The 144,179-nt window shown below is 45.8% G+C and overlaps 1 protein-coding gene across 1 annotated transcript; it reads left to right on the top strand.

The window, feature by feature from the left end:
* The first annotated feature begins 41,939 nt into the window (after nucleotides 1–41,939).
* On the top strand, nucleotides 41,940–107,338 carry TSPAN33 (tetraspanin 33). Its single transcript, XM_073652528.1, has 8 exons — nucleotides 41,940–42,251; nucleotides 70,717–70,774; nucleotides 74,424–74,551; nucleotides 87,861–87,935; nucleotides 94,082–94,177; nucleotides 95,384–95,512; nucleotides 104,391–104,552; nucleotides 105,852–107,338. The coding sequence occupies exons 1-8, from the start codon at nucleotides 42,153–42,155 to the stop codon at nucleotides 105,951–105,953; spliced, it is 849 nt and encodes a 282-aa protein (XP_073508629.1). The 5' UTR covers nucleotides 41,940–42,152; the 3' UTR covers nucleotides 105,954–107,338.
* The last annotated feature ends 36,841 nt before the right edge of the window (nucleotides 107,339–144,179 follow it).

Raw genomic sequence — 144,179 nt, 5'->3', positions numbered from 1 at the left:
TCATAAACATATAAAACATATAAAACATTATATATATAAAACTTTTCATATAAACATTCTCGTCGTCTCTTGTTTCAGGTTCCTCCTCCGGACACTGTGCAACGTGTGTCCGGGAAAAGTGCGACAGTCTCTTAGAAAAACTGGTTTTCCTATAAAACCAGTAGGGGGCGCTTTAGGAAGCGCAACTATATACAGGGGAAGTTGGCCGCTCTCAGTCCTCGGCCAGGTAGAGGGAAGGGAATGGCTGCTCACAGTCCTCAGCCTGTGGGATTAAGGGGTTAACGGGTAAACAGTTCACTCAGCTGGTCCCAACGGGGACTATATATAAGTATCAACAGTTTCTTTGGTACCCGATTGGGTAACTTATTTACAGCACCTGCTCTGCCGCACTCAACGGCGTCTTCCTCCTGCTCTTTGCTTATAGCTGGTGGTAACTTCAGACCCGTCCGGGTCCTCTTGCTCCTCCTCCTCGCACCGCAACTCCTCCTCCGTCAGGCGGTGTACGTGGAGGGCATAAGGTCCCTTGGCACACTTGTGCCGGGTAAAGGTGACCTCATCTCCGATGTAGAGGTCACGACCTCTGTGCCCCTCCGGCAGATGGGACTCCACGTCTCTGCGCGTGACAAAGACGTCGCCGGGGGTGTTGTTGTCTCGAATGAAGCCCCACCCATGCTGCTGGTTGAACTTGATTACAGTCCCGGTGGTACGGGGACTGTGCGCTGCACGGGGGTCCCTCCTGGTCCGGCTCTTTTGCTCGGCGCTCCTTATTTGGGCCTGTTGTTCCCGGACCCGCCTCTCTCTCCGCTCCCTCGCAAACTCCTCGAGCTGTTGGCGGCAGCACTCCGCACGCTCTGCTGCAGCTGCCCTAGTTTCCTGAGTGAACCCCATTAGATCTTCTCCGGTGGGGTCCCACTCAAACTGTGCTTCCGCTAGCGGGGGCGAGATCCTTATTACGGGCTTCGGAGCCGGAATCAGGGGTGCACACATGGCCCCAACCCTCCTCTGGTGCTCCAGTTCGTAATACTTCTGGGGCCAGCCGAAAGGCTGCCCGTCCGGCCACGTGTGCTGGGCAAACAAGTCCTCTCCCAGACGCGGCACCCTTGGTTTTACGGGTGCGGGCGCGGTGGTGGTGGCGCCCGGGTTGCCCAGGCCTTGCGGCCAGGCCTGGGGCACCTGGAAGGTGAAGGGCACCGTTAATACGGCGGCGCCCTGGGCTACCTGGCCTTGCGACCAGGCCGGAGGCTCCGCAGAGGTAGGGGGCGCTGTTGGTGTTGCGGCGCCCGGGAATTCTAGGCCCTGCGACCAGGCTGGTGGTACTTCCTGCTTGGTCACGCTCGGGGTCGAGGCGTGTGACGTCACAGGGGTCGCGGCGGCGGCTTCCGGTTGGGGCCTAGTCTGCGTCGGTGACATGGCGTTTTCGGGCACAGCAGGGGGACTTTCGGGCTCTGCGACGGGGAGCTGGGGCAGGTAAGCGGTGTCCCGGCTTGGGGTGTAGACGTCCCCTTTACCTGCCTCCATGCGTTCGGCTCCCTTCTCGGCGCCGTCTCCGGCCTTTGGTCCTCCCGCGCCATCCTCAGAGGCAGTCTGTTTCCTCATCTCGGCTGGCGTGCTCCGGGTCTTGGTTTCAGCTTGCGTCTTGGTTTCAGCTTGCTGGGCCATCTCCCGGCTCCATTCCGCCAATATCTCGCGCTGTACCCGGGCCATCCTCCGTGCGAGGCCCTCCAGGGCAGTCTGCGCACACTCCCGGTCTCGGGGGAGCTGTGCAAGGACCTCCACTAGGCCTAGTGGGGTCGTGGTGTCCAGCAGGCTCCTGACCAACGGGTCGGTGCTGCTCTGCTCTTCTTCCAGCAGGCTCCTGGCCAGCGGGCCGGTGCTGCTCTGCTCTCTGGACATCTCCGGGTGAGCTTCTCTGCTACTCCTCTCCAGACTTCTTGTCTCCGGGTGCGCTCGCTCCAGACTGCTCCAGGCGGCACCCATCTTTGTTCTCTCCTTTCGTCTCCTCCCACTTCGAGGGCGGTCCCGGGGCAACTCGGTGACTGTCAGCTCCAGGGGTAGTTCTTTCACGCTGACAGACACCTCCAGCATCACAGTCTCTGTTGGTGGGGGCGGTTTCCACTTTTGGCGCCATTTTCTGTCCTGGCCCACGATGGGAGGCGGCCTCCTGCCCTCCTTTGGCACGCCCATAATGGCGTCCGCTGCTCTTCCAAGGCGGGAAATCTGCGGTTTTGGCGGGAAGCGTCGCCCAGTGGCGGGAAACTCTGCAGATGGCGGGAACAAGTTGGAAATGGCGGACAATCGGCGGGAAACGACTGGTGATGGAGTCCGATGGCGTGGACCCTCCGGAACCGGCGGGAGACTTCTTTCTGAGGTAAACTTGCACTTTTCTTCAGGCACGCAGTACCCGGGTGTTGCGGGCACGTAATCCTGCCGACTACGCCAAAATTGACGCGCCCCCTGGGACATATTCCTTTTTGAGGGGAATACCCGACACCGGATCAGATGGGGGGGGTTTGTAGTCTCCGAGCGGCTGTGACCCGGCCCGTGCCCAGGGCGTCAAGCTCAGTGTTATGTGGCAGTCCTACAGATGTTATTAAGAGTTCTTTTGTGTCGACTACGCCACCCGTTGTGATGCGGTCACTGTGGCCGCCGCTGCAGCAGGGTCCGCTGAGGCTGATGGTGGGTGCGCAGCTTGGTGGGATAACCCCCAACGGGAGGGGTATAGCCTCAGAGGGGACAGGCGCAGAGGATGGGGGTTGTGGTGGTGTAGTGCAGACGGCAGTGAAGACAGAGTCGGGTTGTGCAGTTAAGGGTGTTTACTTACTGCAGATGTTGTACTGGTCACTCCAGCTGCTAGTGACCACCCGAGCCGTGCTGCGTCCACCAGGTCCTGGATCCAGCCAACCCCCAAACAAGTCCGGAGCGTGGCCCTGAGCTCTCTTTCTGTCCCGTTCTCTGGCCGTCCCCACCAGTAATCCACCTAGGTCCAGCTCCCTCGGGCCTTCTGTTGGGACACCCTTGGCCCTGGGTTCCCTGACCCTTCATGTGGTGTGCCTTCGGGGTGGATGTGATGGGTGACCGTGGCAGACGCTGCCCACGGTCTCCGGTCTCTGGCTGGGGAATGTTTTTACCCCCACCAGCTTGGGTTCCGGTACCCTGATGCCGACTCTTCACCCGGTGCTTTGAGTTGGGATCTCAGAGTCCTTCTCTTCTGTGCTCTGGGTCTCTCTCTTTTCTCCTCTCTCACTCTGGGTCTTTGTCTTTCTTCTCTCCTCTGCTCCTGACTTGTTCTCTGCAGCTGACTGACTCTCTGCATCTGATCCTCTGCATCTGACCCTGATCTTAGTTGGTGCCCACCTTATATACACCCTCTATGTGTGAGCTCAGGTGACCAGCACCCAATGAGCTCCTATCTTTACCCAGGCTGCTCCCCCTATCTGCCCCTACACTACTTGGGATGTACCACCCCCCTCCCACTCCAGCCAGGAACAGACTCGGTCGTACCTGCACATTTCTAAGTGGGAGTACCGTCGGCCTGTTCCCCGGAAATGGGATGTGTGTAGTGCATGCAGCCTACCGAGCTCAGTTCCACACTCCATCCTTACCCGGGAGTGGAATATCACACCTCTGGGTTGAGGTGCAATACTCCTGTAGCAGCCGAATCCTCAGGGTGCTACACCTGTGTGTACAGTGTGTGTGTATATGCCTGTGTGTGTACAGTGTGTGTGTATATGCCTGTGTGTACAGTGTGTGTGTATATGCCTGTGTGTGTACAGTGTGTGTGTATATGCCTGTGTGTACAGTGTGTGTGTATATGCCTGTGTGTGTACAGTGTGTGTGTATATGCCTGTGTGTACAGTGTGTGTGTATATGCCTGTGCGTGTACAGTGTGTGTGTATATGCCTGTGTGTACAGTGTGTGTGTATATGCCTGTGTGTGTACAGTGTGTGTGTATATGCCTGTGTGTGTACAGTGTGTGTGTATATGCCTGCGTGTATATGCCTGCGTGTGTGTATATGCCTGCGTGTATATGCCTGCGTGTGTGTATATGCCTGTGTGTGTACAGTGTGTGTGGATATGCCTGTGTGTGTACAGTGTGTGTGTATATGCCTTCGTGTGTGTATATGCCTGCGTGTATATGCCTGCGTGTGTGTATATGCCTGCATGTATATGCCTGCATGTGTGTGTATATGCCTGCGTGTGTACAGTGTGTGTGTGTATATGCCTGCATGCGTGTGTACAGTGTGTGTGTATATGCCTGCGCGTGTGTGTGTATATGCCTGCGTGTATATGCCTGTGTGTATATATCCGGAATGTGTGTGTATATGCCTGCTTGTGTGTGTATATGCCTGCGTGTGTACAGTGTGTGTGTATATGCCTGCATGCGTGTGTACAGTGTGTGTGTATATGCCTGCATGTGTTTGTTTGTATGTATTTGAGTGCCTGCATGTCTACATGTGTATGTGTCTTCACACGTGTGTGCGTGCTTCCCTGCGTGTCTGCATTTTTGTGTGTGATTGTCTGAGTGTGTCTGAGCATGACTGCGTGTGCATTTCTGTGTGTGCTTGCCTGTGTGTGTACGTGTCCCCATTTCTATGAGTATGTGTATCTGCGTGTGTATAATAGGGCTCTTTCACATGTCCTGATATTTACGGGACTGGAGATATCCGTGTCCACCTGTGTGTCATCCGTGTGACACGTACCGGCACTTGGGAATCAGTGTACAGTTAGCGCTGTTCCCAAGAGCCGGGTGCTGAGCGCTGCCCTCATCATAGATCCCTGCCGGTGCTGCGATCAGCAGCAGCAGAGTCAATGATGTGAGTTGTAGTCTACCACGCCGTGTCCAACTGTAAAAATAGGAATAAAATAAAAAAATCCTTATACTCACCTCTCCTAAGTGTCACCCGTTGTAATCCGTGCGAGCGCTCAAGCCGAGGAGAACAACTCCTGCAGCGAGTGGGCCCCGCAGCTGCGCTCAACAAGGGGTGCCCTGTCAATCACTGAGTGCAGCTGCGGGGCCCACTCGCTGCAGGAGTTGTTCTCCTCGGCGTGAGCGCTCGCACAGATTACAGCGGGTGACACTTAGGAGAGGTGAGTATAAGGATTTTTTTATTTTATTCCTATTTTTACAGTTGGACACGGCAGAAGTAGACTACAACTCTCATCACTTACCCTGCTGCTGCTGATCGCAGCGCCGGCAGGGATCTATGATGAGAGCAGCGTTCAGCACCCTGTGCTTGGGAAGAGGGCTGTCATCAGTGTGCGGGACGTTTTGCAGGAGGTGCAGCAGGTAAAAACATTCATTTGAATGGGTCTACGTGTACCAATGTCTCTGGTTCGTGTGGAAACTGTCACCCCACGTACTGACGTGTGAAAGAGCCCTTAGTATGTGTCTGTGTGCGCTTGTTTTCGTGTGTGTAAGCGCGCTTCTGCATGTCTGTGTGGTCTTCCGAAGATTTATTATATTTGGGGAGAGATGGGAGAGAAATTTTAGGATACAAAATGGGGAGATGTGTGAAGAAACAATATGGTGAACCAGAGGAGGGGTGGGAATGAGTGCAGGAACAGAATGGGGAAGGGGGATGTGTGAGGAAACAGTATGGAGGGAGAAAAGTGTGAGGTGACACAGCACAGAGACTAGGTAGTGTGGGGGAAGGTATGGAGATGCTTCAGTATGGGGGGAACAGTATGCTGAGGAGGGGGAGTGTGATGAAGGGGCACAGTATAGAGACTAGGCAGTATAGGGGGGACACAGTGTGAGAGGACAGTGTGACGAGGGGGCCCAGTATGGTAAGGAGAGGACAGTGTGGAGAGCAGGTACCATAAGAGTGGTAGAGTGTATGTCCTGTTTTGTGCAGGGAGCATTGTAAGAGTTAGGTTTATTCAGGGGCTCAATGTAGGTATTTTTATTCAGGAGCAATATAATGACACTGTATCTTTAAGGGCATCGTGTCGGGATGTGCTGCAGAAGACCGGAGAAGATGGAAGTCTGCAGAGACGAGCTGTGGATGAGAAAAGTCATCATGGAGTCTGGACAAGAGGAAGAAAAGTAAGAGAACAACTCTAATCAGAGAAGACGTCTCAGGTAAGATACCTGGATGTAAATGTTCATTTGTGATCCTGCCTGTGTCTCATCAGTACTTTGGTTCCTGTATGGTCCGCAGTCTGATGATGACTGATAACAACTCCCAGTATCTCTATTGTTAATTACATACTGGGAGTTGTAGGTTTATGCAAAGATATATGGGGCTGACCTGACATTACAATTGATGATGGTTCAGATGATGTATTCATGCACTGATGTGTTTGTGCGCTTCTGCGTGTTTGTGCGCGTCTGCGTATGTGGAATTATATGTATTTTTGTAAGATGCGTGTATGTAACTGAACATTGTGGTGTGTAATAACATTCATATGCTTGAGGCACCTTTACTAAATCAATTAGGTATCTTTCACATGTGTTAGGGAATTCCATTTGTCTTTCCACATTTAGGAACAGACAAGTGAAATTTGCTAACCTTGTTATAACTGTCACCATTGGGATGTGCTTGTATGGAGCGGGTTCAGTAGCTGAGCCTGCTCCATACTGGGCTGATGTCGGCTGTGTTACATAGCCGGTGTCTGTCTGTAACAGCAGTGATCAGAGCTCGCCTTGATTGCTGCTGTTTTGAGTATTTAAGTGCCCTTGTCAATCACTGACAGCGGCATTTAGATAGCACAATGGCCGGTGCATGCAGTCACCTGTTCCCTTCAGCCCCCTGTGACGCAGTTGCAGGTTGCTGATGGGGTGCCAGTAGTGCTGAGTGAGCGTGGTTGGATAAGAGACATTACAGTTACCGCGAACTACAAAGTGAGCGTGCTGCAATAGCGTCTGGCACCTTGATTGTGACACTTCCATGGAGCCCAACCTCAGGCTGAGCTTCATTGAATAACTAACATGGCAGCAGCACCTGGCAACTAGTGCTGAGCGAGCGTGGTCGGATAAGGTGTGATCCCAGCATGCTCGGGTGTTATCCGAGTATCTTGTAGTGCTCTGCTACTATGCTGGGATCACACCTTATCCTACCACGCTCGCTCAGCACTAGTTGCCAGGTGCTGCTGCCATGTTAGTCACTTTGTACTGTAGTTCGCGGTGACTGTAATGTCTCCCTCCTTGCACCGACCCTATGACAGGAAGCGAGTGGTGGCAGGGAGAATAAAATGTAATTTTCTCCGTGTAGCCAATGCTTTTCCAATAAGCCGTCTAACCAGGCTTTAAACCCTATTTACCTGCAGATTACCCCTATATCTGCAGATACAGTAAATAGCGTTTTTCAAGGTGACAAGTTACCATTAAAGGGACTCTGGCAGTACGGAATGACTGTTTGAATAAAGTCCTGCCGCTTGGTGCTCCACAGCGCGGCCAATCATGTAATTATAGTACATTATAGAAAAGCATAACAAGTAATAAAACCGTTTATGGTGGGCTGTAGTGTGGGCCCCTAGAGTCAGTTCCCCTGGTGGGCCCTAGGCACCCCAGTCCGACCCTGTCAACATGTACTAAATGTATATAAGTATTTTCTCTCATGTTCTTGCTGTCAACTTTCCACTCCACCTGTAAAATGTTAGTTTGGTTTTTGCGTGTTCACCACAGCTCAGAGAATTCCGGTGACATTTCTACGTTGGCCCCAGGACGAAGGGTGGTCAGGTGTTTCATCAACACAATTAGATTCACTAGATAGGCAGCTTTGCATCCTAAGGCCTTGGTAAAGCTGTCAGGCATTTGTGATGGAATACACAAGGAGATGATCGTTATCATTCACAAAACCAGTTCTTTTGAGCCCCTACACTTCACACCTTTGGTAGTAGCTTGGTGACAGCCATAAATGCCAGAATGCAATGATGGCAAATTACAACTTTCCATATTTGGAAATATACAAAAACATTCCATCAGAACAAGGTGACTTGACCAATCAGGAAAGGACACATTATAGTCAATGACTGAAATGTAGATAAAAAGATAGCTCAAGAGATAGGGACTTAGCTTGGGAGATGGACGGAACAACTAGGAAGCCAGGTAACCAACAGAGCTCAGGACACCGACAGAGAACAAACACATTGAGAAATAAGAGAATCCACCAGAACCACCTCCTAGACCACAAGCAGACTCCGATCCTCATGAGTATCAAACTCTACTCCACAGTCTTCCCCTATTTACACCCTTACCCTTTCTTATACCCCTAACCCTCTTTCTGTTATACCAATGTGTCCCCTTAGTAATAGGAACAGTTAATATTGTCATGGTGGGGGCAGGCTGCTTGTGTTGTATATTTGTGCGCCTTAATAAGTGATCGGTTGAAGGTATTTTGAAGGTGAAGGTGTTATATTGATTCATATATGTACTGACATGCTAAACTGATTTATTGTGATTTAAGCATAATCAAAACTGATTTATTATGATTTAAGCATAATCTTGTTATTCAATAAACTTGTTATATTTGACCATAACAAAGTGTCATCTAATCAGTGCACGCATGTGCAAAGTAACGAGAATAAAAAGAGAATACAGTATTAGAATATTAATATCTAATATCTGATATATTCTAGCCCTTCTTTTACAGAGAGGCAGTTGTATAGGAAGGGACAAGAGAACGGAGCAGGAAGGAGAGACCCAACAGAGAGGGTATTCAATGAGGAGTGGCCACTGATGCTATGCTGCTTTTGTGGGCAGGGGCAAGGACAGAGTGGGGAGTTTTCAGCCCCACAACATTATGGATCCTCCATTATGTTTCACTGTAGGTCGGGTGCACTGTTATTTATAGGCATTTTGTCATCTATAAAAATAACACTGGTATTCATTATAAAAGACTTTGAGTTTTATTTCATCTGTCCAACATTTTACCAAAGTATTGTGACCTGCCTATGTAACTTTAGTCGAAGTTCAGCTACTACTTTAGGCCGTTCTTTAAGCAGTGGGATCTTCCTTTTTCTTCACCCAAAGAAGCCCTGTTTTCTTAATTTTTTTCTGTCTCACTTGGCAAGCCATATGCTGGTCAGTACATCAGTGTCACGATTCTACCACTCACGGTGTTCTAGGGGCACAGTGAGCGACAGCTCAGCTGCTCTATAGAATCGGGCGTCCTGGGCAGTCAATATTGTGAGTGACAGGCCCAGCCGCCCAATCTGGCCGGGCTTGCTGGGTTTCCTGCAGATGTCCTGTTACCTGGCTATTTAGCTGGCTTCCAATGGTCAGACCATTGCCAGTTGTAGCCTTGCTCAGTGGTGTGTGTGCTTCGTGCTTAGAGTTCTGCTATTCTGATCTTTCTTGCCTTACCTCGAACTTTGCCTTTTGACTATTCTCTTGTATTGCCCAATTGCTTTTGACGCACTCTGACCTTTGCTGCCTGACCTCGAACTTTGCCTTCTGATAATTTTTTTGCATTACCACTTTGCCTTTGACTTCCTTATCTCACGGCTTGCCCATGAGTAGCGACTCAGCGTCACAATCAATCAGGATGCAAAAAAATAACAGGGGCTGGTGGTTCTGAAATGGCTATTAAGTCCAATGCTGTGGGATTGAAGCGCTTGGAGTATAGGTGGTGAGGTGCAGCACCAGACAGTGTACGTGGTACTCCAATGGAACTGGGAGAGATAAAAACATAAAGGTTATGTTGGTGCTGTCACGGGTTTACAGTGACAGAGAGGAGCCAGAACACCGCAGCGTCTGAATTTACGTACTCCGGGATTGAATAGAAGCACTTCTCCCTCTTATTAAATGGTGCTGGTTTGTTTCAGCAGTGCGGAAGTTAATCTGTTCAGCTTTGAGTCTCTATATCTTTCATCTTGTAAGTTCTCAGTTGTGTAGTATTAGCCACTCACCTCTCCTAAATAGTCTCTGCTCTAGCAATCTGTATTGCCAGTGTTAAAAGGGTTGTCCACTACTATTCAAAATAGCCCAATGTGTTTTTATGATGAAAAGAACCTTCTTTCTAATTACCTCCTGCTGCTGTTTCTGCCTGTGAGCGGCGCTATCACTGGCTACTCACAGGCAGCACATGACCCCCACGCTGACGTCATGTCAAGTAAGTCGTGACTCAGCGCTGGGGTCCCCGCCGCGGTGGCTGCTGGGTTGTGGGCGGCGTTACCCTCCGCGTCACACCCTGCATCCACAGCGCGCTTTCCCAATGAATGAGGATAGGGAGAGCGCGCGGTGGAAGAGTGCAGCGGACGCAGAAGAGGAGACCCCCATCAGGAATCATTATGTGACATCAGCAGATGTCAGAGCTGGCTTCAGCCGGGGGTCACGTGATGCGTGTGAGCGGCCAGTGATAGCGCCACTTACAAGCAGAAACAGCAGAGGGAGGTAATTAGAAAGAAGCTTCTTTTCATCTTAAAAATACATTGGGCTATTTTGAATAGTAGTGGACTACTCCTTTAAGTCTTGTACTGCCTGGTGAAGGAGTGGAAGATTTGGTGTTTGGTAGAGGCGTTTAAGGAGAGTTGTTCTGTTACTATTGCTTGGTGTTTTGGTTGTGTGCATAGTCCCATCCTTTTCTATTTTTGTTTACCTTCCTCATCCCTTCAGTGTTTCCTGCTGTTGTCTGTGAGTGAATATTTTGTGTATTTGGTATTTTGTTTTATCCCTGTATGTGCTTCCTCATCTGTCTGGTTGGTGTATTTACATATACTATTCCTCCCCACTTCCCTGGGTGGGGACAGATAAGGGCTGATTCAGGAGAACAGCAAGGTTCGTGGCCCCAGCATCTTCACCATGTGAAGTAAACTGGGGAAAAGGGATAGATAGGGTGCCCCTAATGTTAGGGACAGGGTAGGAGCTCCTGGTCCCGGGTTGTTAGACAACAGCATCGTGACAGGCGCGTTGCCAATGATGTTGGTGAGGATACGGTAGCTAAAAATAAATAACTTTTATTTAGGGTTCAAATTCACAAACTGGTTTTCGGCACAGAACTGGAGTCTTCTTCCAGTTGAGTGTGGTAGGTGTGCAAAAGCACTATTTAAAAACACATTTAGCCGACGACAGTTTGAAAAAATGTTAATGTTCAAAAAAAAAATTTCAAACTGTCATTCCTAAATGTGTATTTAAACAGCTCTTTTGACCACACCTGATGAAGGCTCCAAAAACCGGTTTGCGAATTTTAATCCTCAATAAAAGGTATTTATTTTTAACTATTATATCATCAACGTCATTGGCACAGCACCAACATAACCTTTATGTTTTTACAATCAGGATGCTTACAGATTGCATATGTGGCTGAGCGTCTGTCCATTCTATTACTTGTGAATAGTGGAAACAGCTGAGCAAGGGTGCAATAGCACCAATTTGAGCTATAAACATTTATTGGTTTTGGCCGGGGGGAGAGAAAAAACAGCAATTCCACTACTTACCACGTGGTATAAATCTATTTTTTTCTTCTAATCGTCATGATTACACGTATACCAAATAAGTATAGCTTTGTTTTCATTTTTAGTACTTTTGCACAATAATAATCATACCATATAATTTTTCCCACATACATATCTATATGAAGACTTCCTTTACTAACACAAATTTGGGTTTCATGAAACTTATTGATTGATTGTTCTAATAGTTATTACTATTGTTGTGATACCATATTTGGATTTTATGTGCTTTACAATTTTTTTCTAAATAAAATAATGTTTGTATATTACACTTTGTTTTAATTATTTTTAGTCCCAATGTTGGAATTGATCAGTAGCATTATTACTTGTTAAAATTATGCTGAGCACTATGATTTAATAAATATTTATCCATGGAAAACATGGCCACCATTGCATCATATATGCCGGTGACCTAACACTGGTGCCACCTTTCACTTTTAAACGCTTTAGGTTTTGTTAGGTTTTCACTTTCTACAGCATCTAAAGGGCTAAACATCAAGGATCAGGGTTACCTGTGATCGCTGCCATTAAGGCCAACTGTTATTATTATTATTATTATTTATTATTATAGCGCCATTTATTCCATGGCGCTTTACATGTGAAAAAGGGGTATAATACAAGAACAATTACAATAATCTTGAACCCAATGTGACAGCGACTGGTACAGGAGGAACGAGGACCCTGCCCGCGAGGGCTCACAATCTACGAGGGATGGGTGAGGATACAGTAGGTGAGGGTAGAGCTGGCCGTGCAGAGGTATGGTGGAGCGGTGGTTACTGCAGGTTGTAGGCTTGTCGGAAGAGGTGGGTCTTCAGGTTCCTTTTGAAGGTTTCCACGGTAGGCGAAAGTCTGATACGTTGGGGTAGAGCGTTCCAGAGTAGGGCGGAAGCACGGGAGAAATCTTGTATACGGTTGTGGGAGGAGGAGATAAGAGGGGAGTAGAGCAGGAGATCTTGTGAGGATCGGAGGTTGCGTGCAGGTATGCAACGGGAGACTAGGTCGGAGATATATGGAGGAGACAGGTTGTGAATGGCTTTATATGTCATGGTTAGGGTTTTGAACTGGAGTCTTTGAGCAATGGGAAGCCAGTGAAGAGATTGACAGAGAGGAGAGGCCGGGGAATAGCGTGGGGACAGGTTGATTAGTCAAGCAGCAGAGTTTAGGATAGATTGGAGGGGTGCGAGAGTGTTAGAGGGGAGGCCACAGAGCAGGAGGTTGCAGTAGTCAAGGCGGGAGATGATGAGGGCGTGCACTAGTGTTTTTGCAGATTCATGGTTTAGGAATGTGCGGATCCGGGAGATATTTTTGAGTTGGAGTCGGCAGGAAGTGGAAAGGGCTTGGATATGTGGTTTGAAGGAGAGTTCCGAGTCCAGGGTTACCCCAAGGCAGCGAGCTTGAGGGACTGGGGAGAGTGGGCAGCCATTGACGTTGATAGATAGGTCAGTTGGGAGGGTTGAATGAGATGGCGGAAAGATGATGAATTCTGTTTTGTCCATGTTAATTTTTAGAAATCTGGCAGAGAAGAAGGATGAAATAGCAGACAGACATTGTGGGATTTTGGTTAATAAGGAGGTGATATCGGGTCCAGAGAGGTAGATCTGTGTGTCATCAGCATAGAGGTGATACTGAAAGCCGTGAGACTCTATGAGCTGTCCCAGGCCTAAGGTGTAGATGGAGAAGAGCAGGGGTCCTAGAACTGAACCTTGGGGGACACCGACAGATAGGGGGCGAGATGAAGAGGTGGTGTGTGAGTGGGAGACACTGAATGTCCGGTCTGTTAGGTATGAGGAGATCCAGGATAGGGCCAAGTCTGTGATGCCGAGAGATGAGAGAGTCTGGAGTAAGAGGGAATGGTCCACTGTGTCAAAGGCAGATGACAGGTCTAGGAGGAGGAGGACAGAGTAGTGTCGCTTAGATTTGGCGGTTAGTAGGTCGTTTGTGACTTTAGTCAGTGCAGTTTCAGTAGAATGGTGCGGTCGGAAACCAGATTGTAGGCGGTCAAAGAGGGAGCAGGAGGAGAGGTGGGAGGACAGTTCAGAATGGACATGTTGTTCCAGTAGTTTTGAGGCATAGGGAAGAAGTGATATGGGGCGATAGCTAGACACGGAGGATGGGTCAAGGGAGAGCTTTTTGAGGATGGGTGTGATTGAGGCGTGTTTGAAGCATGAGGGGAAGACACCAGTTGTTATTGACAGGTTGAAGAGGTGGGCTAGGGCTGGGATGAAGATAGTGGTAAGGTTTGGGATGAGGTGGGACGGGATTGGGTCAAGTTTACAAGGTGGTGAGGTGTGATTTGGAGAGTAAGGAGGAAAGTTGATCTTCAGAAATGGTGGAGAATGTAGTTTTGGAGGAGGAGGGTTGAGTAGGTGTGGGGAGGGGCAGTGGGGACTTTAGGCAAAAGCTTTGTCTGATGGTGTCAATCTTCTGCTTGATGAATGAGGCAAAGTCTTCGGCTGAAATAAGAGGAGAGGGAGGAGGCACTGGGCGACGGAGGAGAGAATTGAAGGTGTTGAATAGTTGTTTAGGGTTGTGAGACAGGGAGGATATGAGAGACATATACTGTTATCTGTATGTGTGTAGTGTCTCAATGTACAGTATATCACAATATGGTTACATATATGATCATAAATCATATGCAAATTTAGAACATGAAAGATATGTCACATGATATATTATCGCCATATAACACTATTACATCACAGCTAACGATAGTAAATGTCAACGCTTTGCAATTCAGAAGTTGCCACAATCGCTGACAGACGGCAGAAATCCAACTCTGCTGGATTCCTATATAATCATATTCATTATTATTAGCTATCACAAGCCCATTTGATATAAAAAAAGATAGTTTTGACATCAAGAATATAAAGAGGCAAAATCGCCATAATTCTTCACTTATATGCAATATATGTTGTAACCAATGTATTTTTCTGATGTAATGATTGATTCAAATATTCCATGAATTAAAAATAATTTCCTTTCTTATTTGCAATTAAAAAAACAAGAAACAGGAAAATAATTGTTATTCCTCTGATTTATAATCTCTAGGGGACAGTATATTATTGCATCGATAAATTAATGTTAATTAAAACAAATGCAGTTTACTGACATCCTGCAGTCCATAATCAATATACAGGTCACAATACTCTAAACCACTAATTCCCTGTGATGTGTGACCTTTCGCTTGCTTTTAAATCACTTTTGTGTTCCTTTTTCGTCAGTATAGCAGGCAGGTTTTGTAAACTGTTCTTTGTCCTGTAGGAGCCCGAGTTCATCCTATCAGATGTTTGTTTCCTGCGGAGCAGAGCGGTGGACCATTTTCTTCCCTTGAGAATGGGAAACACAGACTAGGCTGTGACTAGATTTTAAATGATGTTCTATTAAAAGGTTCACAACACTTGTGGTTTTCATGAGCCTTTGAAAAAAAATCAAGGACAATTTCTCTTTTACAAAAACAAACCCAATTTATTATCACTCTACTTAATATACACTTAGGGCAGGAAAGCCGTTACAAATATTCCTCTGTAAGTACTGACCACTGTAGGTACAAACTGCTTTAAAGAGACATTTAATTTTAGACCAAAATTTCATAGATAATATAGATGACATAGATGACTATCAGGATAACATACTGTAGATGACTATGAGCTCAGACATTCACAGTTATGTGTGAAATGCTGAAAAACCTTCTAGGCAAATACTGTAAAATAGATTATTGTAGATCTCTGACCCAGCATTCTGCACAAAGGGCTGTTTGTAAGAACACTTACGTGGAGGGGGTTTTCTGTGATCATAACACTGATGGCCCATCCTTAGAATAGGCCATCAAATTGGCAGAGATCCAAGTATCTACACTTTTGGGCCACATGCACATGTTGCATTTTTGTGGCATTTTTTCAGTGCGAATTTCTCACAAAAACTTGAAGGGAATCCTGATGCCAGCAAAGTGAATGAAAGTCCTTAAGTCTCATGCACACGTTGCTTATTTGTGACTTGTTGCAGATTCAAATCTACAGCCTGTCAATGCTTTCAGCGTTTTTGCAGCATTTGTTCACCTACTGACTTCAATAAAGCTATAACGCTATAAAAAAGCAGGTCTAAATATTATTGCGGATTTGCTGCTACCTGTAAACAATGCAGGAGAATAGTCACCATATGAATGTGCCCCAGGGACGCCCAGGGGGCATTTGACACTCAGAGCTGATATTATCAGGCTTGGAAAGTCCATGGTTATAGGGCTCTTCCCAGCCTAAAAATACCAGGCCGTAGCCGCCCCAGAAGTGGCGCATCACATTACATGCGCCAATTCTGGCGCTTCGCCTTGGCTCTTTCCGATTGCCCTGGTGCAGTTGCAATCGGGGTAATGGAGCTTGGGGTTGATATCAGCTGTGAATAGTCCAAAAATACAGCTGACAGCAAACCCTGGTGCTAATAATGGATAGGATGCAATTATAAGTCTATATGTCTGTCTATATATATCTACAGTCCTGCTCATCGTTATTGGCGCCCATGAAGTTTAAGTACATAATGTGGAATATCTCCTAAAAAAAATGAATCAAGTGAAACTGTTTTTTGTATAGAGCCCTCGTGTTAAATACAAAAGAGCAAATGATCTAGCATAAATTAAAAAACAAAAACAATGGAAAATAGAAAATCCTAAAGCTTGCCGTGACACTGGTTTTGTCACCCTTTACATTAATTTAGTATGGAAACACATTTTGACTCCCCTATGGTAGATCACAAAAGACATTCTCATGTGATTAATTGTAGGTGCCCATGTGAAAAGAACTAGCCAATGAATGATGACTTCAGTGTTTTAAAAAGCCACATAGTAGGCCCTGTTCCTTTGTCACAATGGTGAAGACAAAGGAGCTGTGTCAGGACATCAGCACTGCTATTATTAGAAAACACAAGACTTCCAAAGGGTATAAGTTCATCTCCAAAGACCTTGGTATCCCAGTTTCAACAGTGCGCAATGTTATTAAGAAGTTTGCCAAGCATGGAACCGTCAAGAACCTCCCTGGATGTAGGTGATGCGCCCCCTGGGCCATGGGGTACTCGGTAGCCGGGCCAGTCGTTGCTAGGGGAGATGTCACAGTGGCGGTGACCCGGTCCGTGACCCAGGGCGGTCAATAAAAGGGGATTTTATAGTTTTTGTATTTAAAGTTTGTGACGCCACCTGTGGTATGCAGCTATATGGAGCCGCCGCTGCGGAGCAGGTCCTCTGGAGCTGTTGCTAATGCAGCAGAGTTGGTTCAGCTCTCCACAGGTAGAGCTAAGCTCCAGGGCGTTGCTGTGATGGTGAATGATGAAGTAATTGTGGTGGTGCAGTGTGGTGCAGGGGGTGATGGTGCAGCAAAAATTCACAGAGACAGTGGGGTGCAGTCTGCAGGGTTTACTCATGGTTATCACGTTGCTCCTGATTACAACGGCCGTTCATAACCACCCATGTCGTCCGGTGTTTACTCAGGGAGGGGTTCAGCAAACCCTCAGGTAATTCAAGAGCACTTAGCGGGACCCCTTTCTGTGTGTCCCTCCTGGTCGTCTTCCTGCGCTGGCTCTCACCCTCCTGCCCTGCGCCCCGCAGTGTCCAAAGCCGGTAACCGCAGATCTTGGCGGGCAACCTGGAGTTCCCTGGATCTTGTGTGGCTACTTTTTTGGCGATTAATTGTGGCTGTGGCAACTACACCCTGAAAGTGCAGAAGCCTCCGGTTTCTAGTTGAATATGTGACTCGCCCCCTGGGCCTAGCGTACACGTGTAGTGGGTTACCCGGAACTAGGTCTCTGGGAGGGTTGTAGTCTCCGTGGCGGTGACCCGGTCCCGTGGCTCAGGGTGGTCAGGCCAATGGCGGTATTTTGTGGGGGTTCTAGGTTAATTGTCCGACTACGCCACCCGTGGATTGCGGTCAGTGCGAACCGCCGCTGCAAGGGCAGACCGCTGGGGCTGATGGTGTATGCAGCTAAGGTAGTGTGACTCCCCACGGGAAGAGTGCAGCCCCAGGGCAGTGTAGTTGATGGTGGGAGTGATGGTGCAAGCGTCCCAGCACTTGTAGTGCTGGCGCGACGATGAAGCACAGAGACGTGGGGTTGCAGTTCAAATTCTTTACTCACAGTTCTTTATATCCTTAGTCATTCCGCCGGCAATGACTGCCCAAGCCGTGCTGCGTCCACCAGGCAGGGGGCTCGGTCAACCCCCAAGTAATTCCGGAGTGTGGCACAGGACTCCCTTCTATTCCTTTCTCTGGCCGTGCCCCACCAGTGACACTACTTTTGTCCAGCTGCCTCGAGTCTTCTCTTGGGAGGCTGGATGTCCACTTCCCTGACCCTATGTGGTGTGCCTTTCTAGTAGGTGTAGTGAGGGGTCGCACCAAGATGTGATCACGACCGTCGGTCCTTGGCTGAGGATTAGTCGCCTCCACTAACTTGGGATCCGGTACCCTGTTCTGCCAACTCGTCACCCGCAATCTCTTGGGCCTTTGGGGTTCCTTCTGCCCTCGTGTCTCTGGGCCTCTCTGGGTGTTCTGTTCCTTTCTCCCTTTCCTTTCTTTTCCTTTCAGTTTCTGTCCTCTCTGCTGGCTCTGGCCTTCACTTCAGGCCTGCCTCGTGGAGCTGGGCCCAGACTGAGCCACAGCTCCCTGTCAGCCCTCTCTGGCTGAACTCTTTCTCTCTCTGAACTGAACTCACTTCTTCTACTCCCAGAACTAAGATGGTGCCCACCTTTTATACCTCCCTCTCTGTGTATGAGCCCAGGTGACTTGCAACCAATGGGCTCCTACCTATGCCCAGAAACCCTCCCCTCCTGCTCCTACCTCACTGGGTTTTCCTTCCCCCTCCCCACTCCAGCCAGGGACAGATTCTGTCGTGCCTGCATTACTGTCTAATGGGAGCACCGTTGAGCTGTCCCCCGGAAATGGGGTGTGTGTGATGCATGCAGCTAAACGAGCCCTGGTCCACGCTCCATCCTTACCCGGGAGTGGAATATCACACCTCTGGCAGAGGTGCAATACCCCTGTAGCGGCCGAACGCTCGGGGCGCTACATATGCAATTCTCACTAGTTAGGGGCCGGTCCCCTCTGCGGCCTGATCCTTCCACTCCTGGTAGATTCGGGCGTACGGGTGGCTTCCAGCACTTCCCGTACCCCTAGGATCCACTCTTTCCATCTGGAGCCTTTCTCCTTGCTCCTCTCCTCTCTTCAGTCTCTCTTCCTCCTGAGCAGAGCTCCTGCAGAGCCCCTGCTCCTCCTCTGACTGAACACTCTGACTGGACTGAACTGACTGCCTGGACTCCCAAGATGGCTTCCCTTTTTATATCCTCCTTCTCAAGTGCTCCCCTGATCTGCTTCCTCCACCCACACCTACTACATGGTTCCCCCTCTCTTGGTTCCCACCACTCCAGTCAGGGACAGGGCTCAGCAGCGCAGCAGTGCATCTTGCCCCTCCTGCTGGTCTGGAGTAGTGTAGTGTTGGATGTCTGTGTTTGAGTCCCGGGCAGTACTCCATCCTTAACAAACAAAAGACGGCCTTCATCCTTCAAAACGAGTTGACAGGCAACCCGTCAATGCATCGTGCCTGTCAGCCACATGCCTACTCAGTTATATTTGTTTAACAGGAGAAATGGAGTATAAATGGCATACAAAAGATTTTTTATTTAATACATTGTTAAAATCTAGTGAACAAAGTCAGATAATATCACAATATGTATTATTCATCACAATACAGGGTAAAGTATAGTGTACATACAGGTCATAACCCCCACAAGTGGCAAACACAAAGTGTAGACCCTAGTATAAATATAGCACGCCCAGCGGACCACAGATATATTTGTTATCCACAAGTGTGTGTAATTACTACAGAAGAGTAGTGGAAGAGTCAGTAGTCTTTCCACCCCTCCTTTGGCTCCCCTGTGAAATTGGCCGGTAAGCGGAACCTTTGCTGACTACTCTTCTGTAGTAATTACACACACTTGTGGATAATATATATATCTGTGGTCCGCTGGGCGTTCTATATTTATACTAGGGTCTACACTTTGTGTTTGCCTCTTGTGGGGGTTATGACCTGTATGTACACTATACTTTACCCTGTATTGTGATGAATAATACATATTGTGATATTATCTGACTTTGTTCACTAGATTTTAACAATGTATTAAATAAAAAATCTTTTTTATGCCATTTATACTCAGTTTCTCCTGTTATACAAGTACTCCATCCTTACCTGAGAGTGGGGTACCACACCTCTGGGTGAGATGTAGTACCTCTTTGGCGACTGAACCCACAGTGGCGCCACATAGGGGAAAGAGGAAAATTGACAAGAGATGTCTTTGAAGGTTGGTGTGAATGGTGGAAAAAACACCAGGTCAAACATCCAAAGACCTGAAGGCCAACCTGGAACAGTCTGAGGTCATGGTTTCTATAAGTACCATATGCCGCACACTAAACCAAGCAGAGCATTATGGGTGAAGGCCAAGGAAAAAAACATTATTGAAGAAAAGACATAAAAAGGAACAACTGATCTTTGCCAAAGAGTTCCTTGACAAACCACAATCCTTCTGAGAAAATGTTCTGTGGACAGATGAAACAAAAATAGAGCTTTTTGGCAATGCAAAGCAACAGTTTGTTTACAGATGACGCAATGAAGTTTATAAGGAAAAGTTCACCTTACCAACAGTTAATCATGATGGAAGATCCATAATGCTATGGGGTTGCTTTGCTGTGTCTGGTACTGGAGGCCTTGACCGTATCACAGGAATCATGAAATCTGAGAATTATCAAGAGATTTTAGAGCGAAATGTACTACCCAGTATAAGAAAACTTGGTTTGAGTCGAAGATCACGGGTCCTCCAGCAAGACAATGACCCAAAGCACACATCCAAAAGTACATAGGAATGGTTGAAAAAGAAAAAATGGACTGTTTTAAAATGGCCAGCAATGAGTCCTGACCTCAAACCCATTGAAAATCTTTGGACGAGCTAAAATCTGCCATTGGAAAAAAGAACCCTGCAAACATTCAAGAGCTTGAACAAACTGCAAAGGAAGAGTGGGAGAAAATTCCAGCTGAGAAATGCAAGAAGCTTATAGATGGCTACAAGAAACATTTGGAGGCTGTCATCAATGCCAAAGGGTGTGCAAGTATTAATTAGGGATGCCTTTATTGCTGCCACATGCTATTTATTCTGTTTCTTCTTTGAAATTGCGACATGCAAGTTGAAAAACAATGTTTTGTTACTTTGAACCACTAATTAAAAAATCCTGAGGGCATAACTTTGGTACATTTACATTTATTTATGAAGATATTGTACAGTCTATGAAAAAAACGAAGGGATGGCAATAATGGTGACCAGCACTGTATTATCTCTCTCTGTCTATTATCTATCTCTATAGCATTCATTGCTGTTCAAAAATGCTAGAAAAACGCAGGTAAAAAATACAGGCAAAAACGCTGCATTTTTCTTGCTAATAGATGCAGAAATTTCTGCATCCAAATACTCAACGTGTGCACATGCCCTTATCCTTGAAAGGACTTGGGCAGGCACTGCATCCTCTTCAATGTTCACATTACTCTCACTACATGCACGCTGTCTTTTTAGTATTGATTGTTTTCGGAATAGCAGCACTGTCCTAAGCAAGGACAACCCTGAAATTCTGAGCGTAGTTGCTACTACGTGTACAACACGTAAGTAGAAGGTAGAATGTAAACATTAAATAGGCTGCAGCACTCAAACTAGAACCACATCCCCTTCAAACAGCTGATCGGTCATGGTGCCAAGAATGGGCTCCCCACTGATCGGATATCAATTCCGGAAAACCCCTGTAATGGGAACCTGTCATCAGATTTCCCACTGTTAACTTTGCTGCCAGCACATTATGTACTTCCTAAATAAGATCCTAACAATCTATTCTAGTGCCCCTGCATCCTGGAATAACTCTAGAAATTATTTTATTCAATGCTATCCTACACAGTACTGGGTGCCAAGCAGTCTGATAGGTGTGCAAGGACCAACCCCGGCACTTGCAGTGAGCTCCCTAACCCAGCCCTATTGCCTTTTATTGATGGGGCCAGTTTAGCGAGCTTACAGCAAGTGCCAAGGTTGATAAGTACATGCCCATTGGACCGATGGGCACTTACTACTAAGAACAAGAGCAGTGAATAAATTAGATTTTTAGAAATTTGCCTGAAACAGAAGCACATGGAATGGACTGTTTGGATCCTGATTAGGAACATAATGTGCTGGCAGTAGTTTAATAATGGGAAACCTGATGACAGGTTACCTTTAAGCTGTTGCTTGAATGCTCTTTTGGCAGACAGCTACTTCAGTTCACTCCACCAAAGACATACACACTAGGAATGATAAGGCATGAATATTTATTTCAAAAGAGAGGAGGGAAAGCGCCACTGCCAGATACCTTGCTTTTTTTTCCCCGAGGGACAAAAGTTAGGGCATGTTAAAGTCAAAGCATGCTCAATTCGTATTTTATTACAAGATCTGCCATCAATGGATGGTCTGGATGATATTGTCAGAAGATCCTACAGAAGTTGGTGGTTTAAGCCCCAGTTTTATAACATTTAGGATTCTTTCACACATCCGTGTTTCCAGTACGTGTGGTGACAGTTTCCACACGTACTGGAGACACTGACACACGCAGACCCATTCAAATCTATGGGTCTGCGCACATCTCATTGTGTTTCCACGAACCGTGTGTCCGTGTGCTCCACACGCTGACATGTCAGTTTTTTTGCGCATGAAGCAAAAGTGTCTCACGCTGAACACACACAGATGACACGGACCGGCGCCTGGGAATCAGCGCTACAGCTATATAAGTTCCCTGAGGGGTCTAGTTTCTAGAATGGTGTCACTTGTGAAAAGTTTCCACTAATTATTCCAGCAAATCTTGCATTCAAAAAGTCAAATGGCACTCCTTCTCGTCCAAGCCCTGGTGTGTGCCTAAACAGTAGTTTTCCTCCACATATTAGGTATCGGCGTACTCAGGAGAAATTGCACAAGAATTTTAGGAGTCCATTTTCTCCTGTTACCCTTGTGAAAGGTCGCTGATTCCCAAGCGCCAGTATGTGTGATCCTGATAAAGCTCACGGGCAGCACACGGTTTCCACACATGTGCCACACAGGTGCACACAGACACATGGACATGGATATCTCCGGTACTGTTTTTTCCAGTGCTGGAAATATCCGGACATCTGAAAGAGGCCTTAAGGGCATAAAAATTAAAAGTTTGAAAATTGCAACATTTTTGCCAAATTTCCCCTTTTTCACAAACGCAAGTCATATCGAGCAAATAACATATCATGAAGTACAATATGTCATGAAAAAACAATCTCAGAATCAATGGGATCCATTAAAAACTCACCAAAAGCTCATGATGGGAGCGTAGTCCTAGGTCACGTGCACACATTCAGTATTTGGTGAGTTTTTTACATCAGTATTTGTAAGCCAAAATCAGGAGTGGGTAAAAAAATGCAGAAGTGGTGACGTGTTTCTATTATACTTTTCCTGACTCGTTTTAGTTTAAAAATACTGAGGAAAAAAACTCACCAAATACTCAATGTGCGCACGTGGCCTTACAGTTTAGTTTCACCACAGCCAGACAAAAAAACCTAGTTCTACAACCACTGGCATAGTCTTCCTAAGGGTATGTGCACATGAAGCGTTTTTGGCGCGTTTCCGTGGCAGTATTTCCGCCTCGGAAACGTTGCAAAAATGCTTGCCAGGGCAGACTAGCGTGAGTGTGATTAGTGATCCCACTGTACAATGAACCGAGGAGTGCCTGGAGGGGCGTAACTAAGTATCAACCCGATCTGACCAAGGTCACACGGCGGCTCAGTCGACTCCGTGGACCAGGGAGGAACCGAGCAGAGGGACCAGGTGCTACTCCAGGTCAGACCCCGGTCACAGCTGTTGACCCACACCGGGGAATGCAGGAACAGGCAAGTTAGCTGGTATGCAGACAGGTGGGCACTGGCAGGCACGGTTGGTATGAAGGCAGGTGGGTACTAGCAGGCACGGCTGGTATGAAGGCAGGTGGGTACTGGCAGGCACGGCTGGTATGAAGGCAGGCGGGTGCTGACAGGCACGGCTGGAATGCAGACAGGCAGATACTGGCAGGTATGAACGCAGGCTGGATAGGGACCAGTACAGACTGGGATACAGGAACAGAGCCGCCGGGGCGGTAAACAAGCAGAGCGGAACCGCTGGGGCGGTAAACAAGCAGAGCAGAGCGGAACCGCCGGGGCGGCAAACAAGCAGAGCAGAACGGAACCGCCGGGGCGGTAAACAAACAGCAGAGAGGAACCGCAGGTGTGGTAAACGAACAGAGCAGAGCGGAACTGCCGGAGCGGTGAGCAAGCCGAGCAGAACAGAGCAGAAGGTGAAGGTAGACAGGACAGGGCTCTGTTCACATGGAACAGACTGGAAGATACAGGAAGATAGCTAGAACACAGGAGGTAAATACGGAGGCAGGGAAACAGAACGAGCAGAACCAGATACACACAAGGTACTTACAATGAAGTAGCGAGTGGACACAAAACTCACAAACAGAAGTACAGAGACAACGAGTTGGAGTTAGGTGCAGGTTCAGACACTGCAGGAAAAGGGAAGGTACAAACATAGAAACAAACAAAAAACGGGCTAGGACACTGTTCAGACAGGAACTTAAGCAGAAACAAGGTACAGAAACGAGCCTGGGAACTCAGCCCCAAGGGTGGCGGAAACAGACAGGTAACAGGCCTGGGTATACAGCCCCCAGGGTGGCAGAACAGACAGGTAACAGGCCTGGGTATACAGCCCCCAGGGTGGCAGAACAGACTAGATACAGGACAGGACCTGGCAATTCAGTTGCAAAGGACAAACTGAGAGAAAGTGTTGCTCAGGCACCTCCTACTGGGTGGAGGGGGTTTACGTATCCAGTGACTCAGCAATAGGCTGGGGACACATTAGGACTGTGCACACAGTATAAGAAACAGGCAGAAAGCCGCGCCGACGCCCTAAGCAATCAGACAAGAGACATGGACACAGCAGGTACAGGAGCAAACTGTGCAGCCTGGACTGACAGGTAAGATTGCGGTCTTGCATGGTGGGAGGTGGTGCACTATGCAAGCACGCCGCCAGGGATGTTACAGCCAATCGGTCTGCCAGCTATTGCAATGGTAATCCTGATGTGCTGTGCACATGATGCAGAAATTTCCGCTCAGGATTACCATTGTGGAAAAAAACGCTATACCTGCAGTTTCAATTAAAGCCAATGGGCGCGAATTTGCGGCGGAAACGCGCTGCGGGTGGTACCCAGTTTGGCAGAAGAAGACTACTACTCCTCTCATCCGACCGCCGCTCCCGCTGATAACAGCGAGAGCGGAGCGTCTGGGGGGAGCAGTAGTCTGCTCTGCCAAGCCAGCGTTCCCGCGGTAAAAAAAAACGAAAAAAAAAAAAACACTATAGTCATGTATCCGGTGCCCCCTGGTGTCCTCCTGGTCTTCACGATGTCCCTGGCGATGCGATGCTCCTGGCGGTTCACTCCCGTCGCTCGCTCCCCACAGTGTACTGCGCTGACAGGACCTGCGGTCACTTGAGCGATCATCTGATCGCTCACATGACCTCACTGTGGGAACATTCTGAAGAGTGTTCCCATGGTGGTGAGCTCACCGGGGCTGCTTATCTGGTCTTCAGCTGGTGAACCCCAGTGACCTCACTCCTGCAGCAGCAATGTACACTGACAGGAGTGATTTTACACTCCTGTCAGTATACATTGCTGTCTTCTACAGCAGTGACATCAGTGATTGCTGATGTCACTGCTGTAGAAGTGACCTGGATCGCCGAGGGACAATCGTGACAGAATCGTGGACTGCGTTGTGACGGCGGACAGGTGAGGGATATGGTTGTTACTTTTTTTACTTTTTTTTCAGTAGATCGAAGGCTTAGGGGACTGACAGCGCAATAATTTTTTTTTTTTTTAAAACCATGTGTTTTTTATTTCATTAAAATACTCTATTCTGGCTGTGTATTTATTGAAAAGGCGGCGATAACTTTACTACGCAGTTAGTAATGGGGGCGTCAATAAGATGCCCTCCATTACTAACCTGGGCTTCACGTCAGCCGCCAATACAAGGCTGACGTGAACCACAACCCCATTACCCCACTCGCCACCGCTACAGGGCAGTGGGAAGAGCGGAGGCTAAGCGCCAGATTTTGTGCATCTTATGGATACGCCATTTCTGGGACTGCTGAGGGGTAATATTAATAGCCGCGGAGCAGGCTAGTATTCATGGCCCCTTCCCTGGCTATTAATATCAGCCCGCAGATGTCAGTTTAGCCTTTTCTGGTTAGATTTTATAGGGGGGCCCCACATCAATTTTTTTCTGGGGTCCCCCTGTAATCTAGCCAGTAAAGGCTAAACAAACAGCTGTGGGCTGATATTAATAGCCAGGGAACATTGTTGGAAAATGGCCCCTTCCCCGGCTACTAATATCAGCCCCCAGCAGTCAGCTTTCCCTCTGCTGGTTCTAAAAATGATGCGGGAGCCCACGCCATTTTTTTTAAAAAAAATTTTAGGCTCTGTGCCCACGATCTGGACGTAGCAGCGCTTTGGAAGCATATTTTTTGCTGTGTCCAAAATGTTGCATTCTATTGAACGCAGGTAAATCCACATGTGTTCACTGTACCATGTGTATTTACCGCATTCAATACATTCTATTGGTTAAATGTCTGTAGCGGAAACTACTGTCAGTACAGTACCTGCGGTGACGTGAGCATCAGCTGACCGGTCGCGTGACCGATCAGCTGATCGCTGACATCACCGCAGGTCCTGGGAGCTCAGTACACTGCGAGGAGCGAGCCCGCTCCCCACAGTGAACCGCCAGCCGCCGGGAGGAGAGGATGGCCCCCGAGGACCAGGAGGACACCGGGAGGGCCCCAGACAGGTAAGTATAAAAGTTTTTTTTTATTTTTACTTTATTTATTTATTTTTTTAAACTGCAGGCATGCGGGCTGGGCAGAGCCGACTACTGCTCCTTCCAGCCACACTGCTCTTGCTGTTATCAGCAAGAGCAGCGATTGGATGAAAGGAGTAGTAGCCTCCTCTCCCGACCTGGGTACCACATGCAGCTCGTTTCTGCCGCGAATTCGCGGCCATTGACTTTAATTGAAACACAGCAAATCCACAGGTTACCTACAGTTTTGCTGCATTTCAATTCAAGTCATGTATGTGTGGCCATAAAAATACAATTATAATAGTAGTTGCTTTTTAAACTAAATAACTCCTTAGCTATATAATATTTCCTGTATAATCCCTTCATGTGAAATTCTTAAAATTCCTAAGTGACATTAATTCCAATTGCAACAGGGCGAGGCAGACAGAAACGACACCTGCCTCCTAGTCTATTACCTTTTTTATTTTTTCATGGTACTGATTGACCTACAAATACCAACAGTATGTCATCCATAAAAAATTTCCCAAAATTAATTTCAATTCACACAATTCAAAGTTTGAAATCTGAAGCAGCAAAAGAAACGTAGTAATGAAAATAGGAATGTGAACAGGCACTGGGTAAGAGTTATCGATAAGAAAAATTAAATTAAGAGCTGGCAAAATTAAACCCAAAATGCTAAATTTATCAAAATAGTTTGGGGCAACGAGATATTTTAAAAAATATTTCCCAAAGCTTCTTTAAAAAGTGTATTGCTATTTCAGTAAAATCAGTGTTTTATTAGCAGGACTAGGTATTTTGTGCCTCGTAGTGAACTGCTGTCTAAACCCACCCCTACATATATGCGTTTTTTACCAGTGGATTTTCTGCATCTGATGCCATTTTATGTGGAAAATCACCATATCAGCAATAGAAATTGACATGTAGACTTCAAAAATGCACCGTAGGTCACTTTACGCTACATTAAAAAAAAAAAAAGTGGGAATGAGATTTCTATAAAGTTCATCCACTTTACTGGAACTATAATAAAACTAACCAATAACTCATTGTGGGAACTTAAAGGGGTATTCCCATCTCCAAGATCATATCACAATATGTAGTAGGTATAATAACAGTAATATTATCAAATATCTCCAATAAGAAATGTAGTATATTTTTTCTGATTTGCTATATCTCTTTCCTCATGTGCAGTCATTGCACGACCTTTCCTCATGTGCAGGCATTGCAGGACCTTAGGTATCCATGGTTATGTCCATTGATAAAGTCACAGTTAGTTAGCTAGTTGCTAGTGGTTGTAACCATGGATACCTAAGGTCCTGTGATGCCTGCACATGAGGAAAGAAAGATAGCAAATCAAAAATACTATATTACATTTCTAATTGTAGATATTTGCTAATATTATTATTATTACACCTACTACATATTGGGATAGGATCTTGGAGACGGGAATACCCCTTTAACCTTAAAGGGAACCTGTCAGCAGATTTGTGCTTCCCTATCCACAAGCAGCTTTCAGTCATTTAAAGGTAATCTGTCAGCAGGTCTTTGCTATGTAAACTGAGAGCCTGATTCCAGTGATGTGTCACTTACTGGGCTGTGTGTCACTATTTCAGTAATATCAGTGCTTTATCAGATAATTAACTGCTGTTTAACCCCGCCCCATCACTGATTAACAGCTTTTGGCCAATATGTAGTGTACACAGAAAGTTGCCAATCAGCAGTGTGGGTGGGGGTATACAGAGCTTTAACTTTTTTTTAAAATCATTTGGTACCTTCTGCATTGGACAAAAAAATGGTTATGAATAAAAGCCAGAGACAAGGTGTGATTCTGCAAACTGCAGTTTGTGCAACCAGCCTTATGCCGAATTCAGTTATCTCAGGTTAATTTTATTTAGGTGTTGGTGTATCATGGCCATGCAAGTCTCCTGACCAGAAGTTGACAGCCTCATATATTCCTATGAAGCTGTCAAGTTCAGGTCAGGAGACCTATGGCCAATCCGGTCTGTACTCGGACCATGATACAGCGACGTCTGAATTTGGCCTTAGAGTAGAAAGACAATTCAATAGGGTCTCTCGCTTTTTAGTCTACTCCTCCTGGTAACTCTGTATCTGTGCTCTGGCTGTATTTCACTGACTGCTTGATGGAAGAAGCTTGGGAAACTGCCATCAGTTTTTATTGAGGATCTGAAAATATCCTTGAAGTGTGAATATGGCTTCATACAGAGCAGAAATCCTGAGCAGGGAGCAGTAGTCTTCCAGTCTGGTCAGTGCATAACTTGCCAGGTCCATTGATTTCGATAGGCACCATGCAATGTTTGTCTAAACATAGCACAGTGATTTGTCCACTGCGCTTTACAAACTGGGTATACGCAAATCTAAACGTATATCTGTGCTGATATACTCTAAGTATAAATCGAGCGTTTAAATCGGACAAGTGCAATGCTAGAAAACATCTCATTGCACTCTGACCAATGTTATTGACGCGCCCCCTGGGCCGTGTGCGAGGGAATACCCGGAGCCGGGTCTCTGTGTAATGCTGGGAGTTGTAGTCTCCGTGGCGGCGACCCGGTCCTGTGGCTCAGGGTGGTCAAACCAGTGGCGGATCTGTTTATTTGGTTTTTGTAACGTTTGAATGTCCGACTACGCCACCCGTGGATTGCGGTCACTGAGAACCGCCGCTGCGGGGCAGACCGCTGAGGCTGATGTTATGTGCGCAGCAGAGGGTAGTATAACTCCCCACGGCAGGAGTTTAGCCTCAGGGCAGTGAGTGAAGATGGTGCGCGGGAGCAACAGTAATGACTCAGAGTCCAGTGATGCAGTTCAGAGTCTTTACTCAGTTTTACACTCCAAGCCACTTCTGCAGGTAATTACACAGTTACACAGTTTGTAAAGCCGAATAAAGACTTGCGTCCATCAAGTTCGACCTGTTAGTTCTGTAATTGCTATAGTTGATCCAGAGGAGGGCAAAAACCCCAAATGATTCAGCCAATCTTCACCTGAGGAAAAATTCCCTCCCGACTCTGAAACCAGCAGTCAGAATAAATCCCTGTATCAACCTACTATTTTATTTTATTTTTAAGTATACGCTGAAATCTGCCTGGTATCTAGAAATGCATCCAGTCCCCGCTTGAACTGGTTTAGTGAATCTGACATTACCGTCTCCTCACTCAGTGAATTCCATATTCTCACTGCTCTTACCGTAAAGAACCCCTTCCTATGCTGGTGCTGGAACCTTTTCTCTTCCAGTCTTAGTGAATGCCCTCTTGTTACCGTAATATTCCTCCTTTTGAACAAATCCCTGGCAAGGTCTCTATACTGTCCCCTAACATATTTGTACACATTTATTATGTCCCCCCTCAACCTTCTCTTTTCCAGGCTGAATAGTCCTAGTTTTGCCAACCTCTCTGGGTATTGCAGTTCCTCCATTCCCTTTATTAATTTTGTTGCCCTCCTTTGTACCTTTTCAAGCTCATTTATATCCTTTCTATATATTGGGGCCCATAACTGAGCACAGTATTCCAAGTGTGGTCTGACCAGTGCTTTGTACAGTGGAAGAACAATGTTCTCATCCTTTGCAGCTATACCTCTTATGATACATCCCATTACCCTGTTTGCCCTTACAGCAGCGGCCTGACTTTGGGCACTCCAATTTAGTTTGCTATCAATCAAGATGCCCAAGTCCTTCTCCATCTCTGAATTCCCCAATGATTTCCCATTCAGTGAGTACTGGTGACTTCCATTTTTCCTTCCCATATGTATGACCTTACATTTCTCCTCGTTAAACCTCATTTGCCATTTAATGCTCCACCTACCCAGCTTATCCAAATCCCTCTGTAGGTCTGCACTGTCCTCTTTTGTATTAATTGTTTTACATAACTTTGTGTCATCTGCAAATATTGATATTTTACTATTTATCCCGTTGACCATGTCGTTAATAAAGATATTAAATAACATTGGGCCTAGTACAGACCCCTGTGGTACCCCACTAGTGACGCTTACCCAATCTGAGTATATTCCATTTATAACCACCCTCTGCCTTCTATCCTTTAGCCAGTTAGCTACCCACTTGCAGACATTTTCCCCCAGCCCCATCATTCTCATTTTGTATACCAACCTATTATGTGGCACGCTATCGAACGCTTTTGAGAAGTCGAGATACACGACATCCACTGGTTCCCCCTGATCTACTCGAGAGCTAACCTCCTCGTAGAAGTCAATCAGGTTTGTTTGGCAGGAGCGATTCCTCATGAATCCATGTTGGTTCGGGATTAAAAGATTATTAGCATCAAGATGCTCCGTAATTGCCTCTTTAATGAAGCTTTCAAAAATTTTGCCCACAACGGACGTCAGACTCACCGGCCGATAGTTTCCGGCGTCACTTTTCGCTCCCTTTTTGAATATTGGCACTACATTCGCCTGTCGCCAATCAAGTGGTACAGACCCAGTCTCAACAGAGTCCTTAAATATAAGATATAACGGTCTGTCTATCACATTACTTAGTTCCCTTAGTACCCGTGGGTGTATGCCATCAGGTCCTGGTGATTTGTTTATTTTAATGTTACTGAGGCGTTTCTGTACCCCAGCTTGGGTTAGATTTGTCATACTTAGTGGAGGATTAAGCTTGTCACTTCTCATTTCTCCTGTTAGTTCTATTTCCTTTGTGAAAGTTGTCGAAAAAAAATTATTTAATAGATTAGCTTTATCCTCATCTTTCTCTATGATTTTGCCTTCCTCACTTTTTATCGGTCCAATATTATCCGATTTAATCCTTTTGCTATTTATATACGTAAAGAACAGTTTGGGATTTGATCTACTTTCCCTAGCAATATGTCTCTCTGTTTCCTCCTTCGCTATTTTTATTTGTTTTTTACAGGTTCTCGTTTTTTCCTTGTAACACATTAGTACCTCCTTACTGTTTTCCTGTTTTAATCTCTTGAATGCCTCTTTTTTGCTATTTAACGCCCCTTTTACGTTCTTGTTCAACCATATTGGTTTCCTCTTATTTCTGGCCCTTTTATTCCCATACGGTATATATCTCTCGCTCTGAGTATTCAGAATTCTTTTGAAGGTTTCCCATTTACTATTCGTATTCCTTTGATTAAGAACTTTGTCCCAGTCAGTAAGTTGAAGGCTTTCTTTCAGCTGATCAAACTTCGCCCTCCTAAAGTTTAATGTTTTTGTTGTTCCCTTATTGATAACCTTACTGAAGGGCATTTTGAAGTCGATAATATTATGATCGCTATTACCTAGGTGCCCCCCTATCTGTACCTCAGTTATTCTATCAGGCCTATTAGTCAATATTAAGTCCAACACGGTCTTCCCTCTCGTTGGTTCCTGCACTAGTTGGGAGAGATAATTATCCTTAATATTTGTCAAGAACCTTTTTCCTTTCTGAGATCTACAGGTTTCTGTTTCCCAGTCAATATCCGGGTAGTTGAAATCCCCCATTACAATCACTTCATTATGTTTTGCTACTTTGTCTATTTGTCCTAATAGCAGATTCTCATTCTCCTCTGTTATATTGGGTGGCTTATAGCAGACCCCCAGTAATATTTTATTATTATTTTTAGTTCCCTCTATCTCTACCCACATGGACTCGACCCCCTCTTCTCCCTCTCCTATATCTTCCCTTAGTCTGGGTTTTAGACATGACTTTACATATAAGCAGACTCCTCCGCCTTTCCCCTGTTTCCGGTCCCTTCTAAATAAACTATAATCTAATAAATTTACCGCCCAGTCGTAGCTATCGTCTAGCCAAGTCTCTGTTATACCTACGATGTCATACCTCTCCTCTGATATAAGCGCCTGCAGCTCATCCGCCTTATTGGTCAGGCTTCTTGCGTTGGTCAGCATGCAAGATAAAACTTTGGGGTTATTTAGCATCCTATTCTTCTCTAACGATCTAACTGTACTATCCCCACCCCCCTCTCCACCCTCATTATATTCACTCTCTCCCCTTCCCCCTTGCTTGCCTCACATCCCACCTATTTCCTTGGTTCCCCCCCCCGTCTCTAGTTTAAAAACTCCTCCAACCTATTAGCCATCTTCTTCCCCAGCACCGCTGCACCCTCCCCATTGAGGTGAAGCCTGTCCCTACGGTAGAGCCTGTAGCCGACCGCGAAGTCGGCCCAGTTCTCCATGAACCCAAACCCTTCTGCCTTGCACCAACTCTTTACCTCCCTAACTTCCCGTTGGCGCTCCTGTGTGACTCGCTGGATTGGTAGTATTTCTGAGAAAACTACCTTGGAGGTCCTTGCCCTAAGCTTCCTACCTAGGTCCCTGAAATAATTTTTAAGGACCCTCCATCTACCACTCACTTTGTCATTGGTGCCGATGTGGACCATGACCGCTGGGTCTTCGCCAGCCCCACCCAGTAACCTGTCAACCCGATCCGCGATGTGCCGGACTCGAGCGCCAGGGAGGCAGCACACCGTTCGGCGATCCCAGTCTTTGTGACAGATTGCCCTGTCTGTCCCCCTAATAATAGAGTCACCCACTACCAGAACCTGTCTTGCCTGCCCTACACTTCTCCCCTCCCCCTCATTACTGGAGCATACACTCCCCCGGCGGTCAGAGGATCTGTCGTGCTCCAATAATGCCGGTTCTGAACCAGCCTTCCTATACTTCTTCCCTCTATCCCTCCTAACTGTTATCCAGCTCCCTGCCTGTTCAGCCTGCACTTCCCCTCTATGCTCTACCCCCAGTATTGACCCATTGAGTGTCTGCTCAGTGAGCAGCAAACTCCGTTCCATGTTGTCGATGCTCCTCAGTACCGCTATCTGAGCACTTAGATCCAGAATTTGGGCTTCCAAGTGCACAATATGCTCACATCTCTCGCAGCAGTATGGATCCTCGAGCGGTTGCTCACGGAATGCATACATTGCGCAAGATGTACACTGCACGGCTCCTGCCAACATGGACGTCATTCTAAATATGGGGATACAGTCAGTATATATATACAAGTACAAAACACAGTTATTTATATATAGGTGTATGGACGGGGATCAATTAGGGATGTGCAAGTGTATCAATTAGACATCGGCGGGGGATCAGTTAAGTATGGACGGGGGATCAATTAAGTATCAAGTATGGACGGGGGAATCAGCTGAGTAGGTCAGGTGGATTAATTAAGTATGGACGGTGTGTCAATTAACTATGGACTGGGGATCAATAAATATGGACTGGGGAAATAATTAATTGTGGACTGGGGAATCAATAAATTAATTATGGACAGGGGGTTAATTAAATATGGATGGGGATAAGGCAAATAAATAGGGACTGGGGATCAGTAAAAGTGGACAGGGGGAATCTATTAAATATGGACAAGGGGGATCAATTGATTATGGGCTGGGGGGGTCGATCAGTTAAATGTGGTCGGGGGGATCAATTTAATATGGACGGGGGTGGTTGGGGGATCAATTAAATGAGGACGGGGGGGTCAATTTAAATGTGGTCAGGGGGATCAGTTAAATATGGACGGGGGTGATCAGGGGATCAATTTAAATACGGACGGGGGGTGATCAATTAAATATGGACTGGGGGATCACTAAAGATGGCCGGGGGAGTTGTATTAAATATGGATAGGGGGGAGATCGATCAAATATGGACAGGGGATTAATTTAAATAAGGCCTGGGGGGGAGCACTTAAATATAATACAATTACAATACAAATACAATACAGTACAGTACAGTACACACTCGGGTTCAGTAGGGCCGCTTATCGCGGCCTCCTGCCCCTCACTCACCTCCTCTAGGGACGCTGCACGCTATCACAGCGCGCTCGCCCCTCCGGTCGCCTCTTACCGGTTCTCCTGGTCACCTCCTGGTCACCACCACCTGGCGCCCTCCGCCGGCCGGCGCTGCACGCTATCACAGCGCTCTCTTGCGCTCGTCCCTCCGGTCGCCTCCTACCGGTCCACCCGGTCACCTCCGCCTGGCTCCCTCGCCAGAGGGCCGCGAGCCGAGTCGAACCTCGCCGCCCGCCGCTCACCACAGCCACACCACAGCCCACGTGCTCACACCCCGCGAGCGCTCTCACTTCCGGTCACGTGCTCTCTCTGTAGCTGGGAAGGGGTCAGATGAAAAAGTCCTGGAGATGTTTTTCCCTCCTTCACAACTCCTACAGCAGCACAAACTCCCAGCACCAACAGGCTCCTCCTCTTCCTGTCTGGAGCTCAAATGGCTGCCCACATCATGCTGTGCTCACCAGGTGAGGGGCTCGGCCAACTCCCAGGTACCTTTGGAATGCTTTTCAGGACCCCCTTAGTGTGTCCTTTCTCTGGCCTGTCGTACCCCACAATTGACCACGTTTCTGTCCAGCTGCCTCGGGCCTTGGCGGGCAAACGTATGTTCCGTTTCCCTGGGTCCTTTATGGTGCCTTCCTAACGGGTGTAGTGAGGGGCCGTGCACGTACAATGCCACGGCCTCCGGTTACTAGCTGAGGGTAGTTGCTCTCCTCCACTAGATGAGGGATCCGGTTCCCTTTCTTGGCCTGACCCCCTACTCTGGTAGCGGCGGGCGTGCGGTGGCGGCTGGCCGGTCCGCACCCCTGGGGTCCCTTCACTCCACTCCTGGAGCATTCTCCGTTCCTCTCCTTTCCTTCCTTCTCCTCCAGGCCCAGGCCTTAAGACTTGGCCTGCCTGCGGAGTAGAGCCCATGCAGAGCCTCTGCTCCAAGCCTCCTTCTCTCTCTGCTCTCTCCCACTTTCTACTACTCTGACTCTAAGATGGTGCCCACCATATATACTCCCCTATACAGTGCACCCTGGATCTACTCTCCCCACCCACACACTACCGGGTTCCCCCTTCCTAGGTGTTCCCTGTCCCCACTCCAGCCAAGGACAGGGGCAATTGTGCTCACACTTGGGAGCATTGTCGCCCTGTCCCCCGGAAATGTGGTGTAGTGCATGTGGGTGTTAGGGTCCTGAGCCACACTCCATCCTTACCTGGAAGTGAGATATCACACCTCTGGGTGAGATGCAATACCTCTGTAGCGACCGAATCCTCGGGGCACTACATTATTCAATGAGGCAGTTTTTCCTCAGCTCTAATCGGACTGAGGAAAAAATCGCAGCATGCTGCAAGTGGATGCGAGAATCGGATCACACTCGCTAATGCAAGTCAATGGGTGCGAGAAAAAAATTGCATGGCACACATTTTTACATACACATCTCAAAGGAAACCTGACATTTCATCAGCCAAGCACAGTAAATTCACAGCCATACCATCACTATAGAATAGATAGATGTTCTGTAGATATACAAACGTGGTCAAAATTGTTGGTACCCCTCGTTTAACCGGTTCCCGACCGCCCACTGTACATAAACGCCCGCGCTGCCTGGGCTCTGTGCAGCGCGGACATTTAAAAACGGTGGGTGGTCTCGCAGCGCTCAGGACCCCCAGGGTCCTGCAAGCGCTGCGATTCCGGTGCAGAGCGTTAGCTCTGACAGGGAACATCATCGGGACCTGATTGGATCAGGTCCCAGTGATGTTAACCCTTTGCTGTCTTCTATGTGCTGCGATCTATAGTGATCGCGGCATATAGGAGACAGCAGGAGGAGAGGGGGTCGTCTTACTTACCTCCGAAGACCTCCGATTCCTTCCAGGACCTGGGGTTGCTATGGCAGCTGGAGGTCACATGACCGCCTCCAGCTCTGCCATATATGGTGTCCTGTCTGGCTCAGCCTGCAAGCTGAGCCAGACAGGAGACTCTGACTGAAACAGGGAAGATCTCATGTAATGTAATGTAATATATGTCTATTACATTACATGAGATCAGTGATCAGAAAAATAAAAATTAATGTCCCATACAGGGACTAAGTAAAAATGTAAAATAAAGTAAAAAAAAAAAGTTTTTAAACTGTTAAAAAAAAAATCACAAAATAAATAAAAATAAATAAATAAAATATTAAACCAATAAATCCGTATATTTTTACAAAACCAAAAAAAGAACACATATTTGGTATCGCCGCGTCCAAAACAAACCAAGCTATAAAACTGTCACACTAATTAACTCCTTCTGTGCACACCGTAATAAAAATAAATAAAAAAACGGAGCAAAAAAATATGCTTTTTCATCATATCGCCAAACAAAAAGTGGAAAAAAATGCGATCAAAAAGCAAAATAGAAATAAAAATGGTACCACTGAAAACGTCATCTTGTTCCGCAAAAAACAAGCTGCCATACAGCTCCATCAGTCGAAAAATAAAAAAGTTATAGTGCTCAGAATAAAGCAATGCAAAAAAAATATTTTTTTCTATAAATTTGTTTTATTGTGTAAAAGCGCCAAAACATAAAAAATATACAGTAAGTGTAGTATCGCTGTAAACGTACTGACCCGAAGAAAAACGCTGCCTGATCACTTTTACCACACGCAGAACGGCGTGTAGTTTACAAAATGGGGTCACTTGTGGGGGTTTCTGCTGTTTCGGCATGTCAGCGACTCTTCAAATGTGACATGGTGTCTGCCACCTATCCCAGCCAACATAGCGCTCCTTTCTCTTCCGAACCCTGCCGTACACCAAAGCAGTGGTTTTCCCCCACATATGGGGTATCGGCGTACTCAGGAGAAATTGCACAACAAATTTCATGGTGCAATTTATCCTATTACCCTTATGATAATGCAAAATTAAGAGATGAAAAACGTTTTTGTGGGAAAAATGTGAAAATTGTATTTTTACAGCTCAATATTATAAACTTCTGTGAAGCACCTTGAGGTTCAAGGTGCTCACCACATATCTAGATAAGTTCCCTAAGGGGTCTAGTTTCCAAAATGGTGTCACTTGTGGGGGGTTTCCACTGTTTAGGCACTTCAGGAGCTCTCCAAACGCAACATGGCGTCCGCTAATTATTCAGGCAAATTTTACATTCAAAAAGTCAAATGGCGCTCCTTCCCTTTCAAACCCTGCCGTGCGCCCAAACAGTGGTTTGCCTCCACATATGGGGTATCAGCGTGTTCAGGAGAAATTGCACAACAAATTTCATGGTGCAATTTTTCCTATTACCCTTATGATAATGCAAAATTAAGGGATGAAAAACTTTTTTGTGGGAAAAATGTGAAAATTTTATTTTTACAGCTCAATATTATAAACTTCTGTGAAGCACCTTGGGGTTCAAGGTGCTCACCACACATCTAGATAAGTTCCCTAAGGGGTCTAGTTTCCAAAATGGTGTCACTTGTGGGGGGTTTCCACTGTTTAGGCACTTCAGAAGCTCTCCAAACGCAACATGGCATCCGCTAATTATTCAGACAAATTTTACATTCAAAAAGTCAAATGGCGCTCCTTCCCTTTCAAACCCTGCCGTGCGCCCAAACAGTGGTTTGCCTCCACATATGGGGTATCAGCGTGTTCAGAAGAAATTGCACAACAAATTTCATGGTGCAATTTTTCCTATTACCCTTATGATAATGCAAAATTAAGGGATGAAAAACGGTTTTGTGGGAAAAATGTGAACATTTTATTTTTACAGCTCAATATTATAAACTTCTGTGAAGCACCTTGGGGTTCAAGGTGCTCACCACACATCTAGATAAGTTCCCTAAGGGGTCTAGTTTCCAAAATGGTGTCACTTGTGGGGGGTTTCCACTGTTTAGGCACTTCAGGAGCTCTCCAAACGCAACATGGCGTCCGCTAATTATTCAGACAAATTTTACATTCAAAAAGTCAAATGGCGCTCCTTCCCTTTCAAACCCTGCCGCGCGCCCAAACAGTGGTTTGCCTCCACATATGGGGTATCAGCGTGTTCAGGAGAAATTGCACAACAAATTTCATGGTGCAATTTTTCCTATTACCCTTATGATAATGCAAAATTAAGGGATGAAAAACGTTTTTGTGGGAAAAATGTGAAAATTTTATTTTTACAGCTCAATATTATAAACTTCTGTGAAGCACCTTGGGGTTCAAGGTGCTCACCACACATCTAGATAAGTTCCCTAAGGGGTCTAGTTTCCAAAATGGTGTCACTTGTGGGGGGTTTCCACTGTTTAGGCACATCAGGAGCTCTCCAAACGCAACATGGCGTCTGCTAATTATTCAGACAAATTTTATATTCAAAAAGTCTAATGGCGCTCCTTCCCTTCCGAACCCTGCAGTGCGCCCAAACAGTGGTTTTCCCTCACATATGGGGTATCAGCACGCTCAAGAGAAATTGCACAAAAAAATTTGGGGTCCATTTTTTCCTGTTACCCCTGTGAAAATAGAAAAAATTGGGTCTAAAGTAACATTTTTGTGAAAAAAGTTAAATATTAATTTTTTTCTTCCACATTCCAAAAATTCCTGTGAAGCACCTGAAGGGTTAATAAAGTTCTTGAATGTGGGTTTGAGCACCTTGAGGGGTGCAGTTTTTAGAATGGTGTCACTTTTTGGTATTTTCTGTCATAAAGACCCCTCAAAGTGACTTCAAATATGATGTGGTCCCTAAAAAAATGTTTTTGTAAATTTTGTTGGAAAAATGAGAAATCGCTGGTCAACTTTTAACCCTTATAGCTCCCTAACAAAAAAAAATTTTGGTTCCAAAATTGTGCTGATGTAAAGTAGACATGTGGGAAATGTTATTTATTAACTATTTTGTGTGACACATCTCTCTGATTTAAGGGCATGAAAATTCAAAGTTAGAAAATTGCAAAATTTTCAAAATTTTTGCCAAATTTCCGATTTTTTCACAAATAAACGTAAGTTATATCGAAGAAATTTTACCAGTATCATGAAGTACAATATGTCACGAAAAAACAATCTCAGAATCAGGGGAATACGTTGAAGCGTTCCAGAGTAATTACTTCATAAAGTGACAGTGGTCAGAATTGAAAATATTGGCCCGGACACGAAGGCAAAAACAGGCTCTGGTACGAAGTGGTTAATGAAAGAAAAACCCACAATGGTCACAGAAATAACTTGAATCTGACAAAAGTAATAATAGATTAAAAATCTTTGAAAATGAACAAATGAAAGTCAGACATTGCTTTTCAACCCTGCTTCCACAGATTTTTAAAAAAAAATTAAACTCATGAAATAGGCCTGGACAGAAATGATGGTACTCTTAACTTAATATTTTGTTGAACAACCTTTTGAGGCAATCACTGCAATCAAACGATTCCTGTAACTGTCAATGAGACTTCTGCGCCTCTCGACAGGTATTTTGGCCCACTCCTCATGAGAAAACTGCTCCAGTTGTCTCGTGTTTGAAGGTTGCCTTTTCCAGACGGCATGTTTCAGCTCTTTCCAAAGATGCTCAATAGGATTTAGGTCAGGGCTCATAGAAGGCCACTTCAGAATAGTCCAATGTTTTCCTCTTAGCCATTCTTGGGTCATTATCCTGTTGCAAGACCCATGACCTGCGACTGAGACCGAGCTTTCTGACACTGGGCAGCACATTTCTCACTAGAATCCCTTGATAGTCTTGAAATTTCATTGTACCCTGCACAGATTCAAGACAGCTTGTGCCAGATGCAGCAGAGCAGCCCCATAACATAACAGCCTCCCCCATGTTTCACAGTAGGGACAGTGTTCTTTTCTTGATATGCTTCATTTTTCCATCTGTGAACATAGAGCTGATGTGCCTTGCCAAAAACTTCCATTTTTGTCTCATCTGTCCATAAGACATTTTCCCAGAAGCTTTGTGGCTTGTCAACATGTAGTTTGGCAAATTCCAGTCTGGCTTTTTTATGATTTTTTTTTCAACAATGTTGTTCTCCTTGGTCGTCTCCCATGAAGTCCACTTTGAATCAAACAACGATGGATGATGCGATCTGACACTGATGTTCCTTGAGCTTGAACTTCACCTTTAATCTCTTTAGAAGTTTTGCTCGGCTTTTTTGCTACCATTCGTATTATCCGTCTCTTAGATTTGTCATCAATTTTCCTCCTGCGGCCACGTCCAGGGAGGTTGGCTACAGTCCCATGAATCTTAAATTTCTGAATAATATGTGCAACTGTAGTCACAGGAACATCAAGCTGCTTGGAGATGGTCTTATAACCTTTACCTTTAACATGCTTGTCTATAATTTTCTTTGTAATCTCCTGAGGCAACTCTTTCCTTTACTTCGCCTGGTCCATGTTGAGTGTGGTACACACTATGTCACCAAACGGCACAGTGAGTATCTGTAGCCCTATATACAGGCCCACTGACTGATTACAAGATTGTAGACACATGTGATGCTAATTAGTGGACACAACTTGATTTAACATGTCCCTTTTGTCACATTATTTTCAGGGGTACCATCATTTCTGTCCAGGCCTATTTCATGAGTTTAATTTTTGTTTAAAATTCTGTGGAAGCAGGGATGAAAAGCAATGTCTGACTTTCATTTGTTCATTTTCAAAGATTTTTAATTTATTATTACTTTTGTCAGATTCAAGTTATTTCTGTGACCATTGTGGGTTTTTCTTTCATTAAACGAGGGATACCCACAATTTTGACCACGTGTGTATAATTTCACAATCCCCCTACATATAATAAACTTGCACACTTTAGTGCCTTTCATGTGGCACTAAAGGGTGTTTAGCTTTGTTTAACCAAATAAATAATTTTAAATATGTGAGGTTCCCCTTATTTTTTGTAACCAGCCAAGGTAAAGCAGACAGCTGTGGGCTTATAATATCAGGCTGGGAAGGTCCCTGGTTATTGGGCCCTTCCCAGCCTAAAAATACCAGCCCGCAGCCTCCCCAGAAGTGGCGCATCACATTAGATGTGCGCTTTGCCCGGCTCTTCCCAATTGCCCTGGTGCGGTGGCAATCGGGGTAATAGTAGTTGGGTTTGATGACAGCTGTGACTTGTCAAAAGTCACAGCTGCAATCAAACCCTCAGGGTTAGTAATAGACACCCAGTAATAAAAAATAAAAAGACACACAGAAAAAAAACACTTTATTTGAATAAAGACTCCCCCACACTATCCCTCATTCACCAATTTGTTAAAAATTAAAAATATCCCAGGCAGGTCCAACGTAATCCACCGAATCCAAAGTAGACAAGAAATGGAAACCTGAAAGCATAAAAAGACAGAAATAAAAACAATAGACAGTCCCTCGTTCACCAATTTATTAGCAGAAATGTTCCCACACAGCTCCGCCGTAGTCCGCGTTCCTCGAAACCGACTCCGGAGACTGTGAACAGCAGCAAAGTGACCGCTATTCACAGGCGCCGGGTACTGACCACTAAAAAGAAAACTTCTCCAAAACTGAGTAGAGGACGACCCGAAAAGCAGGTGTGACCAGAGCACATGCCGTCCACTGACCGTACCCAGCACTGTACCATAAAGAAGGCACAAGTGTAGACTAGACAGGGAATCTGGGCAGTGGCCCATGGCAACCAGTAACAGCGGCCATCAGTTTCCAATAACAGCTGTGAGAGCCTATTGGTTGCTATGGACAACTGCCTCACACCTGTGGATTAGAAAGTCACCGAGCAGAGCACACAGAACGTCTCTTCCCATAACCAATCCTTCCTCTGCGTTCACACCACGTCACGTCTAACTCTATACACCATGTTGTTTGCGTTCCTAGTGCACGGTCCAGTGAGCCGCCACTGCCTCATACAGGTGTCCGTGTCCTCAGCCTGTGATAGACAGCTGAAGAGACCAATCAGCAGGCAGCTGGCAGAGCAGCGCGCCAATCAGCGACAGGTAAACGCTGGCGTGGAATGATAAGCCGGGGAGCGGGCGGCAGCTAGCAGTGCAGGCGCGTCCTCCGGCCGAGGATCATTCAGAAATGCCTGCGGCTGATCAATGAGCCTAGCGACTGGCAACGCTAGGGGGCGCTGTGCCCTTAATTAATTAGTCCCCCGGTACTCGTGTGTTGGGGTCTCTGGTACAAGAAGCTGCAGAGAATACAGCCATGGCGAGGAGAGCGGCCACCGGCGTCACCGGGGAGGATTTCTCCTTCGTTAGTCCCGTGGTGAAGTATCTCCTCTTCTTCTTCAACACGCTCTTCTGGGTGAGTTGCTGTCATTCTGCTCTGGACTTGTGTATGGCTCACCACATGCCATGGGGTACCCACATTCCTGGGCACAGCTCGGGCACTTATCCTGATGGCTGCAGTACTACTGTACAAGTCCTAGAAAAGCGCTGCCGTGTGACTGTACCCACGGGTGTGGGCAGTGGGGTGACTACTGTCTGTTCACAGTGACATTGCTTCCACTTCCCAGGAGATTTGTCTGTAGTGTACGATCTGCCTGGACTGTACAATGTGTCTGTACGATCTGCCTGCACTGTACGATGTGTCTGTACGATCTGCCTGCACTGTACGATGTGTCTGCACTATACGATCTGCACTGTACGATGTGTCTGTACGATGTGTCTGCACTATCCGATCTGTACTGTGCAATGTGTCTGCACTATACAATCTGTACTGTGCAATGTGTCTGCACTATACAATCTGTACTGTACAATGTGTCTGCACTATACAATCTGTACTGTACAATGTGCCTACACTGTACGATGCGCCTGCACTGCACGATCTGTACTGTACGATGCGCCTGCACTGCACGATCTGTACTGCACGATGCGCCTGCACTGTACGATTGTACAGTGCAGGCACATCGTACAGTGCAGATCGTGCAGTGCAGGCACATCGTACAGTGCAGGCACATCGTACAGTGCAGATCGTGCAGTGCAGGCACATCGTACAGTGCAGATCGTGCAGTGCAGGCACATCGTACAGTGCAGATCGTGCAGTGCAGGCACATCGTACAGTGCAGATCGTGCAGTGCAGGCACATCGTACAGTGCAGGCACATCGTACAGTGCAGATCGTACAGTGCAGGCACATCGTACAGTGCAGATCGTGCAGTGCAGGCACATCGTACAGTGCAGATCGTGCAGTGCAGGCACATCGTACAGTGCACATCGTGCAGTGCAGGCACATCGTACAGTGCACATCGTGCAGGCACATCGTACAGTACACATCGTACAGTGCAGGCACATCGTACAGTGCAGATCGTGCAGTACAGGTACGATCTGCCTGTACTGTACGATCTGCCTGTACAATGTGCCTGTACTGTACGATGCGCCTGCACTGCACGATCTGCACTGTACGATGCGCCTGCACTGCACGATCTGCACTGTACGATGCGCCTGCACTGCACGATCTGCACTGTACGATGCGCCTGCACTGCACGATCTGCACTGTACGATGCGCCTGCACTGCACGATCTGCACTGTACGATGCGCCTGCACTGCACGATCTGCACTGTACGATGTGTCTGCACTATACGATGTGTCTGCACTATACGATCTGTACTGTACGATGTGTCTGCACTATACGATCTGTACTGTACAATGTGCCTGCACTGCACGATCTGTACTGTACAATGTGCCTGCACTGCACGATCTGTACTGTACAATGTGCCTGCACTGCACGATCTGTACTGCACAATGTGTCTGCACTGTACAATGTGCCTGTACTGCACGATCTGTACTGTACAATGTGCCTGTACTGCACGATCTGTACTGTACAATGTGCCTACACTGTACGATGCGCCTGCACTGCACGATGTGTACTGTACGATGCGCCTGCACTGCACGATCTGCACTGTACGATGCGCCTGCACTGTAAGATTGTGCAGTGCAGGCACATCGTACAGTGCAGTGCAGGCACATCGTACAGTGCAGGCACATCGTACAGTGCAGTTCAGGCACATCGTGCAGTGCAGGCACATCGTACAGTGCAGATCGTGCAGTGCAGGCACATTGTACAGTACAGATCGTGCAGTGCAGGCACATCGTGCAGTGCAGGCACTTCGTACAGTACAGATCGTGCAGTACAGGTACGATCTGCCTGTACTGTACGATCTGCCTGTACAATGTGCCTGTACTGTACGATGCGCCTGCACTGCACGATCTGCACTGTACGATGCGCCTGCACTGTACGATCTGCACTGTACGATGCGCCTGCACTGTACGATCTGCACTGTGCGATGTGCCTCTACTGTACGATCTGTACTGTACGATGTGCCTGTACTGCACGATCTACACTGTACGATGCGCCTGCACTGTACGATGCGCCTGTACTGCACGATCTGCACTGTACGATGCGCCTGCACTGCACGATGCGCCTGTACTGCACGATCTGCACTGCACGATGCGCCTGTACTGTACGATCTGTACTGTACGATGCGCCTCTACTGTACGATCTGTACTATGCGATGCGCCTCTACTGTGCGATCTGTACTGTGCGATGTGCCTGCACGATGCGCCTCTACTGTACGATCTGTACTGTGCGATGCGCCTCTACTGTGCGATCTGTACTGTGCGATGCACCTGTACTGTGCGATGCGCTCCTACTGTACGATCTGTACTGTGCGATGTGCCTGTACTGTACAATCTGCACTGTACGAAGCGCCTGTACTGCACTGTATGATGCGCCTGTACTGCACGATCTGCACAGTATGATGCGCCTCTACTGTACGATCTGTACTGTGCGATGTGCCTCTACTGTGCGATGCGCCTCTACTGTACGATCTGTACTGTGCAATGCGCCTCTACGATGTGCCTGTACTGTGCGATGCGCCTCTACTGTACGATCTGTACTGTGCAATGCGCCTCTACGATGTGCCTGTACTGTGCGATGCGCCTCTACTGTACGATCTGTACTGTGCGATGTGCCTCTACTGTGCGATCTGTACTGTGCGATGCGCCTCTACTGTACGATCTGTACTGTGCGATGCGCCTCTACGATGTGCCTGTACTGTGCGATGCGCCTCTACTGTACGATCTGTACTGTGCGATGCGCCTCTACTGTGCGATCTGTACTGTGCAATGCGCCTCTACTGTGCGATCTGTACTGTGCAATGCGCCTCTACTGTGCGATCTGTACTGTGCAATGCGCCTCTACTGTGCGATCTGTACTGTGCAATGCGCCTCTACTGTGCGATCTCTATTGTGCGATGCGCCTCTACTGTGTGATGCGCCTCTGCTGTACGATCTGTACTGTGTGATGCGCCTCTACTGTGCGTTCTGTACTGTGCGATGCGGCTCTACTGTGCGATCTGTACTGTGCGATGCGCCTCTACTGTGCGATGCGCCTGTACGATCTGTACCGTGCGATGCGCCTCTACTGTGTGCTCTGCACTGTACGATGCGCCTGCACTGCACGATGCGCCTGTACTGTGCGATCTGCCTGCACTGTACGATGTGCCTGTACTGCACGATCTGCCTGTACTGTACGATTTGCCTTCACTGCACGATGCGCCTGTACTGCACGATCTGCACTGTACGATGCGCCAGCACTGTACGATGCGCCTGTACTGCACGATCTGCACTGTACGATGCGCCTGCACTGTATGATTGTACAGTGCAGGCACATCGTACAGTGCAGATCGTGCAGTGCAGGCACATCGTACAGTACAGATCGCGCAGTGCAGGCACATCGCGCAGTCAGGCACATCGTGCAGTACAGGCACATCCTACAGTGCACATAATATAATAATAATAATATAATAATAGTTTATTTTTATAGCGCCAACATATTCCGCAGCACTTTACAAATTTTAGGGGGGACTTATACAGAATAAGCATATCTCATATTGAAAGGAGTGAGGGCCCTGCTCGCAAGCTTACAGTCTATGAGGAAGTGGGGGAGACACAAAAGGTAAAATGTACATATATTGTATAATGCAGCCTTGATATACTGAATAGGATAAATAATAATACATGGACTGGTCGCCAGCCAGTATGTGTGCAGTCCTGACAGAGGCTTTTATGTGCATGGTTGGTTTGAACCCGAAGTTGAAGAAGATTTTAATATGGGGGAAAGCTGGGATGGACAGAGTGTGTTTAGGTGATACGCCAGTCTAAAGAAATGTGTTTTTAGGGTTCGCTTGAAACTGTGGGTATTGGGAATTAATCGAACTGTCCTGGGTAGTGCATTCCAGAGAATTGGCGCAGCACGCGAGAAATCTTGGAGACGGGAGTGGGAAGTTCGGATTATGGAGGATTTTAGTTTCAAGTCATTTGCAGAACGGAGGGCACGTGTAGGGTGGTAGACTGAGACAAGAGAGGAGATGTAGGGGGGTACTGAAGCATGGAGCGCTTTGTGGGTAAGCGTGATAAGTTTAAAACGAACTCTATATTGGATGGGCAACCAATGCAATGACTGGCACAGGGAAGAGGCATCTGAGTAGCGGTTGGCGAGGAATATGATCCTGGCTGCTGCGTTCAGGACGGATTGGAGAGGGGAGAGTTTAGTAAGAGGGAGACCGATTAGTAGAGCGTTGCAATAGTCAAGACGAGAATGAATAAGAGCGACAGTAAGAGTTTTTGCCGAGTCAAAGGTGAGAAAAGTCCTGATTCTTGAGATGTTTTTGAGGTGTAGATGACATGAACGAGCGAGTGATTTGATGTGAGGAGTGAAAGAAAGATCTGAATCAAAAATGACCCCAAGACAGCGGGCTTGTAGCTGGGGAGTAATGGTTGAGCCACAAACGGAGATGGCAATATCGGGCACAGGTAGATTAATGGAGGGAGGAAAGACGAGTAGTTCAGTTTTTGACAGATTCAGTTTTAGGTAGAGGGAGGACATAATGTTAGACACAGCAGAAAGACAATCACTGGTCTTTTGTAGTAATGCAGGGGTGATGTCCGGAGCAGAGGTGTATAATTGGGTGTCATCAGCATAGAGATGGTACTGAAAACCGAATCTACTGATTGTTTGTCCAATAGGAGCGGTGTATAAGGAGAAAAGAAGGGGGCCTAGGACTGATCCTTGAGGAACCCAGACAGTAAGAGGAAGTAGGGAGGAGGAGGAGCCGGCAAAAGACACAGAGAAGGAGCGGTCAGAGAGATAAGAGGAGAACCAGGAGAGAACCGTGTCCTTGAGGCCAATAGTGTGGAGCATAGTGAGGAGGAGCTGATGATCCACAGTGTCGAATGCTGCAGAGAGATCCAGGAGAATCAGCAGGGAGTAGTGACCATTAGATTTAGCTGTTAGTAGATCATTAGAGACTTTAGTGAGGGCAGTTTCAGTAGAATGTAAAGAGCGGAAACCAGATTGTAAAGGGTCAAGAAGAGAGTTGTCTGAGAGATAGCGGATTAGACGGGAGTGGACCAGGCGTTCCAGGAGTTTAGAGATAAAGGGAAGATTGGAAACAGGTCTGTAGTTGGCCGTGCAGTTCTGGTCGAGGGATGGTTTTTTAAGTAATGGTTGTATGCTGGCGTGTTTAAAAGAAGAGGGAAAGATACCAGATGAGAGGGAAAGGTTGAAAATTTTAGTTAGGTGAGAGGTGACAGCTGGAGCAAGGGACTGAAGGAGATGTGAGGGAATAGGGTCGCTGGTGCAGGTGGTAGGGCGAGAAGATGCAAGGAGCCTGATCACTTCATCTTCCGTGACTGGTTCGAAGTCAGAAAATGAGCAAGATACAATGTGGCGGGGGGAGCATGCATAACATTTGGGGATTGGGAGAAAATTTCCTGTCGGATATGGTCAATTTTTTCTTTGAAATAGTTAGCCAGATCGTCAGCGCTGAGGTCGGTGGTCGGGGCCTGTGCTGTTTGATTGAGGAGAGAATGAAACGTGTCAAAGAGTCGTTTAGGATTATTGGAAAGTGAGATGATGAGGTTGTTAAAGTAGGTTTGTTTGGAGAGGTGAAGGGCAGAGCTATATGTTTTCAGCATAAATTTATAGTGGAGGAAATCTTTGGGCAGATTTGATTTTCTCCACAGCCGTTCAGCGCACCTGGAGTACCTCTGGAGAAGACGTGTTTGAGGCGTGTGCCAGGGTTGTCGCCGTCTATGCCGAATTGTTCTTTGTGTAGGAGGTGCGGCTTCATCCAGGGCGCATAGCATTATTTTGTTATAATGCTTCAATGCAGAGTCGGGACACGAGAGGGAGGAGATTGGGGCCAATGATGATTGCAACCTTTTTATAAATTTCTGGGTGTTAATGGCGCGTAAATTTCTATAAGTGTGGACGGTGGGAGTGTCTTGAGTAGAGTCACAGTTCTTGACAGAGAATGAAAGAAGATTATGGTCAGAGAGTGGAAGGGGAGAGTTAGTAAAGTCATGTACTGAGCAAAGCCGGGAGAAGATCAGGTCCAATGTGTTCCCGTCCTCATGTGTAGGAGAATTAGCAAGCTGTGAAAGGCCGAAGGAGGAGGTTAATGATAAAAGATGCGTGGCAGATGGGGAAAGAGGATCGCCAATTGGGATGTTAAAGTCTCCCATGATTATCGTGGGGATGTCGCAGGATAGAAAATTTGTAAGCCAGGCAGCAAAGTGATCCAGGAATTGACGGGGGGGGGCGATAGACAACCGCCACTCGCAGGGAGAAGGGCCGGTAGAGTCTGACTGTGTGGGCCTCAAAGGACGGGAAGATAAGGGAGGGTACAGGGGGGATAACCTGAAAAGTACATTTTGTTGAAAGAAGCAGACCAACACCTCCACCTGATCTGTTGTCAGGTCGCGGGGTATGAGAGAAATGTAGGCCACTATAGGAGAGAGCTGCAGCGGCGGTGGTGTCCGACTGCTGGATCCAGGTTTCAGTGAGAGCCAGAAGGTTGAGGGAATTAGAGAGGAAAAAGTCATGGATGTAAGAGAGTTTATTACAAGCTGAGCGTGCATTCCAAAGGGCACAGTTGAATGAGACAGAAGATATGCAGGGAATATTAATGAGATTAGCAGGGTTTCTGAATGTAACAGGGAAAGAGTTAGTGTTATTATTACTGGAGGGTCCTGGGTTGGGAGAAATATCACCTGCGACTAATAGAAGGAAGATACAGAGAGTGAGCAGATGATTGAGTGATTTGTGAGAGCGTTTCCTGCGTTGTATGGTGGGAATGAATGGATCTGCGTGGTATAACATTGTGAAGAGAGCATGACAACTGTACATAGGAGAAGAGAGGAGTGAGGGATTAATATGGATGAAGTGTGCCGCATTTGTGGGAGAACGGTGAATGTGGATGATTGTAGCAACCAGAAAATAAATGGCACAGATACAAATGGTGAATACTGTTTGCCAAAAAGATGACCTGGAAGCAAGTTTGTTGGTTTGTCTTGCATGTCTTACCTGTCTCCTGCCCTGTCCAACTCGTGCAGTACAGGCACATCGTACAGTGCACATCGTGCAGTGCAGCCACATCGTACAGTACAGATCGTGCAGTGCAGGCACATCGTACAGTGCAGATCGTGCAGTACAGGTACGATCTGCCTGTACTGTACGATCTGCCTGTACTATACGATCTGCCTGTACAATGTGCCTGTACTGCACGATCTGTACTGTACGATGCACCTACACTGCACGATCTGCACTGCACGATGCGCCTGCACTGCACGATCTGCACGATGCGCCTGCACTGCACGATCTGCACGATGCGCCTGTACTGCACGATCTGCACGATGCGCCTGTACTGCACGATCTGCACGATGCGCCTGTACTGCACGATCTGCACGATGCGCCTGTACTGCACGATCTGCACGATGCGCCTGTACTGCACGATCTGCACGATGCGCCTGTACTGCACGATCTGCACGATGCGCCTGCACTGCACGATCTGCACGATGCGCCTGCACTGCACGATCTGCACGATGCGCCTGCACTGCACGATCTGCACGATGCGCCTGCACTGCACGATCTGCACGATGCGCCTGTACTGCACGATCTGCACGATGCGCCTGTACTGCACGATCTGCACGATGCGCCTGTACTGCACGATCTGCACGATGCGCCTGTACTGCACGATCTGCACGATGCGCCTGTACTGCACGATCTGCACGATGCGCCTCTACTGCACGATCTGCACTGTGCGAGGCGCCTCTACTGCACGATCTGCACTGTGCGAGGCGCCTCTACTGCGCGATCTGCACTGTGCGAGGCGCCTCTACTGCGCGATCTGCACTGTGCGAGGCGCCTCTACTGTGCGATCTGCACTGTGCGAGGCGCCTCTACTGTGCGATCTGCACTGTGCGAGGCGCCTCTACTGTGCGATCTGCACTGTGCGATGCTCCTCTACTGTGCGATCTGTACTGTGCGATGCGCCTCTACTGTGCGACCTGTACTGTGCGATGCGCCTCTACTGTGCGATCTGTACTGTGCGATGCGCCTCTACTGTGCGATGCGCCTGTACTGCACGATGCGCCTGCACTGTACGATGCGCCTCTACTGCCCTATCTGTACTGTGCGATGCGCTTCTACTGTGCGATGCGCCTCTACTGTACGATCTGTACTGTGCGATGCGCCTCTACTGTGCGATGATCCTCTACTGTACGATCTGTACTGTGCGATGCGCCTTTACTTTACGATGCGATCTGTACCTTGCGATGCGCCTCTACTGTGCGATCTGTACTGTGCGATGCGCCTCTACTGTATGATCTGTACTGTGCGATGTGCCTGTACTGTGCGATGTGCCTGTACTGTGCGATCTCTATTGTGCGATGCGCCTCTACTGTGCGATCTCGACTGTGCGATGCGCCTCTACTGTACGATCTGGACTGTGCGATGCGCCTCTACTGTACGATCTGGACTGTGCGATGTGCCTCTACTGTGCGATGCACCTCTACTGTACGATCTGGACTGTGCGATGCGCCTCTACTGTACGATCTGGACTGTGCGATGCGCCTCTACTGTGCGATCTGTACTGTGCGATGCGCCTCTACTGTGCGATCTGTACTGTGCGATGCGCCTCTACTGTGCGATGCGCCTCTACTGTACGATCTGTACTGTGCGATGCGCCTCTACTGTACGATCTGTACTGTGCGATGCGCCTCTACTGTGCGATCTCTACTGTGCGATGCGCCTCTACTGTGCGATCTCTACTGTGCGATGCGCCTCTACTGTGCGATGCGCCTCTACTGTGCGATCTCTACTGTGCGATGCGCCTCTACTGTGCGATCTCTACTGTGCGATGCGCCTGCACTGTACGATGCGCCTGTACTGCCCTATCTGCACTGTACGATGCTCCTCTACTGTACGATCTGTACTGTGCGATGCGCCTTTACTTTACGATGCGATCTGTACCTTGCGATGCGCCTCTACTGTGCGATCTGTACTGTGCGATGCGCCTCTACTGTGCGATCTGTACTGTGCGATGCGCCTCTACTGTGCGATCTGTACTGTGCGATGCGCCTCTACTGTACGATCTGTACTGTGCGATGCGCCTCTACTGTGCGATGCTCCTCTACTGTACGATCTGTACTGTGCGATGCGCCTCTACTGTGCGATGCTCCTCTACTGTACGATCTGTACTGTGCGATGTGCCTGTACTGTGCGATCTCTATTGTGCGATGCGCCTCTACTGTGCGATCTCGACTGTGCGATGCGCCTCTACTGTACGATCTGGACTGTGCGATGCGCCTCTACTGTACGATCTGGACTGTGCGATGTGCCTCTACTGTGCGATGCACCTCTACTGTACGATCTGGACTGTGCGATGCGCCTCTACTGTGCGATGCTCCTCTACTGTACGATCTGTACTGTGCGATGCGCCTTTACTTTACGATGCGATCTGTACCTTGCGATGCGCCTCTACTGTGCGATCTGTGCTGTGCGATGCGCCTCTACTGTGCGATCTGTAATGTGCGATGCGCCTCTACTGTGCGATCTGTACTGTGCGATGCGCCTCTACTGTGCGATCTGTACTGTGCGATGCGCCTCTACTGTGCGATCTGTACTGTGCGATGCTCCTCTACTGTACGATCTGTACTGTGCGATGCGCCTCTACTGTGCGATGCTCCTCTACTGTACGATCTGTACTGTGCGATGCGCCTCTACTGTGCGATGCTCCTCTACTGTACGATCTGTACTGTGCGATGCGCCTCTACTGTGCGATGCTCCTCTACTGTACGATCTGTACTGTGCGATGCGCCTCTACTGTATGATCTGTACTGTGCGATGTGCCTGTACTGTGCGATCTCTATTGTGCGATGCGCCTCTACTGTGCGATCTCGACTGTGCGATGCGCCTCTACTGTACGATCTGGACTGTGCGATGCGCCTCTACTGTACGATCTGGACTGTGCGATGTGCCTCTACTGTGCGATGCACCTCTACTGTACGATCTGGACTGTGCGATGCGCCTCTACTGTGCGATGCTCCTCTACTGTACGATCTGTACTGTGCAATGCGCCTTTACTTTACGATGCGATCTGTACCTTGCGATGCGCCTCTACTGTGCGATCTGTACTGTGCGATGCGCCTCTACTGTGCGATCTGTACTGTGCGATGCGCCTCTACTGTGCGATCTGTACTGTGCGATGCGCCTCTACTGTGCGATCTCTACTGTGCGATGCGCCTCTACTGTGCGATGCGCCTTTACTGTACGATCTGGACTATGCGATGCGCCTCTACTGTGCGATGCGCCTCTACTGTGCGATGCGCCTCTACTGTACGATCTGTACTGTGCGATGCGCCTCTACTGTGCGATCTGTACTGTGCGATGCGCCTCTACTGTGCGATCTGTACTGTGCGATGCGCCTCTACTGTGCGATCTGTACTGTGCGATGCGCCTCTACTGTGCGATCTCTACTGTGCGATGCGCCTCTACTGTGCGATGCGCCTCTACTGTGCGATGCGCCTCTACTGTGCGATCTCTACTGTGCGATGCGCCTCTACTGTGCGATCTCTACTGTGCGATGCGCCTGCACTGTACGATGCGCCTGTACTGCCCTATCTGCACTGTACGATGCGCCTTTACTTTACGATGCGATCTGTACCTTGCGATGCGCCTCTACTGTGCGATCTGTACTGTGCGATGCGCCTCTACTGTGCGATCTGTACTGTGCGATGCGCCTCTACTGTGCGATCTGTACTGTGCGATGCGCCTCTACTGTGCGATCTGTACTGTGCGATGCGCCTCTACTGTACGATCTGTACTGTGCGATGCGCCTCTACTGTGCGATGCTCCTCTACTGTACGATCTGTACTGTGCGATGCGCCTCTACTGTGCGATGCTCCTCTACTGTACGATCTGTACTGTGCGATGCGCCTCTACTGTGCGATTCGCCTCTACTGTATGATCTGTACTGTGCGATGTGCCTGTACTGTGCGATCTCTATTGTGCGATGCGCCTCTACTGTGCGATCTCGACTGTGCGATGCGCCTCTACTGTACGATCTGGACTGTGCGATGCGCCTCTACTGTACGATCTGGACTGTGCGATGTGCCTCTACTGTGCGATGCACCTCTACTGTACGATCTGGACTGTGCGATGCGCCTCTACTGTGCGATGCTCCTCTACTGTACGATCTGTACTGTGCGATGCGCCTTTACTTTACGATGCGATCTGTACCTTGCGATGTGCGTCTACTGTGCGATCTGTGCTGTGCGATGCGCCTCTACTGTGCGATCTGTACTGTGCGATGCGCCTCTACTGTGCGATCTGTACTGTGCGATGCGCCTCTACTGTGCGATCTGTACTGTGCGATGCTCCTCTACTGTACGATCTGTACTGTGCGATGCGCCTCTACTGTGCGATGCTCCTCTACTGTACGATCTGTACTGTGCGATGCGCCTCTACTGTGCGATGCTCCTCTACTGTACGATCTGTACTGTGCGATGCGCCTCTACTGTGCGATTCGCCTCTACTGTATGATCTGTACTGTGCGATGTGCCTGTACTGTGCGATCTCTATTGTGCGATGCGCCTCTACTGTGCGATCTCGACTGTGCGATGCGCCTCTACTGTACGATCTGGACTGTGCGATGCGCCTCTACTGTACGATCTGGACTGTGCGATGTGCCTCTACTGTGCGATGCGCCTCTACTGTACGATCTGGACTGTGCGATGCGCCTCTACTGTGCGATCTGTACTGTGCGATGCGCCTCTACTGTGCGATTCGCCTCTACTGTATGATCTGTACTGTGCGATTCGCCTCTACTGTATGATCTGTACTGTGCGATGTGCCTGTACTGTGCGATCTCTATTGTGCGATGCGCCTCTACTGTACGATCTGGACTGTGCGATGCGCCTCTACTGTACGATCTGGACTGTGCGATGTGCCTCTACTGTGCGATGCACCTCTACTGTACGATCTGGACTGTGCGATGCGCCTCTACTGTACGATCTGTACTGTGCGATGCGCCTCTACTGTGCGATCTGTACTGTGCGATGCGCCTCTACTGTACGATCTGTACTGTGCGATGCGCCTCTACTGTACGATCTGTACTGTGCAATGCGCCTCTACTGTGCGATCTGTACTGTGCGATCTGTACTGTGCGATGCACCTCTACTGTACGATGTGCCTGCACTGCACGATGTGCCTGCACCGTATAATGTGCCTGCACTGTACAATCTGCCCTGTACGATGTGCCTGTACTGCACGATCTGTCTGTACGATGTGCCTGCACTGCACGATCTGTACTGTACGATGTGCCTGCACTGCACGATCTGTACTGTACGATCTGTCTGTACTGAACGATCTGTCTGCACGAACATACCCTCAGAGAATGTCCACATATGGCTCAAGAATGACAAAATCTGTCTGTATTACATGTAGTATACAGATCTTGTCACAAATTTTCCCCATATTTTACCCTGTGCATTGAGAAGGATTAATTCATTGTTTAAAATGTGAGGAAAAGAATCACATGCTGAGGATTTAAAGGGCTCCTGTGCAAGAACACCATATTGACCCCCATTATCCCATAGCTTATCATATAGCACCTAATTATTTCTCTCTCACAATGCACCAGTTATTATGAGATATGAAGTTTATTAGCTGAAATCGCTTACCTGCAATCCAATTGCTGAGAAGAAACTGTTTCTAACATGAGTGCACCCACTGACCTATCAGGGCCCCGTGCAGCTGCACAGATTGCACCCAGTGACATGTCCTCCACTGCACCCAGGATCGCCGGTGATGAGCAAGTGTGACAGAATCGGACTGCATGCAACTCTATCCCTTCACGATGAAACCTGATGGACCCCATTGTAATCCATTGGGCACTAATTATATCTGTCATCCAGGTCTTGCCCCAGAATTCCTTTTGCAGATTGTCACAAGTATGTTTTTTTTCATTTTCCCAATCTTATTACTTGAAATATATTAAAATATCCTTTAGTTATAAAGTGTGTAATATTACAATGGTGATCAACACTGACAAATAGCAATACTATACTCTTCAGGGCCAACCGCACCCCGTGGCCGGCATAATGGAATGTGTAGAGACAGTTTGTAATTTTCATCATCCTCGGCACCTCTTAGGATTAGTAGGCCCAGTGCGATGTCATCGTTATGGCATGACACACACATGATATTGTACCAGGCCTACTAACCAGAAGAGGCGCCAGGGATACTGGCAGGTAGTAGGAGCTTCAGAGGGCTCTGGATTATTGACATGGCCAATGGACTAGGGTCATTCAGTGAGGCTCAAAAAGCAGAGCGGTCTTCCTAGAAAGGTGTAAGGGTTTAAGTCTTTAGTTGAAACCGTGCAATGTAGATGTGCTCTGGAGTAGTCACTACTACGCCGTTAAAGGGAATCTGTCAGACGGATTAACCCTCCTAAACCATTTATATGGGTATGTAGATCCTAAAACATTGAATAAAATGATACTTTGATATCTGCAATCCGATGTCTTATTCCAGAGAAATCCACGTTGATCTTTTTGACAGATACTCTTTAAGGCCATTACATATGGTTACATATCAACTCGCTGGAATCATTTTTGTGTCATGTCCTTTCTACAATGCGTGGAGAGACTCCTTCCAAATGGCCTCATGAACAGCATGCTGGGAGACTCTATTCTCCACCTTCCAAGGAAGCATTCTGCTCATCTTAAGTACAACTCCATTTTTCTGCCATCACTGTAGTTGGACTTACGATTTGTTGGAAGGTCTGGCACAGTTTCTGGCTCCATGAGGAAAGCATATGTGTGGCAAATACTACTTCTTAGGGTACATGCAATGGCGTAGCTAGAGTCTGATATGCCCCGGTGTAAGATTTGGACCACACCCACCCCCCATCCTGATATATATGTATGTATCCCTCATCCTGATATATGTATATATATGTATGCCCTCCATCCTGGTATTTATGTCCCTCATCCTTTCCCCATCGTGGTGTGTGTATATATAATATATCAGTACAGACCAAAAGTTTGGACACACCTTCTCATTTAAAGATTTTTCTGTATTTGAATGTACAATTTCCATAGTCATGAACACTGAAGGCATCAAAACTATGAATTAACACATGTGGAATTATATAATTAACAAAAATGTGTGAAACAACTGAAAATATGTCTTATTTTCTAGGTTCTTCAAAGTAGCCACCTCTTGCTTTGATGACTGCTTTGCACACTCTTGGCATTCTCTTGATGAGCTTCAAGAGGTAGTCACCGGAAATGGTCTTCCAACAATCTTGAAGGAGTTCCCAGAGATGCTTAGCACTTGTTGGCCCTTTTGCCTTCACTCTGCGGTCCAGCTCACCCCAAACCATCTCGATTGGGTTCAGGTCTGGTGACTGTGGAGGCCAGGTCATCTGGCGTAGCACCCCATCACTCTCCTACTTGGTCAAATAGCCCTTACACAGCCTGGAGGTGTGTTTGGGGTCATTGTCCTGTTGAAAAATAAATGATGGTCCAACTAAACGCAAACCGGATGGAATAGCATGCCGCTGCAAGATGCTGTGGTAGCCATGCTGGTTCAGTATTCCTTCAATATTGAATAAATCCCCAACAGTGTCACCAGAAAAGCACCCCCACACCATCACACCTCCTCCTCCATGCTTCACGTTGGGAACCAGGCATGTAGAGTCCATCTGTTCACCTTTTCTGCGTCGCACAAAGACACGGTGGTTGGAACCAAAGATCTCAGATTTTGACTCATCAGACCAAAGCACAGATTTCCACTGGTCTAATGTCCATTGCTTGTGTTCTTTAGCCCAAACAAGTCTCTTCTGCTTGTTGCCTGTCCTTAGCAGTGGTTTCCTAGCAGCTATTTTACCATGAAGACCTGCTGCACAAAGTCTCCTCTTAACAGTTGTTGAAGAGATGTGTCTGCTGCTAGAACTGTGTGGCATTGACCTGGTATCTAATCTGAGCTGCTGTTAACCTGCGATTTCTGAGGCTGGTGACTCGGATAAACTTATCCTCAGAAGCAGAGGTGACTCTTGGTCTTCCTTTCCTGGGGCGGTCCTCATGTGCGCCAGTTTCTTTGTAGCGCTTGATGGTTTTTGCAACTGCACTTGGGGACACTTTCAAAGTTTGCCCAAATTTTCGGACTGACAGACCTTCATTTCTTAAAGTAATGATGGCCACTCGTTTTTCTTTACTTAGCTGCTTTTTTCTTGCCATAATACAAATTCTAACAGTCTATTCAGTAGGACTATCAGCTGTGTATCCACCAGACGTCTGCACAACACAACTGATGGTCCCAACCCCATTTATAAGGCAAGAAATCCCACTTATTAAACCTGACAGGGCACACCTGTGAAGTGAAAACTATTTATGGTGACTGCCTCTTGAAGCTCATCAAGAGAATGCCAAGAGTGTGCAAAGCAGTCATCAAAGCAAAAGGTGGCTACTTTGAAGAACCTAGAATATAAGACATATTTTCAGTTGTTTCACACTTTTTTGTTAAGTATATAATTCCACATGTGTTAATTCATAGTTTTGATGCCTTCAGTGTGAATGTACAATTTTCATAGTCATGAAAATACAGAAAAATCTTTAAATGAGAAGGTGTGTCCAAACTTTTGGTCTGTACTGTATATATATATATATGTGTGTGTATATATATATATATATATATATATATATAATATATATAATATAATATATATATGTGTGTGTATCCCCATCCTGGTATATGTATATGTCCCCCGTTTTGCCATTGTTCTTTAATGTATAGGAAAAAATAAACCATCATACTCACCAGAGGCGTACATAGAAGTCATGGGACCCATAGTAGAAGTTAAATGCACTCCCCATAGTCCTCCATATAGTATAATGCTCAGCCCATAGTCCTTCATACAGTATAATGCACCCCTCATAGTTCTTCATGCAGTATAATGCTGCTCTCATAGTCCTCCATATAGTATAGTGCACCCCAAATAGTCCTCCATATAATATAAGGGACCCCCCATAGTCCTCCATATAGTTTATTGCATCCCATAGTCCTCCATGTAGTATAATGCACAGCCCATAGTCAGCCATGTAGTATAATGTGATCCGATGTTTTTCACTGAACCATAAACTTGCGTGGAACTAACCTAAATGCCTCAACATTATGTAAAAGTTCCCACCCTTTCAGAAGGCCTGTGACAGCATCCCCAGTAACATCTAATAGAACAATACTAGACGACGAAGAAAGCAGCAAAGTAATAATCACATATTAACAAATGTGCACATATCTGCATAACTTGGCGGGCGGTGAACAGTCACATAACTGGAGGGAGGATGGCTGACTTCCACACTTTACAAGTTCATGGATGGTATTTTGTTTATCCCCAAACCTTTGGTCAGGCTTGCATATTGACTTAGAGATAACTCTGCAGTAACGCCATTAAATATACAAGTGGTGTTGAGAACAGCAAGCATGTACAATTAAAATATCAATGTCACTGACCTTGGCAAACCTATCCATATAATTAGAAGGCTCCGCTCTAATGAAATGCTAATAGTGAAGGGCTATCTGCACACAGGCCTGTCCCTGCAGGTGTAAGAACATAATGATACTTGTGTACATTCCTGAAACACACAATGGTTGTGTGTGTCTCTGCCCTTCCCTGGCCTCTGTCTGTTATTCAGCTTTCATTTTTCCTTTTTTGACAAAGTCACAAATTGCTCTAAAATAAAAAATAACAGAGCTATGCTCACTTCTTCCAACCCCCTCCCTCCGGCGATCATTCAGTCTTCCCTTGAGGCCTTGTGCACACAGCCCATATCGGACGATTGCTATCTGTAGTTTTCGTGGATAGCATTCACACCCATGATAATCTATGGGGCTGTGCACATGTCCGATTTTATTTTTTTTTTTTCCGAATGGTCCGCAGAAAAAATTGGAGATGTTCAATTTTGATCCGAGAGTCGGATCAAAATCAGCAATGCAAGTCTATGGTATTTTCATAGACTGACAGAATGAAGAGGGTGGAGAAACTTTTTGCTATGATCAAACTCTGATCAGAATAATCGTACTGTTTTCCTCTGAGAGAAAACAGTCGTGTGTACCTACCCTTCGTCTACAAGCGGTCGGCATGCGACCACCGCAGCAAGCACTTACGGAAGTATTGGCATTATGGTTCCCATCTCTGAGCGGACGAGCTGGTGGTGCTGAAGACACTTATTGGCTGCAGTTGTCCTGTGTAATCTGCTTCTACGCAAAGGCTAGAAGACCCATCGGGGCTTCAGAGCAGGAACATCAGAAGAGTTGTGTAGTCTTTCTGTTAATTTTATGTTATTCTCAGCTATGGTTTTTTTTGTTATTGAAAGCTGGATTAATCTTAATATTTTTTTTGCACTTACATTGTATTAATGATGTTAATATGTCATGGACCTAGATACATTATTATGTAGAAAGTACTCAGTACAGGTAATACAATATTCATGTATTACTCCTTTGAATCATTTGTTCACAGTTGGGGGTGGGGTATTCCTTAACAAATACGAGAAATTCATATTTTTAATTATTTATTAGTCTCTCTGACCATACAAATTAATTGTGTAATGAAGAGAAAATGCAAAGTCCATGAAAGGTATATTTGTTACCAATGGTCCGGTGTAGATTCCCTACTAAAAATACCATGAAATGAATGAGAGTATTTGTAATTTTAACAATTTACACAATCACACATTTGTTTTTTCTTATTTTTGCTGTTACCCCATGTATGAACCTAGCTGAGCTCTACCTATTAAAGTAAAAGGGAGTAATTTGATTCCTATGCACATAACATGTAATTGCACACAACAAACATAATTGCCTTATATGAATTCTGTTTTGAACAGGAACTTCCTGTGCCTCTGCGTGGCATTTACCTACTTTCGAATCTACCTTACCTATGTACCGAGGTCTTAATAAGCTTTCGGTGGGATTCCATAAACTGTAAAAAGTGGAACTGCAGTATAAAGCATGGGGAGAGACTGAGGAGCTGATCCGACCGGAGCTAGATTTTAGATAACCAATCATAAGAACATAGATAAAATAGCTGTTAAGCTTTTTTTTCACCATTCCTTATATACTGTATGTCCATTTTAAGATTATATCTTCAATTCTGCATTTTTTCCAAAGTGCATTTAGAATTTTTTTTAGTTTTCATTGTGTCCCATTATGTGTTCCTGGCCTATACCACATTGCCATTAAACCACTAAATGGTAGCCTAGTCAGTGAGTCTGTAGATTATTATTAGTGGCTGGTCTGGAGCTGTGATGACATGTCTGATATTCCCAGATAGGTGTTATTTGTAGTCAGTGTTTCCCTATGATGGCCCCTGGATGGGTCCTAGCATTGTTGAGTCTTCTTTCCTGTGGGGTGAGAACAATATCAGATGAACATGTATTCTAGCTGTGTAAGTGATACTCATGTGATCAGTGAGTTTTGGCCTCATTTTTCAGTGCATTGTTCTTATGTACCAGTTGCTAAACATTTGGAATGAAGTTTACTCCATCATCATATTCCTAATAAGTAGCCTTAGGCCGGGGTCACACCGGCGTATGTGGTCTCATGCGAGAGAATCGAGGCCAATTATGCAAATGACACACAGCCCAAACTCTGTCAGAGTCTGATCCGAGTGTCAGTGTTCTGTGCTCTGATCCTCTCGCATGAGAGAATCGCAGCACAGGTGTGGAGGAGACGGGGAAATTAATTTCCCCATCTTCTCCATTGCCGGCATCCATGGTAATCTGACTGCACTCGGATAACATTTGAGTGCAGTCCGATGTTTCACACGCACCCATAGACTTGAATGGGTGCTTGCGATCTGATTCTCGGATGCACCCGCAACATGCTGCCATTGTTTTCTCATGCTGAATCTGGAAACTTTACTGCCTGGCCGTGTCATACAGCATATGTGCCCAGGGCTGTGGAGTCGGTAAGCTAAACCTCCGACTCCTTAGTTTCCATGACTCCGACTCCCTCATACATGGCTCATGTTTAAGTGATAAATTTACTGTAGCACAGATTCATCTCGGCTAAAAGTCTAGACCCTTAGATCAGGAATAGGACAGACATTTATAGGACCTTTCATAACTTTCCCAAATTCTTATGAAAAAATATTCCCCACAAACTGCATTGAATTACTGTACCAAATTTATTATATATTTTAGGAGTCGGAGTTGGTCCATTTTATACCGACTCCACCAAAATGGACTCCGACTCCACAGCCCTGCATGTGCCTCCAAATATCAGCGCTCGCAGGGAGCAAAATTCAAATACATGGGCGGCAGCCCTGACTGAATGCTGCGCCAACAGTGACTGAATATGAGGATCACACCCCTATGACTGAACGAGCAGGTAGGATTAGAAGTATATAAAATATTATATACTCATTATATTAGCACCAATTTTAATGAAAAAAGTGTGTTAGTGATGCACATTGCATTATTAACAACGCAATGGGGGCTGTTTACATAGTAGATAAGACATGACAGGTTCCCTTTAATTATAAATATGATCTGCATCTCTTGAATGTATGTGCCAGTGGGGTTTCTGCAGCAGGAAAAATCTGGGCAAATATTTGGCCTCGCCACAAATCAAAAATAGATGCAGAAGTGTCTAATATGCCAGAGGTCCCCAACCTTTTTTGCACCAGGGACCGGCTTTAAGCAAGACCAGTTTTCCATGGCCCGGTGGGGGTGGGGGCGGGGCTTTGGTCATATGGGGGTGGGGTTATGGAGGGGTGGAGCTGTATGGGGAGGATGCTGGCGGGACCTCGGTGTACAGCGCTGCTAAGTAGCAGCATTGTACATTGAGCGTCAGTGTATACAGCGCTGCTGCTTAGCAGCGCTACACACTGAACACCGGTACCGGGAGCCGCGTCACTGAAGCCAGTCTGCTGCCCCAGCACGCCCCACATAACATGTTCTGCCGGGGGCGTGTCAGTGAGGAGAGCCTGCCGCCCCACCCCGTCAGGAACACACCATGCTGTGCAGGAGGGCCGCGTCACTAAGACCCGCCCCGTGACGTACAACAGGTACCATGCTGTGCTGTGGAGGGCTGCGTCACTAAGACCCGCCCGACGCCCCACCCCGTCCTGCATAATGTTCTCTGCCGGGAGCTGCGAGCTGTCACGGCTATGGCAGAAAACATTATAAATCCACACAGAGCGAGCTCTGACCAGGCGCAGGGCCGCGGAGCTAGCTGTCAGCGGCGCCGCGGACCGGCTGAAAAACCCCAACGGCCCGGTCCTGGTCCGCGGTCCGGCGGTTGGGGACCTCTGTAATATGCAACTTAGGCTGTGTGCCCACGATGCGTTTTTTAAGCGTTTCCGCAGTGGCAAAAACGCTGCAGAAACGCTTAAACGCTTGGTAGAAGGCCTGCCATGTTCCCCAATGATAATCCGCATGTGCTATGCACATGCTGCGGAAACTTCCGCTGCGGGTTATCATTGCGGAAAAAAACGCAGCACTACCAATTATTTTGCGGAAGCGCTGCGTTTTCGCCGCCATTGACTTGCATTGGAACGCATGTACTCCGCATCACTGGATCTGTAGATGCGGAATCCAAACGTTTCAATGTGCGGATGGTACCCGAGTTTGGAGAAGAGGAGACTCTCCTCTGGACCCGGGTACCATAGAACCTGTAAAAAAATAAAAATAAATAAATATTATATTTACCTTCTGATGGCCCCCGGTCTCCTTGTCTTCACTTGCGGCAGATCGCGGTGGACTGAAGGACCTGCGCTGACGTCATTTAGTCATGTGACGGCAAGTCCTTCAGTGTACCGCGAGCTGCCGGCAAGCCAGGACAGAGTGAATAAAGACTCCGGGCGCCATCGGAAGGTAAGTATAGATTTATTTTTTACCATTCTTTAAGGTCACACTATATAAATCCATGCCGGTTGCATGGATTTATATAGTGTGAACAAGTTGACAAGCACTTTCCAAGTGATGCTAAAATCGCTTGGAAAGCGCTTGTCAACCCGCATGCGGAAATGCATGTGAAGAACTCTTCACATCCACATGTCCCTGGCAGGAAAAAAAACATGTACAATCCGCATGCGTTTTTTTCTGCCAGGGAGATGCAGAAACGCTCAGGAAAAAATCCAGAGCATTTCTGCATCGTGGGCACATAGCCTTACAGTGCCTTGAAATAGTATTCATACCCTTTGAACTTTTTCACGTTTTTTTTTCATTTCACACCCACAAACTTAAATGTATTTTATTGGGATTTATTTGATATACCAACACGAAGTAGTATATTAAAAAAAAAAAAAAAAAAAAACACTGACCAAGACTCATACATCTCCATTCAAGAAGGCACAAATCAACTGATACAAATTTTAATTTTTATTTATAGAATAAATCTAAAATTAAATTCATTAAAATATATAAGCATGTGGTATCATACTGTAGCGAGCAGGCAGCAAACAGGTCTAAATTCTGAAGATGAGATTCACCTCCCTAATGACACTGAAGAATTCAGTGTCCCATCGGTGACATAGTATATATTTCTATTTTAAAGTGCATAGTGCTAAACTAAGGTTAAAGTCTGCAAGTGCTATGGTTATAAGTAAAAATGCAAGTGCCTGTAATTACCAAGCATTCCCAATGCTGATTTGAACTCAGTGTTACTTCTGTCATTTAGTCACATTCTATATACTTAGGGATTCAGAGAGGCATATGATCAGAAGAGTATATTCTATATATTTAAGAATTCAGAGAGGTACAAGGTCAAAATGCTATATTGAATCAATGTTACAACTTACTGTTGCTGCAGACCTGTGGCTGACTCTGCTACAACCACTACTGAATACAAATAGTGGTATGGCATCCATATCCATGGCTGCTGAGACTAAGAACTGCAATATTAACCTTTAATCTGAAAAGTGTTATCTCATACAACAGACTGTTTAAGAATTGATTAAAATATAGATAGGTCTGCTGCCTTTAACGAGGATCTTAAATCAAATTTTACATGTTGAACCGGATACACAATGTTGTAGTTTCTGGACAGCAGAATAAACCTTTTTTTTGTTTTCTACTATGTCTCCTCTCCGTTGGGGAGATATTAGCAATCAAGTATTTGGCACCTAATAAATTAACCTTAGTTAAAGTGTATCCGGTGCTTTAGTTTTTTCATCATGACACGTGAAAATAAGCAACTTTGTAATATATCTGATCAGAGAAATTATCAGTCATCATCACAATTCTGAGCTACAGGGAAAATTTATCCAGTAAAATTTGGCCAGTGAATAGAAAAATATTACAATTTGAGAGTCCTCAATGGTTGATACCTTTTTAATGGCCAACTGAAAATATGGTAACAAATTGCAGGATATCGAGACTACTCAGGTCTCTTCATCAGGCATAGAATAACACAAAATCTGAAGAGTCACATATTTATACACAACAGGACATCTATGTCACTGCCACCCATGAGCATTATATGAACATTTGATATTATAAATATAGACGAATAAATAAATATACCAGCGCTACCACTAAAACACTGTGCGTTATTATATGCAACTTTATTGTGACTGTATAAAAGGAACTGATAAAGGAAGAAAAATAGTTGGAACTTATTCCACCCCAACCTGGCTTTGTGTTTAGAAAAGCCATTGCAGAAGAATCTGCAGCACTACCAATTATTTTGCGTAAACGCGGCGTTTTCGCCGCCATTAACTTGCATTGAATCGCTTAATATCCGCATGACTACATGTGCACATGCGGATATTAAGCGTTTCAATTTGCGGATGGTACCCGGGTCTGGAGGAGAGGAGACTCTCCACCAGACCCGGGTACCATAGTACCTGTAAAAAAAAGAATTTAAAATAAAAAAAAACAAAACATTTTACTCGCCTTCTGATGGCCCCCGGTCTCCATAGCGATGCGTCCTGGCTCCCCGGCAGCTCGCGATGGTCTAAAAGAACCTCCCATGACGTCATTTAGTCATGTGACGCGACCGCTGACATCGACGGTCGCGTGACCTGTCACATGACTAAATTACTTCATGGAAGGTCCTTTTACACAACCGCAAGACGCCGGAGAGACTGGACACATTGGATAAGGAGACTGGGGGACATCAGAAGGTGAGTATAATGTTTTTTTTTATTTTTTACTATTTTTATTCTTTTTTTTAACTTATTTGGTCACAATATATAAAATCCATGCTGACGTCAGCAGGTCCTTCAGTGTACCGCGAACTGCCGGCAAGCCAGGACGGAACGAATAAAGACACCGGGGGCCATCGGAAGGTAAGTATAATATTTATTTTTTACCATTCTTTCGGTCACACTATATAAAATCCATGCCGGTTACATGGATTTATATAGTGTGACCAAGTTGTCAAGCACTTTCCAAGTGATGCTAAAATCGCTTGGAAAAGCGCTTGACAACTTACATGTGAAATCGCATGATCAAAACGCTTCACATCCGCATGTCCCTGGCTGAAAAAACGCATGTACAATCCGCATGCGTTTTTTCCGCCGAGGAGATGCAGAAACGCTCAGGAAAAATCCGGAGCATTTCTGCATCGTGGGCACATAGCCTTACGGATTAGGATGAAAGAACACGTATATAATATTAAACGGCAGTTTGCAGGACATCCATTGTCCCATCACTACAAGGTAGCACACAATGGGAAATTAAATGGTAGCTCCAATTGGGTACAGAAAAACATTGGAGAGGAGGGAACCAATATACACCAAATGTCAAAGGCAGAAAGCTGGTGGATATTTCTATTATATTCACGCCATATTTAGTGCATATTATTCCTCATTTATTAGTTGATATTCTAAATATTTGTCTAAGAAAAGTGGAAAATTATCCTGCTCAATGTCACAGGTTTTTAAAAAAAAAAAAAAAAACAACTGGCCGTACCTTCAATAAGGACTAGAATTCATGCAGAGACATCTGTGTGCATGGGCTGAATGCTAATTAACTTTAGTAGCTGCTGAGGATTGTATCACATTTGGGAAGTATGCTAAAGGTATGCGGATATCCAGCCCCTAGTCACAGCTACCTGGTTAATGATTTGCAGTTTAGCTGGTGGTTTGGTGCAGTTGATGCATTGCTGAGTTCCTGTAATCTACACAAAAATCTATATTAAATGGGTATTCTCAAGTTGTCTCTTGAGCTGCTCAGAGCTATTCGATCTTAGTTTTTTTTAGTTTCTAATAGGGCAGGCACTCTTCCTTGAGTGACAGTTTTGGTGAATAGTAATACTGTAGTATTATTAGAACTGTAAAGCTCAGCACAAGTTCTTCTGTAACGCATGCAGTTATCAGTGGTTTGTTCTTAAGCCCCCGTCACACTAAGCGAGATCGCTAGCGAGATCGCTGCTGAGTCACAAGTTTTGTGACGCAACAGCGACCTCAGCTGCGATCTCGCAACGTGTGACACGTAGCAGCGACCTGGCCCCTGCTGTGAGATCGCTGGTCGTGTCGGAATGGCCTGGACCATTTTTTGACCGTTGAGGTCCCGCTGGGTAGCATGCATCGGTGTGTTTGACACCTTACCAACGACCTCATTGCCGACTCAGATCTGAGACACATAGGCGTGCATTTGCGTTGCATCGTTATACAGGTCGCTACGGGTCGCCGTATCGTTGCTGCGTCTTTGGGAAGATCTGACTGTTTGACATCTCACCACCGACCACGCAGCAACGATCCCTGCCAGGTCGTATCGTTGTCGGGATCGCTGTAGTGTCGCTAAGTGTGACGGTACCTTAAGTCTACACTTATATCACTGTATTTACATATGTAGATAGCAGTGCAGTTAAACAAGCATACAGCTCCAGACAGTGAGAGCAGTGATGCAGGGTGCCGGGATTGTGATTCTACACTACTGGGTTGATAACACAATATTTATAACAGCTGCTCAGTTATGAGCTGAGGAAGATGGAGATGAGCAGCTAATTACTGTATATAAATATGAGTTGGAGAGAGCTGACTGGGATATTAAATGTTCATGATAACCTGACAGCTGATACATACTGCCGGTCGGACACGCAGCATGTATCAGACACTGGCTGTATGATTTCCGCGAGATACAGTACAGACCAAAAGTTTGGACACAGCTTCTCATTTAAAGATTTTTCTGTATTTTCATGACTATGAAAATTGTACATTCACACTGAAGGCATCAAAACTATGAATTAACACATGTGGAATTATATACTTAACAAAAAAGTGTGAAACAACTTAAAACATGTCTTATATTCTAGGTTCTTCAAAGTAGCCACCTTTTGCTTTGATGACTGCTTTGCACACTCTTGCCATTCTCTTGATGAGCTTCAAGAGGTAGTCACCGGAAATGGTTTTCGCTTCACAGGTGTGCCCTGTCAGGTTTAATAAGTGGGATTTCTTGCCTTATAAATGGGGTTGGGACCATCAGTTGTGTTGTGCAGAAGTCAGGTGGATATACAGCTGATAGTCCTACTGAATAGACTGTTAGCTGCTTTTTTCTTGCCATAATACAAATTCTAAGTAAAGAAAAACGAGTGGCCATCATTACTTTAAGAAATGAAGGTCAGTCAGTCCGAAAAATTGGGCAAACTTTGAATGTGTCCCCAAGTGCAGTTGCAAAAACCATCAAGCGCTACAAATAAACTGGCTCACATAAGTAACGCCGCAGGAAAGGAAGACCAAGAGTCACCTCTGCTTCTGAGGATGTTTATCCGAGTCACCAGCCTCAGAAATCACAGGTTAACAGCAGCTCAGATTAGAGACCAGGTCAATGCCACACAGAGTTCTAGCAGCAGACACATCTCTACAACAACTGTGCAAAAGGCCTTCATGGTAAAATATCTACTAGGAAACCACTGCTAAGGACAGGCAACAAGCAGAAGAGACTTGTTTGGGCTAAAGAACACAAGGAATGGACATTAGACCAGTGGAAATCTGTGCTTTGGTCTGATGAGTCCAAATTTGAGATCTTTGGTTCCAACCACCGTGTCTTTGTGCGACGCAGAAAAGGTGAACGGATGGACTCTACATGCCTGGTTCCCATCGTGAAGCATGGAGGAGGAAGTGTGATGGTGTGGGGGTGCTTTGCTGGTGACACTGTTGGGGATTTATTCAAAATTGAAGGCATACTGAACCAGCATGGCTACCACAGCATCTTGCAGCGGCATGCTATTCCATCCGGTTTGCGTTTAGTTGGACCATCATTTATTTTTCAACAGGACCATGACCCCAAACACACCTCCAGGCTGTGTACGGGCTATTTGACCAAGAAGGAGAGTGATGGGGTGCTACGCCAGATGACCTGGCCTCCACAGTCACCAGACCTGAACCCAATCAAGATGGTTTGGGGTGAGCTGGACCGCAGAGTGAAGGCAAAAGTGCTAAGCATCTCTGGAAACTCCTTTAAGATTGTTGGAAGACCATTTCTGGTGACTACCTCTTGAAGCTCATCAAGAGAATGCCAAGAGTGTGCAAAGCAGTCATCAAAGCAAAAGGTGGCTACTTTGAAGAACCTAGAATATAAGACATATTTTCAGTTGTTTCACACTTTTTTGTTAAGTATATAATTCCACATGTGTTAATTCATAGTTTTGATGCCTTCAGTGTGAATGTACAATTTTCATAGTCATGAAAATACAGAAAAATCTTTAAATGAGAAGGTGTGTCCAAACTTTTGGTCTGTACTGTATGTTTGACTCTGAAACGCTGCAGTGTTTCAGAGAAAAAAATACTTAGCTACCAAGGACCAAGCCGCCCAGGAGACAAGTTGAAAAGGCGGGTCCCTGGTGCTTCTCACAGTCTGCTCCCCTTGAGAGATGGGTCCCTCCCTACGTGCATATTTAGCGCTTTCAAAGTGTTTTTCTCTTAAACACCGTTAAGTTTCTCAGTAAAACATACATACTTGAAATACTGCTTGAACAGTGGTTCAAGCAGTATTTATCCACTGTTAAGTTCCCTTGTCTCCTCTCCTGGAATGTAACTACTGCCCATGCTCTGCCAGAGTAAGGGCAATCACTAGTTTCCAAGTTCCATGGAAACGAGCTGTACACTGTGAAAAATAAAAGCTCTCATTGCAGGAGAATGGCAGCAGATAGTAAAAGCAACTTTCTTATTTTCATGCTGTCTAACTAATTAAAGCTATTGAATAACTTCAGAATATCCTTTTAATGTCTCAGGCTGAGGTCATACATTTTGATTGGTACTCATATAGGTTGGTCTAAGGTATGTTTGGTGAGTTGCCACTTCCTAAATGTCACATCTGCTTTCTGCTGCATCATTAAAACATAAAGAGAACCTGTCATCAGCATCATCCATGTTAAACTAAAGGTATGGGCAGAATGGCGCTGTCATACTGATTTAATACATATCTTTAGTGTAAAAATCTGCAGCCTGGTTTTCGTTAAATCATCATGATAAATTTCAGTTTCCCCAGTGCTTCGGGGCGGGACTTGTCAGCGGGACTGTGGGTAAGGTCTTCGGCTCAGAGGGCTCAGCCACGGCCCCTCCGCTACCTTTGTTGCATTCATCATCATGTATTCATTTAAATTTTGGGCAGCACTCTCTTTGTTGGCGGTCTTCATGAAATATGATGAGAAAAGTACAAGGAGGGTTGGACTATGGATACCTTTCTCAAAAAGTATAATATTAAGTGTTATGGGTACTAGATTCTGTGATTGGACACTGATGTTGATCCAAGGAACTAGTCCGATTGCCATATGTGCAGTCATGAAGGAATTTTTCACTTAATATGGGACAATTATCTTCCTCATTGGGTTTTTGCTTTCCTCTGGATCAAGATGTTACGTATAGGTTGAACTCGATAAACTTGCGTCTCATTTCAACCATAAAACTATGAAATCTATTTGTAAATGTGCTCTAATAACATATTGTGGCAAATTCTAAAACTTTTTCTAGTCTGCAAAGTTCTGATATATATTTTTTTTTACTTTTGTGAGAATTCCCCATATAACTCATAAGCGGTCCATGTCAGGACTGCCTTGGTGTCATCTTGACCATAGTCATAGGCTTCAAATACAGGGTGGTGTGGAACAGGATAGAATAAATGGAGTGGCACTATTTAACATTAACCTATCTTATCTGCCTTGAAATCAAAATTTGGGAGGACCCCATACAAATCAGATACTTTCTAGTCTCTCAGTAATCGGTGGGGCCAACTTTTCCTTCAATGTGCATCTGGGCCGTGACTGTGAAAGGAGACTGTTCATAGTGTATCTTTAAAGGCTCTGACTGCATGGGCATTGTCCCTCCACATAATTATATTTGTCAAAAATTCATAACCATCGCTCCATACATATACTTTTTAGAGCTTTTTGTAGTGAAAATGACTGTTCCTGCAGACAATGTACTGGCTTCCAGAAAGTATGTCTGATGAATCTATTTTATGTATTTCCAGGTCATATCCATGGTGATGGTGGCTATTGGAGTCTATGCACGGCTATTGAAACATGCTGGTAAGCTCGCTATGCTCGTTCTGTACTCTGCTTTGCTTCCAAACGTAATGTGAAGAATAGAATACACATACTCTAATAGATGGGAACTAGCTAAAGACTATTGAGCACTACCGACGTAAGGTATACAATGCCACGAATGGCTCCATGAACGATTTTAGTGGCTAGTTATTGGAGCAAAACCAGTAATAAAAGGTAGGGAATCAAGTTGGGCTGTCAGGAGGCCCTAATATACATCAGACTAGATGGTGGCCCGATTCAAACGCATCGGGTATTCGAGAATATGTATGGACCGACTGGGCCCAATCAGCAGAGCGGTGTTTAAATTTGGCGCCAAAATCGCTGATTGGTCACGACCGCCTGCCGCGACCAATCAGCAAATCGTTTTACTGAGGACCGGGGAGCGGCGCTGCGTGTGCGGGTACTTCCGCTGCGAGCAGCCAGGAGATGAGCGGCTGCTCGCAGCAGAAGCATCCCGACCGGCGGCGCCGCTCCCTGGTCCTCCCTTTACACTTGCCATCAGGAGATCAGCGTCCGTAGCCGCTGATCTCCCGACGGTAGCCGCATGGAGGTCAGCGGCGCCGCCGGTCAGGGTAGTTCTGCTGTGAGCAGCCGGGAGATGACCGGCTAGCGCCGGTCATCTCCCGGCTGCATCGCCGCTGACCTCCGTGCGGCAGATGAGCCGCTAACGGCCGCCATCTTTTTCTGAAATCCCGCGTCTCTGATTGGTCCGGCCGCGGCCAATCAGCGACGCGGGATTTCCTGGACAGACAGACAGACAGACGGGATAAGACAATTATATATATTAGATGGTTGGCTGGTGCGGATTCAGAATACTTTAATCCAATATGTATAGTGGTTATTTTCTATCCTAGCAATCATTATTGAAGAGTAGCTTGTGTGTTCGGCAGGTTTATGCAGATGTTAATGTCACCACAGGCACCATTTACTGATACCACTGATTTATGCACACACAATCAATTTGGTTTTATTACTTGAGCCCTGGGTACATATGTCCTATATAGTTCTGAAAACCAATGCAGCTAAGGCTTGTTTACATTAGACAAGTATTTTTTTATGGTTTTTAAAGATAGCAACAGTAATTGCCGGCGTAATTGTGCCTCCACTGCATTTAGGCTTTAAATTATTTTATTCCTATTAGCTGACACTATTTTGATGTGGAAATTATTGGTATATTTTTAAAACTATATTTAAAAAGAAAAGAATTTAAGAGTAATCATCATTTTATTTTTTATTTAAAAAGTAAACAGTACAAATGAAAATAAGAAACTTTGTAATATATCTTATCAGAGAAATCTGTTTCTTTCTCCACCAGGACTGATCTTTCATGTTCAAAATTCTCAATTCACAGGTAAAATCTGTATTCAGTGAAAACAGATTTTTACATTCCTGAAATAGGAGATGGCAGCTGCTACTGATAAGGTTCTAAGGAGAGGGAGGGGGGAGCTAGAGGCTGAGCTCCTCCCCCTCCTCCATCTACATAGGAGATGGCAGTTTGTAATCAGTAATAACTGCCATCTCCAATGTAGATGGAGGAGGGGTGAGGAGCTCAACCTCTAGCTCCCCCCTCCCTCTCCTTAGGAGACAGAAGCTGATACTGATAAGGTTCTATCTCAGTAATGTAACAATCTGTTTTCACTGAATACTGATTTTACCCATGAATTGAGAATTTTTTGAAAATGAAAGTTCAGTCCAGGAGAAGAAAGAAGCAGATTTCTCTGATAAAATATGTTACAAAATGTACAGTTATATGAAAAAGTTTGGGCACCCCTATTAATCTTAAGCTTAATGTTTTCTTAAAATTGGTGTTTTTGCAACAGCTATTTCAGTTTGATATATGTAATAACTGTTGGACACAGTAATGTTTCTGCCTTGAAATGAGGTTTATTGTACTAACAGAAAATGTGCAATCAGCATTCAAACAAAATTTGTCAGGTGCATATGTATGGGCACCCTTATTTTCTTGTTTTAAATACTCCTGCCTACTTTTTACTGACTTACTAAAGCACTTTTTTTGGTTTTGTAACCTCATTGAGCTTTGAACTTCATAGCCAGGTGTATGCAATCATGAGAAAAGCTACTTAAAGTGGCCACTTGCAAGTTGTTCTCCTGTTTGAATCTCCTCTGAAGAGTGGCATCATGGGCTCCTCAAAACAACTGTCAAATGATCTGAAAACAAAGATTATTCAACATAGTTGTTCAGGGGAAGGATACAAAAAGCTGTCTCAGAGATTTAACCTGTCAGTTTCCACTGTGAGGAACATAGTAAGGAAATGGAAGAACACAGGGACAGTTCTTGTTAAGGCCAGAAGTGGCAGGCCAAGGAAAACATCAGAAAGGCAGAAAAGAAGAATGGTGAGATCAGTCCAGGACAATCCTCAGACCACCTCCAGAGAGCTGCAGCATCAACTTGCTGCAGATGGTGTCACTGTGCATGGGTCAACTATACAACGCACTTTGCACAAGGAGAAGCTGTATGGGAGAGTGATGCGAAAGAAGCCGTTTCTGCAAGCACGCCACAAACGGAGTCGGCTGAGGTATGCAAAAGCACATTTGGAGAAGCCAATTTCTTTTTGGAAGAAGGTCCTGTGGACTGATGAAACCAAGATTGAGTTGTTTGGTCATACAAAAAGGCATTATGCATGGCGGCAAAAAAACACAGCATTCCAAGAAAAACACTTGCTACCCACAGTAAAATTTGGTGGAGGTTCCATCATGCTTTGGGGCTGTGTGGCCAATGCCAGCACCGGGAATCTTGTTAAAGTTGAGGGACGCATGGATTCCACTCAGTATCAGCAGATTCTTGACAATAATGTTCAAGAATCAGTGATGAAGTTGAAGTTACTCAGGGGATGGATCTTTCAGCAAGACAATGATCCAAAACACCACTCCAAATCTACTCAGGCATTCATGCAGAGGAACAATTACAATGTTCTGGAATGGCCATCCCAGTCCCCAGACCTGAATATCATTGAACATCTGTGGGATCATTTGAAGAGGGCTGTCCATGCTCGGCGACCATCAAACTTAACTGAACTGGAATTGTTTTGTAAAGAGGAATGGTCAAAAATACCTTCATCCAGGATCCAGGAACTCATTAAAAGCTACAGGAAGCGACTAGAGGCTGTTATTTTTACAAAAGGAGGATCTACTAAATATTAATGTCACTTTTCTGGTGAGGTGCCCATACTTATGCACCTGTCAAATTTTGTTTGAATGCAGATTGCACATTTTCTGTTAGTACAATAAACCTCATTTCAAGGCAGAAACATTACTGTGTCCAACAGTTATTACATATATCAAACTGAAATAGCTGTTGCAAAAACACCAAATTTTATAAAACATTAAGCTTAAGATTAATAGGGGTGCCCAAACTTTTTCATATAACTGTATTGTTTTCATGTGTACTATTGATTTCTGAGATAAAAATTAAATAGGTTTTCCTTGCTAAACAGGAGTTTTTGCAGATTGCTGAATCTTAACAGTGTACTATGTACACACGTTCATATTCCACTCTTTTGTGTCAGTAAAGGTGATTTGCTTTACAGCTGCAGCTTGTGTCACTAAATGTTAAAATGTGATAATGCATTGGTGCTCCTATGCTAATACTGTGATTGTAACTCCTCTACAGAGGCCGCTATGGCATGTCTTGCTGTGGACCCTGCTTTACTCCTTATAGCAGTTGGCGTTTTAATGTTCCTTATTACATTTTGTGGATGCATTGGGTCTCTACGGGAAAACATCTGCCTTTTGCAAACGGTGGGTAACACTGACCAAGAATTTTGTTTTAAAATGCACTGCATATAGAAGAAGCCATGAACCTTCTGTAGGCCACAGATTTGTATGGTGTATTGTTTTCTTTTCTTTTTTTTTTTTTTTTGCTTCTTTATAGTCAACATCTGATTTTTCTATAAACAATCTTTTTAAAGGGATTTTCCTAAGGTTGAACATTATTCCCTATCCACAGAATAGCTAATAACTTACTGATTATGGAGGGTCTAATCACTGCAATCCCAGCAATCCTGAAAATTGTGGCTCTGCAGAGCCCCATTTTAATGGAGCGGAGGCCGAGCATGCGTAGTACAGCATCGGCTATTTCCTGCAGTTACGTAGATAATGAGTTGAGCAGAAGTGTGCATGCTTGACCTCCCCTCCATTCAGACTGGCTTTCAAATCTACGTCCAGGAGATTGGGCTGGGGTAGGGCCCAAGCAATCACTAAGTTATTCTATATCCTATGAAATATGGAATAACTTTTACACTTGGAAAACCCTTTTTAATCATGTATTAAGTTAACTCTGATGCTTCATTCATGCTATTTTATGCCTCTTATTAGAGAAAAGTTCTACAATTTAACGGGCCCTTTAAATATATAACATATACAAGGATCTTTTATCCTGTTTATAAATTCCAATGATATTAAATGAACAGCGTCACCTATATTGTATTTAAAGGGCTTGTTCACTACTCTGATAAGCCCTTCTCAATCCCTACGTTTCCCCACAGTCAAATAATAACCATAAGGCCATGGCCCCACTATCAGTATTTGGTCAGTATTTTTTCTCAGGAGTGGGAGCCAAAACCAGGAGTGGGTGATAAATGCAGAATTGGTGCACTTGTTTCTATTATACCTTTTCTCTGATTGTTCCTCACCTGGTTTTGGCTCCCACTCCTGAGAAAAAATACTGACCAAATACTGATAGTGGGGCCGTGGCCTTATATTTACCTCCAGTGCCTGCGCCGTTCCAGCGGTGTTGGCACTGGCTCTCCCAGGGCTCACGTAACATTGTCACGCGATCCCTGTAGCCAATTAGCACTGGCTTCATTGTCGCCTCCTTCAGACAAATCAGACATCTGGAGGAAGTGAGAAAGCTAGAGAGGTCTGATTTGACCAAAGGCAGGGAGAGTAGGAGAGAGAGAGCCGACACTCCTGGAATGCTGCCGGCATCAGATGAGTATAGGTGTTATTTTACTGGTAGGAAACATAGGAATTGAGAAGGGGGTGTCCAAGTAGTGGACAACCCCTTTAATAACTCAAACCAGATAGGGAAACACATTAGTTTTTTCCTAATTGGTTTTTATTTAGATTTTTTACATCCTGTTTTCTGTATATGATTATGAGGCCCCTATCTTGCTGTTAGTTGCTGATAACAGCATTTAGTGATATACTTTATAGGAGTCACATGGACATAGGAACATGCAAATAGCTGTTTTACTGAGGAAGAGAGCATGTTCCATAGTTCAACCTATTGGACTTAATAATCCTCTAATTCAGTGTCAACAATTTAAGAAATCTTGGCATATATCTAAGCTAAACCAAAATCTCCATTTGCTGATAGCTGTTTCTGGATTCTTCTGTGCATAGTAGGAGACTGGTTGGCTGGGGTAGAGGGTTTCACCGAGAGAAGTGGTCTAAAGAGTAATGTTCCTCTTTAACCCATTGAGGCAATATCAAGTACATGTATATGATTGTGGGGCTGCCCGTGCTTGCAGAGGGCTCAAGATCTGTACTTTCTCCACACTAGGCAGTTGCCAACTGTATTACATAGCAGACGTCCGTATATGACAGTAGTGGAAAAAAAAATTTTCTTTTAGGAAATTTTTTTTTTTTTCAAGGGGGGGGGGAAAGTGCAAAAATGAAAAATCACCCAGTCCTTGAAGGGGTATTCTCATATTATGAAATTGATATTGTTAGTCAGCATGAAAATAAGTAATTTTGCAATTCACTTGTTTTTTTCTATCTGTCATTCTCCTGATATGAGAATTTTTATCTTACATAGTGAACAGCTCGTTGCCAAGAAGATCCCACCAGACCCAGTTACATTCCAGGAGAGGAGTTAACTTATGAGATACCAACCACCTCACTCCCACCGGCTGTAACCACGCCCCCTGCACTGACTGACAGCCTGACCTAATGCTTATCTGCTGTCAGTCAGTGCAGGGAGCATGGTTACACCCGCCGCTCTCTATACACAGAGCGGTGACTGAATCCACACCGGCGCTTACCCTGTGACTGAAACCGGAACGCTGCCGGGAAGAATAAAGTTAATTTTTCTCCGGCAGCGTGGGTCTAAGTGCGGCGCCAGGCAGGTTCACAACGCTATTACCCTGTAGATTAGCCCCATATCTGCAGGTTAATTGTGTTTTTTCAGGTGATCGGTTCCCTTTAAGGTAGATATATTGATGTCACTAAAACAAGTCACACAACAGCAATGGATATCTAATGACCATCCCCTATACTACAACCCCTGGCAAAAATTATGGAATCACCGGGCTCGGAGGATGTTCATTCAGTTGTTTAATGTTGTTGAAAAAAAGCAGATCACAGACATGGCATAAAACTAAAGTAATTTCAAATGGCAACTTTATGGCTTTAAGAAACACTAAAAGAAATCAAGATTAAAAATGTGGTACTCAGTAAGGCTGTGTGCCCACGATGCGTTTTTTAAGCGTTTTCGCAGCGGCAAAAACGCTGCAGAAACGCTTAAAAAACGCATGATAGAAGGCCTGCCATGTTCCCCAATTTCCGCTGCGGATTATCATTGCGGAAAAAAACGCAGCACTACCAATTATTTTGCGGAAGTGCTGCGTTTTCGCCGCCATTGACTTGCATTAGAACGCGGCAATTCCACAAGACTGCATCTGTACTTGCGTAATTGGCGCGTTCTAATGTGCGGACGGTACCCGGGTGTAGAGGAGAGGAGAGTCTCATCCACACCCAGGTACCATTAAAAAAGCTGTAAAAAAAGAATAAAATAAAAAATAAATTTATACTTGCCTTCCTGCGGCCCGCGGTGCGCTCCTCCTTGCTTCCTGGCACTTCGCAATGGAATGAAGGACCTGCGCTGACGTCAGAGTCATGTGACGGGTCACGCGACGCTGACGTCGGCAGGTCCTTCACTCTACCGCTGCCGGGACCGAGCGAAGCAAGACAGCGCGGGCCATCGGAGGGTAAGTATATATTTATGTTTTGACATTCTCTCGGGTCACACTATATAAATCCATGCTGTTTGCATGGATTTATATAGTGTGACCCAGTTGTCAAGCACTTTCCAAGTGATGCTAAAATCGCTTGGAAAGCGCTTGTCAACCCGCATGCGGAAATGCAAGTGAAGAACGCTTCACTTCCGCGTGTCCCTGGCAGTAAAACTCATGTACAGTCTGCATGTGGTTTTTTTCTGCCAGGGAGATGCAGAAACGCTGAGGAAAAAATCCTGAGCATTTCTGCATCGTGGGCACATAGCCTAAGGGTAATTTTTTTCAGACCAAGCCGAGGGAAAAAATTATGAAATCACCCTGTAAATTTTAATTTCCAAAACTAACACCTGCATCAAATTAGATTTCCTCGTTAGTCTGCATCTAAAAAGGAGTGATCACACCTTGGAGAGCTGTTGCACCCAGTGGACTGACATGAATCATGGCTCCAACACGAGAGATGTCAATTGAAACAAAGGAGAGGATTATCAAACTCTTAAAAGAAGGTAAATCATCACGCAATGTTGCAAAAGATGTTGGTTGTTCACAGTCAGCTGTGTCTGAAATCTGGACCAAATACAAACAACATGGGAAGGTTGTTAAAGGCAAATATACTGGTAGACCAAGGAAGACATCAAAGCGTCAAGACCGGAAACTTAAAGCAATATGTCTCCAAAACAGGAAATGCACACCAAAACAAATGAGGAACGAATGGGAGGAAACTGGAGTCAATGTCTGTGACTGAACTGTAAGAAACCGAGTAAAGGAAATGGGATTTACATACAGAAATATGCGCTAAGGAAAAGCAATCGTGGACTGTGGATGACTGGATGAAAGTCATATTCAGTGATGAATCGCGAATCTGCATTGGGCAAGGTGATGATGCTGGAACTTTTGTTTGGTGCCGTTCCAATGAGATTTATAAAGATGACTGCATGAAAAGAACATGCAAATTTCCACAGTCATTGATGATATGGGGCTGCATGTCAGGTAAAGGCACCGGGGAGATGGGTGACATTACATCTTCAATAAATGCCCAAGTTTACATTGATATTTTGAACAGTTTTCTTATCCCATCAATTGAAAGGATGTTTGGGGGTGATGACATCATTTTTCAAGATGATAATGCATCCTGCCATAGAGCAAAAACTGTGAAAACATTCCTTGAAAGAAGACACATAAGGTCAATGTCATGGCCTGCAAATAGTCCGGATCTCAATCCAGTTGAAAATCTTTGGTGGAAGTTGAAGAAAATGGTCCATGACAAGGCTCCAACCTGCAAAGCTGATCTGGCAACAGAAATCAGAGAAAGTTGGAGCCAGATTGATGAAGAGTACTGTTTGTCACTCATTAAGTCCATGCCTCAGAGACTGCAAGCTGTTATTAAAGCCAGAGGTGGTGCAAAAAAATACTAGTGATGTATTGGAGTGTTCTTTTGTGTGTTTGTTTTTCATGATTCCATAATTTTTTCCTCAGAATTGAGTGATTCAATTTTTTTTTTCCCTCTGCTTGGTCTGAAAAAAATTACCCTTACTGAGTACCACATTTTTTTTCTTGATTTCTTTTAGTGTTTCTAAGGCTATGTGCCCACGTTGCATTTATGCAGCAGAAAATTTCTGCTGCATAAATGCAAGTCCTCTCCCGGAAAAACGCATGCGGAATTCCGCACGCGTTTATCGCGCATTTTTCGCGCGTTTATCACGCGTTTTCCACATGCGGAATTGCCTTGCGTTTTTTATGCATTGGACAAAGGCAATTCCGCTTGCGGAGACGCAAAATTAAATGACATGCTGCGGATTTTTGAACGCGGCATAAACGCTGCGGAAAAATCCGCAGCATGTGCATAGAACTTGCGGAATCCCATTGGGGACCATGGGGTGCGGATATACATGCGTTTTTCAAGCGTTTACGCTGCGGAAATTCCGCAGCATATACGCTTGAAAAATGCTACGTGGGCACACAGCCTTAAAGCCATAAAGTTGCCATTTGAAATGACTTTAGTTTTGTGCCATGTCTGTGATCTGCTTTTTTTTCAACAACATTAAACAACTGAATGAACATCCTCCGAGCCCGGTGATTCCATAATTTTTGCCAGGGGTTCTATACAAATGTAGCTAAGTTTAATTTAACACAGATAACCGTGCATTAGGATATCACGGCACAAAAAAAGTATAATTTCATACCTAACATTGTTCAATGACTTGTGCAATGTTCAGTTATCTAAACCTTCTGTGACAAGTTATGAAGATTATCTCACTCATCAAGATGGTGCTTTATTTGTCAAGGTAAACTTTTCTAAATCTCTATATAAAATAAATTCAACAGATATCAAGAAAAATATAATATATATAATATAAAACCTACAAGCACCAATCGGAGTCATACGCTTAAGTAAAATCACAATAACTTTATTAGATATACAAAATACAAGAAATGATTAAAAATAGAGGTGTAATTGAAGAGACTCAATGTATAGTCTCTGCAAGGTAGGGGATACCACACACAGTGTAGTGAGTCAGTTAATCATATTCATCATTTCATATATGTATGTAAGTTGTTAATACATCCCTCTAAGTAAATATTAGTCCCTGCCATCAGCATAGGAAATAAATAAAGGGCCATATAACTATACAAATAAGTGCTTATTTACAATATAAGTTATATTAAAAAGACTCACCCATTGTTTGTGGCACTCCCACCTAGGAGACACCCTTGGACTCGCGTTTCGCGTTTAGCTTTTTCAACAAGGAGGTCAAGAAAAACAAGATCCTAAAATTACTAAAGATATTCTTATTATGCAGAAAGCCATCCTCACCTGAATCACGTTTCGCATTTACCGCTTCATCTGGGGAGGCTGCACAGACCTACTTGCCTACCTTACAATCCATCTGTACAGTATTCGCATTATGCAGTTAGCCTATAGTCTAGTCTATAGTCTAAACTTTTATACAGTGGTTAGTTCATTTTGATTGGTGACTTCTATGGAAGACCATTTGAGGGCATGCTACATATCCTGCACAAGGGTCAATATCCATAGGTCATTGTGCAAGAAGGGGTTGCTGGCCAAAATGAAAATCAAAGCAAAGCTAGTTTTCAGCATTCTTTTTTTGATGACAATTGAAGATATGGAAAATTAGAAATTAATGCTATTTTTTTTAACAGTGGCATAAATAGCTAAATAAAAACTGGAGTTAAACAATAGACTACATACATTCTGGGATAATGATTTGTTTTACTTAGGAGATTATTCAACCATGATCTATATCATGACAACATAGAGGATTACAGGAAGAACAAAACAGAGCACCATCTTCTCTCTGCTAAAGAAAGCAGCACCACAACATAAGACTGTAATTGTACACTCCAGCTCTCCTCATCAGCTTAGTCCATTTGTCCCAGCCTCTAGATCAGCTAAAATCGTCTGTTTCTGCAGTTGCTCTGCAAAAATACTTGTCTAAGTTCTCCAATTTTCACTTTAAGAGCATTCTTTTCTATGATCATCGTGTCTATTTACATTCCTTATTTTTCTTCTTTAGCCTGAACAAGTCCTAACACTTTCTGTCTCAATACATTTCTCTCTTCTTCAGGCATCTTGCGCTGTAGATTTTTATCTATCGAGCATTGTCTTAGAAATTTTATCTGTCCCCTCAAAAGTTTCATCAGCTTTTCCAGGCGTTCTGATTCTTTTCTTCAATGGATCTTTAGTTAGTTTGACTGCTTTATTTTTCATGGTAGTCTTTTCATCATCATCAGCTTTTATACATTTAAGTTCATTCATATACACTGATAAACAAAAGGGTAATAATTTTTTGAACTTTTGACTTTCAGGCTCCATATTTCACCGTCCACTACTGCTTTGAATGTTAGCCAATATGATTGTCTATAAAAAGACGGTAGTCTATCTCCTACATATATTTGACTTTCAACTATTTTGCATATGATTAGTTATGAAAATTCTTGTCATGTCACTGCATTGTTATTGTTTTGCTATTTAAAAATCAAAATTTAAATTTGTATTTTGTTAGTATTTTGTAAATCCACCTTTTGGCTTTCAACACTGCCTGAATCCTTCTGGGCATGCTCTCGATCAGGTTCAAGCATGTCTCGACCGAGGTCTCTTCTATACGTTCCCAAAGTTGGTACATACTGGTCGATTCACTTGGGTATGAATACAGTTTTTTCTTGAACCCAACCCACAAGTGTTCGATTGGGTTGAGGTCTGGGGACTGTGGAGGCCAATCCAGCTCCTCTACTTCATTGTCATTGAACCATTTCTTCGCCAATCTCGACGTATGCTTCGGGTCCTAGTCCTGCTGGAACACTATGCCGTCGTTTTCATACCCATAGCACTCAAGCGTGTGAAGTAACTCGTAGCTCATCATTAAGACTACCATTGATCCTGGTCTAGTATCCAACGCCTTTGGCTGTGAAATAACCCCATATCATTAGAATTCCTCCACCAAATTTTACATTTCCTTAAATTTTTCGATCCGTTAGCCCCTTTTTCCCTGGTTTCTTCCAGACCCATTTGCACCCAACAGAGCCTAGTCTATTGACTTTTATCTCATCGCTCCAAATCACCCGTTTCCAATATTCTATTCTCCACTTTTCGTACTTTTTTTGCAAACTTGAGCTGACGCTTCTTGAAGTTGATGCTTCTTCACCTTTTTTCAGGCCACCATTCCAGACTTTTGTAACGTGCGTCGCATGGTGCTTGCATTGACGTCTGTGATCTCACTATAACGAAGCATACGAGCCACCTCCACTGCCATGTTTGTCGCGCCAGAGCTGATAGACCTTGTGATGAGCCGACTCATATGTGTTGACTCTGATATTTTGCCTGAATGTCCACCTCTTGGCTTTTGAATGGATGGGCAGACTTCATTTTGTATTCTACCATCTGTCATGGCACTCACAGGATTTTGTAAACTGCACAGGATGCAGTTTGGCAATTTTCTTGGCAGAGAGATCGCTATCGATTAGCTGGATGATGCTGTTTCTCTTTTGGGAAATCTTCTTCATGGCTGCTCCTCGTTAAGAACCAGTGACCTTTCGCTTGGGAATCAACCTAATAACACACTGAGCTATTAGGGAATGTGAGCCTAGGTTGTAATTTGTAGTATACAGGAAGAAAAATAGTTTTCCACCACCAGGAGCAAAACAGTAACAATGCAGCGACATGACAAGAATCTGCATAACTAATCATATGCTAAATAGCTGCAAGTCAAATTTATGTATGAGATAGCCAAGATAGTCTCACATTAGAAGTTAGTAGCGAATTGTGAGATTTGGAGGAATCTGAAAGTCAAAAGTTCAAAATATTATTACCCTTTTGTTCATCAGTGTACACTGATAGTGACTTTGAGTGACGTCCAGGTGGTTTACCTTTTTGTTTTCCTTTTGTTGAACACTTTGGTTTTGTATCTGGGTTTTGTCCTATCTGCTGATGTGTAGTGTTCAGACTTGCACTGACTTTGGTTATATTTTTCAGACGTAGTCTGACCACTTTCAGTTTTCTCTTCTGTTTTTATTTCCAGAGATGTCAGCACACAATCTCTTGGATCCTTTGTCAGGTTCTGTTTCTGCAGTTCCATAATTCATCCTGGATGTCTGTTCCCTCAACATCGATGTCATCTGTGGATACAGTTAGTCATTGTGTGTATATGTGCAGTCTCTCACCCGTTCCTTTAATGTGTTGAAAAGATATAAATGCTTATCACCTTGGAATTTAACAGGGAGTCCTTTACCTGACATACTGTGCGCTTTACTGATAGTAGTCCGTCTTCTAGACTGAGAAATAATATATGTTTTACTGGTATGGATCAAATCTATTATGTATTTTACTGGTATGGATCAATTATTTTTCCTGGGGCACATGAGGACCTGTACCTCCTGCATGTACTCTGCTTACATAAGAAAGATAGATAGTTCTTAGAAAAAAAGTTTATCACCATTGTTGTAATTTCAGATTTTTCTGTCACTTTAAAGGTGCCATCCCAATGATTTACACAGAGATTGTAGCTTTCCTATTCATATGGGGCTTCAGTACTCCATTGTGGCCATTATTGAAATGATGGAGCTGCTGTGTTGAGGCAGCATCTGAGAATTTCCCGCCAGTGCCGGTAACAGCTGATCGGCAGGAGTGTTGTGTGTCACACCGCCGCCAATCAGACATTGATGGCCTATCTTCACCCACAGATCCCAGTTGTGTGATCATTTCGAGCTTTGCATTTTTGTGCTCCTGCATCTCCTTTTCTTTGCGAAGTCACATTTTGTGCAGTTTTGTTAGCAGAAATACCTTGCTGTTTAGACTGGATTCCCTATGCAGCTTTTGCAGTCACCCCACATACTTTTAGCAGTGTTCCCATGGCTTATAATAGCTCTTATCTGTGTATTTGTCTTGTCCTATTCTTTATTATTAATTTGTAGTAGTAACCACAAGTCATCTCTGAACAGTAATATTTCCACTTTAAACTCCCATGACAGATAATTGTCATTATTCAATTTTGGCTATTGTAAGTTTCAGCTCGGAGCTGCTGCCCTTTTTCCTTTTCTACTTAGTATATTAATACTGAGTTCTTTACTTGTATACAAGAAATGAGAATCTGCGGAAGATGCCTTCAGTCTGTTCCCCAAGCTGTGCTCGTTCTGTGCCATTCAGCACTGTGGGATAATGAATTGCTTTATTTGGGACATAGATTGAAACCATCATCTGCATAGTCGAAACATGGAGGATTAGAGGAAGAACCAGACAAAAGAGGTTATACAATCTCTATAGCAGAAAGTGCCATCTGCTGTGTGCTAGAGATAGTCCTCCCACAGCATAAGCCTGTAGTTGTTGTATACTCCCAACACCTATCACAGCCATCGTTTTTTGTCCATATTACAGCCACATGTTCCAGCCAAACCAATGCGTGTCTCAGCATCATATGACAATGCATATATTTGGGTCATAAGACGCACTATTATTCCATTATACTTTTTTTCTGGTTATGTTTGACTCCTGTTTTATACTTATAAATACTGATGCTAAATACTGCAAAACAGAATAAAGTAATTACTGTGTTTTTAAAATTTGCACATATTGTATTCACACATGTGAACAGACTCAGATTACCATTTTTGTACAACAGCTCTGTATGGTAGAAAACTAAAAACAGAAGTTCACATAAGTGTGAATAAAAAAAAAATTGTACTATTTTCATCCAGGAAAAAAATCAGTTGATTTTATATGCAATCTGAATGCAATCCGTACTTCAATATTTTACATCTGCATAGCATAAATAAATCAGATCCCGTACGGAACATCCATATTGTATCCGATTTTTAGGGATAATACATTGCCATTGTTATTGAAGGAAACTGTCATTGACATTTTGGTGTATAAATACGGATGTATGGATTTTACATGGATGGAATACAGCTGACAATACGTTGAAAATCATTCAAGGTTTCTGTATGAAAATCAATTGATTTTTCATCTGCTCGTTTGACCTCGGCCAAAGGACTCATTCACATGACTGTATTTTCGGTCCGTGTGCTGTCCGTGGAAAAAACGGACAGCAAATGGACCAATGTTATTCAATGCAGATGCCGTTTTTTCACTGACCGAACCTGAGTGTAAAAAAAAAAAATTGCAGCATGTACGAGTTTCTTCTGTAACTCGTATGAGACTCTCCCATTGAAGTCTATGGGTATGTGGAAAAAAAAGAAAAACAAATGCCATACAGAGCCACAGTAAAGCATCCAATTTTACTGATACATTGCAATTCCTTAACATAGGAAATTGTAAATTGTCTTGTAAATAGTTAATAGCTGCTGCTGTAAAAAAAAACGGATTGTACACGGATGAGAAGTGAGAAAAAAATCGTCCCACTTTTCTGAATGAAACTGAATTTTTTTTTATATGCTTGTGTGAACGTACCTCTAGCCGGGGTCACACAAGCGTGGATTCTCTCATGGGACAGAATTGGGCTGATCATGGTAATGACCGTCAGCTCACACTCTGCCAGAGATTGATCAGAGTGTCAGTTTACTGTGATTCAAGAGAGAAACGTATAAGAGGTGTGGAGAAGACGGAGAACATAATTTCTCTATTGTCTGAATCCGCGTAAATCAGACTTCACTCGGATGACGTTAGAGTGCAATCCGATGTTTTACACCCACCCATAGACTTGAATCGGTGCGTGCTCCGATTTTTTTTTTTTTTTCTCAAGCCTAATCAGCATGAGAAAAAAAAATCACAGAGCTGCAAAGAATAGAATAATATTGGGCTGAGTGCTAAATAAAACATGGGATAGTACTCATCTGATGTATACGCTCGGGTGAGTGAGCCCTAAGGGTTCGCTCACACTGGTGTATAATACAGAAGAATGCAATGCGAGAAAATCTCGCATTGCACTCTTACCAGTGTTATTCAATGACGCAGAACAGATCTGTGATTTTTTTTTTTTCATTCTGATTTGGCATGGGAAAAAATTTGCAGCATGCTGGGATTAGCAGCATATCTTGCACGGAGTGCACCCATTCAAGTCAATGGTTGCTGCCAAAACATTGGACTGCACTCGGATGTCATCTGAGTGCAGTCAGATATATGCTGCGACAAACAATGAAGAAGATGGAGAGATTAAGCTCTCCTTCTCCTCAACTGTGATCCGATTCTCACTTGCGAAAGGATCGGATCACAGTAGCAATGCACTTGGCTCACACTCGCAGCAGCGTTTGAGCCGAGTGTCATTAGCATCTCGCATCCGATGCAATACGCTAATGTGACCCCGGCCTAATAGTGATGAAAAAATACGCTAGTGTGAAAACAGGCAAAGGGTCTACTGAAAGGGGTTGTCCTCTACTAAAAGTCTGCAGTCACTCCTTGTGACTGCACCCTTCTGAATCCTCACAGCGCGCGCACCGCCTGCTCTCAGCATTCTCCGATGTTTGTGGCTAAACTGAGCCGTCACGTGCTTACTTCCAAGTAGACTAACAGGGCCTTGCACAATACAAGTGAATTGAGCGAATCTATTGAGCGAGGCCAAACAAGTCTAGTCGGAATGTGGCTGGAAGTGTGCAAATCACATACTGGAGGTCACTTGACCGCCAGGGCTTTCCATAGACAGCGGAGAATTCTGACAGCGTGCGGTGCGCACACTTTGATGATTAAGAAGTCTGCAATCACATAGATTGACTGCCGACTTTTAGCAAATAACCACCAACCCCTTTAAATGTTGCAGTTAAGATGACATTGAAAACCACATCTAAAAAAACACATGCTGTTTTACCATAATCTGCCTCTGTGTTGCAAAGTGGTAATTGACCGCACCCATAGACATAGCTTTACAGGTGAAATACTCTTATTTTACATGCTTCATCTGTAAACAGCACATGACCTATTCCTGCATCATAAAACCTCTGCAAGTCTCAGTAAAGTCACATGCTTTTTTTTTTTTTTTACTTTAGGCCACGGCCCCACTATCAGTATTTGGTCAGTATTTTTCTCAGGAGTGGGAGCCAAAACCAGGAGTGGGTGATAAATGCAGAATTGGTGACTTGTTTCTATTATACCTTTTCTCTGATTGTTCCTCACCTGGTTTTGGCTCCCACTCCTGAGAAAAAGTACTGACTGAATACTGACCAAATACTGATAGTGGGGCCGGGGCCTTAGATGCTTTTTTTTTTTACTGTAGATGGTGTTTTTAACTGCACTTCAGTAGCAATGTCTGAATGCCTTTTAACATTGTCTAAATACAGATGGCAGTGCCACACTGTAGGGACTCAACTCATCTTTTAACAACCAGAATGGTGCCAGCCATTTGTCAATTATTTTCATACATTTACAGTAGAAATAACTGAGGAGCAGCAGAAAGCTCTGTAATCTAAAGATGCTCTGTAATTGTATTTTCATAGGTACTAAATGTATTGACTAACACAGACATGTCAGTGCAATATCACCTACTTGTAATAATCTTGAATTTACACGTCCTATTTTATGTTTGTATTCACATCACATTTTGTTTGCCGTGATAACATATTTAAGTATTTATTTTCTTTTTTATACAAACATTTATAAATAAATGTTATTTGTCGACTTTTCTCTGCAGTTTTCTATATGTCTGACATTGGTGTTTCTACTGCAGCTGTCTGCGGGCATAGTAGGCTTCGTCTATTCTGACAAGGTGATGTTTAAAAGTAAATATAGTTCATTGCTTTAATTTATATTGTTGTTATTGTTAATTCAACCAATTAATCTCTTCTATTCTTGGAGATATATCCTCCGGAAAGTTTATCAGATGGGTGATCGAAGGTGCTATGGCACTCCGGAACGCACAGCTCCATATATTGCATAGTGGGTATATATATATATATATATATATATATATATATATATATATATATATATATATATATATATATATATATATATATATATATATATATATATATATATATATATATATATATATATATATATATATATATGCACACATATATACATATATACATGCACACATATATATATATATATATACATGCACACATATATATATATATATATATATATACATGCACACATATATATATATATATATATATACATGCACACATATATATATATATATATATATATATACATGCACACATATATATATATATATATATATATATATATACATGCACACATATATATATATATATATATATATATACATGCACACATATATATATATATATATACATGCAGTACAGACCAAAAGTTTGGACACAGCTTCTCATTTAAAGATTTTTTCTGTATTTTCATGACTATGAAAATTGTACATTCACACTGAAGGCATCAAAACTATGAATTAACACATGTGGAATTATATACTTTACAAAAAAGTGTGAAACAACTGAAAATATGCCTTATATTCTAGGTTCTTCAAAGTAGCTACCTTTTGCTTTGATGACTGCTTTGCACACTCTTGGCATTCTCTTGATGAGTTTCAAGAGGTAGTCACCGGAAATGGTCTTCACTTCACAGGTGTGCCCTGTCAGGTTTAATAAGTGGAATTTCTTGCCTTATAAATGGGGTTGGGACCATCAGTTGTGTTGTGCAGAAGTCAGGTGGATACACAGCTGATAGTCCTACTGAATAGACTGTGTTATAATTTGTATTATGGCAAGAAAAAAGCAGCTAGTAAAGAAAAACGAGTGGCCATCATTACTTTAAGAAATGAAGGTCAGTCAGTGCGAAAAATTGGGCAAACTTTGAAAGTGTCCCCAAGTGCAGTTGCAAAAACCATCAAGCGCTACAAAGAAACTGGCTCACATGAGGACCGCCCCAGGAAAGGAAGACCAAGAGTCACCTCTGCTTCTGAGGATAAGTTTATCCGAGTCACCAGCCTCAGAAATCGCAGGTTAACAGCAGCTAAGATTAGAGACCAGGTCAATGCCACACAGAGTTCTAGCAGCAGACACATCTCTACAACAACTGTTAAGAGGAGACTTTGTGCAGCAGGCCTTCATGGTAAAATAGTTGCTAGGAAACCACTGCTAAGGACAGGCAACAAGCAGAAGAGACTTGTTTGGGCTAAAGAACACAAGGAATGGACATTAGACCAGTGGAAATCTGTGCTTTGGTCTGATGAGTCCAAATTTGAGATCTTTGGTTCCAACCACCGTGTCTTTGGGCGAAGCAGAAAAGGTGAACCGATGGACTCTACATGCCTGGTTCCCACCGTGAAGCAAGGAGGAGGAGGTGTGATGGTGTGGGGGTGCTTTGCTGGTGACACTGTTGGGGATTTATTCAAAATTGAAGGCATACTGAACCAGCATGGCTACCACAGCATCTTTCAGCGGCATGCTATTCCATCCGGTTTGCGTTTAGTTGGACCATCATTTATTTTTCAACAGGACAATGACCCCAAGCACACCTCCAGGCTGTGTAAGGGCTATTTGACCAAGAGGGAGAGTGATGGGGTGCTACCCCAGATGACCTGGCCTCCACAGTCACCAGACCTGAACCCAATCGAGATGGTTTGGGGTGAGCTGGACCGCAGAGTAAAGGCAAAAGGGCCAACAAGTGCTAAGCATCTCTGGGAACTCCTTCAAGATTGTTGGAAGCCCATTTCCGGTGACTTCCTCTTGAAGCTCATCAAGATAATGCCAAGAGTGTGCAAAGAAGTCATCAAAGCAAAAGGTGGCTACTTTGAAGAACCTAGAATATAAGACATATTTTTAGTTGTTTCACACTTTTTTGTTAAGTATATAATTCCACATGTGTTAATTCATAGTTTTGATATATATATTATATTATGGAGATAGCTTGCAATACCATTCACGACCATTATACAAGTACGGAGCTGTGCCACTTAAGGTGGATCTTCAAGTAGCTGATTGTTGTGGGTCCTAGGAGGCTGCCTCCCACTGATCTGATATTGATGACTTAATCTAAGGATAGGTCATCAATATTTAAGAACTAGAGAACCCCTTTAATTCTCCATATTCTGGACTAATACCACATTTATATCTACAGTTGAACTAAATACTTGTTAAATAGCTAAAAGTAGTCATAAATCGTAATCAAGCAGAATTCAAATCATAATTACTGAGAGCTAAGAAAAAACTCCCCATGACTCATTTGGCATAGGATTGCCTCCATATGGTCTTTGGTTGTAATGTATGTGATCCGAGAGATGCTGATTACTTGGCTTCCACCTAAATTCTAACTATTGCATAGAATGGCTTTATTATTCTATAGGTTGGTGAACCATGTTACCTGCCACTTTAAGACACGTGTAGCTTTATTATTGCGCAAAAGTTTTAGGCATTCTACTTTTTTATACAAGATTTATCCAAAATGCTTATCTATATTAATTGGATATTAGCAGCTTAGTCTACAGGAGGACAACCCATGGCAGGAAAATTGAAGACACGTCCGGAGTAGATTGTGGGCCAAATGATACTTTGAACTTTATCATCACTCATTTCCACGGATGAAGTTGCAAGGTGTCACAGGGCTTGTTAGACCTGTCACATCCTTATTACTGTGCTCCTACATGCTAACCCCTACCTGCATTGGATATGAGTGCTGCTCTGTGGTGGGCTCTCTGTGCTGCCTCATGCACCCCTTTTTTTCTGTTTCTTAAAACTTGTGCAGTAGCACTGCTGATGCAGTCTGATTGGTGGGATTATTTCGTGAACGGATCTGGCGCTTTTATTCATTGAGGACAATAACTGCAAATGACTGACGAGTCATAGCTCATAGAAGCATTCATTGGCAGGTTTGATTACATTTTTTTTAGTTGTAGTCAAGTGCGATATTTTGCGATGACACACCAAATTTTGTTCCCGATACATTGAGACTGGCATTTTTTTTAAGTGTTTTATGCCAGTTTTCTGATGAATTTGGGCCTTTAACAGTGAGAACTATGGTGGAGGATTGTGGGATCCTGCACAGCATGACGGGATCCCATAACCTAGAATTTCAGAATTGACTTTTGCTTTCCTCTACTTTTTAGGGCGTTTTTTTTTCTAGTTACTGGTATATTTAGTAAAATTATCTGTATATGGCTTGCCCATTGCTTTCTTAAATAAAAAGGGAAACCACACACAGATTTTCAGTGGATATTACCCTTTGCAATGTAGAGGTAGAAAACTACAAAAGATTTAGTCCGAGATTCGTTGCTGATTTTTTTTTTTTTCCTACCGATTTGAACGTACCCTTAAATATCGAGCATTGACTTATATCTTCACTGAGTACTGAAATATTCAGAGAATTTATTAAAAAAGTGTATTTAGCTTTAAAGTGACCCTCTACCCTGGAGCTGAACGTGACTATACATTTTGTATGTGTAGTCGCCCTACCTGATGACTTCCATCTGCCTTCCTTAGCCTCCTCACAGATTGGCGTTACATTTCTCTTTTATTATGGCCACCGTAGTGGTAAATTTGAGCCACGTATCCGTGAGATTGGAGAGGCAGGGGAGGCATGGTTTAGATTTACCACTACACTCCACAGGTCACTGGCGATCGGAGGTCATCAGGTAGGGCAACACATGAGAAATGTATAGTCACTTTTCAATCGCTGGTTGGAGGGTCACTGAAGATTGCTGAAGGGGTATTCCTATATCGTTCATCTATGGCATGTCCGCAGCATCTATCTCAAAAACAGGGCCCCTACACGTGCCATTGCCAGTGGAGAGATGGTTGGAATTCTCATTCATTTCTTATGGAAATTGGATGAACTCTCCATTAACAGCAGCGGGCGACGGGGCCCTATTGTCAGGGTAGATGTCATAAATGTATGTTGCATCTCCATTTACTGCTTCATTACCAGTAACATATTAATGTTTCCCATTTATTTATACATTTTTGTCCAAAAACTTGGTATAACACTAATATGATAACATCCTAACATGCAGCATATTAGTTCACAAATATTTTCCCAAAAATGACATATTTGTCCATTCCATATAAAACAGCTCCTATGTGGCCTGTTCTATTTTGTGAAGAGCAAAGATGAATTTTTGAGGTAAAGCTAGGCCCCTTCTTCATACATGGAGTGCATGGATAAACACAGCTGTGGAGTGGATGCTCTGTGCACACAAAGAACAGATGTGCAATATCCAAAATACCCTCTGTGTCATTTAATGGGGTGTTTTGTGTAAAACCGAAAATTTATAGCTACAGAATGTATCTCCTTAATTCTAAATCTCATGTAAACAAAAGTGGGAGAGAGACAAAGATGTCATCTCTTGGGACAGAATATACAAAGGGGAGAATGCTCAGAAATGAGAGGAAACAAATGAATACACGTAATGTTTCTCTCATTTCTGTTTAGTTTAACTTACTCCTTAGGCTGTGTTCACATTGTGCTTTAACCTTCTGTCAGTAACTCCATCGAGGTTTAAGGCTCTTGTCTCTAAAACCCTGGAAAATGGGATGTTGGATATTTGCGCTTACGGGGCCATTGACTATAATGATGCAGACGGAGTCACTATGTACTCTGTTGGACATTTTCGGCAGTATCCACCTATTTCAGGCGGACACTAAAACGTGGTCAACTGCATTTTGATGCTCCACTGACGAAAACTATGTGCGACAGAGCACATAATGACTCCGTGTTCATCATTAAAGTCAATGGCCTCATCAGCACAAACGTCCGAAACCCATTTTCCAGAGCTTCAGATGTAAGCCCTGACTGAGCCATTGACCGTAAGCTAAAACACAATGTGGATGTAGACTTAGACTGAAAAATGCAAAGATTTATCTTTTGTGAAACTATCTGTAGTCCCATGGTAAGGTTTGAAAATAAATTATCGCTTACCTCTGAACCTTATGATTTACTTCTAGATATAAAATGATGTTCATATTTTGTTTGTCTAGTCACAGCAGGAATATGTATGAAATAATGAAAGTAAATATGGAACTATGAAAGAACCCTGCAAGTATGACAAATACATCCATAGGCCCAAATTCAGCTGACATAGGCCAATAAAGTGTTCCTCAGGCTTGTATCAGGCTAGTACGTGTCAGCATTACTTCTGCATTCCTTTTTTTTACTGACAAAACCGAAGGAAAAAAAAGAGCATATATCTTACAGCAAGTAAATCAGTACATGTAATGGTACATGTAAATAACATAGGGTACTTAGTTAACCCTATTTTGATCACAAAAGCCATCCCACCACGTCAAGGTGTACCCCAATCAGGACAGTCCTAACCTGTCTCTAGCATTAAAAGCTTACCATGTGTCAAACAACGTCAATGTGACTAAGGGCAGAGTAGGACAGGGCCCGACTGAGACCCCCATCCATGGGAAGCTACACGGATGGAATACTGTGAGACACACCCCCTGTTTGTACAAAGTACAAGAGATGGCAGCAAGACCAAAAAGCTGAGCTGGACTATAGGCTGGTATACGTGCAAAGTGTAAGAGCACGCTCACACTGGGGCCATTTCATAGACAAAACTCAAGAAAAAACAAAGCGAAAATGAACATGTGTCCAATAGCAAGTAAATCAGTAAATGTTAGTAGTGCATGTAAATAACATAGGGTACTTAGTTAATGCTATTGATCAAAAGGGCATAAAAGCCATCCCAACACGATAAGGTCTACCCATCTTTTTTTACTGTATAGAAAAGCACAATATATACTGTGCTTTCCTGTACCATGGGCCACCATGAAAAACTGTATAACATTTTTATATTTGACATTGGGCGCTGTGTGCCGTTATAATTCTCAGCTTATACTGATTGCATAATGAAGTCGAGTCCTGATGGCATTGGTAATATTCTGTCCTACCTGATTGTAAGTATGCTTGTTGCTTGTTCTCTTGAAGGCTCGTGGGAAAGTGAGTGAAGTGATTAGTAACGCAATTGTTCACTACAGAGATGACCTGGATCTACAAAATCTCATAGACTTTGGGCAAAGAGAGGTAAGAAACTGTTATAGAGAAAAGCAAAAATGATAGTCAAAAATAATCATCTTATACATGTCTCTGGTTCAGACCTGTTGTATGTAAAGGGATCCTTCATGTATAAAAATGCTATTCACTTGTAGATATGGCGTCAATCTGTTGGTTAATAGCTTCCTAAAGGCACAAAGCCACCACACTGAAAACCCGGCTGCCAAAACTGGAAGCCTCCGATTTTCAGTCATAGAGGTGCAGCTTCAGTCACTGCTCAGTACATGGTGAGCGGTGACTGGGACCACGCCTCGGCACAGACTGACAGCCAGCTCTGCCCTGATGCACTGTTGAACCGGCTGTCAGTCAGTGACTGGCTCTCACTGGGGGTAAAATAACTGTGTTCGGCAGCCGAAACCCCATCCAATCAGAGACTTAGTGGCTTTCACTGGGGTGCCAGCCCCCTTCATTCACAGCAGGGAGCTGGTTCTTTGTGTTGGATCATTCATGAACGACCTATCACTTCAGTGGTGACTGAAGATTCGCCGAACGTGCCTCCATGACTGGAAGCCGGAAGCTGCCTGGAGGAATACGCTTCATTTTCTCCTGGCAGCTGGGCTTTCAGTGCTTTAGAGTGCTAATAACTTGTAGATTAATACTGTTTTTTACATGCCTTGTTCCGTTTAAATATAGTATGATAAAATATGATATAAAATACGTTCTGTAACTTGTACAGCTGCTTAAACAACAAAATGATGCTTATAAATAGTGAGGATATTATAGTGGCTGTCCACATATACAACCATGTTTTATTGTTCTAATGCCAAAAAAAATGAGGAAACATAAGTAGTCTTCAGTAAAAAAAACAAAAACATTTTTTTGTATACAACTCCAATGCCGACCTACTGTATATCACTAGTTATAGACTGCATGTAAACCATGTGTAGTCTGCTCCCGTAGGCTTGTGTTACTTTCTTCCGCCTGCCCCCACTCCTCTTGCTAACATACAAGATAGTACAGCAGGGGGTAGATGAAAATACATAAGACATAACTGGTGGGAAAGTAGAATATCCCATGACACCCATTACAATATGTTGGTTGTTATTCTAGCAAGAAGAATCGGTGTACCCCTAAATGAAGAATAAAAATGGCGTCCCAAGCTAACAACTCCTTTTAGCTTCAAATACCTGAAGCTTTTTTAGTTATTGATCTTGTCTTCTATTTTCCTTCTCTCAGTTTAATTGTTGCGGGGGAATCTCTTATAAAGATTGGTCCCAGAACATATACTTCAACTGTTCCGAAGAAAACCGAAGTCGAGAACGTTGCTCTGTACCCTACTCCTGCTGCCTTTACAGTGAAGATGAGGTAGGAATTTCCCAAAATAAATCAGGAGGAATGTTGAATTATGTTTGTTACAAAACATCTAAATACACTATATCTTTTATATCAGCTGCCTGGCCTAGAGTGGAGATGTGGGAGCAGCCAGTCCCACCCAGCTCTCCCAGATGCTCCTAAAACCTGGACCCAAAATCCAGGCCAATTAAATAAACCTCTCCGCACTATTAATGCTGGAGCCTTCCTTCCGGGTTTTACATCACCAAGGCTAGGCACCTTGGTGACACATACTCCATCCAAGCATTGTCCGACTGCCGTCTTACAATATACTAATACAAGCTGACATTTTCAGCGATACCATTTTTAGTTATATTTGTCTTTTTGATTGTGTTTTATTTCACTTCTTTGGGCAGTATGATGAAAAAGCATAGTTTTTTTTTAGTCACGTTTTTTATTAATTTATTTTTCGAAGTTCACTGGAGGGGTTAGAGGGAATCTGTCACCCCCCTGGGCAATATCAGACCTCTAATATGGGCATACAGGTGATAGAAATGTGAATCTATACTTACCTGTATGGCCCATATTAGAGGTCCACTTGCTTTGTAATAGTTTTTTATTAAATTAGTTTTGGCAAGCTTCTTGTCTGGGGGAAGCGAAGAAATCCCAGCCTATTAGCTTCATTTCCATATTCCCCCCCTCCCCTGCACATCACAAGGCACTGTGACGTGCAGTTCCCGGCCGGATCCTGTGCCCACCTGGTATGCATGGCACCTCTCACCCCCATCCTGGTATGCATGGCACCTCTCACCCCCATCCTGGTATGCATGGCACCTCTCACCCCCATCCTGGTATGCATGGCACCCCTCATCCCCAATCCCGGTATGCATGGCACCCCTCATCCCCAATCCCGGTATGCTTGGCACCCCTCATCCCCAATCCCGGTATGCTTGGCACCCCTCATCCCCAATCCTTGTACGTATGGCACCCCTCATCCCCAATCCTGGTATGCATGGCACCCCTCATCCCCAATCCTGGTATGCATGGCACCCCTCATCCCCAATCCTGGTATGCGTGGCACCTCTCATCCCCAATCCTGGTATGCATGGCTCCCTCATCCCCAATCCTGGTATGCATGGCTCCCTCATCCCCAATCCTGGTATGCATGGCTCCCTCATCCCTATCCTGGTATACATGGTACCCCTCATCCCTATCCTGGTATGTAGTACCCCTCATCCTAGTATGCATGGTTCCCCTCACCCCCCAATCCTGGTATGCATGGTTCCCTCACCCCGCAATCCTGGTATGCATGGTCCCCTCACCCCCCAATCCTGGTATGCATGGTCCCCTCACCACCCAATAATGGTATGCGTGGTCCCCTCACCACCCAATAATGGTATGTGTGGTACCCCTCATCCTGGTATGCATGGTCCCCTCACCCCGCAATCCTGGTATACATGGTTCCCTCACCCCGCAATCCTGGTGTTAGAACCTTGCTCTTAGGTTTTTTCCTTTGCTGGTCACATGACCTTGTTGGCCTATTTAATCCTGCTCCGCCCTTCTGGCTTTGCTGGACTTCATTGTATAACTACTTTCTAGCTAGCCTGTGCTCTGTATCTAACTCTGTTAGTTTGCTTGGTCTACGGACCTCTATGTTCTATATATTTTGTTTGTTCGTCTGTCTGCTACTATTTCTGTTAGGAGGTGTCCCATTTTCCTCCCAGTCCTTAGTACTTGTAGGGATTCCTTCCCCATATCTATAGGTCTCCGTACAGACTAGCTTAGGACTTTAGCAGGTCTGATCGCAGGATCAGGTTCCCTGTTACATCGTAGGGATTAAGCTGAGTTCTATTGTAGGGACAGATCTCCTCTCTTTCCTTAGCTCTGGTAGCAGAACATAACAGTAAGTCCAGCCTGCAAATTCTCTAAGGAAAGATATTTCTGTTCCATCATGGTGTCGGTTCTGGATTTGGCTAAACGCCTGCAGGGACTCTCTCTGGAGGTGGCCGAGCTCCGTCAGCACGTGAGTAACTGTCCTGGAGCACATTTCTTGGAGCCTAAGGTATGTTTGCCGGATTTATTTTTTGGTGAACACCGAGAATTTTTTTCATTTAAAAATGCTTGCTTATTGTATTTTCGTTTGAGACCCAAGTCCTCTGGGGATGAATCCCAGCGCATAGGGTTCATAATGTCACTTTTGCGCAAAGAGCCTCAGGAGTGGGCCTTTTCTTTGCAACCTAGTGATACATGCTTCAGATCAGTGGATAGTTTTTTTTCTGCTTTGGGACTATTATATGATGATCCTGACCGTGTCTCATCTGCTGAGACTGAGTTGAGACGTTTGAAACAGGGATCAGGTAATGTGGAAAAATATTGTACTCATTTCCGTCGTTGGTCTACTCAAACAGGGTGGAACGATTCTGCTCTGAAAAGTCTATTTCTTGCTGGGCTCAATGAAAGGGTTAAAGACCTGCTAATTGCTTATCCTACACCTGAAGATTTGCAACAGGCTATGCAATTAGCTATACGGGTGGATAGGAGACTGCGTGCAAGGGTTAATGAGAGCAAATCCTCTGCTATGTCAGTTTCTGGTTATGAGAATGTGTGTACTAACAGTGGTGAACCGATGGAGATTGGATCGGTGGCACCTCGCTCTCAAGAAAAAGACCGTAGATTTTCTGAAGGCTTGTGTTTCTATTGCGGAAAATCTGGTCATTTGATTAAAGGCTGTGAGCTTCGTATGAAGAAAGAAAAAAAAATGGTCAGTCATGCCCGTATTGCCTGTTTAAATTCCAAGGGTGTATTTTTAGCTGCTTCCATGATTGCTCAGGAAAAATTAATGGAATTTCGGGTGTTTGTTGATTGTGGGTCTACTCTGAATGTAATTGATGGGGGATTCTTGGAAAGACTCAATTTAAAACCCGAACCTTTATCATCCCCCATTGCTGTGGTTTCTGTGGATGGTTCCCCTTTGAAGAATATTACTCTCAAGGTCTGTGAATTTCCTCTCACTATTAATGGTGTTCACCATGAGAAATTGGATTTGGTAGTTTTGAATAACTTGCCTTCTCCAGTAATATTGGGATTGCCCTGGTTAAAATTTCACAATCCTGTACTGGATTGGTCTACCAGTGAAATTAAATCCTGGAGCCATAAATGTTATGACAAGTGTTGTAACGGGCGTATTGCAGCTTTGGATAGGGGAGAATTGCCTGTTCCTATTCAGGATTTTTGGAGAGTTTTTTCTGAGAAGGAATCGCAGGTTTTGCCTCCCCATAGAGACTATGATTGTTCTATTGAATTTGTCCCTGGAGCGACTCTTCCTAAAAGTCGTTTATTTAACCTTACTATTCCTGAGAGGAAGGCTTTGGAGGAATACATACAGACAAGTTTGGCCGCCGGTCACATTAGGCCCTCTAAGTCTCCTGTGGCGGTTGGATTTTTTTTTGTAAAAAAAAAAGGACGGCGGTTTACGTCCTTGTCTGGATTTTCGTGAGATTAACAAAATTACTGTACGCAATCCTTACCCACTGCCATTGATTCCTGATCTGTTTAACCAGTTAATGGGGGCCAAGTGGTTCTCTAAAATTGACCTTAAGAGGGCATACAATCTGTTGCGCATGAAGGAGGGTGACGAATGGAAGACTGCTTTTAACACTCCTGTGGGTCATTTTGAGAATCTGGTTATGCCTTTTGGTCTTACCAATGCTCCTGCATTTTTTCAGAATCTTATTAATGACATCCTTAGACCTTTGATCGGCAAAAATGTGGTTGTGTATTTGGATGACATTTTGATTTATTCGCCGGATCTGGAGTCTCATTGGCGGAGCGTACGTGAGGTATTACAGTTATTAATGGACAATTCGCTTTTTGCTAAGCTGGAGAAATGTGAGTTCGCTGTACAGAGAATTAGTTTTTTGGGTTACATTATCTCCAGCGAAGGTTTTGAGATGGACCCGGTTAAAGTTCAAGCTGTACAGGAATGGCCTAGGCCTATTGGTTTGAAATCGATACAGAGGTTTTTAGGTTTCGCCAATTATTACAGAAAATTCATAAAAAAAATTTCTAGTATTGTCAAACCTCTGACCGATCTCACCAGGAAAGGTGCTGATGCGGTTCAGTGGTCTTCTGAGGCCATTGAAGCTTTTGTGTATCTCAAGGAGAGGTTCACCTCTGCTCCCATCCTTATGCAGCCTGATGTGACTAAGCCGTTTTTGGTTGAGGTTGATGCTCCCTCTGTGGGGGTTGGCGCAGTATTGTCTCAGGATAACGGGGATGGATTACATCCCTGTGCCTTTTTTTCAAAAAAATTTTCGGAGACTGAACTGAATTACGATATTGGTAATCGGGAATTATTGGCTATTAAACTCGCATTTGAACACTGGCGCCACTTCTTGGAAGGTGCGGAATTTCCCGTTCAGGTTCTTACGGATCATAAAAATCTGATATATCTTGATGCTGCCAAGTGCCTGAATGCCCGTCAGGCTAGGTGGGCACTGTTTTTCTCGCGGTTTAATTTCTCCGTTACTTACATCCCTGGTACTAAGAATGTTAAGGCGGATGCCTTGTCTCGCAGTTTTTCTCCCATAGTCGGTGCTGAGAAAGAGGAGAACATTTTACAAGAAGGTGTTGTGATAGCTGCTTTGGACTCCGTTTTGGAAGATGAGATTCTTAAAGCACAGGAGAATGCCCAATCTAACACTCCTCATGGGAGGTTGTTTGTGCCTGGGACCTTTAGGAGAGATTTGTTTGTTGAGTGTCACGAATCTCGGTTGGCAGGTCATCCCGGAATCTCTGAGACCAAGAGACTGGTGGGTCGCAGTTTTTGGTGGCCTGGATGGCAGAAGGAAGTCATTAAGTGGGTGCGTCAATGTACTATATGTGCTAGATCTAAGTCCTCACATACTCCTGCTGCGGGGTTGCTTTGTCCTTTGGAGGTTCCCAGTGCTCCTTGGACACATTTGGCTATGGACTTTATAACTGACCTTCCCCCCTCTGAGGGTTTTACTGTCATCTGGGTGGTCGTGGACCGTTTTAGCAAGATGTGTCACTTGGTTCCCTTCATCAAACTGCCCTGCGCTAAAACTCTCGCTAATGCCTTTGTCAAGGAAATTGTCAGACTTCATGGCGTTCCTACTGACATTGTTTCTGATAGGGGTCCTCAGTTCGTGGCTCGTTTTTGGCGTGCCTTTTGTGACAGGTTGGGAGTTCATTTGTCGTTCTCGTCCGGATATCATCCTGAATCTAATGGCCAGACAGAAAGGAAAAACCAGGATGTTGAGCAGTTCTTGCGTTGTTTTGTGGCAGACAATCAAGAGGGGTGGTCTGAGTTTCTGCCACTTGCTGAATTTGCTCTGAACAATCATACATCGTCTTCTGCTGGTTGTTCGCCTTTTTTTTGTTGTTCTGGGAGACATCCGTCGTTTGGGTCGTTCTCCAAGTTGGGATCTGCCGTGCCTGAGGAGGAGAATTTTTCCGGTGATTTGGAGAGAGTTTGGACGGATGTGCGTGGTAATCTTCAGGAGGCCAACAGAAAATCTAAAGACTACTTTGATAGAAAACGACAGGAGGTTTTGTTCGCTGTTGGTGACATGGTTTGGTTGTCCTCTAGGAATCTGCGGTTGAGGATTCCTTCTAAGAAATTGAGTCCCAAGTTTGTAGGGCCCTTTAAGGTGCTTCAGGTTGTCAACCAATCTGCTGTTAGGTTGGAGGTTCCTACCTCCTGGAGAATTAATCCGGTATTTCATGTCTCTCTGTTGAAAAAAGCTGTTGTATCGGATTGTGACGCCTCTGCCTCTGTTCCTCCGGTGGTGGAGGGCGGGGAATATGAAATTTCTCGCATCCTTAACTCTAGACGGTATAGAGGTAGTTTGCAGTATCTTGTGGCCTGGAAAGGTTTCGGACCCGAGGATAACTCTTGGGTGAGGTCGGATGATGTTTCCGCGTCCAGACTTATCAGAGCGTTTCACAGGAGATTTCCTGATAAGCCTGGTCCTAGGGGATCCGGAGGATCCTCTTAGAAGGGGGGGTACTGTTAGAACCTTGCTCTTAGGTTTTTTCCTTTGCTGGTCACATGACCTTGTTGGCCTATTTAATCCTGCTCCGCCCTTCTGGCTTTGCTGGACTTCATTGTATAACTACTTTCTAGCTAGCCTGTGCTCTGTATCTAACTCTGTTAGTTTGCTTGGTCTACGGACCTCTATGTTCTATATATTTTGTTTGTTCGTCTGTCTGCTACTATTTCTGTTAGGAGGTGTCCCATTTTCCTCCCAGTCCTTAGTACTTGTAGGGATTCCTTCCCCATATCTATAGGTCTCCGTACAGACTAGCTTAGGACTTTAGCAGGTCTGATCGCAGGATCAGGTTCCCTGTTACATCGTAGGGATTAAGCTGAGTTCTATTGTAGGGACAGATCTCCTCTCTTTCCTTAGCTCTGGTAGCAGAACATAACACCTGGTATGCATGGCACCCCTCATCCCCAATCCTGGTATGCATGGCACCCCTCATCCCCAATCCTGGTATGCATGGCACCCCTCATCCCCTATCCTCATATGCATGGCTCCTCATCCCCAATCCTGGTGTGCATGGCTCCCTCATTCTCAATCCTGGTATGCATGGCACCCCTCACCCCCAATCCTGGTATGCATGGCTCCCTCATCCCCAATCCTGGTATGCATGGCACCCCTCATCCCCAGTCCTGGTATGCATGGCTCCCTCACCCCCAGTCCTGGTATGCATGGCACCCCTCATCCCCAATCCTGGTATGTATGGCTCCCTCACCCCCATCCTGGTATGCATGGCACTCCTCATCCCTATCCTGGTATGCATGGTACCCCTCATCCCTATCCTGGTATGTGTGGTTCCCTCACCCCGCAATCCTGGTATGCATGGTCCCCTCACCCCCCAAATCCTGGTATGCATGGTCCCCTCACCCCCAAATCCTGGTATGCATGGTCCCCTCACCCCCCAATCCTGGTATGCATGGTCCCCTCACCCCCCAATCCTGGTATGCATGGCACCCCTCACCCCCAATCCTGGTATGCATGGCTCCCTCATCCCCAATCCTGGTATGCATGGTCCCCTCACCCCCCAATCCTGGTATGTATGGTCCCCTCACCCCCCAATCCTGGTATGCATGGTCCCCTCACCCCCCAATCCTGGTATGCATGGCACCCCTCATCCCCAATCCTGGTATGCATGGCTCCCTCATCCCCAATCCTGGTATGCATGGCACCCCTCATCCCCAATCCTGGTATGCATGGCACCCCTCATCCCCAATCCTGGTATGCATGGCACCCCTCATCCCCAATCCTGGTATGCATGGCTCCCTCATCCCCAGTCCTGGTATGCATGGCACTCCTCATCCCTATCCTGGTATGCATGGCACTCCTCATCCCCAATCCTGGTATACATGGTACCCCTCATCCCTATCCTGGTATGTGTGGTACCCCTCATCTTGGTATGCATGGTCCCCTCACCCCCCAATCCTGGTATGCATGGTCCCCCTTACCCCCAATAATGGTATGCATGGTATCCCTCATCCTCATATGCATGGTCCCCTCACCCCGCAATCCTGGTATGCATGGCCCCCCTTACCCCCCAATAATCGTATGTGTGGTACCCCTCATCCTGGTATGCATGGTCCCCTCACCCCGCAATCCTGGTATGCATGGTCCCCTCACCCCCCAATCCTGGTATGCATGGTCCCCCTTACCCCCAATAATGGTATGCGTGGTATCCCTCATTCTCATATGCATGGTCCCCTCACCCCGCAATCCTGGTATGCATGGTCCCCTCATCCCCCCAATCCTGGTATGTGTGGTACCCCTCACCCCCCCCCCCCCAATCCTGGTATGTGTGGCCCCCTCACCCCCCAATCCTGGTATGTGTGGCCCCCTCACCCCCCAATCCTGGTATGTGTAGCCCCCTCATTCCTTTCACACTGTACACGCATACAAAAAAATAAACACTTATACTCTCCTTTCTTCCCTGTGCTCCAGCGCTGCTGCGTTCTGTTCTACCGGAGTTTGGGAGAGGAGTGTAGCGCCGGAGTACGTGCCCATACCAAACCGCGCTGTCCGGTGCCATTTTGCTGAAGACACACTGCAAATGTGTCTTCAGTAAAATGGCGCCGGATAGTGCTACGCACATGCGCCGATCCGACGCCTCACTCCTGCCCCGGTCTCCGGCGAAGAGAGGCGCCGTGGCAGCGCTCCTCCCAGTCAGGTAAGTATGGCGCCGGAGATCGCAGTATGCGTTCAGTGCCTACACATACCGTGATCTCCGCCACCATACACTCCTCTTACCTGTAACGGCTGGATGCGTTCTTCTGTCTGGAGCCAGACTGCGCGTCGCACATGCGCAGTCTATAAAGGCTTCAGACATAGACACGCATCCCCGGTTATATTATAGATATACCTGGTAAATGATTTAAAATGCAGTACTGCAGAATAGTTTTGTTCTAAAGGTCACATGTAGTGTACAGTATAAATACAGTTCCTATATAACATACTACATATAGCGTGCGAGGAGCAGACAGTATATGAGGTCATGGTTGTCTCAGTGAAGCTTCATAAGAACTTTTTTCTTTTTCTAAAGATTTCCACTTGCCTTAACCATTTTGCAGCTTTACTGGCATATTCCATAGGCAGCATGTGCAAATGTATGTAAACTATGTAATATCTAGCTAATTGTAGTCATACTGCCTTCAGTAAAGTTCAGTGTCATTTAATACATAATGCAAACATCTTGATCATCTCTTATTTCCACTAAGCAATAGGCTGATAGCGCTACATACTGTACTTCTAGATGTGAGAGCAATAAACCGATTCGGGAACTGCGCACAAGGAGGAAGTCATTCATTTGTTAAGTATCATGTCATGATGTAATACTTCTATATAATCTCTTGCAGGCTGTCGTGAACACCATGTGTGGCTTTGGCGTGCAGACGCTCAATTATTTAGAAGCAGGAGAGTTTATACACACAAATGGCTGCATTGACAAACTGGTTAATTGGCTGCATAGTAACCTTTTCTTGCTTGGAGGGGTTGCACTAGGTCTTGCTATCCCACAGGTACATTATATTATACTTATATAAGACCTTGTACTTATATTCTCTACTGGTATAATCTTTTGGTCTCACCAGTGCTGATAAAAGTAATTACAATTTCTTTTTTTTTTTCATAATTTTGCCCAGCATGGAAAGTCATGACATTTTGCAAATCTCTTTATTAGCGGATTTTCTTCATTCCTCTAATAAAAAAAATTGCATGTATGTGGCTTTTAAACCCCTGCTTTTCCAAAATGTATGTGCTGCCTTTAGCTGTATTGATATCAGAAGATACTCATTTGGAGTACAGATGATGGCAGTGAAAGGGTCGGATCAGCACCTACAGTAAAAGTTTGGGCACTCCTTGTCAAAATTACTGTTATTGTAAACAGTTAAGCATTTGAAGATGAAATGATCTCTAAAAGGCCTAAAGTTAAAGATGACACATTTCCTTTGTATTTTAGGGAGAAAAAATATATATATTTTCATCTTTTATATATTTTCATCAGAGTGCTAGGCAGCTACTTAGAAGAACCCATGGCTTCTGTTTTTTTGGCACAAGGTTAGAGGCTTCTGGGTTTTTTACAAACCTGGGAAATTTGCATAATTTCCTAACGATGATAGTGAACAAGCCATAACCCTAACAGGCTAATTAAGGTCTGAAACCTTTGTCAAAGTTATCTGAGTACACAAATCTCCAAGGGTGCCCATTTTCCTTTTTGTAATTTGTAAAATGGAAAAAATTACAATATATATATTTTTTTGCCTAAAATACAAAGGAAATGTGTGATCTTTAACTCTAGGCCTTTTAGAGAACATTTCGTCAACTTTCTTAACTGTTCACAATAACAGTAATTTTGACCAAGGGTGCCCAAACTTTTACATGCCAGTGTATGTCTCACTAACTCTGGGGATGAGCTGCTGTAGGAGGTTGTTTTGATGAGCACAACAGTCAGAGAAGGATACCGCTGCTGACCATCTCACTTCTGATATCAATACAGCTGAAGACAGGAAAATTGACAGGAAAAGCTGAGGTTTGGAAGCCACTTGCAATTTTTTTTTACAGGAATGAAGACAAATTCCCTAATAAAGGGATTTGCAAAGTGTCATAACTTTCCATGCTGGACAAAGTTCTTTAGGAAATTCTTTTTTAGTTAATCTTTAAATTAGATATTTACAAATAACAGAAAGAATTTCTGCAGTATTTTCAGGTTGTTTTCGAACCTTATTTCAATGCATCTCATAGAAATGTTATAGGAACTTAAAGTACATTAAATACTCTAGGTAATTTTTGTCTGTTCTTTTTTTTTGGTTATTAAAAAGCTGGTTGGAATTCTCCTATCTCAGGTTCTGATTAACCAGATCAGAGACCAAATTAAACTCCAAAGTTACAACCTGCAGCACCGGTCCGACCCTTGGTACTGACAGAAGGCCAGGCGTATGCGCCCAACACTGCTCTGAACAGCAACAATGGAGCAGACAAGGAAAATCCTTACAGGATCCTGAGGAGCAGCCAGAACCAGGGCGTAGAAGAAGCAGCAACGGAGAATCTGTCTGCATCAGAACCAGTGTTAATTGTTGTATTTCGTTGTCACAGATTGGAAGGACTCAAATTACCACTTGAAGCCAAGCCTTTGTACTGTTACAGTGATCTCATTGGCTAGATTATATATTTAACTCAATGACCATAGAGCTTTTATATGGAAAGTGTTCTTGGCTTAGTTACAGGGTATTTCTGGTACTCAGATGTGACATAGTATTAAAGCTATACAGATAATTGCCTTAAAACTCAATCTACTGCATTCTGCTAGGGACTGCATTCAGTGCGCGCTGCTCTATCAGTGAGAGGTGGTGAACGACCACATATAATTTCAAAACAATTTTGAATTAAGATATGTGGTAATTCTGATGGGGGTAGGTGGCTAACAATTGGTGCAGCTGCACAGGAGCCCAAGAGATAAGGGGGCCCATTTCCACCTCCAAAGCAGGTCAGCTTCTGTCGCAGGTACATAAAGCGCTGTAGTATGATGACCTATTGATAGACTACTAGAGTGATCTTGCACAGAGTCTCTGTCCGCCCCTGATTGTGATGTATCCTCATTAAAAGTTCCCATGCACATGATCCTATCTCACCTGACTCTCCCATACACAGGAGCGCTCACTCTGCCAAGCGCTTCAGTGTTCCCTATGAGAGAGCCGCTGCCAGACATCTCTAGCGGCAGCTTATATCAGGAGAGCAAAAGGATTTACAGTCTGAAAATTGGCCATTCCTGATCCTAAACTTCCCCTTATCTCTCTATACACATTAGACTGTTGGCTGAGCCCATCGATATCGGCTAGTTCGGCAGACTTTAGTCTAATGTGTATGGGGGTCTTTAGACTGACAGCAATTTAATGCGTGTGGTCACATTTATATGCAAACTTTCCTCTTGCCTCTTTGTGAACTTTAAGAAATTTCATATGCAAGTTATCTGGATAGAAGAATGAGTATAAAATGGTGATGTTTTCTACTCTTTCTGCTGTCCTTTTTCTACCGGTGCACCCACAGCTGGTGTATCCCCATTTCTGGAATAGTGCCTAATCACAGTAGCCATACCCAGACCAGGATGTTCAGGCTAGATTGAACATATCTAATTGATTAGAGGAACAATGACTTTATAAATTCTATATTCTGCTGTTCTACCGTAGAAAGACATCGTATTACCAGTGATTGTAGTTAGATATGGTCATATCTATCAGAAATTTTTATTGTTGTGTCTTAAGTGTTAAATTATTTTTTATGTGTACAATAATCTGAGATTAAAGTAAAATCTTTATACATTTTATAAAAAGTGGGTCATATATATGGACATCAGGGACCACCGATTTGTATCTACAGATGTTTACAGTAGTAAGTATGTTTCCTGCAGACTTTGTGGTTATCAACATTTGTCACCAAAGTATTTTTCGCATAAATTCACAAAGTGTGTGCCTTTTGCTATATCATAACTAAAATATATACATGGCCAGTAGGTGTAGGTGCCCTTTACGTGTCAGGATAAGCAGTAACATTCTGGAGCGCTTAAAGGATCCAGAAAGCCCTACACGGAAAACCTCGGAATCGCTGCATTCCTGTTCTTTACACCACTTTCCTACTTTCTTAAAACAGCCACATTTCTGACATTATTAGGTTGAGGAATAAAATGACATGTTACATACAAAAGTACATTTTGTGTAATTATACATGTACATAGAATTAAATGGGGACGTACTAAACTGCATATTGGGATGATGGGATGATGGGCTGCAATGCTAGACTCGACCACTAGGATGGCAGCACATTTTTCAAATGCAGACCAGGAAATGACTTCTGGCCTTGATACTGGATTAGAAGAAGCAGCAGTTTTTAACTCTTGACCTGTAATATAGAAAGAAATCAGAGGGAATTCAATGGAAATACTAAAATAAATCAGAACATCCATACGGCTGGATTAAAGTTTAATAATAGAACCAGGGAAAAAAGATTGTAACTATTTGGGATTATGTGTAGAATATCGGGGTTACACACGCCTGGTGATATATCTAATCAACATCTCATAGGAATATAGGTATAATTATTGTTCTGTATGGGGATTATGGCTAAAATATCACAAATACACATGCCCAGGAATATATTTCATCTACTTCTCATAGGAATATGGGTATAACTTTGTTCTGTAAGGGGACTATGGCTAAAATATCACAAATACACATGCCCAGGAACATATTTCATCTACATTCAATAGGAATATGTGTATAACTATTGTTCTGTATGGGGATTATGGGTGAAATATCACAAATACACATGCCCAGGAACATATTTCATCTACTTCTCATAGGAATATGGGTATAACTATTGTTCTGTATGGGGATTATGGGTGAAATATCACAAATACACATGCCCAGGAACATATTTCATCTACTGCTCATAGGAATATACAGAACAATAGTTATACCCATATTCCTAACTATTGTTCTGTATATTCCTATTTTTTTTAAGACGTTCTGAGTTACGGAAATATTGACTATGTTAAGCTATTTTATATTTTGTCAGATATTTATGTTTCACTACTTCCATGCTCTTCACCTTCTTTTTTACTTCTCCCACACTTTCTCCTTCATCATCCTCAGCATCAGCATCTTTTTCATCAACTTCTTCTTCATCTTCTTCTTCTTCGTATTATTCTTTTTTTTTTTTACATTCTTCATATTCTTCTTATTCAACTATTATTCTTCTTCACATTCTACTTCTTCATCTTCTTCTTCTTCATCATATTCTTATTTGTGACAGGCATTCCTGTAGTTGTTATCTATAAAAGTTTGAACATTACACCTTTCGTTCTGCCCGTCACAAAAGATTTGCAACAGGATTTGTCCGCGTTCAGTTTGGCCTGCAGCAGCAGTTTTTTTCCAGGGGCACCACGAGGAGGAATGGACTCACCCCCATACACTGCTTAGTCATCTTCTGCTTATAATTTAGATATTATCTTTTGCTCTGATTTTTAGCCTTATGCTTAATGTTCTTCCGCTTTTTGTTCTGCAGCTTCTTGTACTTCTGCTTCTTGGTTTTCTGTCTCTTGTTCTTCTGTATCTTGGTGGTTGTCTTCTTCTTCTTTGTCCTCTTGGTCAACTTCTTCAGGGTCATCTTCTTGGTCTTCTTCGGGGTTGTCTTCCGGGTCGTAGTCTTCGGGGTCCTCGTCTTCGGGGTGGTCTTCAGGGTCCTCGTGTTCAGGGTCCTCGTCTTCTTCGGGGTCGTCTTCAGGGTTGTCGTCTTCGGGGTCCTCGTCTTCTTCGGGTTGGTCTTCAGGGTCCTCGTCTTCAGGGTCCTCGTCTTCTTCGGGTTGGTCTTCAGGGTCCTAGTCTTCGGGGTCGTCTTCTTCGGGGTGGTCTTCAGGGTCCTCGTCAGGGAGATCCAGAGTGATTACCAAGAACCATTTCAAAAAGCTTGAACTTGGAAATGTAGCAGAAGGTACAAGAAGGCTGAGGAACTGCCGAGAACCAGCTGACGGTACTGGAACCTGGATGGGTAGCAGAAGGTACCCATGTAAAAAAAAAGTTGCAAGGCCGCGAGCCGGCCGCAGTTACCGAAACCCACAGTCCTACAGGGGGTGCTTGTCTTATTGGCACTATGGAACCAGCCTTCATTGCCAGATCCCGCAGCCCACATAGGAGTCACCTAAACTTCAGGCACCATAGAGTCGGCTAACCCGACCGCAACACGACAGGACAATGCATTGGAGGCAAAGTGACGTTGACACTACCCGGAAACAGCTGGCGTGCTGGAACCAGGCTGGGCAGGAGGGAGTACCCGTGCCAAAGACACTGCCGAGAACCAGCTGACGGTACTGGAACCCGGATGGGTAGCAGAAGGTACAAGAGCCAATGGAACTACCGAGGACCAGCTGTCGGTACTGGAACTCAGTTACTAAGCAGGAGGTACCTGTGCCAGAAAGCACTACTAAGGACCAGCAGACGTTGGTGGAACTTGGATACCGAGAAGGAGGCACCTAAGCCAAAGGCACTGCCGAGAACCAGCTGACGGTACTGGAACCCGGATGGGTAGCAGAAGGTACAAGAGCAAATGGAATTACCGAGGACCAGCTGACGGTACTGGAACTCGGTTACTGAGCAGGAGGTACCTGTGCCAGAAAGCACTACCAAGGACCAGCAGACGTTGGTGGAACTTGGATACCGAGAAGGAGGCACCTAAGCCAAAGGCACTGCCGAGAACCAGCTGACGGTACTGGAACCCGGATGGGTAGCAGAAGGTACCCATGTAAAAAAAAGTTGCAAGGCCGCGAGCCGGCCGCAGTTACCGAAACCCACAGTCCTACAGGGGGTGCTTGTCTTATTGGCACTATGGAACCAGCCTTCATTGCCAGATCCCGCAGCCAACATAGGAGTCACCTAAACTTCAGGCACCATAGAGTCGGCTAACCCGACCGCAACACGACAGGACAACGCATTGGAGGCAAAGTGACGTTGACACTACCCTGACGTGCTGGAACCAGGCTGGGCAGGAGGGAGTACCCGTGCCAAAGACACTGCTGGGAAACAGCTGGCGGTGCTGGAACCCAGGGTAAATACTAAAAACAGAGTGGAGCCAGAGGCGTAATTGGAGCAACTTTAAAATTTGTAGTAGTGTGAATGTGGACAAAGCAGGAGAATTTGCCGGACACACAGCTGGGGATCAGCTGACGTTACTGAACCCCAATAACACTGGAGCAAGCGTTGACTGTGCAGACGGCACTTCTGAGCAGCAACTAGCGGTATTGGAGCCCAGGGTAAATACTAAAAACAGAGTGGAGCCAGAGGCATAATTGGAGCAACTTTAAAATCTGTAGTAGTGTGAATGTGGACAGAGCAGGAGAAATTGCCGTCCGCACAGCAGGGGAACAGCTGACGTTACTGAACCCCAATAACACGGCAGCAAGTGTTGACTGTGCAGACAGCACTTCCGAGCGCCAACTGGCAGTGTTGGAGCTCATGGATAATACTGAAAACAGAGGAGCCAGAGTTGTAATTGGAGCAACTTTAAAATCTGTAGTATTGTGAATGTGGACAGAGCAGGAGAAATTGCCATCCGCACAGGAGGGGAACAGCTGACGTTACTGAACCCCAATAACACGGCAGCAAGTGTTGACTGTGCAGACAGCACTTCTGAGCGTCAACTGGCGGTGTTGGAGCTCAGGGATTACAGTTCAGGTGGTAGAAACATGAACACAACAGGAGACCTGGATACTGTTGCCAACCAATTATTTATTCTGGAAGAGGACTGGCAAATTCATGCGAGATCCAGGCCTTGTTCATTTTGAGAAAAGTAAGCCGGTCAACGTTATCGGAGGATAGTCGCATGCGACTGTCTGTTAGTACACCACCTGCGGCACTAAAGACGCGTTCCGATAATACACTAGCAGCAGGGCAAGCTAGCACCTCCAATGCATACTGGCTAAGCTCTGGCCATGTATCCAGCTTACAGACCCAAAACTTGAAGGGAGAAGAGCCGTCTGGGAGTACACTGAGAGGGCATGACATGTAGTCTGTCACCATCTGACGGAAAGGTTGCCTCCTGCTGACTGGAACCGTCTGTGATGGTGTAGACATTTGTGGCGGCGGGGTCACAAAACTTTGCCACATTTGGGCCATACTGGTCTTGCCTTGTGCTGAGGCGCTGCTTCTGCTCCCTCTTTGTGCAGAGCTTCCTCCACTGCCTCGACGCACTGAGCTGCTTTGTAAAGCACTAGCAGCACTGCTCTCGGTTGGAATGGAGAACATGATGGAATGCACCAGTGCGTCTTGGTGCTCCCGCATTTTACGCTCCCGGTTCAACGGTGTTATGAGGCTTTGTAAGTTGTCCCGGTAGCGAGGATCTAGGAGGGTGGACACCCAATAATCAGCCGTGTTGAGAATGTGGGCGATGCGGCGGTCGTTTCTCAGGCACTGCAGCAAGAAATCAACCATGTGCTGCAGACTGTCAACTGGCCAAGAAACGCTGTCCCCTGCTTGAGGCGTGATCTCTGCCTGCTCTGCATCACCCCACCCTCGCTCTAGATACTGACTACTAGAGCATTGTGCACCTCCCTCCTCTGGACAGATGTCTTCCTCCACCATTGACTCCTCCTCATCCTCCTCATAAAGTGTCCCCTGCCTAGGCCTTTGTGAGGAACCACGTTGCGCACACTGTAGAGAAGCAGTTGGCATTTGTGACTCCTCATCCTCCACCTCTTCCAAAACCTCGTCCCTTAGTGCTTGCAGTGTTTTTTCAAGCAGGCAGATAAGGGGGATAGTCATGCGGACTAGTGCATCATCTTCACTCGCCATCCGCGTGGGATAATCGAAGGCACGCAAAACGTGGCAAATGTCCTTCATAGAGGCCCACTCAGTGGTGGTGAAGTGTGAACGGCGCGCACTGCGACTTGTTTGCGCCTGCTGCAGCTGGTACTCCATTACTGCTGCCTGCTGCTCACACAACCTCTCCAACATATGTAACGTTGAATTCCACCTGGTGGGTAGGTCACATATAATGCTATGTTCCGGAAGGCGTAATCGGCGCTGCAGAGCTGCAATGCGCGATCTTGCGTTGCTGGAACTCCGCAAGTGAGCGCACTCTATGCGGACCTTGTGGAGCAGTGCATCAAGATCCGGATAGTCCCTCAAAAAACTCTGCACGACCAAGTTGAGCACATGTGCCAGACATGGGATGTGAGTGAGGTTGCCTAGGCCCAGAGCTGCCACCAGATTTCGGCCATTGTCACACACTACCATGCCTGGCTGGAGATTCGCTGGCACAAACCACACGTCGCTCTGCTGCTTGATGGCATTTCAGAGCTCCTGCGCTGTGTGGCTTCGATTCCCCAAAGAAATTAATTTTAATACGGCCTGTTGACGTTTGGCCACGGCTGTGCTCATATCGGTCATCATGACGGCTCCTGCAGCGCTGATTCAGAGGAACTGGAGTATGAGGAGGAGTCAATGTGTACAGACTGGATTCTTGCAATCCTTGGAGTTGGCAGAACACGTACAGCGCCACTCTCAAGATCTGTACCCGGCTCCACAAGATTTACCCAATGGGCTGTGAGGGAAAGGTATCTTCCCTGTCCATGCATACTGGTCCACGCATCGGTGGTCAGGTGGACCTTGCTACTGACGGCGTTTTGTAGCGCATGTTTAATTTTTCTCTCCACATGCTGTTGCAGGGCAGGGACGGCTTGCCTGCTGAAATAAAAGCGGCTGGGCACGTTGTATTGTGGGACTGCCAATGCCATAAAGTTACGGAAGGTGTCAGTCTCCACCAGCCTGAATGATAGCATTTCAAGGGCCAGTAGTTTAGCAATGCCAGCTTTCAGAGCCTGTGCTCGGGGGTGGTTTGCCGAGTATGGGCGCCTTTTCTCCCATGCCTGTGCTAACGATGGCTGTAGACTGGCCTGGGAGTGTGAGGATGACAGGGAAAGTGGTGCTGTGGGTGGAATTACACTGTGTCTCTGTACAACAGTGCCAGAGATTCTTCCATGGCGATCCTGTGAGGAAGCCGAACCAGCTGTGTGTGAGATGGAGGAAGAGGCTACTGTAACGGGTCTGGGAGGCGGAACTTCTGAGCAACTATACAAGGGGGCGGTCCTTGTAAGGAAGCGGGTGGCTCCCAGGGAAGACGGGCAGGTAGCCACGGCAAGTGACAGGGACAGTCTCCGGGCAGAAGGGCAGGCAGTCACGGCAAGTGACAGGGACAGTCCCTGGGCAGAAGGGCAGGTAGTCACGGCAAGTGACAGGGACAGTCTCTGAGTAGAAGGACGGGTACTCACGGCAAGTGACAGGGACAGTCTCTGGGTAGAAGGGCAGGTAGTCACGGCAAGTGACAGGGACAGTCTCTGGGTAGAAGGGCAGGTAGTCACGGCAAGTGACAGGAACAGTCTCTGAGTAGAAGGACGGGTACTCACGGCAAGTGACAGGGACAGTCTCTGGGTAGAAGGACAGCAGGCAGGTGGCTGGTGAGCGCTCCCAGGTGAGCGGGCGAGAGTCTTTGGACAGGCAGGTGGTCACGGCAAGTGACGGCAGAGCCTCCAGGTAGGCTAGCAGGCAGGTAGCAGGTGAGCGCTCCCAGGTGAGCGGGCAAGAGTCTCTGGACAGGCAGGTGGTCACGGCAAGTGACGGCAGAGCCTCCAGGTAGGCTAGCAGGCAGGTAGCAGATGAGCGCTCCCAGGTGAGCGGGCAGGCTGGTCCATAGACAGACTGACAGGTGTCGGAAGGCAGACCGTCGGACCGCAGGCTTGCAAGCAGGTAAACGGATATCAGGCAGGTATCAAGCAGGAATCTGGCAGGTAACTGGTAACGGGACCTGAGGGCTGAAGCAGAGTGAAGGCTTTGCAACAACATTGCTCGGGCACCTCCATTTTGGAGGAGGTGCCTTATATATGGTGAGGTCCTCCGGCCATTGGCCGGGGACTCCTTAGGACGGCGCGCGCGGCCCCTTTAAGAGAGGGGGAGCGCGCGCGCCCTAAGCACAGTGGCCGGGAAGCAGCGCGCGCTGCCAGCAGAGCGGGAGGAGGACGCCGGGCACGGAGTGGAGAGGTGAGGGGAACAGCGTCCCTGCCTAGCAGGAGGCAGGGACGCCGACGCTATAGTACCCCCCCTTTAGGCCCCCCCCCTTTTTAGGCCAGACAGAAATTTATCAAGGATGAGAGGGGCATGGATGTTCTCCCGGGGCTCCCAAGTTCTCTCCTCAGGACCAAACCCCTTCCAATCTACCAGAAAAAAGGTTTTTCCTCTTACCCTTTTGGTGGCCAGAATGTTCTCTACCTCAAACTCGTTTTCAGCGGAAACCGGAGCAGGAGGCGTACCTGTAGACTTGGAAAAAGAGTTAAGTACCACGGGTTTGAGGAGAGATACATGGAAGGAGTTAGGGATCCGCAAGTTGGCCGGGAGTTTCAATTTATAGGCCACTGGGTTGATTTGTTTGATAACTTCCAGTGGGCCGATGAACCGAGGCCCTAACTTGTAGGAAGGAATCTTGAGCCGGACATACTTGGACGAGAGCCAGACTTTATCTCCAGGACGGAATTGTGGAGGATCCAGGCGTTTTTTGTCAGCGTGTTTTTTCATCCGTTCGGACGACTGAAGGAGTGCGGATCGGATACTCTCCCAAATGGAGGAAAATTTGCTAACGAGAGATTCCGCAGCCGGATTGTCCACCGAGGTGGAGACGGGAAATGGGATCCGAGGATGCTGACCGAAGACTACAAAAAACGGGGATTTGGAGGAAGATTCGCTCTCGTGATTATTGTAAGAGAATTCGGCCCATGGCAGGAGATCCACCCAGTCTGAATGGTGGGCATTAACGAAGTGCAGGAGGTAACTGGTCAGGATCTGATTGATCCGCTCCACTTGACCATTGGACTGTGGGTGGTATGCGGAGGAGAAGTCCAGGGTGACGTCTAGCAGCTTGCATGTGGCTCTCCAGAAGCGTGAGGTGAACTGGACCCCACGATCCGACACGATGTGGAGGGGCTGGCCATGGAGACGGAAGATGTGGCGGATAAAGTCTTTAGCTAGCTCGGGTGCAGACGGGAGGCCTGGCAGGGGAATGAAATTAGCCATTTTGGAAAAGCGGTCAGCAACCACCCAAATGACCGTACAACCGGCAGAGACAGGGAGATCTGTTATGAAGTCCATAGCTATATGCAGCCAGAGGGCAGCAGGTACTGGAAGAGGAAGGAGGCGACCGGCTGGCAGGTGTCTCGGAACCTTGTTGCGGGCGCAGGACACACAGGCAGAAACAAAGTCTATTACGTCCTTGTGCAGGGTAGGCCACCAGTAGTGCCGGTTGATAAGCTGGAGGGTCTTTTTCTGACCGGCGTGGCCAGCAAGCTTAGACCAGATATATAGAATAAAAACTATCGCACTCCTGGAGTGGTGGTGGTGCCCAGGTAGGGTTACAAGCACGTATAGATACAGAAAAACAACCTGGCACTCAGAAGACTCATGGGTTCTTTAAGTAATTTTTAATAAAGTAATGTAGTAAACAACAAACAGACGTTTCGGTCACAATAGACCTTCATCGGTGTACTACAAAAGCAAAAAAATGATAGTGAGTATCACATAGAGATATGCAATTCATATAACATAGATTTGACATAATGAGATCAAAAATCAATTGGTCATGGGTAATGTACATAAAGAAAATACAACATCGGGAAAAAAAAGTAGAAGATCAGGGGAGAGGGGATGGGAAGGAGGATCAGGTAAGGAGAGAAAGGAAAAATCTAAAGTGACATACCGTTTTTTTTTAAAGGCGTGATGCATTTGGGCCGTAGTATGTATAAATTTGTAGACTAAGGGAACACATAAAAGAATATCATGGATGTGGTCCAGAACAATATAGGATGTGTGATGACAATGAGGTAGGAAATACCCCGGTAGGTGCTGTGGGTTGAGGAAAAAGGAGGAGCACATAGTGTGTGAGGGCAGGGGATAAAAGACGTACCCGTCGCTTGCGGTAGGTACTTAAAGGCAATGGCCTGGTCGGAGCCGCAAGCTATAGAGAAAATGGAGTAATTAATATAAGGGATATAGGGGCACTAAGTATAGTAGGAGCTAAAAGGAGAAAAACATACCCGTAGATGAAAGTAGATAACCAGAGGCAGTAGCCCGGTAGGTGTTGTATGCTGTGGGAATGAATAAAATAGCACATTAAATGGAGCCCCTATAAGTATTAAGAGTATGGGGACCAGTGTAGGAAGAGTACCTGAATTTGAAAGGACGCAGGACGCGGTATCCACCGTTTGTCCAGGAGCATGTGGCAGGATAAGGCACCAGGGGTCTTTAAATAAGGGGTAGGCGGGTGAAAGGTTATAATTGGAGCCAATCATTGGTGGTAGTAGTGTGGAAACGCACGTGACCAGGTTCTGGAATGGGGCCTGAAAATCGGAAGTAGCGTCAAATGACGCTATTCAGGTCCTGTAAGGAGAAAACCGGTCACATGACCGGAAATGACGAGTGTATGCGTTCCACACAGTGTTCTATGCGTTCCACTGAACGAAGGGAGCACTGTATTACTTGTGGCAGCGCTGTAGAACAGAGGAGACCCAGGAATAGATGTGTGTATGCGTTCCACGCAGGTACCATGCGTTCCACTGAACGATGGGAACGCTGTATTACTTGTGGCAGCATGGTAGAACAAGGGAGAGCCAGGATGGGAGTCCAGGAGGGATGGGGATCAGGAGGAGGGATGCCATATTAGGATGGGATCTGGAGAAACAGATAATGATAGCATAAGTTATTAAGGCAGAAAGCACGATGTACATCATTAAAACCACAATAAGGTGTAGTCATATCATCACGACCCCACATGAAATAAATCAAAGAGGTTCCAAAAAATGATATACCTGTGGTCTCAATTGTGAATATTTCAGCGTGCGAGAGGTGTATAGGTATATGTATATATGTAATTCGTGTCGTGTGGCAAGAATCAGTCTGAGTGGAAAAACATAATTGGTTATAAGATTCACATGTGTGTGTATACACATACACATATATATATATATATATATATGTGTATACATATAAACATATACATACCCATCCAGTGGTGGTCACAGTCGTTCAGGTAAAGGAGCTGAGATCGTATTCCTTATTTAAGCCCCTAGGGGATAACGACTGTAACTCATGGATCCAAAAGGCCTCTCTAAATTTAAGAAGGCGAATGCGGTCGCCTCCCCGTCTGGGAGGGGGTACGTGTTCAATCACTTGGAATTTAAGCTGTGCCACTGAATGCCCAGCCGACGCAAAATGTGATGGAACCGGAAGAAGAAGGTTTTTACAACGTATGGTCGATTTATGTTTAGAGATCCTATCTTTAACACACTGGGTGGTCTCCCCAACGTAAATGAGACCACAAGGACATTTAAGGACGTAAACAACATAGGAAGAGTTGCAGGTAAAGTAGTCCTTAATTTTGTACTGTTTCCCCGAGTGTGGGTGGTAAAAAGTGTCGCCTCGGATGATATTATTGCATTGGTAGCATTGAAGACATGGGAATGTCCCGTTTTTGGGTGTGGACAGAAATCTTTGTCGAGGTTTAGTGATGGGGGTGCCTACGTCGGAATGGACGAGGCGGTCACGGATATTAGTAGGTTTCTTGTAGCATGGTAGAAATGGAACTTTGAACTCTTGAACTGTGGGATAGTCTGTTTGGAGTATGTTCCAATGTTGTCGTATTTTCTTGTGTATTATCGAGACCACAGGATGGTAGGTATGGACAAACGGCATACGGTTATTGGTGGAAAGACTTGATCTGTTGGTGGGTTCTAGGGCTCGAGATAATGTATCAGGTGGGTAACCTCTGTTGAGGAACTTCTCTTTCATCTGAGTGATCCTAATGTCCCGTGTAGTAGGATCACTAACCATTCGTTCAAAGCGGTGGAATTGGGACTTGGGCACCGAGGTGAAGATGGATTTGGGGTGAAGGCTGGTATAATGTAAGAGGCCGTTTCTGTCAGTGGGTTTCACATAAAGGTCCGATAAGAGGTGGCCTAGATTATCTTTTAAAATGGTAGTGTCGAGGAAGTTTATGGATTCCCCGCTAGAGGAAATGGTGAGCCGTAGGCCCTCCCAGGATGAGTTAAGGGTCTCAAAGAATGATGATAGGGTTTCTATGGGTCCCGCCCAGATGCAAAAAATGTCATCAATATAGCGCTTCCACATCCTGGAATAGGTTTGGAAGAGTGGGTTCGTATATACCACCTCTTCTTCAAATGATGACATGAAGCAGTTAGCGTAAGGGGGGGCTACATTGGATCCCATGGCGGTGCCCTGTTTCTGTAAGTAGAAGGTATCCTGGAAGAGGAAGAAGTTTTTTGACAAGACCAGACGTAAAAGGTATAGACAGAGGTGACTAATTTCAGGTGGTGTTCGGGACAACTCTAATAGATTTTTGACGCAAATGATACCCTTTTCATGTGGGATCGAGGTATACAAGTTGTTTACATCTAGGGTGACCAGTAGGGAGTCTGGGTGGACCTGTTTGATTTCTCTGATAATGGTAAGAAAAGCTCCTGTATCTAGAATAAAGGATGTAGTTTGTTTAACTAGAGGAGTCAGGATTTTCTCCAGAAAAATGGCCAAAGGTGAAAGAATAGAATCAGTAGCGGCGACGATGGGACGTCCCGGGGGATTATCCATGCTCTTGTGTATTTTGGGTAGTATGTAAAATACTGGAGTGATTGGGAATTTGTTCGTTAAAAATTCACAAGTTTTGATATCTATCGTCCCGTTTAGGGAATGGTGTTTCAGTGTTTCGGAAATGGCCCCCCTAATCGTGGAAGTAGGGTCATGTGAGAGTTTCTGATAAACTGAGCTGTCATTCAGTTGTCTCTGGATCTCACCCAGGTAGAAGGATGTGTCCATCACCACTATCGCTCCCCCTTTGTCTGCCGGTTTTATGGTAATTGAGGGGTCGGATTGAAGTGTTTTAAGTGCCTGTCTATCCAAAGAAGATAGATTCTGGTGGTAGTGTATCCAGCCCAGGTCAATGTCCGACCGTAGTTTTAGAAAGGATTGTTTAATGAAATCGATAAAGGTCTCTGCTGCGTGATAATGTTGTGGTGGTCGATATGTGCTTTTATTTTTCAAACCTAAACTGGTTGCTGTGATGCTAACGGGATTGTTAGTGGGTATGGTGGTATCGGTAGCAGTTGTCTGGGAAAAGTGTGCCTTCAGTCTGATGGACCTAAAGAACCTCTGTAACTCCATTTCTAAACCAAATGTATTACATTTATATGACGGGCAAAAGGACAAGCCTTTTTGTAATACCGTTAGTTCCGCTATACTAAGCGATCGAAAAGAAATGTTCACAACCAATGGGGTCGTACCTGGGAACGTGTGACTCTGGTGAAGTTCCTGTCCCCTCCTGTTGGTGCCGCCTCTCCTCGTCCTCCTCCTCTTTTGTTGTATTTCTTCCGGTAACCTAAAAAATGATGAGTAGAGGTAGAAGGTTGATCTCGTCTGTCCATCTCCGAGCCGGAGGAGGATAGATCGGTTGAGGAGCGGCCAGAATACCCCGGTCCATGTTTTATGGTAGAAAAGTCGCGCCATTTGTAAACTCGATTCTTCTGGTAGTCCTCCGTGTCACGGATAAATTTCAGCCTTTTCCTGTTTTCTGTGTCTCGACGATGTTGTTCAAAGTTCTGGTTCACCTTGATCTTTAAGGAGCTTAACTCTTCCGCGGAAGTCGTAGATGTCAGTTGGGATTCAATGTTAGAGATTTGTTCCTTCGATATGGCTATTTCCTTCTGTAAAGATTCAATTGTTAGGGTCATTAAATCAAACGAGCATTTGTTCAAAATACGTTCAAACTTTAGACAGTAGCCTTCTTGGTCACTAAAAAGAGTAGGGCGTAGTGGGACCCTAAGTCCCCTTGGAATACGTTGGACTCGAACGTATTCAGAAAGTGTCGCACAGTGTAATTCAAGATTTGTGCAATGGCGTAGTTCCTTCTCCCAATCCCTGCTTCTCGTTTCCCTGGGTGGTATTTTCAGGAAGTCACATGAAAAATTGGAGTTGGAGATGATGTTGGAGGTTTCCTCGGCGTTGTAGAAGAAGGTGTTAGTTGTCATGACACCACAGGGTGCTGGTATATAGAAACCAGATATATAAAATAAAAACTACCGCACTCCTGGAGTGGTGGTGGTGCCCAGGTAGGGTTACAAGCACGTATAGATACAGAAAAACAACCTGGCACTCAGAAGACTCATGGGTTCTTTAAGTAATTTTTAATAAAGTAATGTAGTAAACAACAAACAGACGTTTCGGTCACAATAGACCTTCATCGGTGTACTACAAAAGCAAAAAAATGATAGTGAGTATCACATAGAGATATGCAATTCATATAACATAGATTTGACATAATGAGATCAAAAATCAATTGGTCATGGGTAATGTACATAAAGAAAATACAACATCGGGAAAAAAAGTAGAAGATCAGGGGAGAGGGGATGGGAAGGAGGATCAGGTAAGGAGAGAAAGGAAAAATCTAAAGTGACATACCGGTTTTTTTTAAAGGCGTGATGCATTTGGGCCGTAGTATGTATAAATTTGTAGACTAAGGGAACACATAAAAGAATATCATGGATGTGGTCCAGAACAATATAGGATGTGTGATGACAATGAGGTAGGAAATACCCCGGTAGGTGCTGTGGGTTGAGGAAAAAGGAGGAGCACATAGTGTGTGAGGGCAGGGGATAAAAGACGTACCCGTCGCTTGCGGTAGGTACTTAAAGGCAATGGCCTGGTCGGAGCCGCAAGCTATAGAGAAAATGGAGTAATTAATATAAGGGATATAGGGGCACTAAGTATAGTAGGAGCTAAAAGGAGAAAAACATACCCGTAGATGAAAGTAGATAACCAGAGGCAGTAGCCCGGTAGGTGTTGTATGCTGTGGGAATGAATAAAATAGCACATTAAATGGAGCCCCTATAAGTATTAAGAGTATGGGGACCAGTGTAGGAAGAGTACCTGAATTTGAAAGGACGCAGGACGCGGTATCCACCGTTTGTCCAGGAGCATGTGGCAGGATAAGGCACCAGGGGTCTTTAAATAAGGGGTAGGCGGGTGAAAGGTTATAATTGGAGCCAATCATTGGTGGTAGTAGTGTGGAAACGCACGTGACCAGGTTCTGGAATGGGGCCTGAAAATCGGAAGTAGCGTCAAATGACGCTATTCAGGTCCTGTAAGGAGAAAACCGGTCACATGACCGGAAATGACGAGTGTATGCGTTCCACACAGTGTTCTATGCGTTCCACTGAACGAAGGGAGCGCTGTATTACTTGTGGCAGCGCTGTAGAACAGAGGAGACCCAGGAATAGATGTGTGTATGCGTTCCACGCAGGTACCATGCGTTCCACTGAACGATGGGAACGCTGTATTACTTGTGGCAGCATGGTAGAACAAGGGAGAGCCAGGATGGGAGTCCAGGAGGGATGGGGATCAGGAGGAGGGATGCCATATTAGGATGGGATCTGGAGAAACAGATAATGATAGCATAAGTTATTAAGGCAGAAAGCACGATGTACATCATTAAAACCACAATAAGGTGTAGTCATATCATCACGACCCCACATGAAATAAATCAAAGAGGTTCCAAAAAATGATATACCTGTGGTCTCAATTGTGAATATTTCAGCGTGCGAGAGGTGTATAGGTATATGTATATATGTAATTCGTGTCGTGTGGCAAGAATCAGTCTGAGTGGAAAAACATAATTGGTTATAAGATTCACATGTGTGTGTATACACATACACATATATATATATATATATATATATGTGTATACATATAAACATATACATACCCATCCAGTGGTGGTCACAGTCGTTCAGGTAAAGGAGCTGAGATCGTATTCCTTATTTAAGCCCCTAGGGGATAACGACTGTAACTCATGGATCCAAAAGGCCTCTCTAAATTTAAGAAGGCGAATGCGGTCGCCTCCCCGTCTGGGAGGGGGTACGTGTTCAATCACTTGGAATTTAAGCTGTGCCACTGAATGCCCAGCCGACGCAAAATGTGATGGAACCGGAAGAAGAAGGTTTTTACAACGTATGGTCGATTTATGTTTAGAGATCCTATCTTTAACACACTGGGTGGTCTCCCCAACGTAAATGAGACCACAAGGACATTTAAGGACGTAAACAACATAGGAAGAGTTGCAGGTAAAGTAGTCCTTAATTTTGTACTGTTTCCCCGAGTGTGGGTGGTAAAAAGTGTCGCCTCGGATGATATTATTGCATTGGTAGCATTGAAGACATGGGAATGTCCCGTTTTTGGGTGTGGACAGAAATCTTTGTCGAGGTTTAGTGATGGGGGTGCCTACGTCGGAATGGACGAGGCGGTCACGGATATTAGTGTAGCGTCGGCGTCCCTGCCCTCTGCTAGGCAGGGACGCTGTTCCCCTCACCTCTCTGCTCCGAGCCCGGCGTCACCCTCCCTCTCTGCTGGCAGCGCGCGCTCCTTCTCGGCCACTGTGCTTAGGGCGCACGCGCTCCCTCCCTCTTAAAGGGGCCGCGCGCGCCGTCCTAAGGAGTCCCCGGCCAATGGCCGGAGGACTTCACCATATATAAGGCACCTCCTCCAAAATGGAGGTGCCCGAGCAATGTTGTTGCACTGTTCACTACTCTGCTTCAGCCCTCAGGTCCCGTTGCCAGTTACCTGCCTGATTCCTGCCAGAGTCCTGCCAGTTTGCTGTCTGTTTCCTGCCTGATATTCCTGCTACCTGCTTGCTAGCCTGAGGTCCGACGGTCTGCCTTCCTACTCCTGTCAGTCTGTCTATGGACCAGCTTGCCCGCTCACCTGGGAGCGCTCCTCTGCTACTTGCCTGCTAGCCTGCCTGGAGGCTCCGCCGTCACGTGCTGTGACCACCTGCTATTCCAGAGACTCTTGCCCGCTCACCTGGGAGCGCTCCTCCGCTACCTGCCTGCTTGCCTACCTGGAGGCTCCGCCGTCACGTGCTGTGACCACCTGCTATTCCAGAGACTCTCGCCCGCTCACCTGGGAGCGCTCATCTGCTACCTGCCTGCTAGCCTGCCTGGAGGCTCCGCCGTCACGTGCTGTGACCACCTGCTATTCCAGAGACTCTTGCCCGCTCACCTGGGAGCGCTCCTCCGCTACCTGCCTGCCTGCCTACCTGGAGGCTCTGCCGTCACGTGCTGTGACCACCTGCTCTTCCAGAGACTCTCGCCTGCTCACCTGGGAGCACTCATCTGTCATCCGCCTGCTAGCCTACCTGGAGGCTCAGCCGTCACAGGTCGTACCTACCCTATACTCAGAGACTGTCCCGGTCACTTGCTGTGACCTCCTGCCCGTTTACCCAGAGACTGCCCCGGTCACTTGCTGTGACCTCCTGCCCGTTCACCCAGAGACTGCCCCAGTCACTTGCTGTGACCTCCTGCCCGTTTACCCAGAGACTGTCCCGGTCACTTGCCGTGACCTCCTGCCCGTTCACCCAGAGACTGTCCCGGTCACCTGCTGTGACTGCCTACCCGTCTTCCCTGGTCGCCACCCGCTCCCTTACAAGGACCGCCCCCTTGTATAGTAGCTCAGAGGTTCCGCCTACCAGACCCGTTACAGTTTGATCGGGCCATGGAACCCGGTGGCACCCAAGCTCCCTCGCTCTCGGACCTCTGTCATGAACTGTCCCGTCAGAGGTCCCAACAGGAGTCCATCCTGGGTCACCTGCGGAATGTCAATTCTCGCCTGGACACTCTGACTGCTCCACCAGCAACCACCGCCAGTGCCATGACTCGCAACCCGGCAGCTCCGCTGCCCACCAATACCATAGTATCCTACCCCGGACCCCGGCTTTCTGCACCTCCTCGCTTCGGAGGCGACTCCGCCCAGGCTCGGGGCTTCATAAATCAGTGCACCCTGCACTTTGAACTCCTGTCCCACCAGTTTAACTCCGACCGGGCCAAAATTGCCTTCATCATGTCCCATCTCACCGGGGAGGCCCTGGCCTGGCTAAATCCTCTATGGGAGAGAGGAGACCCCCTGGTGTCCGACTTGCCTGCCTTTCTCATGGCTTTCCGGAAAGTCTTCGACGAACCCGGACGGAAGACCTCATCCGCATCATCTCTGCTACGCCTCCGTCAGGGAAGTCTCACCGTGGGCCAATATGCCATACGGTTCCGTACCCTTGCCTCGGAGCTGGCCTGGGATAACGACGCTCTGTTATCCGTCCTCTGGGAGGATCTGTCCGGCCGTATTAAAGATGAACTTGCCGGTCGGGACATTCCTACCACTCTCGATGACCTAATAACTCTTGCCACCCGGATTGACCTACGGTTCCAGGAGCGTGCCAAAGAGGTCACCCGTGAGAGAAGGTTTCCACGTCTAGCTCCTACTTTTCAGAGATCCGTCTCTCCCCAGGTACACTCTCTTGAGCCTATGCAGGTCGACCAGACCAAGATGGTCAAAACCCGTCAGGACTTACGCCGTGCTGAAGGGAGCTGCTTCTACTGTGGCAGTAAGGAGCACCAGATCCGTACCTGCCCGGAGAGGTCGGGAAACGCCTGTGTCTAGGTTCGCTCAGAGAGGTCAACCTAGACAAGAATAAATCCTCTCCATCTCTGCTACTGTCAGTCTCTATTATCTGCGGGGAGAATCGTTATTTCGAACTAGCCCAACTTGACTCTGGAGCGGCCGGGAATCTTATCTCACAGTCCCTGGTAGAAAAATACCGCATTCCCACCAAACCTCTGGCTGTACCATTATCTGTCGCTGCTGTGGATGGGGGCCTCTTACCACGTCCCATCCAACTCATCACCGAACCCGTAACTCTGCAGGTGGGAATGCTGCATTCTGAGAGCATCTCTTTTCATGTTCTGCCTGGACTCTCTCACGCCCTCTTATTAGGTCTACCTTGGCTCCAGAGACATGCACCCGTGCTTGACTGGCAGACCGGAGAAGTCCTTCGCTGGGGACAGGACTGTCATAAGACTTGCTTGGTTCCTGTTCATCCCGTCCATCCTTCTCCTACCCCAACTAATCTACCTGGACTTCCGATTCCCTATTGGTCATTTGCTGATGTCTTTAATAAAAAGGAGGCAGAGACATTACCCCCTCATAGACCATACGACTGTCCTATCGACCTGTTACCCGGTACTACTCCTCCCCATGGGCGTATTTACCCGTTGTCCGCTGCTGAGACCCGGTCGATGTCCGAATATATTGAGGAGAATTTGGCCAGGGGATTCATCCGGAAATCTACCTCCCCGGCGGGAGCAGGCTTCTTCTTCGTAAAAAAGAAGGACGGCTCTCTCCGTCCCTGTATAGACTATAGAGGCCTTAACCAGATCACGGTGAAGAATAAGTACCCCCTTCCGCTCATTCCAGAATTATTTGATCGCCTGAAGGGGGCTAGAGTCTTCACCAAACTGGACCTCCGTGGGGCGTACAACCTGGTCCGTATCCGTCAAGAGGATGAATGGAAGACTGCATTCAACACCCGGGACGGCCACTATGAATATCTGGTAATGCCCTTTGGTCTCTGTAACGCTCCTGCCGTCTTTCAAGAGTTGGTCAATGACATCTTCCGGGACCTTCTCTACTCCTGCGTTGTGGTGTACCTGGACGACATCTTGGTCTTCTCTCCGGATCTCCAGACTCACCGGAGGGATGTTCGTCAGGTCCTGCTCAGGCTCAGGCAGAACCACCTCTTCGCTAAATATGAGAAGTGCCTCTTTGAGCAGACCTCGCTTCCGTTTTTGGGCTACATTATCTCTCAGACCGGCCTACGAATGGATCCAGAGAAACTGTCTGCCATCGAGAAATGGCCCCGACCGGAGGGGTTGAAGGCCATTCAGCGATTCCTGGGCTTCGCCAACTACTACCGCCTCTTCATACCGCACTTCTCTTCCCGGACTGCCCCAATTTCCGCGCTCACCCGTAAGGGTACTAATCCCAAAGAGTGGCCGCCCGAAGCAGAGGAGGCTTTTCTTTCCTTAAAACAGGCCTTCTCTTCCGCCCCGGTGCTGCATCGTCCGGACGGCAACAAGCAGTTCTTTCTGGAGGTTGACGCCTCCTCCTCTGGAGCCGGAGCTGTACTTACTCAAAAATCTTCTTCCGGGAGGATGGTAACTTGCGGCTTCTTCTCCAAACTCTTCTCCTCTTCTGAACGCAATTACTCCATAGGAGACCGAGAGTTATTGGCCATCAAGCTGGCATTGGAGGAGTGGCGTTACCTACTCGAGGGGGCTCTTCATCCGGTAATAATTTACACTGACCACAAGAACTTGGCTTATCTCCAGCATGCCCAGAGACTTAATCCGCGCCAAGCCCGGTGGTCCTTGTTTTTTGCTCGCTTTGATTTTGTTCTACATTTTCGCCCGGCTGACAAGAACATCAAAGCAGACGCCTTGTCCCGATCCTTTCTGGTATCTGATCTCGAGGAAGAACCTAAACATATCATCGATCCCGCCAGAGTAATGCAGGTGGCTCCCGTGAGTCTAAATCGTCTCCCTCCCGGTAAGACGTTCGTATCGGTACCTGATCGGGAGAAGATCCTACACTGGGGTCATTCGTCTAAACTAGCTGGCCACGCCGGTCAGAAAAAGACCAGCTTATTTCCCGGCACTACTGGTGGCCTAACCTGTGCAAGGATATAATAGACTTTGTTTCTGCCTGTGTGTCCTGTGCCCGCAACAAAGTTCCGAGACACCTGCCAGCCGGTCGCCTCCTTCCTCTGCCAGTACCTGCTGCCCCCTGGCAGCATATAGCGATGGACTTCATAACTGATCTTCCCGTCTCTGCCGGTTGTACGGTCATTTGGGTGGTCGCTGACCGCTATTCCAAGATGGCTCACTTCATTCCCCTGCCAGGCCTCCCGTCTGCACCCGAGCTGGCTAAAGACTTTCTCCGCCACATCTTCCATCTTCATTGCCTGCCCCGTCACATCGTGTCGGATCGTGGAGTACAGTTCACTTCTCGTTTCTGGAGAGCCACTTGTAAATTGCTAGACGTCACCCTGGACTTCTCCTCCGCTTACCACCCACAGTCTAATGGTCAAGTGGAGCGGATCAATCAGATCCTGACCAGTTACCTCCGGCACTTCGTTAATGCCCACCATTCTGACTGGGTGGATCTCCTGCCATGGGCCGAATTCTCGTACAACAATCACGAGAGCGAATCTTCCTCCAAATCCCCGGTTTTTGTAGTCTTCGGTCAGCATCCTCGGATCCCGTTTCCCGTCTCCACCTCGGTGGACAATCCGGCTGCGGAATCTCTTGTTAACAAATTTTCCTCCACATGGGAGAGTACCCGGTCCGCACTCCTGCTGTCATCCGAGCGTATGAAAAGACACGCTGACAAAAAACGTCTGGATCCTCCTCAATTCCGTCCAGGGGATAAGGTCTGGCTCTCGTCCAAGTATGTCCGGCTCAAGATTCCTTCCTATAAGTTAGGGCCTTGGTTCATCGGTCCTCTGGAGGTCATCAGTCAGATCAACCCGGTGGCCTATAAATTGAAACTCCCGGCCAACTTGCGGATCCCTAACTCCTTCCATGTATCTCTCCTCAAACCCGTGGTACTTAACTCTTTTTCCAAGTCTACAGGTACGCCTCCTGCTCCGGTTTCCGCTGAAAACGAGTTTGAGGTAGAGAACATTCTGGCCACCAAAAGGGTAAGAGGAAAAACCTTTTTTCTGGTAGATTGGAAGGGGTTTGGTCCTGAGGAGAGAACGTGGGAGCCCCGGGAGAACATCCATGCCCCTCTCATCCTTGCTAAATTTCTGTCTGGCCTAAAAAAGGGGGGGCCTAAAGGGGGGGGTACTGTAGCGTCGGCGTCCCTGCCCTCTGTTAGGCAGGGACGCTGTTCCCCTCACCTCTCTGCTCCGAGCCCGGCGTTCCCCTCCCGCTCTGCTGGCAGCGCGCGCTCCTTCCCGGACACTGTGCTTAGGGCGCGCGCGCTCCCTCCCTCTTAAAGGGGCCGCGCGCGCCGTCCTAAGGAGTCCCCGGCCAATGGCCGGAGGACTTCACCATATATAAGGCACCTCCTCCAAAATGGACGTGCCCGAGCAATGTTGTTGCACTGTTCACTACTCTGCTTCAGCCCTCAGGTCCCGTTGCCAGTTACCTGCCAGTTACCTGCCTGATTCCTGCCAGAGTCCTGCCAGTTTGCTGTCTGTTTCCTGCCTGATATTCCTGCTACCTGCTTGCTAGCCTGAGGTCCGACGGTCTGCCTTCCTACTCCTGTCAGTCTGTCTATGGACCAGCTTGCCCGCTCACCTGGGAGCGCTCCTCTGCTACTTGCCTGCTAGCCTGCCTGGAGGCTCCGCCGTCACGTGCTGTGACCACCTGCTATTCCAGAGACTCTTGCCCGCTCACCTGGGAGCGCTCCTCCGCTACCTGCCTGCTTGCCTACCTGGAGGCTCCGCCGTCACATGCTGTGACCACCTGCTATTCCAGAGACTCTCGCCCGCTCACCTGGGAGCGCTCATCTGCTACCTGCCTGCTAGCCTGCCTGGAGGCTCCGCCGTCACGTGCTGTGACCACCTGCTATTCCAGAGACTCTTGCCCGCTCACCTGGGAGCGCTCCTCTGCTACCTGCCTGCCTGCCTACCTGGAGGCTCTGCCGTCACGTGCTGTGACCACCTGCTCTTCCAGAGACTCTCGCCTGCTCACCTGGGAGCACTCATCTGTCATCCGCCTGCTAGCCTACCTGGAGGCTCAGCCGTCACAGGTCGTACCTACCCTATACTCAGAGACTGTCCCGGTCACTTGCTGTGACCTCCTGCCCGTTTACCCAGAGACTGCCCCGGTCACTTGCTGTGACCTCCTGCCCGTTCACCCAGAGACTGCCCCAGTCACTTGCTGTGACCTCCTGCCCGTTTACCCAGAGACTGTCCCGGTCACTTGCCGTGACCTCCTGCCCGTTCACCCAGAGACTGTCCCGGTCACCTGCTGTGACTGCCTACCCGTCTTCCCTGGTCGCCACCCGCTCCCTTACAAGGACCGCCCCCTTGTATAGTAGCTCAGAGGTTCCGCCTACCAGACCCGTTACAATTAGTAGGTCTCTTGTAGCATGGTAGAAATGGAACTTTGAACTCTTGAACTGTGGGATAAAAAAAAAAAAAAAAAACGGTATGTCACTTTATATTTTTCCTTTCTCTCCTTACCTGATCCTCCTTCCCATCCCCTCTCCCCTGATCTTCTACTTTTTTTCCCGATGTTGTATTTTCTTTATGTACATTACCCATGACCAATTGATTTTTGATCTCATTATGTCAAATCTATGTTATATGAATTGCATATCTCTATGTGATACTCACTATCATTTTTTTGCTTTTGTAGTACACCGATGAAGGTCTATTGTGACCGAAACGTCTGTTTGTTGTTTACTACATTACTTTATTAAAAATTACTTAAAGAACCCATGAGTCTTCTGAGTGCCAGGTTGTTTTTCTGTAGCAAGCTTAGACCAGTGACCCCAGTGTAGGATCTTCTCCCGATCAGGTACCGTTACGAACGTCTTACCGGGAGGGAGACGATTTAGACTCACGGGGGCCACCTGCATTACTCTGGCGGGATCGATGATGTATTTAGGTTCCTCCTCAAGATCAGACACCAGGAAGGATCGGGACAAGGCATCAGCTTTGATGTTTTTGTCAGCCGGGCGAAAATGAAGAACAAAATCAAAGCGAGCAAAAAACAAGGACCACCGGGCTTGGCGCGGGTTAAGTCTCTGGGCACTCTGGAGGTAAGCCAAGTTCTTGTGGTCCGTGTAAATTATTACCGGGTGAAGAGCCCCCTCAAGCAGGTAACGCCACTCCTCCAATGCCAGCTTAATGGCCAATAACTCTCGATCTCCTATAGAATAGTTGCGCTCGGAAGAGGAGAAGAGTTTGGAGAAGAAGCCGCAAGTTACCATTCTCCCGGAAGACGATTTTTGGGTGAGTACCGCTCCAGAGGAGGAGGTGTCAACTTCCAGGAAGAATTGCTTGTTGCCGTCCGGGCAATGCAGCACCGGGGCGGAAGAGAAAGCCTGTTTTAAGGAAAGAAAGGCTTCCTCTGCTTCGGGCGACTATTCTCTGGGATTAGTGCCCTTACGGGTGAGCGCAGAGATAGGGGCAGTCCGGGAAGAGAAGTGCGGTATGAAGAGGCGGTAGTAGTTGGCGAAGCCCAGGAACCGCTGAATAGCCTTCAACCCCTCTGGTCGAGGCCACTTCTCGATGGCAGACAGTTTCTCAGGATCCATTCGTAGGCCGGTCTGAGAAATTATGTAGCCCAAAAACGGAAGCGAGGTCTGCTCAAAGAGGCACTTCTCATATTTAGCGTAGAGGTGGTTCTGCCTGAGCCTGAGCAGAACCTGACGAACATCCCTCCGGTGTGTGGGGAGATCCGGAGAGAAGACCAAGATGTCGTCCAGGTACACCACTACGCAGGAGTAGAGAAGGTTCCGGAAGATGTCATTGACCAACTCTTGAAAGACGGCAGAAGCGTTACAGAGACCGAAGGGCATTACCAGGTATTCATAGTGGCCGTCCCGGGTGTTGAATGCCGTCTTCCATTCATCCCCCTGACGGATACGGACCAGGTTATACGCCCCATGGAGGTCCAGCTTGGTGAAGATTCTAGCCCCCCTCAGACGGTCAAATAATTCCGGAATGAGCGGAAGGGGGTATTTATTCTTCACCGTGATCTGGTTAAGGCCTCTATAGTCTATACAGGGACGGAGTGAGCCGTCCTTCTTTTTGACGAAGAAGAAGCCTGTTCCTGCCGGGGAAGTAGATTTCCGGATGAACCGGGCCAGATTCTCCTCAATATATTCTGACATGGATCGGGTCTCAGCAGTGGACAAAGGGTAAATGCGCCCACGGGGAGGAGTAGCGCCGGGCATCAGGTCGATTGGGCAGTCGTATGGTCTATGAGGGGGTAATGTCTCTGCCTCCTTTTTATTAAAGACGTCCGCATACGACCAATAAGGAGCCGGAAGACCAGGTAGATTGGCTGGAGTAGGAGAAGGACGGACAGGATGGACGGGAACTAAACAAGTCTTATCGCAGTCCTGTCCCCAGCGAAGGACTTCTCCGGTCTGCCAATCAAGCACGGGTGCATGTCTCTGAAGCCAAGGTAGGCCTAGTAAGAGGGCGTGAGAGAGTCCAGGCAGAACATGAAAGAAGATGCTCTCAGAGTGCAGCATTCCCACCTGCAGGGTTATGGATTCGGTGAGGAGTTGGATGGGATGTGGTAAGAGGCCCCCATCCACGGCAGCGACAGATAAGGGTACAGCTAGAGGTTTGGTGGGAATGCGGTATTTCTCTACCAGAGACTGAGAAATGAGATTTCCGGCAGCTCCAGAGTCAAGTTGGGCTAGTTCAAAATAACGGTTCTCCCCGCAGATGATAGAGACCGACAGCAACAGAGATGGAGAGGGTTTACTCTTGTCTAGGACGACCTCTCTGAGCGATCCTAGACACAGGCGTTTCCCGACCTCTCCGGGCAGGAACGGATCCGGTGCTCCTTACTGCCACAGTAGAAGCAGCTCCCCTCGGCACGGCGTAACTCTTGACGGGTTTTGACCATCTTGGTCTGGTCGACCTGCATAGGCTCGGGTGAGTGCGCCTGGGGAGTAGCGGGAGAAGTGACAGGTTTCTGAAAGGTAGGGGCTAGACGTGGAAACCTCCTCTCACGGGTGACCTCTTTGGCGCGTTCCTGGAACCGGATGTCAATCCGGGTGGCAAGAATTATTAAGTCGTCGAGAGTGGTAGGTATGTCCCGACCGGCGAGTTCATCTTTAATACGGCCGGACAGACCCTCCCAAAAGACAGACACCAGGGCGTCGTTATCCCAGGCCAGCTCCGAAGCAAGGGTACGGAACCGTATGGCATATTGGCCCACGGTGAGATTTCCTTGATGGAGGCGTAGCAGAGATGATGCGGATGAGGTCTTCCGTCCGGGTTCATCGAAGACTTTCCGGAAAGCTGTGAGAAAGGCTGGCAGGTTGGACACCAGGGGGTCTCCTCTCTCCCATAGAGGATTTAGCCAAGCCAGTGCCTCCCCCGTGAGATGGGACATGATGAAGGCTACTTTGGCCCGGTCGGAGATAAACTGGTGGGACAGGAGTTCAAAGTGCAGGGTGCATTGGTTTATGAAGCGCCGAGCTTGAGCGGGGTCGCCTCCAAAGCGAGAAGGTGCAGAAAGCTGGGGTCCGGGGCAGGATCCCATGGTATTGGTGGGCAGCGGCGCTGCCGGGCTGCGAGTCATGACACTAGCGGTGGTTGCTGGTGGAGCAGTCAGAGTGTCCAGGCGAGAGTTGACATTCCGCAGATGACTCAGGATGGACTCCTGTTGGGACCTCTGACGGGACAGTTCATGACATAGGTCCGAGAGCGAGGGAGCTTGGGTGCCACCGGGTTCCATGGCCCGAGCAAACTGTAACGGGTCTGGGAGGCGGAACCTCTGAGCAACTATACAAGGGGGCGGTCCTTGTAAGGAAGCGGGTGGATCCCGGGGAAAACGGGCAGGTAGCCACGGCAAGTGACAGGGACAGTCTCCGGGCAAAAGGGCAGGCAGTCACGGCAAGCGACAGGGACAGTCCCTGGGCAGAAGGGCAGGTAGTCACGGCAAGTGACAGGAACAGTCTCTGAGTAGAAGGACGGGTACTCACGGCAAGTGACAGGGACAGTCTCTGGTTAGAAGGACAGCAGGCAGGTGGCTGGTGAGCGCTCCCAGGTGAGCGGGCGAGAGTCTTTGGACAGGCAGGTGGTCACGGCAAGTGACGGCAGAGCCTCCAGGTAGGCTAGCAGGCAGGTAGCAGGTGAGCGCTCCCAGGTGAGCGGGCAAGAGTCTCTGGACAGGCAGGTGGTCACGGCAAGTGACGGCAGAGCCTCCAGGTAGGCTAGCAGGCAGGTAGCAGGTGAGCGCTCCCAGGTGAGCAGGCAAGAGTCTCTGGACAGGCAGGTGGTCACGGCAAGTGACAGCGGAGCCTCCAGGTAGGCTAGCAGGCAGGTAGCAGGTGAGCGCTCCCAGGTGAGCAGGCAAGAGTCTCTGGACAGGCAGGTGGTCACGGCAAGTGACAGCGGAGCCTCCAGGTAGGCTAGCAGGCAGGTAGCAGATGAGCGCTCCCAGGTGAGCGGGCAGGCTGGTCCATAGACAGACGAACAGGTGTCGGAAGGCAGACCGTTGGACAGCAGGCTTGCAAGCAGGTAAAAGGATATCAGGCAGGTATCAAGCAGGAATCTGGCAGGTAACTGGTAAAGGGACCTGAGGGCTGAAGCAGAGTGAAGGCTTTGCAACAACATTGCTCGGGCACCTCCATTTTGGAGGAGGTGCCTAATATATGGTGAGGTTCTCCGGCCATTGGCCGGGGACTCCTTAGGACGGCGCGCGCGGCCCCTTTAAGAGAGGGGGGGCGCGCGCGCGCCCTAAGCACAGTGGCCGGGAAGCAGCGCGCGCTGCCAGCAGAGCGGGATGAGGACGCCGGGCACGGAGTGGAGAGGTGACGGGAACAGCGTCCCTGCCTAGCAGGAGGCAGGGACGCCGACGCTACAGCTACAACACGAGCTGAAGAGGTGGTAGGTGGCGCTGTAGGTTGGCCTAGGTCTTCAATGTGTTTTTGTAACTCCACCACGTGCTTGGTCCGCACATGTTTCCACATATTTGTGGTATTGAGGTTGCTGACACTTTTCCCTCTTTTCACCTTCTGATTACACATCTTGCATTTGACAAAGCAAATGTTATCTGCAACTGTGTCAAAAAAGGACCAGGCACTGCAAGTCTTGGGAGCGCCCGCTTTGGATTTTGGAAGAGCCATGCTCCTAATGGCTGCCGAAATGGAGGCTACAGGCAACCAAGTCTGCCCCCTCCCTCTCCCTCCTTTTTGGGCCGTTCGGGGAATCTCTTCCTCAGAGCTGCTCCCACCACCTTCCTGTCCCTCATGCCATGATGGGTCAAGGACCTCATCATCTACACCACCCTCTTCAAACAACTGCTTCTCCTGGGTAGTCTCGACAGCACAGTGCGCACCAGAAAGTGGCACCTGAGTCTCATCATCAGATGCATACTGAGGTGTGCTGCTGACCATAGGCACTGGCCCACCCGCCTCTTCAGATTCAGAGAGACAAAACGGTTGCGCATCACTGCATACTACCTCTTCTTCAAATTCTCGAATTCTGCTTGGCTGGCCCCCTCTTTCCAAGCCAAGAGATTCAGAGAACAAAAGTAGAGATGGCTCCTGTCCAGGGCTCTCTGACTGCCTGGGCAATTTGGCAGGTGGTGAAGAGACAGATGGGTGCTCTTCAGTGCTCAGGACCTGAGAGGATCTGGAACTAATTGAAGTCGATGCGTTAGCTGCCATCCATCCGACAACGGCTTCAATTTGGTCCTCCCGCAGCAGTGGGGTACGGCTAGCTCCTACAAAGCTGCGCATAAAGGACTGTTCCCTGGTAAAACTGGGGGATGCTGAGTCACTGTTGCCCGCAGCAGGCACAGAATCCCCACGTCCTCTCCCTGCAGGCACAGAATCCTCACGTCCTCTCCCTGCAGAAACTCCATGCCCACGACCACATGCCTTACTCCCTGCCTTCTTCATCTTGGTAGACTGATAAAGATAGGCAGAAAAGTACTAAGGGCTTAGTGTGCTTATTCCTGAACAGCTGCTAACAGGTATAAGAAGCACTAATTTTATAAAGTGTGGACTAGACTTTAATATGAGCTAATGTGGCCTACACAACTGTAAAGTGGAGTGTTTGGTGAACTTTATTTAGTTTTTTTTTTGTCACAAAAAGACACTGGATGTGCCCAAAGATGTAATACCGATAGTTTCACAAACTTTTTGTAGCTATTACAATGTAGGAAGGTAACCTAAAATGCAATAGATGAGGCTACAAAAAATAGGCTAATACTAATCTGGCTGGGGCTGCAGGGCACAATGCTGCAGAAAGGCTCCTCTAACTACTCCTATATAGTGTGTTTGGAACCAATTTAGCTGAATACGGATGAAACCACCACACTAATAGGAGAAATCAGGAAAAATTATGAATTGGCAAAAAAGGACAATGTATGAGGCAGTGACGCACGCTGAGCGCACTACAACCAGACGTGGCTGAAGCACACACTACAGGGTGAGCTGCACTCACACACAAAGACCTTGCAGACAGGCGTGAACAGTGCAGATGCAGAGCACTGTGCACTAGCGCTGCAAGACAAAAAAAAATTCTCTATCTACTCCTATATAGTGTGTTTGGAACCAATTTAGCTGAATATGGATGGAACCACCAAACTAATAGGAGAAATCAGGAAAAATTATCAATTAGCAAAAAAGGACAATGTATGAGGCAGTGACGCACACTGAGTGCACTACAACCAGACGTGGCTGAAGCACACACTACAGGGTGAGCTGCACTCACACACACAGACCTTGCAGACAGCGGTGAACAGCAGAGAACTGTGCACTAGCACTGCAAGGCACAGCGATTTATAAAGTAGCTTGGGTAAAGCAGAATAGACCAAATAGGTAGCTAAAACTGTCCCTCAGAACAACAGCGTCCTATCCCTAACTGAATTCACAGCAGAATGAGCTGAAAATGGCGGCGGCGGCTTTTATAGTGCATCATGACATCATTTCAGCAGCCAATCACAGCCATGCCATTAGTTAAGATGCCTACATGCCTAACAGGATGTGCCCACACTTCTTAGGATCCTCATTGGCTGAATAAAATGAAACTAGCTCATTGCATTATGGGAACTTCCGATTCCGGTATACGATATTGTAAAAGTATCGGAATTAAGTATCGGAATTCCGATACTGCGAATATCGGCCGATACCCGATATTTCAGTATTGGAATGCTCAACACTAGTCAAGAGTTAAAAACTGCAGCTTCTTCTAATCCAGTATCAAGGCCAGAAGTCATTTCCTGGTCTGCATTTGAAAAATGTGCTGCCATCTAGTGGTCGAGTCTAGCATTGCAGCCCATCATCCCATCATCCCAATATGCAGTTTAGTATGCCCCATTAAATGTGAAGGTAAGCGACTAGAGGCAGATCGGTATATCCTATATATAGTACAATCATGATCTGTCATATCCCACTATGATGGGATCTTATCATGCGAACGGCAATGTTTTTTCATTTGGAATAATTTAATAAATGGTACTCCTGTGTGTCTTGCCATAGTGCCCCCTGCTGTTCTTTTGATCCCCTCTTAGGAAACCCAGTTCTTCTGACAGAGATTTTTGGTTACATATGCTCGGTAGAGTAGAGTGCCGGATAATTTTAAATTGTTCCTAATAAAAGCTTAAACTCAATCCACAAAAAAGCAAGGCCCCACTCAGGTCCATCATCTGTTAAAGGAAATATATGGGGCTTCCACGTTACTGTTAGTACAAAGGCTCTGGAAAAGTGTTATGGCTCCTTGTCCCCAAAAGAAATTCAACGAATTCTACGCTCCCAAATCCAAATGTCACCTCCCTTCTGAGCCCCACAGTGTGCCTAAACCACATTTAGCGTCCACGTGTTTGGCCGGAGTATATTTCCCAAAATGGCTCACTTGAGGGGGGTATTCTGCTCTTCTAGTACTTAGGGGCTCTGTATATGGAGTCCGCAAACTATTCTGCACACCAGGAGGCAAATAGCGCTCTGTCCCTCCCGAGTGTCGCCTTGTGGCTAAGCATTTCTGTGTAGCCACATATGAGGTATTGTCACGTTCAGCAGAAATTGTGTGACACATTTTAGTGTCATTTATTAACCCATTTCCTCGTGTGAAAATATAAAATTTGGGGCTAAAACAAAATTTTTGTGGTAAAAATGTTATTATTTTTTCTTCACTGCCCAATGGTATAAAATTTTGTGACACACCCATGATGTCAGTACGATCACTGCACCCTTAGATGAATTTATTGAGAGGTGTAGTTTGTAAAATGGGATCACTTATGGGGAACTCTGCTGTTCTGGCACCTCAGGGGCTCTCCCAGTGGGTCATGGCACCAGCAAACCATAACCTTAAAATCTGCACTATAATATTGCGCTCCTTCACTTCTGAGCTTTGCACTGTGCCTCAAAAGTAGTTCCCTATGACATGTCACAATCAGGAGAAATTGCACAACAAACTGTGAGGTCTATTTTTCCTATTAGCCCTTATAAAAATAAAAAATTTGTGGCCAAAACATTTTAGTGGAAAAAATGTAATTATTCTTTCTTCACCACTCAATGGTATAAATTTTTGTGAGGCACATGTGGTGTCAACATGCTCACTGCACCCCTAGATTAATTTCTTGAGAGGTGTAGTTTGTAAAATGGCGTCACTTATGAATGGTTTCTGCTGCTCTGGCACCTCAGGGGCTTTGCCAATGTGACATGACACCCTCAAACCATTCCAGCAAAATCTGAATTCCAATATGGCGCTTCTTCCCTTCTGAGTTATTCACTGTACCTCAAAAGTAGTTTTCGACCACACATGGGGTATTGGCACACTCAGGGGAAATTGCACAACAAATTTTGGGGTCCATTTTCTCCTGTTACCCTTACGAAAATAAAAATTTGGGGGCTAAAATAAAATTTTTGTGGGAAAAATTTGTTTGTTTTTTTTCACAGCTATACGTTATAAACTTCTGTGAAGCACCTGGGGGTTCAAGGTACTCACCACACATCTAGATAAGTTCCTTGAGGGGTCTATTTTCCAAAATTGGGTCACTTACGGGGGCGTTTTTATTGTTTAGGCACATCAGGGGCTCTCCAAATGTGACATGGCATCTGCTCTCGATTCCAGCCAATTTTGCATTCAAAAAGTGAAACGGTGCTCCTTCCCTTCCAAGCCCTGCCGTGCACCCAAACAGTAGTGTTCCCCCACACATGAGGAATCAGCGTACTTACTAGAAATTGCACAACAATTTTTGGGGTTTATTTTCTCCAGTTAACCTTGTGAAAAGAGAAAATTTGGGGCTAAAAGATAATTTTTGTTGAAAAAAAATTGTTTTTTTTATTTTCACAGCTCTACGTTATAAACTTCTGTGAAATACTTTGGGGTTTAAGGTGCTCAACACACATCTAGATAAGTTCCTTGAGAGGTCTAGTTTCCAAAATGGGGTCACTTGTGGGGGTTTTTCACTGTTTAGGAACATTAGGGGCTTTCCAAACGCAACATGGCATCCGCTCTCTATTCCAGCCAATTTTGCGTTCAAAATGTGAAACGCTGCTCCTTCCTTTCCAAGCCCTGCCGTGTGCCCATACCCTACGCCGTCCACACATTCCCCATATGTTGGGTTTTCCCCAACATATGGGGAATTTGCACAACAAATTTTGGGGTCCATTTTCTTCTGATAGCCTTGTGAAAATGAAAAAAAAATGGGTCTAGACTAAAATTTTCAAGAAAAAAAGTTAAATCTTCATTTTTTTCCTTCGACGTTGCTTTAGTTCCTGTGAAGCACCTGAAGGGTTAATAAACTTCTTGAATGTGGTTTTGAGCACCTTGAGGGGTGTAGTTTTTAGAATGGTGTCACTTTTGGGTATTTTCTGTCATATAGACACCTCAAAATGACTTCAAATGTGATGTGGTTCCTAAAGAAAAATAGTTTTGTAAATTTTGTTGGAAAAATGAGAAATCGCTGGTCAACTTTTAACCCTTCTAACTTTCTAACAAAAAAAATGATGTTTCAAAAATTGTGCTTATGTAAAGTAGACATGTGGGAAATGTTATTTATTAACTATATTGTGTGACATATCTCTCTGATTTAAAGGTATAATAATTCAAAGTTTCAAAATTGTGAAATTTTAAACATTTTTGCCAAAGTTCCGATTTTTTTATAAATAAACGCAAGTCATATCAAAGAAATTTTACCACTATCATGAAGTACAATATTTCACGAAAAAACTTTCTCAGAATCAGTGGGATCCGTTGAAGCGTTCCAGAGTTATTGCCTCATAAAATGACAGTGGTCAGATTTTAAAAATGAGGCCCGGTCATTAACCTACAAAGTGGCTTAGTCATTAAGGGGTTAAGTTCAGTTACACAAAGTGTCTGCATGAAACAATAATACATCTTCAAAATAAAAAGATGGAAGATTAATGCAAAAGTTTGTATATGTTGTCTTTTGCCGCATTGGCAGTATTTCTGCACGGGTGACTACTCCATGCCAAGATGTAATAATATTTATGTGGCACTGTTTTTCCCTCGGTGTGTAAGAGTACATAGAAAAAAAAACAAGCCATGTTAACATATTCCTGCACATAAAGTCATAACCAAACGTTTTGAGACTGACACAAATTTTGGTTTTCACTAAGCTTGCTGCTTCAGTGGTTTTTGATCCTGTAGAGTATCTGCACACAATATATTTTTCAGGTGGATTATGGAGCGTACTTAATAGACATTAAAAAGATTGAACATATGCACTGCAATGTAAAAACAACTTGCTTTGCATATGTTCAGTCTTTTGGGCATCTTTTAACTGCTTCCAGTTTATAAAGCTGGCAAGCAAAAAATAGTGACCTGATCATTCTTCAGGTGACTTCCGGTTGGAGGCCACTCACCATATTATAGCCCCTGCAAATCTGCTGCAAAATATGCCTAGAGGGACGCCAAAAAAAACTGCTTCAGGAAAAAGACCACCAGTGTTTTCCCTCAAACGTCTTCTGCTTGAAAAACTTGACGAATATGCCAGCATCTAAAAGACATCTCGTGCACATACCCTAAGTTAGATGTTTCTATTGTATACTGAAGTACAATTACAAGCATTTCATGTTTTTAAACTTTATGACAGTCTTCTGCAGTTCCATCCTTCCACTTCCAACAAAGTTATTTTCTCTTATGAAGCCCCCTTCAGACTGTTCACGACATTTGGAAGAACAGATTGTTTGGAGAAAAGATGGGGGCTACTATAAGTCCTGTGTTATGGGACCATTTATGTATGGGGTTGCTTTTCATACAAGGGAGTGGGCTCACTCGCAATTTTGTCTAAGAACACTGCCATGAAAAAAGAATGGTATCTAAACATTCTCCAAGAAACCAAGAGCAACTTCTCGAGGAGCAATTTGGTGATGTACTATGCTTTTTTTCCAACACAATGGAGCACCGTGTCACCGGAAAACAGCAATAACTAAGAGAACAAAACATTGACAATTTTAGTCCATGGCCAGAAAACTACCCAGATCTCAATTCCAGCTGTAAGCGCGTCATACATCCAGCGCACCTGTCACGTAGTCATTGGGCACCGATAGGTTATCATGACGGCCGGGGGTTTGCTGATGACACCCGTACCTGTCATCACGACCCTCCTGCGAATGCCTGTGGCCACGTTCATAGGAGATCGTGATTTCTGCAATACATATGGCATATGCTTATACTCTGCTATGTATAGCACAGGCAATCGGACAATTGCAGCTTCAAGTCTCGTAAGGGGACTATTGAAGACAGTAAAAAGTAAAAAAAAATGTTTAAATATCAAAAAATCACACAAAAGTTCAAATCACTTCCCTTTTGCCCCATTGAAAATAAATTGCTAAAAAATCACATATTTGGTATTGCTGCGTTCAGAAATGTCTGATCTATCAAAATATCAAATAAATGAATTTGATCGCTAAAAAATCAAAATGCCAGAATTACATTTTTAGGCTGCTGCAACATTACAATAAAATGCCATAAGAGGTGATAAAAACATTGTATCTACCCCAAAATTCTATTAATAAAAACATCAGCTCAGGGTGTAAAAATATAAGCTCTCTTATGAATATAAGCCCTCAAATGACTATATTGACGGAAAAATAAAAAAAAATTATGGCTCTTGGAAGAAAGGGGGGGTAGCCGAAGATGTAAAAAACGGAAAATCACTGAGTATTGAATTGGTTAAGCACATTTTTTCCCCCATTAGTGGGATTGTCTACTACAGTCATACAACTTGGCAGCAGCGTGGATATTGGATTATTGATGCTAAAACAGGGACAAAATCCTAAACAAAATATATTTTTCATGTTGTAGTATGATAGTTTAAATAATATTTCGTAAGAAGGCACAGGACTGAGTTGCTGTAAATGCATTTATTGTGGTAGCAGTTCTGTTTATTGGACGTCTAGAGGGCACTAGCACTTCACAGAGAGACAACTGCAGGTTTTCTCCTGGAATTGAGGCCAGTGCTTCCTCCCTTTCCTGTAGCCTGATACTACAGGTTTAAAGAACTGCTGTTTACACGTGAGTCACAAGATGAGACCAGAGAAAAAGCAGGTAGCTGGCAGCGAAATCTAAGGGCATGGCAGGACAGGTTTCAGCTACACTAATGCACACTGCTGTCTTTCAGCTCTGGTGGGCCTTACAATCTTATTCTCTCACAGTTTTTATTAATGATACTTTATTTTTGTAACTTTTTGTGCAAACAATAATACAGACCCATAGGCGCTCCAGGTACTGCTCAATGCAGCTTCTTATAAAATCAGGAGGCATGCAGAGGTACAGTATCTGTCCATATTAGGTTATGGCTGCAATACTGAGGATCTGTACAAGAAGACCCATAATGTAGCAATGCTGCTGAGGCTTTGAGTATCTGCTACATAAATCATAACTGAACAGCAGATTTTTTTTTCTTCTTTAACCCTTAAGGTTAAGTGCACACATGGCGTTTTTGATGCGTTTTCGCAGCGTTTTTTTGCAGCGAAAACGCTTGCCAATCGGTCTGCCAGCTTTTGCAATGGCAATCCTGATGTGCTGTGCACATGATGCAGAAATCTCCGCTCAGGATTGCCATTGCAGAAAAAAATGCAGCATGTCATTTCTATGCAGGTTTTCCGCCCATTGACTTTAATTGAACTGCAGCAAATCCGCAGGTGTAATATTTATAGCTGCGGATTTGCTGCATTTCATTTAAAGCCAATGGGCAGTGAAACGCTGCGTAAACGCTGTGAGTGGTACCTGGGTCGGAAGAGGAGGAGTACTACTACCCTCATCAGACCGCCACTCCCACTGATAACAGTGAGAGCGGTGCGGCTGAGGGGAGCAATAGTCTCCTCAGTCGAGCCAGGAACCACTGGCTGAAAAAAAAAGTTAAAAAAAAAACACTATTCTCACCTGCCCGCCGATGTCCCCCACCAATGTTATCCTCCCGGTGGCCGTCAGTACTGCTTGCTCCCAGCAGTGTACTACGCTGCCAGGACCTGCTTTCACATGAGCTCTCAGCTGAAGATCAGCTGAGAGCTCACGTGACCTCACTTTACGAAACCGGTGCTGCGTAGGAACATTCTCAAGGATGTTCCCACCAGTACTGGTGCTGAGGTCACCGGCGTTGATCAGCTGATCTTCAGCTGATGAACCCCAGTGACCTCACTCCTGCAGCAGCATGTATACTGACAGGAGTGATTTTACACTCCTGTCAGTGTACATTGCTGTCTTCTACAGCAGTGACATCCGTGATTGCTGATGTCACAGCTGTAGTAATGACCCGGATCGCCGAGGGACAATCATGACGGCGGTAATCGTGGACTACATTGTGACGGCGGACAGGTGAGGGATATGGTTGTTTTTTATTTTACTTTTTTGTCAGAAGATCGAGGGATTCGGGGACTGAGAGTACAATAAAAAAAATGAAAACGGTGTGTTTTTTATTTCATTAAAATACTTTATTCTGGCCGTGTATTTATGCAGCGTCAACTTTACTACGCGGTTAGTAATGGGGGCATCATACCAACCTGGGATTCACGTCAGCTGCCAATACAAGGCTGACGTGAACCCCAACCCCATTACCCCAATCGCCACCGCTACAGGGCAGTGGGAAGAGCGGAGGCTAAGCGCCAGATTTGGCGCATCTCTTGGATGCGCCATTTCTGGGACTGCTGAGGGGTGATATTAATAGCCGCGGAGGGGGCTAGTATTCATGGCCACTTCCCTGGCTATTAATATAAGCCCACAGCTGTCTGTTTAGCCTTTTCTGGTTAGATTTTATAGGGGGACCCCACGTCAATATTTTTCTGGGGTCCCCCTGTAATCTAGCCAGTAAAGGCTAAACATACAGCTGTGGGCTGATATTACTAGCCGGGGAACATTGTTGGCTAATGGCCCCTTCCCCGGCTACTAATATCAGCCCAAAGCGGTCAGCTTTCCCTCTGCTGGTTATAAAAATGTTGCGGGAGCCCACGTCATTTTTTTTAATAAATTTTATGCTCTGTGGCCACGATCCGGGAGTAGCAGCACTTTGGACGCATATTTTTTGCTGCGTCCAAAACGTTGCATTCTATTGAACGCAGGTAAATCCACATGTGTTCACTGAACGATACGGATTTATCGCATTAAATACATTCTAGTGGTCAAATTTCTGTTGCGGAGACTAGCGACTCCGCAAGAGAATTTGACATGCTGCCGTCCTGAAAGATGCGCCGCATGTCAGTGTCCACAGGTGATCTGCAGCCTCTGATGCACGCATAGTGAAAATGGGATTTCTAGAGATCCCATCCACTATGCTGTAAAATCTGGATGCTGCGGTTTTGATGCTGTATAATCACACAGCGTCAAACCTGCAGCGGCTTCTGACTGTGGCCACATACCCAAACTCACCTGCAGCATGTCAATTTCTGTAGTGGATACGCTAGTCTCTGCTGCAGATTTTGACCGATTGAAGTGTCATTATATGCGGTGCATTCACATGTACCGACAACAAAAGTGCAACATTAGAACGTTGCGTTTTG

The sequence above is a fragment of the Phyllobates terribilis genome, unplaced genomic scaffold (genome assembly GCF_046119375.1).
Source record: "Phyllobates terribilis strain yellow unplaced genomic scaffold, ASM4611937v1 Scaffold_11__3_contigs__length_659146591, whole genome shotgun sequence".
Taxonomy (NCBI): Eukaryota; Metazoa; Chordata; class Amphibia; order Anura; family Dendrobatidae; genus Phyllobates; species Phyllobates terribilis.
The sequence above is the reverse complement of the archived record's forward strand: the minus strand, read 5'-3'. Positions and strand labels throughout refer to the sequence as shown.

Excerpts from the sequence above, each read along its gene's own strand:
- TSPAN33 (XM_073652528.1), top strand. The coding sequence starts at position 42,153 with ATGGCGAGGAGAGCGGCCACCGGCGTCACCGGGGAGGATTTCTCCTTC. Across the intron at positions 74,552-87,860 it reads ACATCTGCCTTTTGCAAACG|TTTTCTATATGTCTGACATT; the intron begins GTGGGTAACACT and ends TTTTCTCTGCAG. Across the intron at positions 95,513-104,390 it reads GCCTTTACAGTGAAGATGAG|GCTGTCGTGAACACCATGTG; the intron begins GTAGGAATTTCC and ends AATCTCTTGCAG.